This window comes from Myodes glareolus, chromosome 7 (assembly GCF_982192425.1).
Source record: "Myodes glareolus chromosome 7, mMyoGla1.1, whole genome shotgun sequence".
In the NCBI taxonomy this organism is placed as follows: Eukaryota; Metazoa; Chordata; class Mammalia; order Rodentia; family Cricetidae; genus Myodes; species Myodes glareolus.
This window is the reverse complement of record NC_142032.1, coordinates 92,428,433-92,572,611: the sequence shown is the minus strand read 5'-3', so window position 1 is coordinate 92,572,611 and position 144,179 is coordinate 92,428,433. Positions and strand designations below refer to the sequence as shown.

Genomic DNA, 144,179 nt, shown 5'->3' with positions numbered 1-144,179 from the left:
AAACGGTGTTGATGAAAAGCTGGACGCATGCTTTTTGGGTTTTCAGCCATAACAGGAAAAAAGCTGCGCTGTTTTAAAATGCTGGCTTACTGGGCTGTCCTGCCAGGACAAACTCTGACTCTTTCAGGCAGGCAGTCCGACTGAGTGTGGTTGTGAGCAGAATGATGCCGCTTGCTTGCTGGCAGGGACCTTGAAATGCTGTACAGTTGTGATGATAAAAATGGCTCTGGCGGTACCTCTGCCATGAGGCTGGAAAGCTAAGGAATGGGCTGGATCTAGCCGTCAAAGCCACAGCTCTCCATATTGCTTAGTAAATTAAAGGCTCATGTGGTCAGAAAAAGAGAGATATACAGAAAAGAAAGATTCAAAGTCGAAGAAAACCTTTAAATGGTCTACTGTATGTTAAAAATGTATGCAGGCTAAAGGTTAAAGTTTTTAGGGTAAAAAAGGAAGAAAGAGAGTAGTTGGGTGTGGTGGTACACACCTTTAGTCCCAATGCCTGGGAGGCAGAGACGGCCAGATTTCTGTGAGTTCAAGGTGTTGTAGCACACACCTTTAATTCCAGCACTTGGGAGGCAGAGACTAGTGGATCTCTGTGAGTTCAAGGACAGCCTGGTCTGCAGAGTTATTCCAGGACAAAGATATACAGAGAACCTGTCTCAAAAAGTAAAAATAAAAATATAAGAAATAGAGGTTAAAATAAAACCGCACAAAGATGGAAAATACACAGAGAATCTTGATACTGGATGCTATTATGCTCTCTTTGAATTCTTTGAATGCTGAGGAAGGAGCAGCAGCTGCTAAAAGACTTTTGTTTATAAATGCTGGTGAACTAATCCAAGATAGGTATTCTGAAAATACCTTGGCTTCAAAACTGAAGTCAAAAGGTATGTTACTTTGGAGAAGAGATTTTGCTTTTGTTTCCACAGAAAATGAGAGGCTGTGGATTCATTCTGAGTTAAGAAAAATCCAGTTTGACCAAGGGAGACCACCTGAGAAATCTCCGGTAGGAACAGATGGCCCAGATGTCTGAGTTCTACATCCAGAATGGATTCAAGATGCTGCCTGAGATGATCAGGTCTCACAGGATACTCCATTCAAGACTTGATTATAGCTCTGAATTTTCTTTAGGTCCCCATAACATATTCAGCGCCCCCAACCAGCCAGAAGTAGTCTGAAATACTATGCCCACATCCCCAACAAATGGACTATGGGTATTTTCCTTTGTTAAAAAAAAAAAAGAGGGAAATGGTGCGGGAGAATTGTCTGTATTCTGTCAATCATGTATTTTAAAACGCTGATTGGCCAGACAGGAAGTATAGGCGGGTCAACCAGACAGGAAGTAGAGGCGGGGCAATGAGAATAGGAGAAGGTTAGGGAGGAGGAAGCTCCCTCAGCCATTCCTGCCCAGACCACTGGAGAAGCAACATGTGAGCTGACAGCTGGAAAAGGTACTGAGCCATGAGGCTAACGTAGATAAGGATAATGGGGTAACATAAGTTATAAGAGCTAATAAGTAGCCTGACCTAATGGGCCAATCAGCTTTATAACTTATAGAGATCTCTGTGTGATTGATTTTCTCTGGGACTTGCCGGTTGTGGGGTGCCGGACAGGAATAGATACCCCAACAAGCCAGGTCTCATGTTACATGTCACACTCAGGACTGCAAGCTGACTTCTAATGGCATATGTCACTACTAGCTGACTTTTCATGGGCATATGTCACTTGTCTGCCAGACCTTATCATCTCTGTCTCATTTCTTCAGAGGAACAAACCCATCCCCCATCAGTATTTCCTCTTCCAGCCTGCAGATTCCTGCACAGACAAGGTTGCTATGGCCATCTCAGGCACTGGAATATTTCCCTTGCTCCAGTTTCTGGTACAAATTCCCTGAGATGAGACACCAAATACATGCTGCACCCAGATATTATGGGGACTGTGTTACCCACAGTATAAATAAAGCAAGGCTAAGAGGTCACCAGAAGGGGCTGAGGAGATCACTCAGTCAGTCGAGTGTTTACCACTTTGAATTTGACACTCAGCATCCACATAAAATGCCAGGTATGGTGACACACGCTTGTAATTCCAGGGTTAGCAAACACAGAAGGATTCGTAGGAATCACTAGTCAGCTAGCCTGCCTAAACCAGAGGCCCCTCAGTCCCATTGAGAGACCTATCTAAAAATAAAAATAAATTTAAAAAGACACACAAGGTGGAGCCAGAGGCACATGCCTTTAATCCCAGCATATAGAGAGCTGAAGCAACCGGATTTCTATGAATTTGAAACCAGTTTGGCCTATATAGTGAGTTCTAGGCCAGCCAGGGCCACATAGTGAGACCTTATCTTAAAGATAAATAAATAAAAGACCAGGCAGGTAATTTCTGAAGAAGACTGTCATTTCATCACATTGGCTGGGTAAGTCACCATGGGAGTCCTTACAATCCCATTGTGAAATTCAGAGTCTGGCAACCATCATACTGAGATGTTAGTCAAACTGAAGAACATCTTCCCACGCAGGAAAAGCAACACAGTTATTAGCAGGTGCCAATATGGCAGGTGCTGTACTGTGTGGTAAGGCACATACCAGGGTTCATCATTGTGGAAGAAGTACCACTTGAATGGTCAGCTTTCTGAGATGGGAACACCAGCCCCCTCATCAGGCAGGGACAAAGAAAGGAAAGAAAGGATCAAGATACTGCAGCAAGGTGCAATTATGATGGGTTTTTACAAACATCTCTTTGGAAATAATCCTTGCTAAGAGTCCTACTTTAGTATTGTTAGACCATTTCTCAACATGGTAGAAGGATAACAGTAATATTTAGCATGTCTTCCCTCCCCCACCCTCATATTGGATCACAGTAGCTAGAGGGCTGATGGGATGTCAGTTGATTCTGGGAGCAACAAATTATTGTCATGTCCCTATGCTGGATCGAGTACCCCATCCACTTAGACAGTCCTAATGCTGGAACCAGTTTCAATAGCCATGGCCCCTGCCAAAGATTGGTTGTTTTCAGGTTTTACCCTGAAAAGTCCTCATGTTAAGAAGATGTGTGTTCCACTTTCAGAGAGTGGGAGAGTCCATCCTTAAGATCTACCCCATAGTGAGTGAGTTTGCTTCTGGCTTGTCTCAACTCCAACAGAGTAAGTAGTCAACACCTTAATAACAGTTTCTCACCTATAGTGACCCTAGAACCTCCTGAAAAGTCTTTGTGCCCTGATAAACCTCTCCGCCGATGCAATAATCCAAATCAGACCAAATCAAACCAAATTAGAAAAAGCCCAGGTTTAACAGATACCAATGCTCTTGGGTGGCCTTCCAGCCCCCCCAGATAGGAGATGGGGAAGAAAGACCAAAAGAGTCATGTGTTTGGCCTCTGAGATACAATTTAAATATCCTGTGGGAGTGATTTGAAGCATCTCTGGGGAGTGGTCATCATTTGGCGGGCTTTCTCAGAGGTAGGGTCTGGACTGAGGCAACTCCCAGGGGAGGGGGCTTGGTATGGAACTTCTGCACAAATATCCCAGACTCTTTGGGTATATGAATACCAGGGTCTGGTGTGATGCTTCCACCCAAACATTCCAGACTCTTTGGGTATAGGGACACGGACGGAAGCCTGGCTACTTCCTGAGGGAGTGGAGCGATGTGGGGAAAGGGAGAGTTCGTGGACTCACGCTCATCTGGAAGTATGGCTGAAGAGGCAACTGGTTTACTGCCATCCTGAAGACCTTAGGCATCTGATCCTTGATGGAGATGAGAAGGCAAGTTGCTAGGAGAAAAAATAGATTGTTTTTATTGGCCCTACGAATGGGGTTAGCCGTGGGAAGAGTGATTAACTACCAGAAAGAATGGGTCAGAGAAGCATCCTGGCTGTACAGGAGAGGCAGTGAATGAGATGAGGACAGATATGTCCTTTAAAACCAGATTTTAGTTGCTAGGTAGCTGATCATTTGAACCAGGAGAGGTGGTACCAATGGTGAAGTCTCAGGAGCTGGTGAAGGTGCTGGCATTATCTGTAACTTGGTCTTGGTCCAGATAGGAGTAACCTATAAAATATGCTTGAAAATGGGTGGAGTCAAAATAGGCTCTGGAGACTGTTAGTTTGCACCAGATCAAATTTTTTTCTTTCTTTCTTTCTTTCTTTCTCTCTCTTTTTTTTTTTTTTTTTTTTTTTGGTTTTTCGAGACAGGGTTTCTCTGTGGCTTTGGAGCCAGTCCTGGAACTAGCTCTTGTAGACCAGGCTGGCCTCGAACTCACAGAGATCCTACCTCTGCCTCCTGAGTGCTGGAACTAAAAGTGTGTGTCACCACCACCCAGCTCAGATCAGATTTATTTTTTTAATATCTATCTATCTGTCTGTCTATCTATCTATCTATCTATCTATCTATTTATTTATTATGTATACAATATTCTGTCTGCGTGTATGCCTGCAGGCCAGGAGAGGGCACTAGACCTCATTATAGATGGTTGTGAGCCACCATGTGGTTGCTGGGAATTGAACTCAGGACCTTTAGAAGAGCAGACATTACTCTTAACCGCTGAGCCATCTCTCCAGCCCCCAGATCAGATTTCTTGATAAAGCAGCAGAACTTTTCCCAGGAACCTGCAGGTATCTGTAAGACAGCTGGAATAGATTTACATCTTGGTGTCATAGCAATAGGCTATGGTTTTAGATTAAAAGGCATGAAGATTTTAGAAGACAATTAAAGGAAACTGGAAACTCTGAACCTCTAAAGATACATCTGAAACCTGTTAACCCTGGACTATAAAGCCTGTGAAAGAGGCACACCTGGCTGTATTTTTAGCGGGAAACTTAACAAATGAAGTAATGAGATACCAGAACCTTAAGTCATCTAATAACAGCAGACAGATCTAAGACGGATAAGTACATGAGCAGAAGTGAGACAGCTTTTTTCAGTTACGCAGGCAATCCCAAGGCTCTCCATAGTCTTTGGCAAACACCAGTGTTAGAAGCAGTACCTGTCCTTAGCTGGCAAGCCCAAGTGGCCTGATGGATTTTCCTGTGGTGGTGGGGCTCGGTCTACCTGTCTTGGCAGTATAAGACGATCAATCTCCCAGAGTAGTGTCCAGAAAGTTGATGAGGTGGAAGGTAGCTTTTTGTTGTTTGGGTGGCTTTGTCATATCCAAAGGCAAGCCTCCAGGCAGAAGGTCTTCTGTAACCATGCATCTTCTCGGAGGAGCTATAGGATGCTGCAGGAGCTGGCATGTCTTTGGCATAAAAAGCTCTTTTGTTAAATGCCATATTCTCAGTTCTGTAAAGGCACTTGAGAATCAGGGTACCACTACCTGTCAGGTATATATAAATTAGACATAAGTTAAATTTATATGTATAATTTACCCAATAAGTTACAGTTTACCAGTGTCAATAGAGGTAAGAAGATTAGAAGGATTATTTTAGTAAACCAAAGTAATTGGAGGAAGAATGTCTCCTTGGTAGGGCCAGCACATGAGGGTACTCTTACCAAAGATGATGTTGGGGTAAAATATGGTGACTAGTCACATGTTTATATTTTTCCAGAGCTGTTATAATCTGGAGTTACAAGTTTTACAGATCTTAAAACAAGCACACATACTCCACAGACATAAAAACAAGTATACTATGGCTACATTGTTTACACATATATATTAACAGACAGACAAACAAAACTTTAGGAAACCTTGTCAGCTGACCAACTTAAAATCCTGGAGTAGGCTGCAGGAGCCAGATGAGCACACAGGTGGTCCCACTGAGGGCCAGATTAGCAGATGCTGTAAAGGAGAACAGAAACATAAGGACGGAACACCTATGCAGTTTTAGAGGGAAGAACAGGGCTAATGGATCCATTGTAGGGAGAATCCCAGCGTGACCAGATCACATGTCAGGAATGCAGACAAACAGCAAACAGTGAAGAGAAGTGGGAAGGGGGTGGGAGAGGGCTGGGGAGGGGGAGGGAGAGCACAGCATCCAAAGATCGTGGCAATTGGGGGGGGTTGTTTATTTGTTCTCATGCTGGCAAAAAAAAAATTTAAAAAGATTTTTTAAAAGACACCCCAAGGGCTTTGGAGACTGAGCCTCAAATTGTAAGTGTTCCTTTTGCAAGTCCATGCCAAGACTCGAAGCCTAGAGCAATGCATCCACTGTGGTAGACTTTGAGTTAAAAAAACAGAGGGGTGTAGGTATTAACTCTTCTTGTTGGTTTAGTTGGTTGGTTTTGGTTTTGGTTTTTTGAGTTTCTATTTAGCTCTTGTAGATCAGGCAGGCCTCGAACTCCCAGAGATCCACCTGCTTCTGCCTCCCGAGTGCTAGGATTAAAGGCGTGCACCACCACCAATCAACTATCACCCTGCTTTCTTACAGAACCTACTACCAAAATGGATTGGGCCCTCCCACATCAATCACTAAGAAAATGTCCTAAAGGTTTGCCTACAGCTAGATCTTATGGAGGCATTTTCTCAGTTGAGGTTCCCTCCTTTCTGATGACTCTAGTTTGTGTCAAGTTGACATAAAACTAGTCAACAACACCTAGCCAGAGAACCCAAGAATGCTATCCACAAGACAGAGCCTTGGAACTTGTTTGGATTTATGGCCAATCCCTTCTCCTTCAGGTAAACTAGCAATCTTTCTGAGCTAGACTATATCTGGAAGAGAAAGCACAATATCTTCAATGTAATTAAGTATCTGAACAATTGTGGATTTCATTCATTGTAATAGATCAGATAACAATATAGTGGGGCTGTTTAAATTCCCCTGAGTTAAGACAGTGAAAGACTCCCGTGGGCGTCTTCCTTCGGGAGAGACCCCGTACCCAAAGATCAGTCGAAAACACGCAGCCAGATGCAAACAGCAGGAGGTTTATTGGATACGCAGGTACCTGGGACGACAAGTCTCTCGGAGGACTTGTGCGCCTGCAGGTTGGGGGTGAGGGATTCTTATAGGAGAGCAAAAAGCGAGGTTTACAGAAGCAAGATGCAGGGTGGTAAATTCTTAACCTAAATAACAATGAGGGGACTATTCAGCGGTTTACTGTTTCTCTTATCCTGCCCCCCTTTCCTGGCTGGCGACTAGATGTCTGATTGCACAGCCCCTGACTCGTGAGAGCCCCGCTTTATACGTGACTCAGGCCTCGCAATCCTCTCTTTCTTTGTTTCTATGGCCAGTCCATAAATTCCTGTCTTGCAGCCAGATAAGGCTGTCCTTGCCCTAACTTCAAGTATCTTTGCTCAGCATTCCAGAGGCCCTGAATTCTGGAGGTCTTTATTGAAGCTTGTTATCTGCTCAGCATTCCAGAGGCCCTGAACTCCGGAGGTCTTTAATGAAGCTTGTTATCTGCAAAGCTTTGCAAAACGTTATAACTGTGGTTAAAACGAGTTGGGGTCCTTCAACAGTAACAGTCCCCTGGGGCTTTCCCAGGTAGAGGGTTTTTTTGTTGTCTTTTATTTTGTTTTGGGTTTTGTTTTTTAGCTGTTATATCAATGCTGAATAAAGCATGAGCCAAATCCAGCACACAAAGGTTGAGCATGACCTTAAGTGCCTTTTGGCCATTCAAAATTCATCTGTTGTGAATTCTCTGTTCAGATCACTACCCCATTTTTTAATTGGGTTAATTAGGGTTTTAGTGTCTAGTTTCTTGAGTTCTTTGTATATTTTGGAGATCAGACCTTTGTCTGATGAGGGGTTTGTGAAGATCTTCTCCCAGTCGGAAGGTAGCCTTTTTGTCTTACTGACAGTGTCCTTTGCTTTACAGAAGCTTCTCAGTTTCAGTAGGTCCCATTTATTCATTGTTTCTCTTATTGTCTGCACTCCTGGGGTTCTGCTTAGGAAGTGGTCTCCTGTGCCTGTATCTTGTAGACTACTTCCCACTTTCTCTTCTATCAGGTTCAAAGTGGTTGGATTAATGTTGATGTCTTTAATCCATTTGGACCTGAGTTTTGTGCATGGTGATAGATATGGATCTATTTTCATTTTTCTACAGGTTGACATCCAGTTATGTCAGCACCATTTGTTAAAGATGCTATCCTTCTTCCATTGTATACCTTTAGCTCCCTTGTCAAAAATCAGGTGTTCATAAGTTTGTGGGTTAATATCCGGGTCTTCTATTCGATTCCATAGGTCGACTTCTCTGTTGTTATGCCAATACCAAGCTGTTTTCAACACTGTTGCTCTGTAATAGAGTTTGAAGTCAGGGATGGTAATGCCTCAAGAAGTTCCTTTATTGTATAAGATTGTTTTGGCTATCCTGGGGTTTTTGTTTTGCCATATAAACTTGATTATTGTTCTCTCAAGGTCTGTGAAGAAGTTTGGTGGGATTTTGATGGGAATTGCATTGAATCTATAGATTGCTTTTGGTAGAATTGCCATTTTTACTATGTTGATTCTCCCAATCCAAGAGCAGGGGAGGTCTTTCCATTTTCTGGTATCCTCCTCAATTTCTTTCTTCAAGGACTTAAAGTTCTTGTCAAATAGGTCTTTCACTTCCTTGGTTAGAGTTACCCCAAGATATTTTATGCTATTTGTGGCTATCATGAAAGGTGATGTTTCTCTGATTTCCCTCTCTGCTTCTTTGTCCTTTGTGTATAGGAGGGCAACCGATTTTTTGGAATTGATCTTGTATCCTGCCACATTACTAAAGGTGTTTATCAACTGTAGGAGTTCTTTGGTAGAGTTTTTGGGGTCGCTTATGTACACTATCATATCGTCTGCAAATAACGAAAGTTTCACTTCATCCTTTCCAATTCGAATCCCCTTGATTCCCTTATGTTGTCTTATTGCTATTGCTAGAACTTCAAGCACTATATTGAAGAGGTATGGAGAGAGTGGACAGCCTTGTCATGTTCCTGATTTTAGTGGAATGGCTTTGAGTTTCTCTCCGTTCAATTTGATGGTAGCTGTCGGTTTGCTATATATTGCTTTTATTATATTCAGGTATGATCCTCGTAAACCCAATCTCTCCAACACCCTTATCATAAAGGGGTGTTGAATTTTGTCAAATGCTTTCTCAGCATCCAATGAAATGATCATATGGTTTTTTTCTTTCAGTTTATTTATATGATGGATTACATTGATAGATTTGCGTATGTTGAACCAACCCTGCATCTCTGGGATGAAGCCCACTTGATCATAATGGATGATTTTTCTAATGTATTCTTGGATTCGGTTTGCCAGTATTTTATTGAGTATTTTTGTGTCAATGTTCATGAGTGAGATTGGTCTGTAATTCTCTTTCTTGGTTGTGTCTTTGTGTGGTTTTGGTATCAGGGTAACTGTAGCTTCATAAAAAGAGTTTGGCAATGACTCTTCTGTTTCTATATTGTGAAATACATTAAGGAGTATAGGTATTAGCTCTTCCTGGAAGTTCTGGTAGAATTCTGCATTGAAACCATCTGGTCCAGGACTTTTTTTGGTAGGGAGATTTTTGATAACAGCTTCTAATTCTTCACAACTGACAGGTCTATTTAGATTGTTCAGCTGGTCTTGGTTCAACTTTGGTATATGGTACTTATCTAAAAAAATGTCCATTTCTTTTACATTTTCCAACTTTGTGGCATATAAATTTTCATAGTAAGATCTAATGATTCTCTGAATTTCCTCTATGTCTGTGGTTATGTCCCCCTTTTCATTTCTGACCTTATTAATTTGCAAGTTCTCTCTCTGCCGTTTGATTAGTTTGGATAAGGGTTTGTCAATCTTGTTGATTTTCTCCAAGAACCAACTTTTTGATTCATTGGTTCTTTGGATTGTTTTCTGTGTTTCTATTTTGTTGATTTCAGCCCTCAGTTTGATTATTTCCAGTCTTCTAGACCTCCTGGGTGTATCAGCTTCTTTTTTTTCTAGAGCTTTCAAGTGTGCTGTTAAGTCTCCAATGTGTGCTTTCTCTGTTTTCTTTAATTGGGCACTTAGTGCTATGAACTTTCCTCTTAGCACTGCTTTCATAGTGTCCCATAGGTTTGAGTATGTTGTGTCTTTATTTTCATTAAATTCAAGGAAGACTTTAATTTCTTTCTTTATTTCTTCCTTGACCCAGGGGTGATTCAGTAGTTGACTGTTCAACTTCCATGAATTTGTTGGCATCCTGGGGGTAGCACTGTTGTTGAATTCTAACTTTAATCCATGGTGGTCTGATAAGACACAGGTGGTTACTAATATTTTTTTTTGTATCTGTGGAAGTTTGCTTTGTTACCGAGTATGTGGTCAATTTTCGAGAAGTTTTCATGAGCTGCAGAGAAGAAGGTATATTCTTTCCTATTTGGGTGGAATGTTCTATAGATGTCTGTTAAGTCCATTTGATTCAATACCTCTAATAATTCTCTTAATTCTCTGCTGGTTTTCTGTCTGATTGACCTGTCCATTGGTGAGAGAGGAGTGTTGAAGTCTCCTACTATTAGTGTCTGTGGATTGATGACTGCCTTGAGTTCTAGAAGTGTTTCTTTTACATAAGTAGGAGGCTTTATATTAGGGGCATAGATATTCAGGATTGAGACTTCCTCCTGGTGAATTGTTCCTGTTATGAGTATAAAATGTCCGTCTCCATCTCTTCTGATTGATTTTAGTTTGAAGTCAATTTTGTTGGAAATTAGAATGACTACACCTGTTTGTTTCTTAGGTCCGTTTGCTTGAAAAACCTTTTCCTAACCCTTTACTCTGAGTAGATGTCTGTCTTTGTGGTTGAGGTGTGTTTCTTGTAAACAGCAGAATGTTGGATCCTGTTTTCGTATCCAATCTCTTAGTCTGTGCCTTTTTATAGGTGAATTGAGTCCATTAATATTAAGTGATATTAATGACCAGTGGTTGTTGACTCCGGTTATTATGATTTTTTGTTTGTTTGTTTAATAGAGTTTGTATGTGTCCCTTCTTTGAGTTAAGCTCGGGAAGGGTCGCTGGATGTCTGAGTTATTGTAGGCAGTGTTGGCGATGTTGGATTCCTTGGGTTGCGATTTTCCTTCTATTACTTTCTGTAAGGCTGGGTTTGTGGCTACGAATTGTTTAAATTTGTTCTTATCCTGAAATATTTTGTTTTCTCCATTGACAGTGAATGATAGCTTGGCTGGGTATAGTAGTCTGGGTTTGCATCCATGGTCTCTTAGTTTCTGCAGTACCTCTATCCAGGACCTTCTGGCTTTCATGGTTTCCATAGAGAAGTCTGGTGTAAGTCTGATCAGTTTACCTTTATAAGTTACTTGACCTTTTTCCTTTGCAGCTCTTAATATTCTTTCTTTAATCTGTATGTTTTGTGTTTTGATTATTATATGGCGAGGGGATTTTTTTTTTATCAAGTCTATTCGGTGTTCTGTATGCTTCTTGAACCTTCATAGGAATATCATTCTTTAAGTTGGGAAAGTTTTCTTCTATAATTTTGTTGAATATATTTTCTGGGCCTTTGATCTGCAGTTCTTCTCCTTCTTCAATCCCTATTATTCTTAGATTTGGTTTTTTTTATTGTGTCCCAGATTTCTTGAATGTTTTGTGATGAGAATTTGTTGGATTTGCTGATTTCTTTGATCTGAGCATTTATTTTCTCTATGGTATCTTCAGACTCTGAGATTTGTTCTTCCATCTCTTGTATCCTGTTGGTTATGCTTGATTCTGTAGTCTCTGTTCATTTACTTAGATTTTCCATATCCAGCCGGCCCTCGTTTTGTGTTTTCTTCATTGCCTCCATTTCAGTTTTCAATTCTTGAACTGTTTCCATTACCTGTTTGATTGTTTTTTCTTGGTTTCCCAGTGTATCATTCATGGATTTACTCATTTCTTCAAACTTTTTGTTATACTTCTCATTCATTTCTTTACTCATTTCTTCAATCCTTTTGTTGTACTTCTCATCCAGTTCTTTAAGGGAATTATTCATATCCTGTTTAAGGGACTCTATTGCTTTCATCATGGCATTTTTTTCCAATTCTTCTGAATTAAGAGGTTCAAGTCCTTCTATTGTAGGGTCGTTGGGATCTGGTGATTTCATGTTGTTTTTTAGATTGTTGGAGGAGTTCTTGCCTTGGCATCTGCCCATCTTTTCCTTCAACTGCTCTATATTGAATCTTCTGGTACAAGGTCAGGTTCCCTTGTTGAGCAGGGACTTCACTGACAGAATGTCTACCTTTCTTCAGGCAGTCTATTGAAACACAGGCACTCCCTCGTGCCGGGTTGCACTCACAGCCCCGTCCCAGCACGCAAGGGAGCAGCTGTGGGGAGATCTTGTGGCCCCAGGGGGAGGGGAGAAAGAGAAGGAGGTGTACCTGGATGAGGGCTGGGATGGGATTCGGGAGAGCTCAGCAGGGTATAGCCACCACTGCAGGGAAACCAGAAAGTCGAGGGGGGTGGGGAAAGTCTGAATTCCTTCTAGCCGAAGTCCTCGGGCCAGGAGCAACTCACCCCTCCTCCAATGGATGTCTGCTAGAAGATCACTGTCTCTTGCTGGCCAGGAATGTGGCTGAGGTGATTCAGGGCCTGCCTGTCAGGCAGGCTCTCAGAGCACAGGAACTGCCCCTACCCGGCTGAGCCCACAGCCCAGGCTCAGAGTGCCAGGGAGTAGCTCTGGGGAGATCTTCGACAACTCACTTTTGTCTGCAGTAGCCAAGTACAACTGCTACCATAGTGTATGGCAAATTATGATATCTTTGCTTACTCTACCCCATTATAACAGATTGCCATTGGCCCTGCATTCCACAGTCTACATAGCTAGGTGGGTACACTCTCTGCTTCAGCCAGAACTTGACTCCTATATCCACACACTCTGCAGAGATGAAGGCACCCTGAAGTATGGTGCTGCCATATTGTTCTGATCTACCCCGGGGATCTTTAGCTTTCACACCAAAATAAAATGAATCTCAGAATCCCTCCAACTCCCACACAGGGTCCCACACCTGGAGAATCCCACTTCCCTCTAGAAACCATAGTGCAGATCCTCACATTAGGTGCTCTGTGTCCCTGAAGCCTGGTGTAGTAGCCAGCCTTAACCTTCAGGTGCTCCTCTACTATATATAGTCCTACTTAAACATCCTTGTTGTCAGCCTGTAACAACCTGGCGCCCGTTTCTGACTTCAGTTCTTGATATGATCTGTTGGTTCACGAGTGTGAAGCTCCTGCCTTGTCTGCACCCTCTCTGAGCCAGCACTACCCAGTCTTGCAACAATGGCAGCTCAATTTAAAGTCCCACCCGGGATATGCTTGCTATCATCAATACACATAATAGTCTAGCCTAGGCTGCCCTGCAGAACCCATGTCCACACGCACTCCACTCACTCCAGTCCTCTCTGGTATGCTGCCCATTGCAGTAATCACTACACAAACCCAACACCTCAAAAATCTCAGAGTATTCTTTTGAGCTAAGACCTCAATGACTAAGAATTGAAGGAAAACTCCGAGGATGGCCTGCATCATGCAGAACAGGGACACACGGGTCTCCGTGCTCAGGGCTATGCTAACTGCGTGCTGATGGGTACACTCTGCTCATCTACCTATCTCTGTCCCTGATTCACCACCTCCAAAGGAAGATGATGGACAGGAGCCTTCTCCCACATCAGCACTTCTTCTTCCAATCTGCAGACCCCTGCGAGAACAAGGCCACTCTGGAATGTTCCCCACTCCTGTATGAGGGGCTCTACCAACCAAACCGTGAGAATACATCCAGTGGGAGTCGGAAGTGCACTAAGGATAGAGATGAGCATCTCACAATGTCCAGCCTATAGGTGGGATTCGCAGTCAAAGGACCAGATGAGACTCTTTGTGAATGAGCCAGAGCTAAGGACAGAGTTGTGAGACACACATTGGATAGTCAGGAAGAAGAAGAAAAAAAAACAAAAACCAAAAACCAGGAGAAGCTAGAAAAGGAAAAAGGACTTTGACTCAGAGCTGCCATTTGACTGAGGAAGCCTGCGTGGTAAAGAAAATATCAGGGAAGGTTCATAGAGCAATTGTGACAGATATATCTGACAACTAACATCGTCCGAGAACAGATAATTGGCCGCTGGGTTTCACAACACGAAGGGCATTGACACATTTGATCTCGGGGCAACTGAGGGAACAAAGTTCGGTTACAGTAAATTGAAGAGAGAAGTAAGATAAGGAAATGGCCAGCGTTCGACTTCTGTTGCTGACAAAATATAACTCAAGCAGTTGAAAGGGAGAAAAACATTATTTTGCTCGATGTTTCAAAGCTTTCTGTCCAAGGTCACTTGGTCCTGCTGCTTCTGAGCCTGTAGTAAAGCAGAATACCCTGGGAAAAGCACATAGCAGGAGAAAGCTGCTCACATTATGTTCCTATCACCAGGGAAACAGAGCAAGGAAAGTCCCTTTACACTCTTCAAGGACATGCCCTCCAAATGGCCCACCTTCCCTCTAGTAGGCCCTACCTACTTACACCTCCACCAACAGCACCAAGGGATTGTGAGGAAACTTTTAACAGAGAGACTTCCAGGGACATTCTAGATTCAACTATAGTAAGGGTTCAATGTCCATAGGAAGAAAGTTCACGTGCCAAAGATAAGCAGTGGGGGAGTGCACGGGGCCTGAGTAGGTGACAAGCTCTTGAAAGAAGAGCCAAGCAAGGGGAGAAAAGACATGCACTTCCCCAGCCGAGCCACATCACCAGAGCAGTGGCTCGGGTTTTTGTGACTTGGTCCAGCTGCGTTGACACCTCAGAATCGGGGCACAGAGGGATGAAGCCACAGTTAGTGCTAGAGGGTAGTTCTGAGCCTAGAGAAAAGAAATGTGTAATCTAAATTCTGAGAAGGATGTTACTCAGGCAATGAAACCAAACCATGCAGATGCTAAGGAAGAACTCCTGTGACAGTGTGTGAGGACTGGGACCAAAAGACAGTGTGGAAGGACAGGCAGAGGAGCAACAAGGTCATGGGGAGGCAATAAGTAGCTGGTCAGAGCCAGGCAGTGGTGGCGCACGCCTTTAATCCCAGCACTCAGCAGGCAGAGGCAGGCGGTTCATTGTGAGTTCAAGGCCAGCCTGGTCTACAAGGGCTAGTTCCACTACAGGCTCCAAAGCTACAGAGGAACTCTATCTCGGGGGGGCGGGGGGGAGGAAGCTGGTCAGAAAGGAAAACTAAAGATCCTAAGCTGACTGGAAACAGTCTATAACCACACTAGTCATGTCAAAGGCATGTGAGACTAGTCACCAGAATGAAGTTGTCCCAGGTACTACATGTGGAAACTGTCATTAGAAGGCTGGGAAGATGCTTCAGTGTGTGGTGGATACACTGTTTGCTATGCAGCATTGGATTCTCAGCACGCGCATGCACGTGCACGCACACACACACAAACACACAAAATACGGACTGGTAACACCATTGTGTCTATAAATGCAGAACTGGGAGTAATATGACAGACAAGCCCTGAGCTCACTAACCAGTGAATCTAGCTCAAACAATGAGATCCAGGTTCCGTGAAAGACCTTTTCTCAAAAAATAAGGTGAAGCATGATAGAGGAAGACACCTGACAGACCTCTGACCTCTACTCTCTCAGGCATATACGCATACTGGTGTACACATACATAGACACACACACACGTACATGCACACATGCAGCTGCAAGGGAGGGGGCGATGGAGAGGGTAAAGAGAGAAAGACAGAGACAGACATACTAGTTTTGGAGAATGAGCTGAGCTTACTGGATCATATGCTAGCTTTGTAACAGCCTTACTGTGTGTTCAAGGTAAGAATCTGCCTCCTGAGGCAGTCCTCGGAAAACCATCTTGTGACACTCTTCCAAAGCAAAGTCACATTGTGTTTCCAGTGTTGCCCAGACATTCAAACTTGGGTTGAAAAATAATCCAAGAAAAATGTGAGCTCAGAAACCCTCTTTCCTTCTACATATGTAGTTGGGATTTTTACCCAAATCCTCCCAGTTCAGGAAAGCAGAGTTTCCAATTCCTTAATATAAACGGACAAACCATACACAGGTCTGTACCTCCATATATGCCCAGACAAAACTGGTCCCTAAATGGAATAAAGCACCATCTCCTTTTCAACACTAGTGAAGAAATAGAGATGAGGTGTGCTGTGTCCTTGGACTCTCCTTGGTGCAGTGAGTTCGAGGTTTGCATGCGCCCTGAAGGCCCTTATGTGAAATATTCAGTCCTCAGGGTGGACTTGCTGGGAGGTGGTAGGACATAGGAGTCAAGTAGTTAGTAACGTGTGTGCCTTACAAGTATCAGGCCCTGAATTTGACCCTAAATCCTGTATAAAAAGGCTAAGGTTTTGTTACACTCTTGGAATCCTAATACTGGAGAGACAGAGATAGTGTGGTCTACTTTCCTGAGATACAGGCCAGAAAGAGAACCTGTCTCAAAAACATGCATGCATAGCACAGTGAACACTCAAAGTTGACCTCAGGCCTATACACACATGTACATACAAACACATTCACAAACATACATGTATACCCGCATGAGAGTATGCACACACACACACACACACACACAGGAGATGATCTGAGAGAGAGATTTCCTGGTCATTGGGGATTTTTCTAGGAGAACCAAACCCAGGGGTTCACACATGCTAGATAGGCACTCTAGCCCGGAGCTGTTTCTCCCAACCTCTAGGCACATACCCTTTTGCCCTTCCTCTTTTTCACAAACCAGTAGTTACATGCAAGTTCCCCCAGTGGAATACTGGGCTGTCCAGTCTCAAAAGCAACTAGCCAACTGACTATGAACTGAAATTCCCCAAACATAAGCCAAAATTAGCCTTTTCTCTTTTTAAATTAAGCTTCTCAGATATTTTATTATAGTAATGGAAAGACGGCCAGCATAGCAATAAGTACTCAGTATAGAGTTTGCATTAAAATAATTAAGTCAAAGAATACACCTAAGGGAAAAAAAACACAAAAGAGAAGGAAGAAAAGACATCACGGTTTGTGAAAGGGGCTGCAGAGATTGTTCTACGAGCACTTGTTCTTCCACAGGACCGGGGCTCAGGTCCCAACAACCAACTCAGTAGCTCCGATCCCCTATCTGAACTCTGCAGGTACTTGCATACATGGGATGCACATAGACTCAGGTAATACACATAAAGTAAAATAATTAAAAAAAAAATCTTGGGTGGTGGTGGCATGTGCCTTTAATTCTAGCACTTGGAAGGAAGAGGTAGGCAGATTTCTGAGTTCAAGCCACCTTGGTCTACAGAGCGAGTCCAGGACAACCAGGTCTACACAAAGAAACCCCGTCTCAAAAAAAAAAAAAACCTAAGGAAAAAAAAAGAAGAAGGAAAGAAAGGAAGAAGAGAAAAGAAAGAGAAGAAAAGAAAAGAAAAAAAATTTAAGATATGGTCACTCACTGTTCTATCTGCCCCAAATGTCTCTGTGACATCAATGAGCACCCAGCTGTCTCCTCCCAGAAATACACACATACTGAGGTTGTTTCATTCTTTTTTTTAAAAAATTTATTTAATACATGTACAATATTCTGTCTGTGTGTATGTCTGCAGGCCAGAAGAGGGCACCAGACCTCATTAGAGATGGTTGTGAGCCACCATGTGGTTGCCGGGAATTGAACTCAGGACCTTTGGAAGAGCAGGCAATGCTCTTAACCACTGAGCCATCTCTCCAGCCCCGAGGTTGTTTCATTCTTAAAAGACTTTTTTTTCCAGAAAAGGTGGGCAACTAGCATATCTGTTTTATTTTATTCATTTGTTTTTTATTTATTAGAGAGAGTAGGAGAGAAACGTCCTATTTCCCCATAGGTCTTGTTAATTTGAAATTAAAAGTAATTTTGTCACTGTTGTTTCAGTGTTGAAAGTTGAACCTAGAGCATCAAGGTCAAGGTGACTTCTTTACACTGAACCCCATTCCCAGCCTTCTTTTTAGTTTTTATTTTCTGAGGTCAGGTTGGTTTTGACCTCACTGGGTAGCTCAAGATGGTCTTGAACTTGCAGTCCTCCCGCTACCTCGGCCCCCAGAGTGCCTAGACCTTCAGGCTCATGCCATTAGGCCTAGCTTCAAAATAGACTCAAAATAGAGTGCCGATAACTGCATCTTATTCGTGTGTTCTGGTAATCCAACGCTAACATCTCCAGAAATGGCCATAACATACAAAAATCTAAATATTCATTTATATGAATGGAAGGGGAAAATGTGGTGTGTGTACACAATGGGATACTATTCAGTCTTAAAATTGAGAAAAACTTGCCAATTGCAACAATGCAAAATAAGTCAGACAGAAAAATAAATACTGTGTGACTTCACTTACATGTAGAATCTGAAATAATCAAACTTGAACCAGATACAGTGGACAAGGACCTGAAATCCTGAGCTCTTTGGGAGACTGAGGCAGGAGAATTATTTGAGCCTGGTATCTAAGGATAGGCTGGGCGTGGTGAGCCCACAAGTGTTATACAGTAAATGCACAGCTGACAGATCTGTTGGACTAACCCACGGGAAGTGTATGCATACACATCCACTTGGACAAACCCATCTTGGCAGAGCTATGGGCACACCTGTCCTTCAGACAAGCCACTGTCAACTCTGTAGAAATCTTGTGAAATCATGGCATTCCTCCCTTCTTTAGTATCCAGCAGTGTATAAACCTGACCTTTCCTGTAGGGCAACCGGATACCTCCCCCCACACCATGAAGCCACAAAGTTTCGACTCTGAGGATGGATAAGTTCTATTCCATTCAGTATGTGCTTGTTGCTAACAGTAGCACACTGCAACGTAGACCCCGAGTGCTTATGTTAACCATATTTACATCACCATAAGAATAAAATATGACCACAATACATGGAGGAGAACAAGCTTGGAAAGTGATGGACGTGTCTATGACCTTAATGGTGCTGTTGACTCAATGTGGGCACTTAGTTCCAACTCATTAAGTTGCGTATATTAAACATGGATAGTATTTCATGTCAATCATACTTTAATAAAGTGACTTGAAAGAAAGAAACTGGTATTTCCCCACCCAATTTCCTCCAATTTCTACCTCAAAAATATACTCTACAATTCAAAATTATTTGTTGTTTACACACACACACACACACACACATCATGCTAAGGCTTCTTCCTTTCCTAATATATAATGGCATTTTAACAAAAAAAAATTGACAAATTTTGCTTTGAAATTTTGATTTACTGTTATTCCTGAGTCATGTCTATGTTTAAGTACTTCAATTTGTGATTGTTTTTTGTTTTTAAAGACCCTTTAGGGATATTGTCTTTTTTTGAAGTGGAGGATTAACCTTGTATGATTAATACACATTTTTCCCTCTAACTGGTATTACGACAGAATGGGAAGCATCATGTAAAGTCTCCATTATTGTCCTCTGTAAGACTCACAGTCTCCAAAATACTTCCAGAAGTGGCATGAGTTCCATCAGCAGCGTCCAGCATGTTTCCAAATACATGCTCAGTCCCTTTTAGCCATGACCTAGTTTTTCCAGGCAAACTTATACCCAAAGGCTTATACTCCTCCAGGCTTTCACAGGCTCTGTGCATGCTCTCTGTTTCTTGTCTGACAGGTGTGTGTGTGTGTGTGTGTGTGTGTGTGTGGTAGTAGCAGTAGCTGGAGAGCCAGAGAAATCTTGTCTAGCTTCTTGGGTGCCCGAATGCCTGCATGCCTTCAGACTTTGTTGGAGAATCTAAAGTAGCTCTGAAGGGGATAGCTTTATTCTTGAACCATTGAGGATCTCTTTTCAGCTTCTTCAAACTTGCAGAACAGGACTTCTCCTCCACTTTCAACCCTGGTGTGTCTGGAAGTGGCTAGAGGCAGGGAATTGTAGTGACTTCTAAGATGAATGAGGGCAAGTCCTGACTTTTTTTTTTTCCTTAAGTCACCTGAGTTAGAAAATCTCTTGGTTATCCTCAAACCCACTGCCTACTTTTTCAGGCACTCACTGTGCCTGCTTAAGAAGACTTCCCTTCTTTGAGGCTCAACACCCAAAACTCATCTTGTGAGTTACATGCTTTCCATCGGAGCACAGATGGACAGGAAGACAAAGGCGGCTCTATCTATGTGGACAGCTGTTTGTTCCCGGGATGGAAACTCCTCACACAAGGCCGACAATGGTCTCCTTGTGTGTTCTTTCCTGATTCTGCAAGCCTCTGGGATCCCACCACCCGAGCTGTAGGCAGCAGTTACCAGATCTCTGTTGCAATTATCTGGAGACTGGCTACCTGGGGCCTTCATCCATACAGATAAGCATCTAGAAGCACTCACAGAACTCCTTTGGTTTTATTTGTTTTTTACTTTTCTTGAAGGAAATGGGAAATGGGATTCCCGTAAAACTTTGTGTGTGTCAGGGTGGGAGTAGGTAGTCACTGAGGACCAAAGTCGGGGTCTCCTGCGTGCCAGGCAAGTGCTCCAACCAATGAACTACACACATCTCCAGCACCAAATCTTTTATAATTATGTCTGACAACGAATCTTGACGAAGACTCAGTGTGCCCTTTTCTTCTTTCCTTCTGTCTCGTAATGGATAAGAACAAAAGTAAAATAAAAAAAAATGGACCCAGATAAATAAAATCTTTGGTGGTTTTGATTTCTTCTATATCCTTTTTGTGGTGTTTAGTATGTTTGATTTTAGAAATTTCATTGCTTTACTAAGACAAGAGGTAGAAAAAAACCTTGAGATATTTATAAAAATGTGGGGTTTTCTAAATATATCATGTCCTTGTGTTTTCCTATATAACTATGGGCTATGTGGTTCTCTGGCTTTAGCCTTCTCTTTGTTGATGGTTTGCTCATGGTTTTCTTTTGTGATCATCAAGGTTCTCACACCAGTGCTCATCTGATTATTAGTCATAGCACTTACACTAAGACAGACAAAAGCTATCTCCACTCATCCATATGATAAATAAGGGATCGCTGCATTCATTACCATATTAATATTACCTATGGTCGGATCTTAAGGAATTCAACGGAAAAAATCGTTATATAGGTCCTTAAAAAAAATAAAGCTTTTACCATCTTGCTGATCCAAATATTCTTTTTGGTAGGATTACACACACAAGACAATAATTTGGTTGCAGTGCAAGAAGAATGTTCCTCTTGAGTGCATGCTCTTCAAAGCAAAGACTAAGGTTTCGTCTTTAAAAAGAACACAAAATAGCTTTTTTTTCCAACCTGTCAACTTAGCAACATGTCAAAAAAAAAAAGATTATTTCTGCTACATAGAGTTGATTAAGGTGGCACGCCATGTTTCCACTAGGAAAACAGAAAAATCAAAGATAGATCTTCATCTGGGACCATGTACTAAGAAGAACTGTATCAAAACTACAAATGCATCAAACCACCAAAAACTAGAGGTGCCACTTTACATTGACAGCTATAGCCATCTAGTTACGTACCATAACAACCAAGAAACCCAGATCTGTTGGTAACTTACTGGCAAATAGCTACATAAACTTTCCCTAAGAACTGTGTATTACCCATAGTAATGATTTACATTTGGATAGTTTTGTTTCTGCTTTCAAAATGCTTTTACACCCCCAGCCCACTGTAATAAGCAAAATGGGATGTTATATAGTCTGCCAGATGTGGCTATAATGGAAATTGAGGCGAGGGAGGGAATATCTGGCCCATTAGGCAGAGGATGTAGTCAGGATAACTCTATCTTTGGCACATTGCATTATGTGAAGAGAAAGCCCAGACTATGCAGCAGGACTCCAATCAAAACAAAATCAAATGAAGCCAACAAAAGCAATTAAAGGCAAGGCAGGAGAAACACATCAGGCATTTGAATCAAACTTTCTACCACCGGCCTCAACAGGGAAGAAGTAAAAATAGAACTCCAGTCTGGATTCCACTGGCTAATTTCAACTGCTTTTCATTTTCTCTTCAAATCTGCACTCAAACTCATCACAGCCAGCACTAAATACCCTGAGCAAGACACACAGAAAGGACCTAGCAGAAAGAAGAGAGAGAGAAGCCTTACCAGCGTAGCCACTGAGACAGCCAGAGCCTCTCCTTGCAAAGGTAAACAGAACTAGCCCAGAAAAACAAACCAACCGACTGTGGACCCAGAGATCTGGGAAGTGAAAGAAGCCAGCCTTCTTTCTGAGGTTCCCCCTTACTGCCTGCAACTTCCTGCATTAGGTGATTGTGTCTGCTGCTGCTAGAGGAGGCCCAGCGGAAGCAGCCTAAGGGAGGAAGGCTTTCTTTTGTCTCATAGTTACAGAGCTTGTCAATCCATCCATCATGCTGGGAAGGGCATGTTGGAGCAGACAGGAAGCAGAGAAAGAGACAGACCTGTGGGCACGGAGAACAGGACATAAAATTCACAAGCCCTGCTCTAGGTAGATTTAACGTCTTCAAATTCCCACGACCTCTTTAATGCAAACAAATGAACCCGTTATAGAGAGATACAACATTCTAATCACACTCTGTCCCCCGCCCCCATCCACTCAGGCTCCCCAGCCTCATGCCTTGGCTTTAAATGCAGAACTTCAGTGTGAGTCTGTTGAGGTCAGATGTTATTTTTTTTTTTTTTACAGGGTTTCTCTGTGTAACAGCCCTGGCTGTCCTAGAACTTGCTTTGTAGACCAGGCTGGCCTCGAACTCACAGAGATCCACCTGTCTCTGCCTCTCAAGTGCTGGAATTAAAGGTGTGCGCCACCACTGCCCGGCAAGGGCAGATGTTCTTAACCAGAATTTAATTCACAGAATTAAATGTCTGGAAGTGACCTTAGAACCTCCCCCTCCCCCTAATTTTCCACGTTCTGCATCAATTATCCTACAATTCCCCCACCCCCCACCCCTGCTCATATGTATCCGCAGGAGATATGAACCCCGACTCAACTCCTCCGCCGATTATAAATCAAGGCCCCCGGGGCAGCTTCCTCCATGTCTGGATTGTTCTAATCATTAAAATGTTCTGTCGCGCTAGCCAAAATTAGCCCCCTGTAGCTTCTCCTTGTGTGCGAAATATCAAACAAGCCTTTCTCCTGGCAGCCTTTCACTTTGTTTGAAGCCAGCTGTCACCTCCCTACAGAGTCTTCTGTCCCTTCACTAAATATGCCCAACTGCCCAGATGACATGATTTATAGGCTCCTCGGCCAGCCCCTCTTGATCACATTGCAGTCCCTCTTCAGAAGTGTCATCTAGACAAATGGGCTGAAATGCCGCAGGAGAGGCTGAAACACGGAACAGAACCTCTGTCTACTGCAAAAAGAGCCAAGGCACCAAGAGCCCCAACCACAAGACAGAGAGCCTTGTTATCAGAGTGAAGCTTTCCCTGAAGAGGGAGAGAGGAGAGAGGCTGCTCATGCTTTCATTCTGCTATTCTGGAATTAAATTTCAAACACACTTGCGAGCATACACATACACACACACACACCCCACAGACATACGGCATGGGGGGAGAGGTTGGCTAAGGGCAGGGCTCTCTGCTAAGGAAATGTTTCAAAGACAAACTAATAAGACATGTCTCTGAAAAGGTCCACATGCAGGCTAGGGAGATAACTAAGGGCTTGCCTCAGCATGAGGACCTGAATTCTATGCTCAGAAACCATGCAAAAGTTGAGCATAGTGCCTCATACTTAGAATCCAGGGCTGGGAGAGACAGTAACTAAGCTCACATGCTAACTTTAACCCTTTGTTTTACCCCTCTTTCTGTAACTTGAAATTGCACAGTGTTCTTTTGCATACTAGTCTGATAATGGCCATTCATTTTAAAGAATCCCACTGGGCATAGACTACTCTTGGGTGAGGGTATTAGCTACTTTTGTTGCTATGATAAAACACAAAACAAAAATGCCTTATAGAGAAACAGTCTGAACTATGGTTCTGGAGGGAGAGTCCAGAATAGTGGAAGAGGCACGGCAACTGATGTTCAGAACAGGAAGCTGAGAGAGTACATCTCAACCATACATATGACAGGGAGTGAACTAGAGTCGAGCAAGGCTCTAAATCCCCAAAATTCGCTCTCACTGATATATTTACTCTGGGAAGACCATACCTCCTAAAGGTTCCATAGCCTCCCCAAACAGCACTGCCAACAGGGTTCAAATATCTGAACCTAGGGGGCTGGAGAGATGGCTCAGAGGTTAAGAGCATTGCCTGCTCTTCCAAAGGTCCTGAGTTCAATTCCCAGCAACCACATGGTGGCTCACAACCATCTGTAATGGGGTCTCGTGCCCTCTTCTGGCCTGCAGGCATACACACAGACAGAATATTGTATACATAATAAATAAATAAATATTAAAAAAATATCTGAACCTATGTGGGTCATTTCTTATTTAAACTACCACATTCTACTCACTGGATCCACCCATTCACTGCTCTTGGCCATCTAATGATGCAAAATGCATTTAGTCAACCTTCTAGTCTCCATATTAACAGTCTCAACAGTGTTCGCAAGTCCTAAATTCAAGCTGGGTAGTGGTGGAACACACCTTTAAACTCAGCACTTGGGAAGCAGATGCAGATGGATCTCTGAATTTGAGGCCAGTCTGGTCTACAGAGTGAGCTCCAGGACAGTCAAGGGTACATAGAAAAATGTTGTCTCGAAACAGACAGTGGTGGTGCTTGCCTTTAATCCCAGCACTTGGGAGGCAGAGGCAGGTAGATGACCTGTTTGAGGTCAACTTTGTCTACAAGAGCTAGTTCCAGGACAGGCTCCAAAACTACAGAGAAACCCTGTTTCGAAAAACTAAAAAAGAAAAAGAAAAAAGAAAAATGCTATCTCAAAAACCAAAAAGTCCTAAAGTCAAAGTCTCTTCTGAACCTCAAGGTAATCTCTCTCCTCTCTCTCTCTCTCTCTCTCTCTCTCTCTCTCTCTCTCTCTCTCTCTCTCTCGTGGTTTGAATAGGAATGGTCCCCATAGACTCATGGGTTTGAATGCTTGGCCCATAGGGAGTATCACTATTAGGAGGTGCGGCCTGTTAGAGGAAGTACGCCATTGTGAAGGTAGGCTTTGAGGTATTATATACTCAAGCTATGCCAAGTGTGGAACACAGTCTCCTTCTGCTTGCAGATAAGATGCAGAACTCTCACCTCTTTCTCTAGCACCATGTCTTCCTGCATACTGCCATGTTTCTTGCCATGATTATAATGAATTAAACCTCTGAAACTGTAAGTCAGCCCCAATTAAATGTTTTCCATTATAAGAGTTGCCATGGTCATGCTGTCTCTTCACAGCAATTGAAACCCTAATTAAGATACAATTTTGGTTTTTCAAGACAGGGTTTTTCTGTGTAGCCCTGGCTCTCCTGGAACTTACTTTGTAGACCAGAACTCAAAAATCTGCCTGCCTCTGCCTCCTGAGTGCTGGGATTAAAGACTGAGTCACCATCCGCCTAAGGCAATCTGTTAATTCTGTCTCTCTGAAAAGTCAAAAGACAGATTGCATACTTCCAACATACAATGGCAGAGAATATGCATTCCCATTCCAAAATGGAGGAATGGGAACACAGTGAGGAAATACTAGACCAGCCGTTCTCAACCTGTGGGTCACACCCCCTTTGGAGGTCAAATGAGCCTTTCACAGGGGTCACATATGAGATATCTATATTAGAACGCATGACAGTAGCAAAGTTACAGTTATGAAGTAGCAGTGAAAATAATTTTAAGGTTGGGGGATCACAACAATATGAGGAACTGTTTAGGAAGGCTAAGAACCACTTTACTAGACCAAAGCAAGACTAAAACTCAGCAGGGAAATTCTAAATCCTGTAGCTCCATGTCCAGAGGCTGGGGTTTTATTTTTAAGTACCTTAGATGTCTTTGCCCCTCCAGCTTTGTTGTCTGCAGCACATCTCTCTCTCTTCATCTGACACTACTCCCTGAAAGTAGCTCTCTTTGGCAGATGCCTCATGGCTCTGTCACCTTCAGTTTCTCCACTACTCTCAGGCTTCACTTCCACAACTTCATACAATGGCCTCTCAAGGGCTCCTTACAAGGACTCTACTGCCATACACTGCCTGGCTCCAGTGGCTCTCTGAAACCATGGAGGAAGAATCCACAATCCCTTTGCTCTTGCAACTTTCATGTTTCCAGAACGAGTACCACATGGTCAATATTGCCAAGTTTGGCTGCCAGCTTGGGGTGGACCTTTGCCCTCTGACCACACTACTGGCAGCAACTGCTTTCTAGAAGCAGGTACCCCTTGGACTTTCTTCAGTCACAGATTAGCTTAGTAGGGTGAGGTCTTGTGGGCACTCTTCCAATTGTTCTAGTGCAAAGTGGAAGGCCTCTCCTTAACAGTGCTAATCCACTTATTAATTACAGCCTCTCTTTCAGCACATAACTTAGCTGTGACATTAAGCTTCCTGATGCCTGATGCCTGATACTCTCTGCAAATTGTACATTTTTACCCCTTTCCATTCAATTGCTTTTTTTCAATGTAGCCCTGCTCTACTGTTACCAGTAACAACCACGCCACAGACTTGACATTATGCTGCCATGAAATTTCATCCACCAAAAAAAAAAAAAAAATTAGGCTGTTACCTTTCAATTTAGCCTCAGGCAAGTTCTTAGGATCTGGGCAGAAGGCAGTCTGATTCTTTGTCAAAATACCATACAAAAGACCTCAAGCCCAGTTCCTAACATTGTTCCCTTCTGAAACCACTTGAATTGGGTCAACCACAAATGGCCTTACTTTCAACACTTCAACACTGCTGTTTTCTGAGCTTCTACTATAATGGCACGTTTAACTCTGTTTATAGCATTCAAGTGCTTTTCTAGTCCAAACTTCAAAAGTTTTCCACACTCCTAAAAAATCATACGTAATTTAATTTCTATACAGCAACAAAATTTCACCTCACTGATACCAACTTCTGGATTAGCTACTTTTTGTTATAATAAAACACTGTGCACAAAAGTGACTTTAAAATAGTTTATTTTGACTTACAGTTCCAGAGGGAGAATCTATGATGGTGCAGAAGGCATGGCAGCAAGTAGCCAGAGCAGGCAGCTGAGAGATCACATCCCAACCTCACACAGGAAGCAGAGAGCACCTGGAAGTGAGGTGAGCCTCAAGGCCCAGCCTACAAGTGAGTACTTCCTCCAGCAAGACTACATCTCCTAAAAGTTCTACAGGTGTTCCCAGATGATGCTGCCGCCTGGGGACCAAGTGTTCAAATGCCTGAGTCCGTGGCGACATTGCTCATTCAAGCTACTTTAGAAAGTGAGCCTAACCTGGCCCCAAACAGTTCAGCAAGTCTATTCCTTGGGGCCACAGGGACATTTCATACTCCAGCACTTCCATGTCCAGTGACCTCCATACTTCTCACCATGGTTCCCAAATCCTCACCCCATCTGCCTAGTCTTAAAGTTCTTCCAATTTCTCAGAACTACAGATAACTCCTTTTGTGCCCAGGCACCCACTTTTATGCACCCGGAATTCCTTCTTTTGATTTCCTCTTTCTAGCTCCCCGACAGGTCCTAGGCATAGAGACAATCTGGTCTACCAGAGAATCTCCAATGCTGTGCGTTCATTCACATTGTCTCCATTACTCTTTTCTTCTAGATGACCAGCAGGTCTGGAGCCACCAACCTGTGATTGAGGATTCCCACACCAAGGTTGAGGATGTAGCTCAAAGCACCTGCTTAGCATACGCAAGGCCCTGTGTTCAGTCCCTATCACAAACAGGGATAAGGGGATACTCAGACAGAGGCTGTTTATTTCCACAACTAAACCTTTTTTTTTTCAGTCTCAGAATCCAAGTTCCAGAAATCACTGCTTTTTAGGTGACTGAATGAGAGACTTCAGGAAGCAGATTGACCCTGAGGTTGCAGAAAAATGTGGTGCCAGAAGGTGGACCATCTGGAGTGCTGGTTCAGTGTCTTTAATCCCAAACTGTCTGTGCATGGTTGTATTTGTTAATTTTCTCATCACTGTGACAAAAGAGGTGACAGAAGCCACTTAAGGAAGTAAGAGTTCATTTTATCTTAAAGTTTCAGAGGCTTTGGTCTATTGTATCCTAGCCCTGTTTTGATTAAACAGAACATCATGATGATCAGAGAAATTTTATTCCATGTCCTATAGAAGCTGAGAAAATAGACACAGGAAGGGGTTGGAGCAGGATACAGCCCTCAAGGATATATCTCTAATTACCAACTGTTGTGGGATATTTGTTTACACTTTGTGAAGAGGTGACATTGTGATTGGTTTAAAAAGAGCTGAATGCCAACAGCTAGGCAGCAAAGAATATGTGAAACTTCCAGAGGAAGAGAGAACTTGGGAAGAAGCTATACACGCAAGAGACACCAGCAAGATGTGGAGCAATTGGAGGTACAGAATAGGAGAGGAAAAAGCCATATGGCAGAATGTAGAGTAATAGAAACAAGTTAATTCAAATTATAAGAGCTAATTGAAAGTCGGGCAGTGGTGGCACACACCTTTAATCCCAGCACTTGGGAGGCAGAGGTGGGTGGACCTCTGTGAGTTTGAGGCCAGCCTGGTCTATAAGAGCGTTCCAGGACAGGTGCCAAAGCTACAGAGAGACCTTGAACCCCCCCCCAAAAGAGCTAATTGAGAACAAGCCTGAGTTAAAGGCCAAGCCTTCATAATTAATAATAAGTCTCCCTGTCACTATTTATGGGCTGGTGCTCCCAAGAAAGTCTGATGAAAAATTCTACTATATTTGGCACCCAATGTGGGCACATAAATCCACATAGGGTTTGAGAAAACTGAAAAAAAGTTCTGAACACAGAGTCAGACACAGCTTCTTGGAGACCACAGACAGTCTCTTGGGCAGGTATCCTGTTTAAGGCATACAGAGACACAGCTCCTTTAAAAGCTGATTGCACAGTACAGCCCTTGAGCAGCCAGTGCACTAACAGCCAGTACTATGTAGTAAGCTATTTAAGTCTTGACTCACACAGTCAGAAAACACTGCAAACACTTAGTAAAGCTAGGTAAAAACCAAAAAGACCTCTATGCAAATACATTATGCTTAAAAGTGTGCTTAGGTGAGTATAAAGAGTCATAAAAATAAATGAGTGAATATATAAATAAAGTTTTAAAGTAATAAATGTAGTGATATTTCATTTTTACTTTAGTAAATAAAGCTTGCCTGAAGATCAGAGAGTAAAACAACCCACTGGTTAGCCTTATAGCCCAGACAGGAGTGACACACACCTTTAATCTCAGAAGCTACACTAGTTTGCCATAGAAACTGGGCAATAATGGTGCACGCCTTTAATCCCAGCCCTAGAGAGGAAAATAAGATGGGAGGAGACCACTCTCACACAGAGTCTCATTCTGAGATTCCTGGAGAGAGGATCACCATTTCAGACTGAGGTAGAGGTAAAAGCCAGTGGCTGGCTAATTTGCTTTTCTGACATTCAGGCTGAACCCCAATATCTGTCTCTGGGTTTTTATTAGTTGTGCTACACATAAAGTCTTGCCAGGCATTGGTGATACTTGCCTTTAATCCCCAATTTGTTACAGTCTTCATTGCCTGTTACATGCTATCCTTCATATGACATGTATGGAGATTTATATTACAGTTTGGTTATCCAGTTCAAATGATCTTATAAAATTGACAGATGCTTTTACCTACTCAAATATAAAACAGAAAATCATCTTTGGCTGATTAGTGCATATTGCACTAATCATACCTGTGTTAATACAAATATATACGTTACCTTTAAAAGTTTGTATGTTTTCAGAAAAAAAAAGGACCATTCATCGATGAAGACAATTAGCCCAGGTTGCCCAGCCTCACAGAATGCCTCTATATCCAGGACAACTTCAAAGCTGCTAGCTGAGAGGGTCCAGCCTCACAGAATACTCCAGCCAGGACTTCAGATAAGTCTTACACTTTCCCACCACACAGAGATTGGACAACAAATAATACAGCTAGTTCTTCCAGAATTTGAACATTATCTCAAAATTTTCTTAGGGTCCCTTAAAGATGCTATTGCCCCCACACTGCAGGAAGAAGTTTTAAGAACATGACACCCATATTCTCAAGAGGTGGGATAGATTGGTTTTGATTGGTTGGTGGATTAGGAATATTTATAATCACTTGGGGGGTTGCTGCAAGTTGCTATTGGTCATGATCAGAGAGGAAACTAAGGAAAGGAAATTAGATTTAGGGATCTAAAGAAAAAAGGGAGAAATAAAGGGATGATAGAAAAAAGGGTAGATTATTAAATCTATTTTGAAACTAAAAAAAGCAACTACTAGTCTCAAATTTGAAATTGGTATGAATTTTTGTATACTGATACAAATTTAAAGTTATTTTGTTAGAACATAATACATATGTGTGTGTTGTGTTTCTACTCTTGTTTAAGGTACTATACTTAAAAATACAAGGTAAAGTTCTAGTATTTAAAGGCTATTTAGGAAAATAAAGGAATGCAGGTTAGTAATTAGTCATCTGTAATAAAATATTTTAGATAGATAGATGTTATTCAAATACTTCAGACAGAATATGACACGTAAGACTTTTCATGATAGTGAGACACATCTGCTTCTGGCAACGCCAATCTACTTAAGAGAAGATGATGGGTATCAAAGAACCTCTATATGGAGTTTGCTTTCCTTGTGACAAATTTAGTCACTGGACAAGAAACTGCCTTTGCCTCAACTACTGACAGTATGCCGTCCAAATTGGACAAACAGGAATCAAAATAAAGATGATTACCATACTTTGCCAAGACAAGATAAGATAGTCCTTCAAAAACTCCCACTTCACATAAAAGTCTGTCAGATACTCTAGATCTGTAGGCTACAGATGGGTTGTCCACCTCCTAAAGGTTCCATAACCTCAAACAGTGCCATTAGCTGGGAGTCAAGCATTCAAATACAGGAACCTATGGAAGACATGCCTCATTAAGACCACAACAGTAGTTATTAGTAAGATGAAACCAAAAAAAGGAATAGTTTGCTCATTTGTGATTTTATAATTTGTAGCTTTCAAATAATTTCCAAAATTCATTCAATATGGTTGTTTTAAATGAAAACACTTTAAAATACCAGTAATAGTGAGTAATAGCTCACAGAAGAGTTCACGACACTCTGTTCCATACCTGGATCCTTTGAGACAATGGCTTGAGGCTTTAGAAGGGAACAGCCATAGGACAGTCACCTTTGCAGGGTAAAGTTTCCAGAGTTCGTTTACACTCAGATGATGAACTATGTTGTGCTATTTGGGGAAGCTGATGCACCATGCACACATTCCAGATTTCATGCTCTGGCCTGGTAGACCTGAGTCATGGCGATTGGTGGGAAAGAATTCTGACCTCAAGTTAAGGGCTAGTAGGCTAATTCATAGCTGCTGTGTGAGCTTTGAGTATCTAACAGACACATCATTAGCTCCCAGCAAACATCCAACCTTTGGAGGTCATGGTTATGATTATAGACCAATAAATACACAAACATCATAAAACAGAGCAAATGACCTTTTTATGTGCTGGGGATATTTAAAAACTGAGCTGTGTGGTCTATGAATACAGATTCTGTTGGTAGGCTAAGATTTTGCCGAGCTTTCAGAAGCAATTGCAGAACTGTTAACTGTGGTGTCTTAGGGTCTCTACTGCTGTGACAAAAAACCATGACATTAGAGAAAGTTTATTTGGATTACACTTTCATATTGCTGTTCATATTCAAGTCAAGACAGAAATTCACACAGGCAGGATCCTGGAGACAGGAGCTGATGCAGAAGCCATGGAGGGTGCTACTTATTGATTTGCTTCCCCTGGCTTGCTCAGCCAACCTTCTTATAGAACCTAGGACCACCAGCCCAGTGATGGCACCACTCACCAAACTGGGTCCTCATCCACTGATTACTAATTGAGAAAATGCCTTACAGCTGGATCTCCTGGTAGCATTTCCTTAACTGAAGCTCCTTCCTAGCTGGTGACTCTAGGCAGTGTCAAGTTGACACACAAAAACAGCCAGTACATGCAGGACACCTCACCATCAATGTTGCATTAAAATTTAACCACTCAGTTATGTTTAGGAGAAATTTTCATTATAATCTAGTAGTTTCAGGACCTCACAATTGAACTTGATTCAACATTATCTTTTGGCAAATTAATTATTTTCACTTCAATCTCTTATTCAGGGAATATTTTTAAAAAGTCTTTAAAATGATTTAAATGTTAGGAAAGATAAATCCACACTCACAAGGTACTCTTTCTTATTTGGAGAATGTATCCAGTCCCTTATAGGAAGGTAACATTTTAGGATAGTTTCCTGGTTACTAAGTACCATGAGGTCCAGTGGAAATCATTCTGAACTTATAATATGTAAAAATGCCCCCAAAGTGGGGAAATAATATTAGGCAAAAAGAATTGCTTATTTTTTTAATTTCTACTTTAGTTCTTCTTCAGGTTGTGGGGAAAGGAGGAAGAGAAGAGAGAAATGACAGACAGAGAAGAGTTGACTGACAAAATCAGGCAAGCACAGAAATAACAATTGAGGGGAAATGCAGGTTGCAGCTATTCCGAAGCTCATTAGAAACTGGACCTCTGACGGTGTGAACTGTGAGGATGTGAGTCTGTGTTGTTTAAGCCACTCAGTCTGGGTATTTGCCTAGCAGCAAACACAGCAAACCAGTACAGTTGGACAAAACCCATGTTAGTCACGTTTTTATTTGTTGTGTTTTGAGACAGAGTTTCTCTGTGTAACAGTCTTGGCTGTCCTGGAACTCACGTTGTGGTCCAGGTTGGTCTTGAACTCAGAGATCTGCCTGCCTCTGCCTTCCAAGTGCTGGGATTAAAGGCGTACGGCACCACCGCCCAACTCCACGTAGTCACTTTTAACAAGAGGCCTTAGCATACAATTAAGTACCAGGAAAACTGAAATGACAACAGCTTTACATTTCAAGTTTTGTCAACATGGAAGACAGTAGAATCTAATTACTTGTACTAGTGCCTGGTTTTCACATGTCTTTATAAACCACAAAATAATAAAAATAAATAAGACTTTCAATATCATGCAGTAAAGTCAAGTTTTCTTTAATAAACTGTATTAGAATCTAAATGTGCAACAATAGGAGACTGATAAGTATTGATACTTTGCCTATATAACCACTGATTTTTGCTTTGGGGAACTGCAAAAAGTATTTGTGTTTTCTTAAATAACAAAGTGACAAAAATTTAAAGGGTAATGTAAATCGAAAGTAATTGTAATAGATGGCTGGAAAATGAATCACTTTCCTGACGTTTTTATTTTCTGAATGTTGTAAGTTATTCTTCTTATAAATTTTTAAAATAAATTCAAGGCACTTTTGAATATCTTTAGTAGAGAGCTGTCTTTCACTAGCTAACTGTGTCTTTTATTTGTTACTAAAAATTCCAATTTGGGTTCAAGTTTCATTTAACTGCTAGTACTGTCATTTTAAATATCCAGAGTCAAAAATGACTAAATCAAACCAATGAGATGGTTCAATTTTGATGAAATCTGAAAGCTCTAATTTAACACATAACACATATTTTTCAAGAAGAGTATTGCGGCTCCTGGATACACTCACCTGTCTATAAACATCAAGGTTTGGATCAGGGCTAGACATGGCTCAGTAGTTGGGAGAGCTTGCTGCTCTAGCAGAGGACCCTTGTTCAGATCCCAGCATCCAAGTCAGGTGGTTCACAACCCACCTCGAGCTCCATTTCCAGAAAGATCTAATGCCTCTGGTTCCCACTGGTGCCTGCACTCATTATGTGCACATATCCATACATGAGCACACATATACGTAATTAAGAATAGTATAATACATCTTTTTAAAAGTTAAGATTATCTAATGCTTCAGATGAAATGAAATGATATGCTTGGAAAGAGAAAAGTATTTGCCCCTCCCCAAAGCTGGATCCAGATGGTTAAGTGTGAGCAGGTAAAACAGGCCTCTATGGTTAACTAGTGTGGCTACTGGGGTTAACAGTGGTGTGTGACACCACTGCCTGGTCTGTATGGCTGACCAGTGTGGCTGCTTTTCTATCTGATCTCCAGGCAAGATCTATTTATTAAAATACAAATATCACTTCATTTCTCCTTTTTTGTCTAAAATAAAAAAGAAGGCTATAATTAATACAAGAAAAACTATATAAAATAAGTACAATGACTATATACAATATATACAGGCAATAAATACATCAGCAATGTCTAATCCATTTGCATTTGACAAATTCAGAGAAAATATTCCATATCTATCCTATCATTGTGAGTTCAAAGTCTTGTACATAATTTACTTTTTATCATAACTTGCTTACTGCATCAAGTAAACAAGGAAAACTATAACTATCTAGTCTTCAACTCCCTCAGAGTCCCAAGAAGGAAATAATATTAACTAAGTAGGCAGGAAGTTCAAACAAGCGACTTCTGAAAATTGTAAGAATTGATAGAAACAGTTGGATGCCTGGACAGTAACCCTAAGTTCCTCTGTAACATTGGGGCATCCATCTTGGGCCTACAGGCCTAGAATATCTGAAAGACTTTTCTATGAAGCAGGGTTTTTGAAGAACTGTCCCACCTTGTCTGGACAAGGTTTGGCAGTGGCTCTCCTTTGTGTCCTGCTTGTTCCTTTAGGATAGCATATTGTCTGTAGTTGAGGCAAGAGCACTTTCTTGCCCAGTGGCTTACTTAAAAGCCACAAAGAAAGCAAACTCCACATGGAGTTTCTTCAGTGCCCATCATCCTCTCTGAAGTAGATTGGCAGACATGTTTCACTGTTATAAAAAGAGAAAATAGAATCTATATTATTAAATGTCTTACATACCATATTCTGCAGATCATTGAAGTGTTTGAAGATGATCTGTCCAATCTAAAATATATCTTTGTTTGCCTTTGAAAACATATCTAATGTGAATATAAGTTCAATTATAATAGGTAATCAACTACTAACCTACATTTCTTTATTATCATAAAAAGTTATTAACAATAATTTTCAAGGACTAGAAATTTGTAATTACATTTAATTGTAATTATATTTAATTACAATTAATTGTAAAATTACATTTACAAATTTAAAATTACATTGTTAAATGAGTTGTATAGGTAAGAAAACTTCAACAAAAGTAGAAATGTACATACAATACGTTCTAACAAAATTAATCTCAAATTTGTATCAATATACAAAATTTGTATACAAGTCCACATATTAGCATAGAACATGATTATGTATGCAATAATTCATCAGGATATACGATTACTCTAACTTTGAGAAATGGTGCTCATTCTTTCTACTCAGTAATGTAGAGGGGTGGCAGCATGGGAGCATGGGATTCGCTGGGGGAAGGTGTGGCAGTTACTGGCTTGGCTCTTGGATCTACCACTTATTTGCTATGACTAGAGACTTAAGCTCTCCTAAGTCTTAAGTTATCATTTGCTGTAAGACACTGAACTTAAAGACATCCACCTGGGATTAGTTCAGTGAGAAACAGCATAACATACAATGTTCAGTTCAATCAGTTGGAGCTATTATTTTAAATACATTCTTAAACATTCTAGACAGAAACATCATCTTGATGAATGCATAGAGATCATGTAAGCTTTTCCATGATGAGTGAGAAATAGAATTTAGCCAGCTTATTCCTATGGGGTTATTTCGCTTTAAAATGGAAAATAAAGACTAAAAACTTGGCTGGAGAGATGATTCAGTGTTTAAGAGCATTGTCTGCCCTTCCAGAGAATCTGTGTGCCAATGTCAGCACCCATGATGGGTGACTCATAACTGCCTTAACTCCACCTCCAAGGGCTCCAGTGGTTCTACACTCAAAAAGACACACGTATACTTGCAAACAAATAAAAATAAATTATTCAATAGAAAAAAGAAAACAAAACTTACATAGCCCAGAAGGATATATTTCTTCATCCAGTCTTCTCCTTCTTTTTGTATACTAGCTGTCTCACCAAAATCTTTACAATTTTGCAACACACACCCTAGAAGGGCATCTCCTTTTGACTTCTTACTCTATCTACTTCCATCTTCTTCCACCTTCCTGGACTGAGCACCTAGGGAGGCCTTACTAGTTCCCAGCTCCTAGCAGCTTTGCACCTTGCTGCCTCCATGTGCAGAATCTATAAAATGGTCGGGAAAGGAGAATAAAGGATGCTCAGGGTAAATCAACTGAGAGGAACATCTCTGGGTGGTCTTTTAATTCGTACAGTGAGTTTTCAAGCCACCTATGCTAACACTTTGAACTCTTTTCTTTGGTCAAGCATCTTTTCTGTCATCCATCTTTTCTTGTATGGGATTGTTCAGACAGTGCAGCAACAGCGGGATGAGCACTCTGTGTCAGCCAGAGTCAATTCTGAGTAAGACCATCAGGTGGCTCCCAGGTCTGCCGCAGGTTTGAAAGAAATGTCCTTAAGTCCCCAATATGACAGAGAGTTGGTATTTTCTCAAATGTGGATTTGTAACGGTTGTCCATATGCTTTTGTGTAACATGAGGGGGCCTGCTTATTGGGATATCTGTTCCTGCCCAGTACCCCACAGCTGGCAAGTCCCAGAGAAAATCAATCACACAGAGATCTCTATAAGTTATAAAGCTGATTGGCCCATTAGGTCAGGCTACTTATTAGTTCTTATGACTTATCTTAACCCATTATTCTGATCTATGTTAGCCATATGGCTTGGTACCTTTTTCAGCTGTCAGCTCACATGTTGCTTCTTTGGTGATCTGGGCAGGAGTGGTGGAGGGAGCTTCCTGCTTCCCAGAATACTCCTACTCTCTTTGCTCCACCCCTACTTCCTGTCTGGCTTTCCTGCCTATACTGCCTGCCTGGCCAATCAGCGTTTTATTAAAATATGATTGACAGAATACAGACAATTCTCCCACACCACTTTTGTATTGTGTGATCGCTAATATCCTCTAGGCAATCAATCTCAATAGATAATAAATGCTTACAACATAGCACCAAGTTAACAGATTAACCTTCCATAGAATCATTTGTACTTTCCATAGAATCAGAATAAGCTTTACAAGTTCCCCTGTCCCCCCCCCCCCCCCCCGCCCAGTGTAGCACTGTCAATACCAAAAATCTAAGAGTATGAGAAGAGTTTAACCCTAGGCCTTTCCCATCCAACTAACTACTTGGTGAACTACACAGAATTCAAGAAGCATGGCTCATTCTCGGCCTTGATCTATCCCCAGACACCAAACACCACAGCATCCTATGTGTTGTTCTCCTCTGCAGCCCATGGACCCCTCCTCCATGGCACAGTGCTGCCAACCTTGTCTCCAGACAGGCAGTGTAGAGGACCCCACAAGCAAGAAGTCAGTGTTCCCGACTGGGTTGAAGCTGTGTCTTCTTCAGTTGATTGCCAGACCCCTGAAGTGCCTCAGTTATCTTTTCTAAATCATCTCTGCTTCCCTTCTTTCTGTTGTCGCAGCTGCACATGTCTTCGTCTTTCTGTGAGAAGTCCAAACTAAACTGTGTGCATGGGCTTCATTTGGGAGCAACGTCTATTTCCGTTTTACAGTATATATTATGTTCCTTTGTATGTTCAACTATTCCTTTTCATGAATTAATATTTCTTTTTGTAACATAATTTTTATTTTAAAATTATTCTTTTTACATATTTTCCTTAGAAGTTACTGTACAGATGTTTGTATCCGTCTGTGTGGTTATGTAGATGTAAGTGGAGTGCTCTTGGAGGCCAGAAGAAGGCACCAGATCTCCTGGAGTACAGACTGTTGTGAGCCATCTAAAATGGATCTTAGGGCCTGAACCATGAAGCCATCTCTTCAGCCCCTAAAAATTATTCTTTGGAAGCTGATGAGATTGCTCACTGGGTAAGGAAGCTTGGTGCAAGTCAGGTGACCTAAGTTAGATTTCCTGGTGCCTATATAGTAGAAGCAGAAAACCAGTTCTCCTAAACTGTTCCAGTCTGACCTCCACATGTGCATGAGTGCAGACACACACACACACACACACACACACTAAATAAACAAACTTTGTTTTAAATTTTAAAAAAAGTACTCTTTTATTCAATGATTCAACAAGTATTTTTTTTCCTGATAATGCAGGAACAGGGATGAATAAGGCCTTTCTCATAGAAATTTCATTCTGTTGGGGCAAACACTGAGCAACAAATAACACAGGTATTAGATTACAGTTGTGTTGTGTGCTTAGAAGGAGAAGAACAGGTTCACAAGAGAATATGCAACAAGGCACTTGACCTCGTCTAAAGTGGGAGAAAGGCCTCCTTGAGGACATGCAGACAGAGCTGAGAAGAAATTTGCTGGGAAGAAGATGAGGGCCAACAGGTGGGAAGAAGTGGAAACCAGAGATGATAACGGGGGGGGGTGTAGAAGCGGTGGTGAATACAATCAAACTACAACCTAGGCATTTCTGAAAATGTCCTAATGGAACCACCATTTTATAATTATTGTAATATAGTTCATGTATACTATTTTAAAATAAAGAAAACCATGGAAAGGAGCTGGGTGAAGTAGGAACAAGAGCCACAGAAGAAACATCGCAGAAACAGAAACATGTGCAAAAGCCCTGGTGAAGGCAAAGGCTAGCTTGTCTGGAGAACTAAAGAGTGGGGCCGAAATGTAAAGACGAAGGAGGTGGGTACCCTTGAGGAAGCTGAGACGTAGGGAGGGAACAGGTCATGCAGAGACTTGTTGGCCATGTTAGAGGCTTTGGTCTTTACCAGATGAGGCATAGAAAATTTTGAAAGATGGTAATATGATAAGACTGATCGAAATGTAAAAGGCCCCCTCTGGCTCAAGTGTCCCCAAGTGTGGGCACTGTTTGGGGAGGTTGTATAACCTTTATGAGAGAGACTGATAGCAGAAGTCGGTTGTTAGGGGCAAGCCCTGGGGTTATATAGGTCAGCCCTGCTTCCTGTGCTCTAGCTACTTCCTGACTGTAGATGTGACCAGCTGCCTCATTGTCTGCGGCCATGGCTTCCCCACCATGACAGATTATACTCCTTTAAACTATAAGCCCCCCCCAAAAGTCCTTCCCTTTAAGTATTTATCACAGAATTGAGAAAAGTAACTAATATATGATTTTCTTTTTCTTTGATTCACTCTTTTTTATACTTAAAAAATTATGTGCATGTGTCTTTATTAGGATATTGCATATGAATGCACAAGTGCCTGAAGAGACCAGAGATGTTGGGTTCCCATCTTACAACAAGTTATAGTGTTACCAGTGATAGTGAACCACCCAGTGTGGGTGCTGGACTCCAAAATCCGGGTTCTCTGCAAGAATAGTACACACTCTTAGTGCTTGAGTCATCTGTTCAGTCCAAAATATTTTTCTTTAAAAAAAAAAGGCACTCTAAACCGTTATGTGAATAGTTATTAGAGGACAGGAACCTAGGCTTTTGGTGGATGGGTGGGGAGCAGGAATTTTCTGTGTAGCTTTGGAGCCTGTCCTGGAACTCGCTCTGTGAACCAGGTTGACTTCGAAATTACAGAAATCTGCCTCCCTCTACCTCCCGAGTGCTGTGTTTGAAGGTGTGTACCACCACTGCCCAGCCTACTTCCTAGTCTTAAAGAGAGATGGTAGTTGGCTGGCCTAGCTTGTACTGATAAAATTGAAAACGTGGGCTCTTCTAAGGTAAGTTTAGTAGGTCAGATTGCCAAACTAAGGCTTCAAAATTCAGTGTTAAATATGGATTTAAGTCTAAAAAGTGGAAATAACTGGGTAAACTCAAGAAATTCTCTATTTTAAATTGGTGACAAGAGTAATTTTGTCTCAAGACAATGATATTTATGCAGAGACTAAACAGGATTAGGGAAATGCCTGGTTTATACTAAAATGTAACTATAGAATTCTAAGTTCTTGGAGCCTCACACAACTTTACATAAAATTGAGAGAATATAAATTCATTTCATGTATATTTACATTGAATTTGAAAACATGCCCAACATGTATTTATTGTGATTACTCAAAGCTCGACCTTCAGAACTATGGCACCTGGAAGTGATAGCAAGGGCTTCTATCTAATTCCAGCTACTTAGGAGGCTGAGGCAAGAGTTAGAGGCTCATGCAGGCCACAGAGCAAATTTAAGGTCAGTTTGGGCAATCTTAGAGAGATCCTGCCTCAAAGTAAAAATAAGTAACAGAGATGGAGCTGTAACTCGGCAGTAGAGTGTACAAGGCTCCAGGTTTAATCCTTACCCTCAGCAGCACACGAGATGGGGAGAGAGTAAGAGCGAGAGGGAGAGAAAGAAAGACATGACAAACTCTGAGATGTTCAGGTCACATTTCTGTTAAACGTTGAGCCTGAGACTGGGCTACTCTCAGGCTGGCTGGTTTGCTTGTGAAGTGACGTGGTTAGAGCTTGTGTTTATGTAAGTTACGTGGCCCTTGAGGATATAATGCTGCTTTGTTCTTCCTCACTCCAAAGAAAAGGGGGACTCAGAGCAACTGGAACCACTGGTTTCCAGTGAAGCCAAGCACAGCACAGACAGCAACTGGACTGAAGAATCGCTAGCTGTCTTCGCTTCCTGCAGCCTTCTGGAGTCGGATTCATTTCTGGCTCTCGAGAAGGTCTGAGTATCGAGGATGGACTGTGGCCATCTGGTATTTTTGAGCAGGTGCCATTGGATCATGACGCCAGCACTGGGCTCGGAGTCAGGAAACAGGAGTCCCGCTGCACTTCTGGCCTGGATTCCTGACTGCCTCCAGTTGGCTACTTGGTGTCTTCAGGCCTTGTTTGTTCAGCCCTGGAACTGGCACTAGATTAAGCTCAGTATCACCCTAAGGCTCACTCTGACCCAAAAGGAAAATATAAAAACTCCCACCTATGTTACATGTGCAGTCGCTAACCACTCTGCATTAAGAAATGAGAACTCCCTATATAACAACTATCATTGTAGTCATCAGACCCATGCAGTAAACAAGAGCCCACAAAATCCTCACAGAGCTTTCTGCAGTGGTTCCATTTACATTCATAACATCTTAACAAGACTTCAAAGAAGGCTTCTATTTATTTAACCTTCCACTAAGCAAACAATTTTTCTTTTCAATACTTCTCTCAAGTATTGCCTCCTTCGTCCAGGAAACTTTTCCTCTGAAGATTTCTGTATTTGGAGTAATGCTACTTATTTATGGATTGTATGTATATTTATATGTTTACACATATCGAAATAATTCTGATTGAATGAATTTGTCGGTATTAGTCATTTCTATCAGAACATAAACTCCTTGAACAAATGACCATTTAGTGCCAGCATCCTAAGCCCAGTGTGAGTAGAGTGGTGGTCAGGAAATCCATCCTTGCCAAGTGGCTCTCTACTTCTGGAACGTACTGTATCTGAAGCTCAGGCCCTCACTGACTTGTGTAGGAAGAGCCCTCACAGCAAGATTCTGCCTGCAGCTATCTGACTCTTGGGCTCTGGCCAGGTTTCCTTTGCTCTGCCTGTCCTTCTCTGTCCCTATGCTTCTCTCTTGCCCAAGGCTCATGCAGACTGGAAATTTGACCAGATTTCTGAGCACAAAGGGCCTCCAAGTGATCAAGCACATCAGCCAAGTGTTGTGGCACACGTCTTTAACTTCAGCACTAGAAGTCGAAGACAGATGATCTCTGCAACAGGTCAGCCAAGAAAGACTACATGGTGAAACTGTGTCACAAAATGAAACCAAAAGTGATCGAGTACATCATAAGAAATACAGAATATCCAATGAGGGGTAAGAAGATATTAGTGTACTCAGATTCTAATACACACACACACATCTAATTTGTATATATACATACAAACCTTTTTTAAGTTTGTGCATATACAAAATATATAGATATGCAGGCATGTACATGTGTTTAAGTATACATATATGATATGTGTATATATTATGTGTATTTATATGTGCACAGATATATGAAGCATGATCAATAAAAATTCAAATAGAAAAATTGGTGTTCAACCTGAAGATCCAAAAAGCAAAGCAGCCAGCCACTGGCTTTTACCTAGACCTCAGTCCAAAACAGCAATCCTGCCTTCAGGAATTTCAGAATGAGACTGAGCCTGAGAGCTGTCTCCTCCCATCTTATATTCATCTTTAGCACTTGGATTAAAGGTGTGCGCCACTGGGATTCAAGGTATGTGTTTTCTATGGCAACTAGTGTGGCTACTGGGATTAAAGATGTGTGTTACTACTACCTGGTCTGTAAGGCTGACCAGTAGGGCTGTTTTATTCTCTGATCTTCAGGCAAGCTTTATTTATTAAAATATAAATAAAATGCTGCTACAGATATATACATATATGCATATACACATCTAGATTCATTAAAATCTACGCGTGCACATACACTTAGACAAATGGGTGTATATGTAAGAATATATACTTGTGTGCCTATAAATGCATGGACATGTTCATATGTATGTACCTATATATGCATGCAAATTTATATATACAAGCATATTTATGATCCTGCATAAATATGCTCATAACTTATATGTGCATGCATACATGTGCATATATATGCACACACATGTTTACTTTTTATAAAAAAGAAGGAACATTAAGATTTCCTGGCATGGATTAACATCATCACACTCACTTGGCACCCCTGTGGTGGCCTCTTAGCATGTGCTGTACTTGAGGGAAGTAGAGAGGGCATGTGATGTTCCTTGAGGGAAGTAGAGAATGACTCTTCAGCAAAAGAGTCACTGAGAGTTCAATGAGGTAGATTTACAGATTACATTATCTGGTTTTAACTAGTTTGCCCTCACAAATAAGAAAGCAACCTTTAAAGATTCTTACCTGGAGAACCAATTTGGACACAATTCCACCAGTGTCAAGGACCTGTGTAGTGCTTAGTGGATGCTAGGCACTGTCTAAGTGCCTGTCTCTGTCCACCCAGCTTACCATCGTGAACACCACACTTTCACTCCCGCTGAGCCATGAGAAAAATGGATGGCAATTTAAGTCAGTGGCAGAGCAGCGGCCGCACTGGGACAGTCTGTCCCCACTCAGCGCCTGTCACCACAGCACTCTGCCTGTGAACAAAAGGAAACCAAAGATAATAAGCAAATGCTTCTCTTTCTTGGTTCACTGTGTCCCTCAGACATCTTAGGAAGCTAGGAAGCCGAAGCTTAGAACATGCACTGAGTTTACAAACAAACAAACGTATGTGGACACTTTCCCAAATACTCAATAGGTCAAATTGATTTGAAGACTGCTGCCCAAGACACGCAGACTTTCTGTGAGGGTTCGGCAATCTTAAGCTCTAAAGTTTCTTCCTGGGAAATGAGAGTCTGTGTGGTCAACGGTTTTATGATAAAATTGCCACTTTTTACTTTATAGATAATGTTAGAATTAAACTACTACTATGAAACTTTTTATTTGTTTTGTTTTGTTTTGTTTGAAACAGAGTTTCTCTGTGTAACAGTCTTGGCTGTCCTGGAACTCACTTTGTAGATTTTTTTTTTTAATTACTCAAATAACATAATGATCCAAAAGTGCCTAAGACCTCAGGACAGCAGTAAAGACTTTGAGTAGTTTATGATCTTCTTAGGCTCTCCCAGGCAGCTTCCATCTCCAGGAGCTCCTCCTCATTGTGTATCTATTGGAGCTGTCAGCATTCAGTTTAATCTTGGCCACTGCATTGACCCAGGCTGAGTCAATCATGGGTAAAGGGACTCCGTTTTCTCCCTAAAAAGCTCTACCAATCATCTGGGGGCATGACCTGACAGATCCTGTTTCCTATATTCAGGATTCCACAATTATACCTTTTCATGGTGGTGATTTGTTTCAGTCACAGGTAGGGCTATTATGTGACCATGTTAGTTATGCTATGTATGTGAAGGTTTGGCTGTGAGCGAGTAGACCACACTGGGACCAGGCTCTGCTCTTCAGGCTGTCCATCCTGATGCTGTCTTCCAGATTTACACACTGTTTACTAAGCTGGTGTGGGCAGCCTGAGAGCGGTGGACATTCTTAGTCATCTCCCACAGACTCTGGCGGCATGCCTCATCAGAAAACTCTCAACAAAAAGCTCTTGAATTGAATTTCAGAAACACAATTCTGACATCCTTCATTAGTTTCTGTCTTCTTTATTCAATGATGCAGAAAATCAGTCAGTTCTCTCTTTACACTTAAGCCTATATCAGAATGATACTTAAGTAGGGTCTGACCATCATAAATAAATTTTGTTCCTTTCTCTGTCGTTCTCTCTCTCCCCTTCACTCTTTCCCCTTTTCTTCCCCCTCTCCCTCATTCTCTCTCTCTCTCTCTCTCTCTCTCCCTCTCTCTCTCTCTCTCTCTCTCACACACACACACACACACACACACACACACACACACACAATGTCTCCTGTAAGCCACACTGTCCTCAACTTCATTATGTAACAGTGGATGACCCTGAACTTTGATTTTCTTATATCTCCTAAGGGATGAGATTACAGGCATGTGCTGCAGTGCTGGGGCTTCATCCATGCATGCTTGGTAGGCATTCTGCCAAGACAGCACTCAAGACACTCCACATTTTCTAATCTACCTTAAGATCAACCTTCTTTCAGAGACTGCAGAATGCTCAACCCTAGATAGGACATCGACATCTCACCGCCCCCCACCACCAAGGCTCAGGGATCATCACAGGGTAGAAAGTGAAAGAGGGCAAGAGCCAGAGGCCTCTGCACACAGCACTGAAGCTGCACGTGTGAACTACTGCAGTGGGGACGGCATGCATAGCACATGTTTTATGATTGTACAGGGGCTTACAGTTAAAGAGACTGCCTTGAATTCAGAAGAGGCTTTGGACTTTTACATTGCGTTTAGACTGTGAAAGACTATGGAAACTTGAAATTGGACTACGAACATTTTGTATTACAATATAGCTAAGAGCCTATAGGGCTAGGGAGTAGAATGTGATAATTAGGATGAGAATGTTTCCAAAGGCTCATATATATGAATACTTGATTTCCAGTTGATGGAAAAGTTTAGGAAGATTTAGGAGGTGTGGTCTTGTTCGAAGAGGTGTATGACTGGGGCTAAGATCTGAGGTTTCAAAAGGCTCATACAATTCCCTGGGATCTCTTTCTGCTTCATGGCTGTGAATCAGGATATATACAGGACCTCAGGCATTCTCTCACTCTGCCATAATAGACTCTAAACCTCCAAAACCATAAGCCATATTAAACTCTTCCTTTTATAAGCTGACTTGATTGTGTTGTTTTATCACAGCAATAGAAAAGTAGCTAAGAAAGCTACAATAGAGATATTTATACTCTGCATTTATTACTTCTTTACTCACTACAGCAAGGAAATAGAACCAACCTGGTTGTCCATCAACAGATGACTGTTGATAATAAAAATCTGGCACACATATAAAATGCAACACAATTCATCTCTAAATAAAAATGAAGTCACAAAGCTTTCAAGAAAATGGTTAGATTTAGAATGCATAATAATAAGTGAGGTCACACAATATCAGAAAGAAAGATACTAATGTCCTCCCTCACAGAAGGCTCTAAACCTATCATATATAATCTATATAACAAATGTACATGCAAATATAGTATACCATGTAGAAAGAATAACTAGGAAAGGTAAGTACTAGGTGATAAGGAAGGACACACGAGTCATCAAAGAGGGTATAAAGCTAATTATTTTTCTAGTTTTAAGTTTGTTGTGGAGTGTGTGTGTGTGTGTTGGATAAGTGCATAAAAATATAATTTATAGTGAAAGTGCAGAAGCCACTGTGAAGCCCCAGCTTCAGAACAGCTGTTCTAACTTTTCCAGAGTCCTTTGAGATGTTGAGACTTTGGTTCTGTGTAATCCTGTTGTGTGATGTTTTTTATTTGCAAGTTCTTCTTTACAATAAAGCTTTAATCACTAGAAAAAATAAGTAAATTTAAAAAACTGGCAGGAAACCCCTACCCTCCAAGATTTATTTACTGTATTTTTAATCTTCCAAGGATTATGTTTGTAGTGTTCAAATGCACAATAAACTTTAAAGTGTCTGTAATTGAATCGAATGAGACACCATGGAATTTATGACACCTAGTAGACAGCAGTGCAATAGAAACAGGAGGCCCTCCATAGATGGTGATGACCGGTGAGGTGCAGAGGCGCACTGTTGGCAGTTTAGAAACTGAGGCGATAAAGTTTCTGGAATGATCTAATTTCTATGCATATATAAAATTCTATCAATGGCTAGCATCTAAATATTAATTTTATCAAGAAAAATTATATAAATTTATATTTATTTCCTCACTTGTATTATTCTGTGAAGTACATGTTTTGTGAAAGATGTTGACAACCTTAGATGATATTGTGCAAAAAATTCCAAACCCCCCACCCATCTCATAAAACAAAGAAAGGGGGAAAAAGAGAAAGAGAATAGTAACTAACAATTATTTTGTTTTGCTTTGTTTTTAAGAAAAACTTTCACTTTTAGGGAGAGAAAATCTTCTAGGAAGACCACTAGTTATAAAACCTAAGGAGAAATGGATTATTTTAACTGGTGAAACTCAAACATCTGGAAACTGTTTAAACTTTTAAAATGTAAAGCATCAAATCCTATTAGCTGATATCTTAAAAAAAAGGTCCAGAGACTAACAGTCTCCCAACCTGCTAAGCACTAAATGTGACTAAGTGTAGAGGTAGGATGGGAGTGGGAAGAAAGGAGGGAGGCAGAGAAACAGAGGAGCCTGTTTTCCACAAGTGTTTTAAATCTAAAATTAAAAATGCTGCTTTGTTTTCATTTGCATTTCATTGAATTATGAGTAAAGCTGAGCATCTTATCAGATATTTATTGATGATTTTTAGTTAGTTCATCTTTAATAAAACATTTTAAATATTTTCATTGAGGTATTCATAATTTTCTTGTTGATTTATAAAACTTTTATATAAAAAATATTAACAATTTACTACTTGTTATTGTTACAAATTTTAACTGGCACTTTGTTTTAAATTTATATTAACATATTTCTACATGCAAGCTAAAAATTTTAAGTTAATGATTTAATTATATTGTAATAAATATTACAATAATAGCACACATTATGGAATATTATATAACATATGTTATAACAAATAATTTAATTTAAAATTTTAAATAAACCGTTCTTTATAATTCTTGTTTCATTTTTGTTCCAGACTATTATTACAAAATATTCTCCTTATGTTGAGGATTACCTATCCTCAGGATGTTATAAAGTAATTACTATACCTACTCCTTCAACTTCCTCAAGCAATACTGAGATCTCTTCAAATGCCAAACTTATAACCATTATTCTATCATCAAGATCTTGTGAAATCACTTCAGAAAGATTAGCACTGTATCACCAACTTTGTTAGATGCCTCCTCCTTATTCTTCCACCTTGAAATCTGAGCGCTTGCAAAGCCCTAGGCTTGTCCCACATAGAAAACTTTAATCATTTTCATGGAGACAGCATGTAAGTGCAAAACAGTCAACATGACACAAAGTACAGCTGTTAGGTAACTGGAGAGATTTGCTTTCTGGCTAACTGACTATTTCATTAATTAATTCAATAAGCGCTCAAGTCAGTAGTCTCAATCTGTGGGTCTCAACCCCTTTGGGGTAACATAAAATGTATATTCATAACTTACAGTTATGAAGTAGCAATGAAAATAACTTTATAGTTGGGGTCACCACAACATGGGGAACTGTATTAAAGAGTCAGAGCATTAGGGCTGGAGAGATGGCTCAGTGGTTAAGAGCATTGCCTGCTCTTCCAAAGGTCCTGAGTTCAATTCCCAGCAACCACATGGTGGCTCACAACCATCTGTAATGGGGTCTGGTGCCCTCTTCTGGCCTGCAGACATACACACAGACAGAATATTGTATACATAATAATTAAATAAATATTTAAAAAAAGCAGAGCATTAGGAAGGTTGAGAAGCACTGCTCTAACATCACCTACTCATAACACAGTGTCAAAGCTGGGCATTCCCTAATGGAGCTTCAATGCAGTAATAACTGTGGCTAGCACATGCTGATTGCTTTCTATGTACCAGGCAGTATATCAAACTCTGCCTACACTTTATATCAATTTTCTCACTCTTAGGATGGGATAACAGTATATTCATGAATATAGTTATTGAAAGAATAAGTGAAAAATAATATATGTGAAACTCCTAGAATGAAGCCTGCTGGATATTTTTCATATTATCTTAACTATTGTACCTTTGGGATTATTATTCTGCTGTTTATTGCTTGATTAAAAGTGAGACCCTAGGCCCCTGACACCCCTATATCCAAGGACTCTGGGACGACTCGAAGCATCACCTCAGCCCCTGGCCTGGGAGTTGCCTTAGTCTGGTCTCCACCTCCAGAAAAGTCCACCAAATGCTGACCCCTCCCCAGGGAGGGTCAGGACCACTCTCACGGGCTATTTAGGCTACCGCCCAGAAAAGGAACAGGTGGTCTTTGGGTTTTGCATGGTTCCCCGCATCTCTCTTGCCATGCTCCTGGCCAACTGGGAGCATTTCACTTATTAAACGTGGGCATGTTTTATTTGGTCTAATTTGGTCTGATTGGAATTATTTGCATCGGCGGAGAGGCTCGTCTTAAGATTATTCCTAACATTTACTATAGCTTTGTAAATAGGGCTATTACTCTTTCCACATTACAGATAAAATGCTTAGTGGATTTAAATGATCATCCAAGAAGAAAAAAATAAATTTATCCAAGCAATGTCTTTGTGATAGTTTGAATGTAACTAGTTCCCATAAGCTCATATGGAGCGGCATTATTAGGTGTGGCCTTGTTGAAGAAAATTGTATCACTGAAAAGGTGAGCTTTGAGATTACCTATGCTTAAACTACACCTACTTCAGTTCATTTGCTGTTGCATTCAGATCAAGATGTAGCTCCTTCTCTAGCACCATGTCTCCCTGCATGCCACCATGTTCCACCATGATGATAATTGATTAAACCTCTGTAACTACAAGCTACCTAATTAAATGTTTTCTTTTATGAGAGTTGCCAAGGTCATAGCATTTCTTCACAGCAACAGAAACCCTAATAGGGAAAGTAGGACTCAAATTCACTATTTTTTTCCCATGAATGTTCCCTTTCTGTTGCAAGATCCAAGCTATAATACTGTAGTACATCTAGTTGTCAAATGTACTGTTGTCTGGTGTGACCAGCATTTTTTCTTTTCACCCAAGGAACCCTCCTCTACAAAAATTCATCCAAAGGAAGAAAATTATACAGAGGATTTCTTTATCTAGTCCTGGCTGGTCTTCTGGGCCTTCCTATGGAAATCAGGCTGGCCTTAAACTCACAGAGATCCTCCTGCCTTTGCTTTCTGAGTGCTGGGATTAAAGGCACTTGCACCCGAATTTTTTGTTTGTTTGTTTTGCTTTGTGTTTTAGGCAGGGTTTCCTGTAGCTATGACTGACCTTGAACTCACAGCTGACCTCGAAAAGGCTGGGTTGCACACAGGCAAGAACCTCGACTGTCTCCAGTTCCTTGGTTTTTCATTTTTTTTCATGACCTTGTCTTTGACAGACTTCAGGAATAACAAGTAGAAGAAATCCATAGAAAGATGTCTCCCTAATCTGAGTTTATGTGAATTTCAAATTTGTTTTGAGTGACATTACACTATAAATAATTTAAAGTGAAGAAAAATTGAAAAAATACCAAAGAAATTATAAGAACAGCCTCCTCCTTCAAGGTCACCTTCAGCCACATATTAATTCAGAGCCAGCCTGGGCAACATGAGACACTCATCTCAAAAAACTATTCTTACATAAAACCAGAAAAAAATTAAGTCTTATCAATATTTAGTCCATAAATCAACATTAGCATCTCACCATTCTTGAGTTAAAAAGTATGTAATCTGTAATGTAGATAATAGTTCAGGAGGCTCTTCACTTTATTGCTTTTTGGTATATTGGGATTTATTCCAGTATATATGAGCTACATAGATTTACTCATTTTGCTAGCTAGTTTTACATCAACTTGACATAAGCTAGAGTCATCTGAAATGAGTGAACTTCAGTTGAAAAAATGCCTCCATAAGACAGACTATAAGATATTTCCTTAATTAGTGATTGATGGGAGAGGGCCCAGCCCATTGTGGGTGGTGCCATCCCTGGGTTGGTGGTCCTGGTTTTATAAGAAAGCAGGCTGAGGAAGCCATGAAAGCAACTCAGTGAGCAGCACCCTCCAGGGGCTCTGCATCAGCCACTGCTTCAGGTTCCTACCCTGTTTGAGTGTTTGCACAAGCTTCCTTCACTGAAGGACTATGATGTACATGTGGAAGTATAAGCCAAATAAAAACAGCTTTTTCCTTCCCAAGTTGCTTTTGGTGATGGTGTTTTGTATAAGGGTTTTCTCTTCTGCCACCAGTCCCAAATAACGACACAGAGACTTATTAATTATGAAGTAACTACACCTTAGCTTAGGCTTGTTCCATTAGCTCTTATAACTTAAATTAACCCATTTATATTAATCTATGTCTTGTCTCATGGTTTTTTACCTTTCTTTCATCTTGCACCTTCTGTTTCCTCTTGGTCTGCTGGTGGTTCTGTCCTTCTTCCCTGAGTCCTCTCTGTCCCTGAAGAAAGACAGAAAGGATTTCAAGAAAGAAGTCATGAGTTGGAGATAACAATGTAATCATGAATGAAAAAGAGAGTGACCAAGCTGGCACCTCACTTCTAGCATGGTTTCTCCAGAAGTCAGCTCATTAAAGTAAAAGGAGTAGCATGCTTGAAATAGATTTGGAAACACTTCCAGTTTGATCCAAAATGATGTATGCGCTAGCCAGGGAGACTATGGGGAGGCAAGTTGAGTTTTTCACCTTTAGTACAAATTTGTAGAGGAATCAACATTTCAATAGTCAAGAGAATCTTTTTGCCTGTTTCTTTGGTTTTTGTTTTTGAAGACAGAGTTTCTCTGTATAGCCCTAGCTGTCCTGGAACTCCCTCTCTCTCTCTCTGTAGACCAGAGAATCTTAATGCAGTACTTCTTAAAATTCCATGATGAATGAAGTTTCGAAAGTTTAAGTCTTGGGGCAGAAGAGATGGCTCAGTGGTTAAGAGCACTTGATGCTCTTGTAGAGGACCCGGGTGACTCTCAACTGTCCATAACACTCTTTCAAAACTCATCATATGTATACTTAAGCATGAAGACAAATTTTTCAACATTTTTAGAAATCTGAGCAGTGTATTTAAAGAGTTTTTAGCCTATCTGGATTTTTGTTTTTATATTGTTGTATGTTTGGAAGGTGGCACTTGACTGTTTTGGAAGAAGGTACTAGAGATTGAATCCAGAATCCTTCCCATCCCACAATGCTAGGAAATTTCTCTACCACTGAGCTATGACCACAGGCCAACCCTGTTAAGACAAAAATATTCTGCTGGACATTAGGAAAGATGGAAAATTAGTAGCTGAATTTCAACAAAAGAATGGAGCAGATAAAAATGAGTATTGTATTAATAAGAGTAGTTGAAAATGCATTTCTTCCATTAGAATCAAAATCTTTGTGGGTTACCTTTTTCAGCTTATGACAGCTTTTAAAACCAACTACAGAAATAACCTGAACACTGAATCAGATATTTTAATAAGTGTTTCATAAAGAATTAAAGCTTTTAAAACTAATGAAATCTAGTCAATCACAGTGAATTCACTAAATATTTTCAATGGGGTTAATGGATTTTTTTATACCATTACTATTTAAAAACTCATTTATTTTAAATGTTTGTTTTTGCGATTTTTTTTACATTTTATAGATGTCTTACAATTCCATAAATAGCAGAATTCTAATAAAGCTTATATAATTTATGAAGAGCTTTCCGGAGGGGTACAATAGAAACCAGTTTGGAGAGCCACGAACACAGGTAAGAGAGTTGGCACTGTGGGTGTTGGGAACATGGCAGGATGGAATTAGCCCAGCAGGCTGTAAAATCACGAGTTCGCTGAAAATCTCCATGAAGGACGCCTCGCTGGGTCTTCATAATGGAAGGAGTGGGATTAAGAAAAATGACTAATTGCGAGATTTGTTTAGTGTAACAGCCGGTATTTACCGTCAGAAGATATTAAAATTCTCAAAAAAAAAATGTTCAAAAGAACAGTACAGGTTGAAGCCCATTTCACCTCTGCTCCCAGAGGCTCTCTCAGACTTGACCCTGTAGCATGTTGATAGCAAGTTACCCAAAAGTGTGCAGAGGGGAGCATCTCTAGGGATCCTTAAGGGAGCACCCTTAAGGGACTTGGTGGGGGTGCTAGCGGATGGGCACCGAGGTCCCCAAGGAGAGTAGGGCTGGAGGAGCTGAGTGACTGGGGGCCAAGAAAACAGTCCTGAGGACTAAGGCCATAAAGGTGATTTCTCTCCAAGGCGCGTGGTCTATCAGGAAGAGGCCAAAGGCACCTGAAGCATCCGCCAAATGGCCAAAGCATCCGCGCTTGGGAAGAGGAAGAGTCGCACTGTAGGGTCGGAAAGGGGATTCTGAACTGGAGCGTGTCCATGACTCTGGGGCCTGGTCCCTCCATCTGCCAACAGAGGGAGTCGGAGGATGGAAGAACCGGACTCCTGGTTGTGACAAAGCGTTTGCACCGGCCCTCAACCAGCGTTGCGTACCCTAGGATCAAGACGGAGGTGAGAAGATTCCGAGCTTGCGACAGCCACCCTCGTACAGCAGGCGCCAGGCGCCCGGCCGCGCGCCCACCACGCCGAATTCTCGCGAGAACGGCAGCCGCCATTTTTCCATTGATTGCCGCGGGCCGGGGGAGGGGCGGCGGCGGCGGCGGCGGCGGCGCCCTGGGTCGGTGTCTGCGCGCTGGCGTCTAAGGCCTGAGCCGAGGCCTCCGCGGTTGCGGGAGCTCAGGCGGTTGGGAGGATGACTGCCGCTGCCCTTCTCTCCTGAGACACCGAGCCGCCGCCACCTCCACCCGTCCCCCGCAGGCTGGGCGGAGACGAGCGGTCGGAGTCTGAGCGATGGTGCCCGGCGAGGAGAACCAACTGGTCCCGAAGGAGGTGAGGGGCCGGCTGGCCGGGCTAGGCCCGAAGCCTGCGGACCGCTCGGAGGCGCGCAGGCCCGGGGCGGGAGGCTGGCAGGGAAGAGCGCCGTGCGGCCGGCTGGACGGTGGGCGCGGCGGGCAGTTGGAGACCGCGGGCTCCCGGGGGCCATGTAGCTGGGGGAGACCCCAGGCTGCGAGGGACGAACGCAATCGAAGACTGGACTGGTGGAGTCCCGTCCCGCTGCGGGCGGGGGTTGGGGAGAGAGAGAGTGGCCTTCTTTGAAGTCCACACTTCACACGTCGAGCCGAGAGAGTTAGGGATCATTTCAAAGAAAACATTCTGGAACAGTTGCCCGTGGGCAGGACGGGGTGACCGTGCTGTTTCTGGGGTTTGACAGTGTCTTACAGGTCTTGTGAAATCTACACCCAGGTTGAGATCTGTGGGACGGCAGACTTAACTGTTACAGAGTTTTGTTTTGTTGCTTTTTTTTTCCAACTCCTGTTACTTCGTTGTACTAGGCCTGCCTAAATGGGGCCTACCTAGGATTGTTGAAAAAGTAGGGAAGTGAGACTTGAATGGGAAGGTAGTAGATAGCCGAGTTAATTTTACCATATGGAGAGGTGAAATTTTGTTTTATTTGAGTTTTTGGTTGTTTGCTGATATTGCCAGTTTGGGTGACTTAAATTCTTAAAAGCGAGTGATAGGAGACTCCCGGACTTCTTGGCTTCCCCTGACCAGTAAGTAGTAGAAGATTAAAGATGGAATCCTGCACTGGCCAGTGGATTTCGACATATTAATAGTCTGGTTGACTTTATAAATATCCCCAGCACTTTCAAACATGTATTTTTAACTGCTGATCGTCAGGCTTAATGCTTTGGATTTTTATGTCTCATATACCTTAAATAGATACCAAGTGTTAAGTTGAATTAGCACGGTAGGCTCTTTATATTCATGCGTGATCATTTCAGATTCCTAAATGTTTAGGGCTTTTTTATATTGTAGCAACTCATTGATACACGGACAACCCCTGGTACGATGCAGAAGTGACTTTATTAGGGTTTTGTACTTATCCAGTTAAATTTCCATCTTTCATCAGATGGACAATAAGTTGATTCGTAGGGTTTTGCTTTGCTCTTTGCTGTGTAAGCGTTGGGTGAATTGGAACTCACTATACAGGCAAGGCTAGCCTGAAACTCTGATATTCGCCTGCCTCTGCCTCCCTAGTGCAAGGATTACAAGTGTGTAACCCTGCCATCCATATGTTGTTTGTTGTTCAAGGCTGAGAGTTACGTGTCCGTATTTATCTGTGAGGCATCACTAATTCTCTTTATAACAGATAAACATGAATTAGAGATCTTGCCTCTGGAGCAGTTTCAACAACTAAGGGGTGGGAGGTGGGGAAACTGGAGTTCAGTCAGTGGTTTTGTACTTTGTACTATATCAAGGAAGGAAGTAGTAGGTTTTAAGAGAAAGGTAACCTTCATTTCGTTTGATGCTGGTTTCCATTCTAAAAGATAAAATTAATTCTTAGTTTCTAGCTTCTAGAAAATAGAGCATAGGTGGAACCCTGCTTAAGATTACATTAGTAATTGGATTTGTTTGAGTCTTGATAGAGATATGCACATACCCTGATTTGCAGGAACTTATCTGTTGTCTTAAAAACTGCTTTTGCAATGCTTGCTTTCCCTCTTGGAAGTCTGACGTCTCCCTTATCTGATGAGCCTAACTTTTTTTTTTCTTCTGGATTTTATGTTCTATTTCCTGTTCCTTGGTTTTCACTATTTTACCCATGGTTCCTGCTTCCTGAGATCATGCACAGTACTGCTCTTGAGATGCAAACTGTTTTTAGCTAGTCAGATAGTGTTTTCTTATTTGATGGCCCTACTCATTCTCCTTCCAAGAGGTTACTTCTACTTCCATATTTGCTTCTGAATTACCAGGACTGTGTTCCAAAAGAGAGCCAATGATCTCTTAACCAAAGACGTGGACTTTCTCCCTTCCTCTTTCTTGAGTTTTTTGTAGTGCTAGATACTTTAAACAAAGCAAACATCCTGTCTGCCTGCTAATTTACCCAAAGCCTATTTCTCCTATTCATGCTTTTAACAATCAGTTTTATTTTCTTTGTTATTCAAATAGTTGAATCATACAATGGTAAATCTGAGAGAAAATCATGGTAATCAGCTAGTAATTTAAACTTCACTTTTCACAGGGGTGAGAAGTACAGCTATCAGGTTGAAAGTGACTTGTTCAAGCAAGGACTCAGTGGCAGATAGAAGACTAGAGCTTGGTTGTCCTGTCATTTCTTGCTTGTCCTCTTAAGTTTACTCCTTGTTACCTGTGGCAATAAGAGTAGTTTATAATTCTTCAGGTACTTGTATTTAGTGAGATGAATTGCAGAATTGAAAGCGTTCCTGCATCTATTCCAGTGGGCTATCTTAACAATCCTAGAAAATTTTATTTTGCTTCAGAGAGTCTCTGACCCTTATGGATATGGCTTTTGATTTTGTGTATGAATTCATTCAGTTGTTAAGTGAATTAAGATTATTTTGGTCCCTGAAACTCTGGGACAAATGTCCCTTAGAGAACTACTGGAGACAGCATCTTAGTGTACAGAGATTAACAAACTGTAGCCCAGCTCCTATCCTGTTTTTGTTTGTCAGTGATTTTTGAATTGTTGAATTAAAAAAAAATCAAAAGAATAGTTTTCTGTGATCCATGGACATGGTTGACATGGGGATTTCGTTATTAGGACACAGCCTCCAGGGACGGCAGCAGTGCTGCGGGGTTGCTGTGTATATAGATTGTGTGCAGCTTGATACTCAAGGCTCAGTACACTTGCTTCTGGCTGGCCACAACCTGATTTTTCCAAGCTTATCATCTCTCTTCCCATGGAACAAGTTTTTAATATAGACAAACAGGCTTCTCTCCAGTTTGTTTTATACTTCTGTTTGTGCTGTCCCTCTCTCCTACTGACTTCTCCTGTTCAAAACCCCTGTACTCCATAAGCCTTCTCCCATTGTTTGAAAAGTCTTGAGCATTTTTATCATAGGAATTTCTCGTTAGTAGGCTTCTGCGTATGAGTAGAGATCATTTAACAGTTCATAAAGAGTGTTTTGAATGTCTGTTGTGGCCCCTGCATTTTATGTTGTTCAGTGGCATTCCTTGACAGCAGAAGTGGCATGTTTCTCCCTTTTGTTTTTATATAGATTACAAGTCTAGGGGAGGGTCTCTGCTGGAGTATTGACTAGTAAATGTTCATTTGTATTCTTTTTTTAATATTTATTTACTTATTATGTATACAATATTCTATCTGCAAACCAGAAGAGGGCACCAGACCTCATTACAGATGGTTATGAGCCACCATGTGGTTGCCGGGAATTGAACTCAGGACCCTTGGAAGAACAGGCAATGCTCTTAACCGCTGAGCCATCTCTCCAGCCCCCTTGTATTCTTATAAGGATGTAAAGAGACTTCAAATTCTAACTGGCTATCCTCCACTTGGAGGTTTTCCACAGCATAATTGGCAAGCTGATTCCAAATCCATGACTTATCCCCATAATATCTTTTTTCTTTCTTATTAGGAGAGCTCTATTATTTTAAGTTTTTGTATTGAGAGAAATCTAGATCTTTAGTGTCATCTTTTGATAGTGAGCACTGGTCAGCGTTTCCATAGGAGAGTTTTTCTCATGCTGAAGATGAAGGAGGGGGACAGCAGAGCTCACTATTTCTATCTGGAGTCTATGTTCCTCAGTTCTTCCAATGCTTCTTGCCTGTTCATTTGGACAGGATCCAAATGGAGTACTCCTAAATGTACCCCAAAAAGAGCAAACGGAGAGGGTGGTGTTCACTGAGGAGATCATCCCTCTTTTACTCTGCTTATGTTTTTTAATTGTGGACTATTGATTTTGGTATTGAGCTTGCTTGCTTTAGTATGTCCAGTTTTAGTTATTGCTTGGGGGTTGTCTCATGCTGTTTCCTTCAAAAGGTTTGGGACATAGCATGTATGAGTACTCTGCCATGTAGGAGAAAGTAAGAATAGATACCGCCTATTACAGATTATAAACAGTAAGGTAAGGTACATATTTATTAATGTTTTGATGTTTTTTTTTTTTTGAGACAGGGTCTCTCTATGTAGTCCTGGGTTGCCTGGAGCTTACTATGAAGATCAGGCAGGCCTTGAACTCACAGAGCTCCTCCTGCCTCTGAATGCTGGGATTAAAGGTGTGCACAGTACACCTGGCACTACTAAAGTTTTAAAATGGATACTTTTAGTACAGAGCATATAAATATAGGAAAGAAGTGAAAAAATACGTTTTTCATGCATGCTTCGTTTACATGTAAATGTCAAATGTGTTTTTGTTTGTTTGCTTGTTTGTTTTTTCTGTGTTGTCACTACTCCTTACATTTGGAACTGGTTTTGGCATCTAATGGTGATAGTAATAACCAACATTTATTGAGATACCAGATACTGTTACATGTGCTTTTTGTTTATTAACTCATTTGAGGACAGCAGCTTCACAATTGTATAGGAGAGATCTCCAATGACTATTGGTTTCCCTGTCCTTTCTTGTAGACAAAATCTTTTCATCTTTTATCTACTAAAGACCATATCAAATGAGTAATCTTTTAATTTTAATCTCTCTTGTTAAACTACTTGGAATTGTTGTGGTGCCATATTCATTTTTTATTTTATTTTATTTATTTTAAGCAGGGTTTCTGGTAGCCCTGACTGTCCCGGAACTCACTCTATAGACCAGGTTGGCGTCAAACTCACAGAGACCTTCCTGCCTCTGCCTTCTTAATGATTGCTGGGGTTAAAGAGGTGCACCACCACCACCCAGTTATTTTGTTCATTCTTACAAAATAATGATTTTTGCCTGTGAGAGGCTTCTCAGATAATACCCACCAGTGTCTTAAATGGAAGTATTGATCGAGAGAGGTCTGGCACTTCCTGATATTATCATTTAATGAAGTGAAAGGAGACAGAATGCAGACTATGTGAGTCCAAATCTGTTGAGAAAACAGTGGACATCTAGGTTCTATGCAGTGCCATAGTAGGAGGCTATACTTCGGCATTGGTGGCTGGCATTTTTCTATGTCTAAATGCTTGCGCTGTCTGCCTGTAACTTTGCATGCTTGTCATTTTTAGGTAGATATTGATGTCGTACTGATCATTATTACTGATGTATCACTGTGGGTTTTTTCTTCTGCCTTCCTGCTTTATTTGAGTATTGTCTTGAGTGAGCACAGTCACTTGTATGACTTCAGCTTCTGATGGTGAAGGCAGCTCTTCTAGAGTCTCTACTTACAGTTCACCTATTTATTTGCTTTAGCTAGAACATGGTTTTATTTCCCCCTTTTCCTTTTTCTCATGTATAACTCTTCACTTAGACATTCCAAAATGTCTCTTGTGCCTTTACCATTTTTGCAGCTCTGAAGCTGCAATTATTTTATCACTCAAATGTCCTTCTGGGTGGCTGCTCTGCTTCCAGGATGCTAGCCATAGTCATCTTCAGTATACCTTACTAGGGTTACTTTGTTAAACAGATGAAAGTTTGCCTTAGGTGCTTTAAATACTCACTTAGTACCTCTGATGGCAAATACTTACCTCCGTATTTTAAACTAGGATTTTAGTAGTGTTCCGTAGAGACTTCTTAGTTGTAGAGCTCTCTTTTGCCTCCCAAGTGCTGACTTTAAAGGCAACCAGGTTGAGTTTATATTTTTCAAATTTTTCTTATTTTTCTCTATTACTAGTTTAGCCAAACGGTCCTTAATAGGTGGTAAGGGATGTGTTTAACAGTATTGGGATGTACAGAAATGAGCAGGGGATGTGCTACTAGCATCTAGTAGATAGAAATCAGAGTATGCTGCCAGAGGTCTCTCCTTAACAAAGAACTCTAAGTCTAACATAGTAGCACACTCCTTTAATCCCAGCACTCTGGGAGGCAGAGTCAGGTGGATTTTTGTGAATTTGAGGCCAGCTTGGTCTATGTAAAGGGTTCTAGGACAGCCAGGGCTACATGGAGAGATTCTGTCATAAGAAAGAAAGGAAGGGGGACTGGAGAGATGGCTCAGTGATTAAGAGCACCAACTGCTCTTCCAGAGGACCCAGGTTCAACTCCCAACACCCACCTGGCAGCTTGCAACTGTCTGTAACTCTGCTTCCAGGGGATCTGACACCCTCACGTAGACAAATATGTACATAAAATAAAAATAAGTTTAAAAGAGGAAGGAAAGAAAGAGAAAGAGAGACAGACGGACCTGTAGCTGTGTCAATAGGACTGCTGTTGAGAAGCCGTATATTGTAAAATGTTTGCTCTTATGTGCAAACCTACCATATATATATATACCATATATATATACCATATATGGTCTGAGCTGGAGGCCACCCTGATTTGCATGCACAGCAAATTCCAGGTTGGTTTTGACCAAGGTGAGACCCTTTCTCAAAAACTAACAAAAAACTTAAACTTTAGAGAAAGTTTTTCTATGAAAGGAGAAAATAAAAAATAGAAAATAAATGAGAACAGCCTCCCCCTAAAGCAAATTAATAGACCTAAGCCTACATAGTTAGAACTCGAGAGAACAGAAAAAATGAAGAAAATCACAGAAATTAAAGTTACTTAAGCAAAGTTTTTAGAACAGTGAGATAAATTACAAAGTAAACGGGACTGGCCAGAACCTAGCACTGCAGATAAAATGGATGTACACTAAGGAGTGTAATGTAGACTGTTCGAAATTCCAAGGACCCTCCAGGTATTAGGGAGGGGGACAAGAGCGGGGTGGGGTGCTTCCAAGTAGAAGAAGCTCTTGTGTTCAACAGCATCACAAGAGTAGAGGAATGCCTTCAAAATTTCAAAAAAAAAAAAAAAGTTTTTTTCTGGTTATCTCTCTTTGGAAATGCTGGTTCTTTTTTACATACTTATTTTCCTCTGAATATATTTCTGTTTGTTGTGTTGCATTTTGTCTTTCATATAGGTGCTTTTCTTCAAAGATCTTTGTGGGAGTCTATGTTAACTTAAGAGGGGTCCTTAAGGCAGGATAGAAATACTGCCAGCTAGTATTTGTGTTTTCCCTGTATGGTGGGTGACATGTCTGGACAATTTCCTAACAAAGTTCCAATAGCGTAGTCTTTTTGGACTGCTGTAGCAAAGTATAATAAGCTAAGTAGTTTTTAAATAACAGAAATTTGCTTCTCAGAGTTCTGGGGGCAAGGAAGTCCATAATAAAGGTTTTCCTTATTCAAAAACAGCACCTCTTCCTGTGTCTTATAGTGGAAGAGAATGAGGCAGGTCTCTGGGACATCTTTTATAGAAACATTTTCTTTGTGCCCATGTGAGCTAATACACTCCCAAAGGCCTCACCTTCAAACATAATCATATCGAAGATTAGGGCTCAGTGTGTGCATTCGTGGTATGTGAAGGTGTTGGTGGAGAAACCTTTAGACCATAGCATCTAGGAACACATCAGTTTCTTTTTCTTTTCTTTTTGGTTTTTAGAGACAGGGTTTCTCTGTATCACCACCCGGCCACATCAGTTTTTTTTGTGTTAGGTGAGTTGTACAGAAAACACTTTTTTGGCCAGGATGGGGCAAGTTTATGAATGGATAATAGGGAGGTTCCTGGAAGTCTTTTCAGGGAGTATGTAGATGATATTTCATTCAGTTTCTCAGTTTTTCAAAAATGGCACACACTTCCTTCATATGTACCTGGTTATTGTTTTTAAAGGTTGTTCAGGCTTTTGTCGGGAATTGCTGAGGAGAAGAGGGAACTTGGGGTTCAAACTGCTTCTTAGATTTTGGTCAGTTGTCTTAGGATATCTGCAGTGGCCAGTTCACAAGGCTCCTCTTTTTTAAAATGTCATTATGGATGAATTGTAGTTCATGTGTACCTTTCCTCTAGCTTCTTTAACCTTAGCGTCTCCAGGACTGTGAAACAGTTTTCAAGTCAGAATCAGCCTTGTTACAAATGAGTAACCACAGTAGAGAAATTATTCAGATGTAGTTTTTTGTTTGTTTGTTTGAAACAGTGTTTCTCTTTGTAGCTCTGGCTATCCTGTAGCTCACTTTGTAGACCAGGTTGGACTTGAACTCACAAAGGCCTGTCGCCTGCCTCTGTCTCCTGAATGCTGGAATTAAAGACATGTGCCACCATTGTCCAGCTAAGAAAATTTTCAGGTTTTTACTAGCAGTTATCTGTTTTTCTGATTAAACTCTTCCATTTTGGACCAAGGAGAGCACTTTCTGTTCGGCATCCTCACTCTCCAAGTACTTACTAATTCTCTGGTAGCACAGAGTGCTGCTTCTGTTCATCTTACATTCCCCCCACCCCAGCCGTGGACTTCTTGAAGTACCTTCCTTTGCTAAAATATAAGCAAACACGTATCCAAAGTGCCTGGCTCGCTGCTAGCTAAGCAGGTGTGTGGCAGTCTCTCTCAGTTGCCTGCCATAGTCAGTACCACTTGCCTCGCTTTTTAGCTTCTAAACTCCTGTCTGTTTCTTTTGGGTTTATGCTCTTGACTTTTTTTAATTTTCTCTTGTTTTAAATATAGTTGGAGAGCACAAAGTAATTGCATGCATGCGATCTGTACTCTTTAGCCTGAAGTTCTTAACTTAGTATTTGGTCCCCTGGGTATGGCAGTTTTGTTTGAATCCCATTTCACTTCCTCACTTGCTGTTCCCAGATACCCCATGAATTTATGTCACTCTGTGCCCAGTCCTGAGTGGATATTATGAAGTGTTTATTTTTGTTATTCAGTTTTAAGGAACTTTAAGTGGCTGAAATTGGATGTTTCACAAAAGTCAGTATTTTAAGTGTTTCCTGAAAATTCCTGATTCTTTTTGTTTTAATTTTATTTTCTCCCCTTTTGGATTAGTGATGTAACTTTTTTATGTCTTGTGTCTAGATACTATAATTTGGGGGGTGGCAGGATGGGAGGGGAGGAGGTTCAAACCTTTCTAGATTGGTAGAGCTAAATGTTTACCACATTAGAAGGACAGACTGTTGAAAATAATTGCCAAAACAAACAAACATAAAAACAACATTAATATAGTTAAATACTTAGAAGAAATTAAAGTTTTAAAAACCATCTTCCACTTAAAGAAAACTCCTTATTATTAAGGATCTTCAGTCAGTGAGTTTAGGTGTCATGTATAGAGGCATAGTTCTTCTATGAAGTTCAATATACAGTGGAGTGTTTGTGGGTATTGGTGGCTTAAATCTGAGGCAGTTCTGTGTTGTTTAAAAAAAAACTTTCACCAAATGGTTGATTAAAAATAATGTGATTGTCCTCATCAAGATTCTTTTTTTTTTTTTTTTTTTTTTTTTTTTGAGACAGGGTTTCTCTGTGCAGTCTTGGCTGTCCTGGTGGACCTCAAACTCATAGAGATCCACCTGTCTTTGCCTCCCAGGTGCCAGAATTAAAGGCACACACCACCACACCCCTTTACCAAGATTCTTAAAGATACTCGCTGCCCTACCTGACTCCTGATTTTCTATTGTAGAAAGGGTGGAAAGTAATTCTTCTGTCTCAACCCGATTGTGTTTTCCAACTCCGAAGTCCCATCATCTTATCTTTTAGAATTTGAAATTGTGTACCTTTATTGTAAGTTGTTACTGCTGTTCATCCTTTGTCCTCAGACAGGACAGAATTCTAGTTCAAAATATCAAGGGCCAAATACCTTGGGCAAATTACTTAAACTCCTGTAAGGACAAGAGTAATGATCTGCTGATGTGGGAAAGGGTTGCTCAATAGAGTATCATGCCATTATTACCTCCGTTATCACCTCTGTCCTTACTCCCGCACACCAGCATCCTGTGCTGTGCATTGTGCAGTAAACGTTTGGTGATTGGATTTAAAGGTAGAGTTCTGATTACAACTCATCAAGCTTAAATATCTTTATATCCATACTGCTAATTTTACATAATTTTTAGATTTGACAGATTCTCTTCTGTGATCACTTAAGATCTATTTTTGTTGCTTCATTTGAGCTGGAATGTGTAACAAGAAAGAGTACAGACACTAAAAATTAAAGAAAAGGTTTATTAAGCTATGAAATCCTGATATAATATGGTCCGATATATTTAAGTAGTTGTTAAAATAATTTACTTGATTAGCGGGTGCCTTAGTAACTTCTTTATTGCCATGACAAAATACTATGTCAAAACCAATTTATAAAAGAAGACATTTAATTTTGGGCTCAGGGTTCAAGAAGGTAAGAGTTCATATCCATCATGGTGGGACGCGTGTTAGCTGGAGCATAGCTGAGAGCTTATATCTGATCCACAAGCAAGAAGCGGAGAGAACTAACTGGGAATGGTATGGGTTTTTGAAACCTTAAAGTCCACCCCCAGTGACATGCCTCCAACAAAGCCTCCTAATCTTTCTCAAACATTTCTACCAACTGGAGACACATGAGTCTATGGGGGACATTCTCATTTAGACCACACATAGGTTACTTGCTCTTGTAAGGATTTGGTGGATTGTCATTGCTAATCACAGTCCACGTTGAGAATGTGGTTGCTTCATGGAGATGCTCATCTTCTTTAACTCGGGTAGAATTATTGACATGGACAGAAGACACTGTCTCTTATCAGTGTGTTATGTTTTAGATTTAAACTGGAAAGTTTTACCTTACTGCTGTAAGACCTATATAGCCTTTCAGGGAACTGTGCCTTCACTATTACATGTAGTGTTTATTATAGATAAAATTAAATAAGGGCCGTTAGGTGATGTAACTTTTAAAAAAAAAGCTAAGTGATATAATTAAGAAAAGATTTTAAGAGAAATCTTTTAAAGACAATGAATCTGATACCTTTGGTAAGATGATAGGTTTACCTTTAGGGAAACCATGAGTCCCCAGCTTCCATTGCTGAAACAGTATACCGGCATAAACAAAAGGAGGACTTTTTGGCTTACAGTTTCAGTCCATGGTTGTCAATCCCCATTGCTGTAGGCCTGTGGAGAGGAAGTGAGGAGAAGAACCATTAACCTCATGACCACTGATGAGTAGAGATTGAGCAATTAACCAAGGGACTAGATGAAGATATATTCTTCTAGAGCAGCAGTTCTCAACCTGGGGGTGCAACCCTTTCACAGGGGTTGCCTAAGACCATCGGAAAACACAGATGTTTACAATTCATAACAGTAGCAAAATTACAATTATGAAGTAGCAACAAAAATAATTTTATGGTTGGGGTCATCACGTGAGGAAGAACTGTATTAAAGGGTCGTAGCATTGGGAAGGTTGAGAACCACTGTTTGGGAGTGTGCCTCCAAGATGGCGTGCTGGAATACACCTATAATTACAGAAATTGGGAGGTAGTAGTGGGAGGATCACAAGTTCATGGTCATCCGTAGAGTTTGCAGACACCCTGGGTTTTATAAGAGCCTGTAGCATGAATTCTAATTGTTCTTAATAATAAAAACTCGTAGTCAACTATGGGGTGAAAGCTGAAGGAACAGAGAAGCAGTGGCCAGCCACTAGAGTTCTTACCTTTACACCATTGCTCAGATCAAAGAGGCGATCCTGTCCTCTGACTACCTAGACTGTTTGCTCAAACTACAACCTCAGACTGAGTGCCGCCCAGTCTGCCTTTACAGACTGGATGCAGTACCTTATTCCTCTCTGCCCAACCATTATCACTCCTGTCTCCACTTCCTTGGGATTAAAGGCATGTGATCCCAAGTGCTGAGATCACCTTTGTATGAACTCTGTTTCTCTTTGAGACTGGATCAGTCAAGTGTTGCCCAGGGTGGCCTTGAACTCACAGGGATCTGTCTGCCTTCAGAGTCCTGGGATTAAAGGTGTGTGTCTCCACTACCTGGAAGCTAGTGGCTTAGCTCTGTACTCTGGTCTTCAGGCAAGCTTTATTTATTAAACTACAAACAAAATATCACCACAAGAGACAATGTTTCAAAACAGACAAAAATGCCTCCCGTGTTCCAATAAGTTTCACCTCCTGGTTTCTGCCAATTGGCAGTACTAAAAATCTATTCATTGATGAACCAGTTGATGGTGAAGAGTCCCCAGGCTCCAGACTTCTTACCAGTGCTGCCTTTAACCCAAGAACCTTCAAGGGATAGTTCAGATCCAGAATGTAACAGTCATGTTTATGATTTAAGAGAAGCTTTTAGTATTACCAAACAATTGTAGTTTTACTTATAAATTCCTTTGTCTCGGGTGATACTTATTTAATGATATATATATACTCTATATTTTCTTAATGAAGATCTTTGTTACTCTTAATTTTGAGGATTTCATCCAGTTCATACCTGGAACTAACACCTGCCAAGAACCAGAGTTGCAAATATAAGAAATGGCCTCATTCTAGATGCCAGTCTAGCCTAAAAGAGAGACTGACGTGATCAGGCAAATGTGCACTGCAGAGATACTGTGGGGCTGTAAAAGGGAACAGCTGGCTTTGCTTGGAGGATTCTAAGAGAATATAACGTTTGAGCTGGACCTTAGAGGATGAGTATACAGAGACTGAGAAGAGCTGTCAGTTGCAGGGAACAACATTGAAAACAAAAGGGTGTAATGCATTTTAGGAAATGACAGACAGTTGCACTATGGTCAATGCTTGGGCCGAGAATTGGTGCATAGTTCTGGCGGGCTGTGTCTAAAAGTTTCAGAGGCTTTGTTTTATCTAGTAAGGTTTTAGATTTTTATTTTACAGACATCAAGGGGCAAGAAATGTTTATTTTGTTTGTTTTCTAGAAGTTCACAGAATACCTTAATTTTTATACAGTTTAGTTACTGAAACTTGCTTATGAAAACAATTTTACCTAAATATTATGTTATTCACATCAGTATTAGAATTTGCACATAAATAAAAAATGAGAGGAATGTTTACTAATAATGTCTCACCAGTTTCTTTTCGTTTGAAATAAGGTAATTAGATACTTTTTTGTTTATTAATGAAATGTTTTGCATTTTAGTATATTTCTATAAGAGAGTTATTTGCTAGAATGACCTTGGACATTATTATTTGATGACTCTAGATAACACATGCATAGCATTTTGAGTAGGCTACCCAGGTAGGTCTCTCTTACCTCTGGAAAATGAAACCAGCTGCAGTCTGGTGGTGGGGTCATGTCCAGATCTGTTTGCGAAATCCTCAGCAGTTTCTCACCTACTGCTGTAAGGAAGTTTTATAAGTGAGAAGTTAGTGTGCTAAGAATAACTTCTGATTTTCACTGCAAGCCACACACAGACCAGGATGGTGTGCTTCTTTCTTAACTTTCTGTGTTGGAGTGTGCTGGCGAATGTTTCTGCAACTACTATTTCCTGAGTGTTTTCCTTGAATCTCTTTGTGAGCCTTGGACTTGATAAGAGCCCTAATATATAAGATAGGGAATTCAGGGCTGGAGAGCTGGCTCAGAATTGGGAGCAGATACTGTTCTTTCAGAGGACTTGAGTTTTCTTCCCAGCACCCATGTAGGCCCTCAACCTCCTGTACCTCCAGCTCCAAGAGATCAAACATCCTAACACAGAGTACTAGTCCCTATTAACTCTGTTTTCCATTTCTTTCTGGACTAGAAGGTGACCTTGGTATAGCAACATTTAACCGGGGATAATATCCTAAGGATATCTCAGAAAACCTTAGAACTTAGAGTTCTCTCCTGTTTAGCCTTCTGTCTCAGCCAGATCCTAGCTAGCTATCTCCAATCTGATTGCTTTCCTTAGGTTTTGATGTGTACCTCATATATCTTTAAGTGGAATCACATAGTGTGTGACACTTTTTTTATTTTTTATTTTATTTTACTTTTGGTTTTTTAAGACAGGGTTTCACTGTAGTTTTGGGGCTTGCCCTGGAACTAGCTCTTGTAGACCAGGCTGGCTTCGAACTCACAGAGATCTGCCTGCCTCTGCCTCCCAAGTACTGGGATTAAAGGCATGTGCCACCACCACCCGACACAGTGTGACACTTTAGAGATTGATACATTGTTACTTATCTTCTGAGGTTTCATTTTGGTTCCTGAATGCTACAATTTGTTTATATATTTACCAGCTAGTAGACATTGGGGTTATTTCTCTGTTGTTGCAGTTGTTTTGTTTTGTTTTTTGAGACAGGGTCTCACTTTATAGCCTTTGCTGACTTGGAACTTACTATTTAGACCATGGTGGCCTTAAATTTACAGAGATCAGCCTACCTTGCCTCTGAATGCTGGGATTACAGGCATGCACCACCATGCCAGCCAGGCTGTTACTACAATTTTGATGATTCTGAATAAAATTTCCACATTGTGATCTAGGGGATAGGAGAATGAGGTTGACGAGGATATACTTTTTGCATGGAAAGTTTCTATTTAACTTTGTAAGAAACTTCCAAACCCATCTGAAATGCATGTACCATGGTCCTAGTCAAGGAAGTGCAAGAACCCCAGAAACTCGGCATACCTTTGCTCCTTGGCAGCATCAGGGTCTTGTTTGTTTTGCTAAGTCCATATTTTAGCTCTTAGTATGAAGTAGTGTGATTTTGATTTTTATCTCTCTAATGACGAATGACACAGTGTAATTTTGCCTGAGCTTGATTTGGTTTCTTAGTAAACCTAATCCTGCATACTTTGTGCAGGCAATGAGCTTGATAAAATCAAGAGAGAGGGGAAAAGGAGACTATTCTAAAGTCAGTGTGACAGTTTGATGACACTAGTATAATCTCCTGGGCTCTTTGAGAAAGGAGTTTGCATAGTACCTGTTTGAAAAGGATAATGGCTAGAGAATCAGAAAAAAAGGTCAGTAGTTTAACTTCATCTGAGTGCTTTTCTTCTTGTTTTGCTTTGTAGAGATAGAGTCTCCCTACATAGCTTTGGTTGTCTTGGCACTCTGTCTGTAGACCCGGCTGGCCTGGAACTCACAGAAATCCTCCTATCTCTGCCTCCCAAGTGCTGGTATTAAAAGTATGCCCCATCACACCCCACTGGGTCTTTTTCAACTGTCTCATGAGGGAGTATGAACACATAAGCTAGAAAGGTTGTTTCTAATTCAATTACATGTCTATACAAACTTTGCTTATCAGATTGATTTTTTTTTAGCCCTTGTGAGAAGTTTGTGCAAATGAAAACAAAAGACCTTTTCACATTTTTTCAATGTGATAAAATTCCTACTTTCTCTTTATGAATAATCCTTTGCATTTTGAGATAGCATAGATGGTATTATAGTCAAGGATTAGGTGTTTCTTAAACCTCTTCTAAGGAGGTAGTTCCATAATGATATATCTGGCTCTCATGCCATTATGATGCACTATTATGTAGATGAATTTATCTTTGGGCTGCCATCTCAACAAAATGACACAGAGATATTATTATTATTTATGAAAGCTTGGCATTACTTTATAGACTTGTTCCTAACTAATTCTTATAACTTAAATTTTAACCCATATTTTTTTAATCTACGGTGTTTTTGTTGTTGTTTGGGTGCTTTTGTTTTGCTTGTTTGTTTTTTTTAAGCAGGTAATAGTTTATTGTTTTTTATTGATATTTATTGAGCTCTACATTTTTCTCTGCTCCCCTCCCTGCTTCTTCCCTCCCGCACTTCAACCCTCCCCCAGGCTGCTTGTTTGTTTTTAATGTGGCTAGGTTACCTTTACTCTGCTCTCTATTCTGCTTTCTGTCCAGCCGGTGAGTCCGCCTTTCTTCTTCCCAGAGCTCTTTCTGTCCAAAGTCGTACCTATACTTCCTATCTAGCTATTAATCATTTAGCCTTTTATTAAACCAGTCACAGTGACACATCTTCACACAGTATAAAGGAATGTTCTACAACATTATTAGAATCTAGACAGCTATCAAGAAGTTCATTTCTGATACCTTGACCTTGAAGACCCTGAGCCAGAGCTGGGTAGAATTGTGTAGGGATTACTCAAGCAAAAGCAATAATCACCCTGAAGTCTCCAGGCAGGTGCTCTGACTTCAGCAAGGTGCTTTCGTGCCAAAGGCCAGTCATAAGGATAGACAGCTTTTAATTTTAAAAATCTTAACATTTCTGAAATGGAATACCTTCATAATCAGAGCATTCTAAGACTCTTGTAGTAAAGTTATCATCCATGCTTTTTTAGAGTAAAATGCATGGTGGGCTGGGGTATACCTTATAGTACTTGCCTCTGAGTTCAATCCCCACCACCACAAAATAGTAAGTATGGTATAATAGACAGTGGGTAGGTAAGCAGCCTTTAGAACACAGAACATTGAGAACCTGTGGACAAGTCAGTTGTATCACAAGCTGGGGCACTCTTGTCAGCAACAGCCAACTCAGGGAGATACCTAAGCTGAAGTCAGAAGCACAGATGACAGGAAAGGTGTAAAGGATTTAGTATTTTACCTCTTGAAAATAATGTTAGTTGCTAAGTTTGTTGCTTATGTGTTTTTAGTAGATAACAGTGACCAACACTACAGGCAGCAATGGGAAGATCATGAGCAGAGGAGAAATGATGTTTGTTGTAGTTTTCATGCAGCAGACAGGTTGACCTTAGGAGTCATCTGAGGGCCTCTTGCTCCTTTATTATTGTAAAATAGCATACCTGGTCTTATGACCCAAACATCAACCACCTTGGAATATTATTTATGTTGTGTGTGTTGGTAGGTTGGATTTTAGTTGTCAAATATACCATCATAGTTAAATAGTTTGCATACTAGTTGTGCTGGCTAGTTTTATGTCAACTTGACACGGTATAGTCACCAGCTGGAGGGAGTCTCAGTTGACAAAATTTCTCCTTAAGAGTGGGCTGTAAGTAAACCTGTGAAGCATTTTCTTAAATTAGTGATTAATGGTCCATTTTAAGTGGTGCCATCCCTGGGCTGGTGGTTCTGGGTTCTATCAGAAAATAGACTCAGCAAGCTATGAGGAGCAAATCAGTAAGCAGCACTCCTCCATGGCTTCTGGATCAGCTCCTGCCTCCAAATTCCTACTCAACTTGAGTTTGTCTCAGTTTGAGTTTTTATTGCTGTAAAGAAACACCATGACCATAGCAACTCTTATTAAAGAAAACATTTAATTGAGGTGGCTTGCTTACAATTTTAGAGATTCAGTCCATCTTGGCAAGGAGATTGGTGCCATGCAGACAGACAATCCTACATCTTGACTCTGAGGCAACAGAAAGTCAACTGACTCATACCGAGTGAAGCTTGAGAAAAGAGACCTCAAAGCCTGCCCCGATAGTGACACACTTTCTCCAACAAGGCCATACTTAATAGTGCTACTTTCTTTGGGGACCATTTCTTTCAGACCACCATAGCCTGTCCTGACTTTCTTCAACAATGAGCAATGATACGGAATCAAATGCACTCTTTCCTACCTAAGTTGCTTTGGTCATGTTGTTTCATTGCAACAATAGAAACACTAATCACTAGTCTTTAAAGTTCTGAAACTTTCCTACAAGTTGAATAATTTGTTGCAACAACTGAAAATAAGCTACATGATTAACATGAGTTCTGGAAGTTTATGCCAAATATTTTCAAAGACAATGGAATGTAGTTGCTTGAGAGATAAAAACACTAGTACAAAGAACAGCTATAAGAAGTATTTATAAGCACACTTTATCCAAGTCAGCCTGTATTTTATTACTTGAGTGTTTTTTTGGTATGTAATTTGGAAATATATGCCATATATTGACATAATTTATAACATGTTTATTAGTTTAAAATCAGAAAATCTACCATGGTGCATTGAACAAAAAAACTAATGAAAATTTATTTATCACAGACTTTACCCACAATTTCTTTATACTTTATAAACTTTAGAATAGGCACAGAATGGGTTTTATTTGTTTTTAAGAAAATTCTGTATATGAGGATTTGTATTTAGAAAGCTAATTAAAGTAGGGGAATGGGTACCATTAAACTTTACCAAAATAGTAAAAGTCTTTACTACACCATTTTTTTTCAAAATTGGTTTTAAAAACTTCCCCTCTTTTTTTTTGAGACAGAATTTTTGTGAGTAGCCCTGGCTGTCCTGAAACTCTATGTAGATTAGGCTGTCTTCGAATTTAAGAGTTCTGCCTGTCTCTGCCTCCCAAGTACTGGGGTTAAGAACATGTGCTATTATACCTGACGGTTGAAAATAAATTTTTCTAAAGGGTTCTTAAAGAATAGTAGGCCAATAGTAACTACTCTATAATTCTTATTGCTGACCATCAGTATTTTAATATAATTTGGATATGGCACGTTTGCTTAATTTTCAGAATATATTAACAGATATTTTCCTACTTGTTTGTTTGCCATTCTGTATCATATGGGGGGATGGGTAATATTAACTTTTAAATTAAGTGAATCATTTGCTAATGTTTGAATTATCCAGATTTGTCTATAAGAACAACAAAGGGTTCTTATTTTCTTTTGATATATCTTGAATACTTATTGGAGTACTTAGTTTTTTGAACTTTTTCAGACTTTTCTACCAAGATTTCCAGATCCTAGAAACTAAAACCAAAGACACTGATGTACCTGCTGCTAGAAATATGCCATTGCTTCTAAGTTCTCAGTGGGAGCAGCTAAATAAATATATGCATGTGAGAATTTGTAAGAGTGGAATGTGTCTTTTATATCACCAAGATTTTATAATAAACAGATGGTTATATTTTTTAACATCTTTTGAAAGATTTGTTTATTTGTGTGGGCCTATACATGCCATTGTATTCACTGGAAATCAGGATAACTTGTGTTTTCCTTATACCATGTGAATTTCAGGGATCAAGGCTTGGCAACAAGCACCTTTACCCACTAAGCCATCTCACTGATTGACACTTAGGCTTCTTCCACTTTTGGATTGTTATTAATATACAGTTATGAACATAAGTGTACAAATATCTACTGGTTAGCTCTCTTCAGTTTTTGTTGTTGCTGTACCTAGAATTAGAGTTTCCAGATTTATAAGCAGTTTTATTATTTTATTGTACATTTGTTGTTATGTAAGCTGACCCATTTACTGTAGGAGAGGTATTTCTATGGCCTTTCATTTCCTCAATCTTTTGATAGTAGACTTCACTATGACAGCACAAGTGGTTCAGATCCAGGCCCGGCCAGGCATTGTTTTCATGTGGGGACTGTAGTACCAGATACCAGAGGCCCATATCTTCACCTTGGTCTTATCATAGAAGAAGCAGTTGTTCTTGAGTGTTGGTATATTGCAGTTTTCTTACCATTTTCCTAAGGATGGCACCACAGTCGGCCCCGGATTTATTGATGATCCAGATGTTCTTAGTGTATTCAGCCATGTCACCATGACCTAGGCTAAATGTAGACAGAAGTTTCTGTCCTCATTCCCACAGCCATTCAGTTCTAAGTAAACACTCAGAGATATTAATTATAAACTGTTTGACCTATTGCCCAGACTTATTACTAACTAGCTCTTATCCCTTAAATTCACCCATAATTCTTATCTATGGTTAGCCATGTGACTTGGAACCTTTTCTCAGTAAGGCATTTGTGTCTTGCTTCCTTTACCTCTGGCTGGTGACTGAGTCTCTGACTTTCTTTTTTCCAGAATTCTCTGAGTCTGGTTTCCCTGCCTATACTTCCTGCCTGACTACTGCCCAATCAATGTTTTATTAAACCAGTATGAGTGACAAATCTTTACAGTGTACCAGAGCATTATCCCACAGCAGCTAAGCCCACAGAGTCTATAGGCAGTTTCATCAACTATAGGATGTTACATTTTTGGAAAACTTACTGTAAACTTCAGCTGTTGGTCAAGTGCCTTGTTACTGCTGGGTTCAGTTCAGCCCTTACCTGGCTGATACCTGCCTAGAAGGGAAAGATGGGCCTACTTGGTTCCTTCCCACATGGCTTCTGCAATATAGAAATGAAGAGAGTGCTCCAGTCTGCCCACACTGTCTTTTTGAACACCTCCCTGATTAGGGGCTGGGGATTCTTTATTATAGTCAAGTGAGTGTCCCTCTTGGCAGTTGGTGGGGGTGGGGCAGGGTCAGTTTTGTTTTTGGATGATTGGCTGTGATAGTGTGGTCATTAAAAGTTTCCTATTTAGTGAAACTGCTTCTTTCCAGATCTTTTCTGAGTTTTTAGTCTGTACTCACACTAGATGATTGAGCCACAATCCTAAGGATTGTACTACTATTGTACCACCCCTCCGCTTCTTCTCTGCCTTTCTCCCCCCCTTTCCTTTCCTCTTTCCTTCCTTCTTTTCTTCTCTCTTTCCTTTTTTTTTTGTTTGTAAAATTTTTACTTGTTTGATTTGAAAGTATTAAATATTTTGAAGATTGAAGTATTGTATGTAGCTTGAATGCTGTTAAAATCTTTAGTCACTAAATAAATGCTGGTGTTTTGTTTGTTTTAACTTTGAGAGGCTTCTCTTCCTTCTGAGCATTTTCTTTTAATAGATTGAAGTATATCTAGGGGTCTTAGAAGCTGGGGTTTATCATAAACCTTCTCCATTAGGGTATCCTTGTTTCCTTCCTGCATTTTCTTATAAACCACTTTCAAATTGCTTGTGATATGTGTGCTAATGTATGTAAGTATTACATGATCTTGCTTGTGTTGACTTTTTGGTTTTCTTTTTTGCTTCTTGCATGTATTTCCTATAGACAAATTGTTCTTTTTGTTTGTTTTACTAAAATTACATAAATATACTAAATATAAAATAAATACATAAATATACTAAAAATAAAAATACATCTACACATTTTCCTAGATGATTTTCATGGGTTCTGATGCTTAGCAAATTGCTTTTATTCCCTTGATTATTTTTTTATCTCATGACTGAGAGGAAGACTAAGAGGATAGTACTTTAATTTTTTTACTTTATATATGTTGGTTAAATTTGCCAAATTTTTCTCTTTTAAGATTTAAATTATATAAATAAGTACACATACAATGCCAAAAATATATAGTTTGGTTTGTATTTTGATGGTACCTACTCTTGGTTCACATCAAATCACATTTGGGATATTTGCAGTTTTGTACTATTTTAAGCAGTGGTAATTGCACATCTCTACGTATATCTCCTGTAACTCAAACAGGAACTTCTAGGAGATAATCAGTAGATAGGTGGATGGATGGATGGATGGTTCCGTAGGCAAGCAAGCAAGCAGGAAGGCAGATGAATATTTTGTAATGGTGAGAGTGGTAGGTTGTATGATAAGCATTTTTTTTGTTTTATAGGTAATGTAATGTCAGAGTTTCCTGAAGGTGGTATCAGAATGTTGACTATATCTTTCACAAAATAATACTAACCTGCAATCAGTTGTTAACTCTGCTTTAGTTGCCTAGAATGTAACAGTGAACAAAGCTCTTATTCCCTGGAAGATTCATTATATAGTGAGAAGCAAGCCATTAACAACCCTGAGCAGTCAGATACCTGTCACTCTCAGAGTCTTAGCATTTCTGACCATGATACCCAGGAACTGGAGATGTTTGAAGGGGAAAAGGATGAGGGACAGCAAGATTTTAATGGTAAAATGGCGAGAGGTATGCTGTTCTGATTATCTTCAGCTGTGTTACTATGGTATGGGATATCCTTCTGTATATGTGTTGCTTTTATTGGTTAATAGGTAAAGCTGCTTTGGCCTATGGCAGGGCAGAATATAGCCAGGCCAGAAAAGATATATAGAGCGAGTAGGCAGAGTCAGAGAGACGCCATATAGCGGCTCAAGAAGCAAGAAGTAACAAACCATGAGCATTGTGGTAAAATATAAATTAATAGAAATGGATTAATTTAAAATGTAAGAGTTGGTTAATAAGAAGCCTGAGCTATTGGCCAAACAATGTTGTATTTTGGGTCTGGGTGGCTGGGAAACAAAGAAGCAGTATCCCTTACATAAGTACTGTTCCCAAACTACTACTTCCTCATAGAGTAGCAAGACAGGTGGCACTAACTTAGTTTTCTGCTGTATGGCATCAACCAGGCAAGGGTGGGGCTGGAAGCATCTGAAGGAGTTCTCGGACTGTATGCTGTTGATGCTAGTTGTCAGCTGGGTTCTCACTGGAACTGGGAGTAGTATGGCCTTTCCTTTTGACTGCTTAGCTTCCTTCCAGCTAAAAGATGTGTTATAAGAGCGTGGATCTGAGAGCAAGCTAGGAGTCTAAAGTCCTTTCTAACCCAACCTTGGAAGTCATGTTGTAGAGCATGGGAGTCACTGAGACCCATCTCAAAGGATGTGATATTAGATTCCTGGTTTTACTAAGAGTCGTGTCAAATAATTGGGTGCACATGTTTTGAAACTGCCACAGTGAAAAAAAGAGGTACGACTATCAAGGGAAAAACAGTCTGGGTATCATGGTCAGAAATGCTAAGACTCTGAGAGTGACAGGTATCTGACTGCTCAGGGTTGTTAATGGCTTGCTTCTCACTATATAATGAATTCTCCAGGGAATAAGCTTTGTTCACTGTTACATTCTAGGCAACTAAAGCAGAGTTAACAACTGATTGCAGGTCAGTATTATTTTGTGAAAGATATAGTCAACATTCTGTACCAACCTGCACTTTTAAAAGTAATTGTTCTGTCACAGAAAAGTGAGTATTAAAGGACAAGAAGCAGGGATCAAAGCATATGAAACAGAATGATCCTTTTGGATAGTACCGAGTCACTGTAAAATGGAAAAGGTTTTGGTGTGGATTATATTGAATTGCTAATGATTGCTATCTTAGAATTGTTTTTTTATCTTTGTTTCCTGTAGCCCAGGCTGCCCTTGCAAACATTATGTAGCTGAGGAGACCATGACCTCCTGATCCTCCCGCTACATCCCCAACCTTAGAGTCACTGTTTGAAAATTGATTACTGCTATTAGAATTATATTTCTGTTTTAAAGACAAAATGGCCTTTAATTCAGTATGTTCTCCTTATTAAGCCCAGGAGCTGGCAAGAGGTGTATAGAAGAAGCATGGATATTGTAGAGTCAGGGTTTAAAGAAAATGCTTCTTGATTATTGGTAACTTTCATTTCCTTTTGCATACAAGTGTGTGTTTATTTTCTTAGTTGTTAAAAAAGTAGGATCTATAATAAGAAGCTTATCTTAAAGGTGAATCTTGTTAAAATGTGCCAGTTTCCATGTGAACCTTACTATCACTGTACCATAGGTTTCCATTATGCATAGAAAACTGATACACAACATTACAATTGCAATATAAATTAGGAATGAATCCCAGATGGTGTATAATATTGTAATTATATATATTTTATCACAGAATGTCTTTTACTTTCATTTCACTTGTGCCTTATTTTTTTTAAATAATTCATTTTGTTCTTATATGCCATAGGATGTATTTTGGAGATGCAGACAAAATATCTTTGATGAAATGAAGAAGAAATTTTTACAGGTAGCCTGCTGATGCCACTGCTTTAGTATGGTAGTCATCAGAGCAATAACAGCATGCATGTGTTTTTGTTTAATAACAAAGCATGTTTTCTGCTTGCTTGACCATTTTATTCCTATTCAATTTTAGTAGCACAGAAGTCATCTTAAATGAATTTTACTTCTGATTTGTCCTTTGTATCAAGTGAATAAGGAGGAAGGACTAAAAGAAGTCGTCAGCAGAGACCTTTGTTACACATTTGGATGTAGTTTTGCTTGTTGTTACAGATATATTTATCTTCTGCGCTATTAATAAATAATAGAAAATAAATATGTACACTATTAGTAGTATACTGCAAAAACCCAAGACTGCATTTCTTACCTCCTAGCTGTTATGATAAAAATAAAATGCTGTGGATCCCCGAGGGGCGCAGCGGCAGAAATACTGCAGGTCCCTTAGTGGTGGCAGTGGACCATAAGACCATGGAGGTTACATAGGCAGTTAGTCCCAGGCAGGGAGCCACCCCCCCCCAAGTAGCTCGTGAGTCCCAGGCTGGGAGCCGCATGGCAGGTGAGAGACCAAGAGCAGTGAGTCCCACAAGAAGTTGCAGCTGCTGCGGGTGAGAAACAGAAAATAGGCATACTATGCAGAGTCAGGTTGGATATTTATTTAGTGGGTTATGGAGGGGAAAGGGAGAAGGAGAGAAGGGGGAAGAGCAGAGAAAAAGAGAACCAGAACCGGGTGCGGGGGAAGTGGGGAGAGGAATGGAAAGGGAGAAGATCTGCTGAACGGGGGTGGGGGGGTGGATGGGGGTGGGGCTTGTCTCTTAAAGGGACAGAGCAGACCATTACATTCCCATCTCTTTTTTATAGTAAAAAGGTGGGAGGTTAGGAACAACAGGTTAAAGGAATTGGGGCGGCGGATTCTCAAGATCGCTTCCTGCTTATTTGTGGGCATCGTCTTGGTGATGGGAACCTGAGAAGGCTGGATGCTGGTCACCTTCTGGGGTAGCTGGTGTCTTTGATCCTGTCCGGTGTTTGTGGTATGGAAATGTCTGGTGTCTCTTACACGTGTTTAAAGTATTGGCAGAACAGAGGACAGAGACCTGTTTAAGGTGGATCCTTCAATTCAGCTCCCTGGAGCTCATATTCTTTGGGTTTGTGAAAATGTAAGTTTTAAACAGTGGCATACTTATATCAGAATGACTGTGACAAATATTTTGCATAGTGAAAAGTATCTTTAAGACTATGAAAGGCAGCATGAGAGAGATTTGAAAACTTGTACTTGTTGAAATTTGTTTGGCTAGGCTGTCCTTTTAAGCAACAAAACCTCAACTGTCAAACTGCATCAGAGATCTTTGAGAAGGATAAAATTTTACTTGAGTTGTTGATTAAAAAATGACAGAGAACTTACTTGGTTAGTACCTAGAGCTACTTCTCAGGGTCCTCCCTGGTCACTGAAGTTTATATTTTTGCTGTTTAGCACAGGGGCTGCCAGGCTCCAGAAGGTCCTGTGGGCCAAGAAATCTGTAGGAAAACAAGCCTACTTTGACCTGAGTAGCTAGGCTGTCGATTCCTGCTATTCTGTCCATGTCTGGAGATCTTCAGTTTAGTTGAAAGGCAGTTTTGCCCAGTTGTCAGCACTTGTTAGTTGAAACAAATTGCCAATGGATGTTGTTCTGTGCCCATTTGTCTTTTGTCTTTTTTTTTGGAGGAAATAGAGTGCTGCTGCTAGGAGCCAACCTGTCTCTTTTTGTTATGAAAAGTTTATTAATAAATATTTAAATGCTATATTCCCCAGATCTCCGAGCAGCTGAGGGCTGTTTATCAGGTATAACCACAGTAAAGAATCTACTTGGAGAGCTAGGTCCAAGCTTGACTGTACTGGCTTTTAACTTAACAAGTAAGATTTACACTCGCAAAAAGACAGAAAGAAGAATAAACTGCTTGCAATAGAAGGTTAATGGCAGAACTGACAATAGTAGAGAACAGCTTAATATATTTTAAATCAGGGTTGGATTAAATATATCATGTTTTTATAAGAAACATAAAAGTACATACCAACTTAAAACGTGAGTCTGCTTTGTAGTTTGGAATGAGATACAATGAACAGACAATTATAGCATTTAACATTTAACAATAAACATAGATGCATTTAAGTTATGTGTGCACAAACACACAGAATGAGCAGGAGTTGGACGAAGTAGATGCTCCTTGCCACTGTGCAAAACACACAGATAACAGATTCAACACCAGGGAACCAGGCAGGGAATACCTCAGTAAAGATAGCGGAACTTGGTCACCTGACTTGGTTCTCAGATGGTGGTAAGGTAACCTGAGCTCAATCAAAATGACAGTGGTCACATGTTTTATGGAGACCAAGAGGTGTGATCCGCCCTGTTCCCAAGCTGCCATGCCACAAGCCGCAAAGGGGAACAAAGGCTGGAATTGAAAACAGCTGCCTTGTGGATTCAACCAATCTTGTAGGTAGCAGTGGCAGGGACAGTTTGAGGAAAGGCTGAGCTGGCGGATCACCAGCAGAGCATAGTTTGAGGGTTTATACCATAGCTGAAAACTTAAACACGGGGAAAACATCACAGGTCCTATAGAAGAGCATCTTCCTCTCTATATAGGCAGGCTGTGAAACAGCAGTGACTACTGCACAGCTTGTAGAAGAGCATCCTCTCTCTACAGATTGGGTGTTAAAGCCTGACTGGCTCCAGTCTAGGTGACTCAGAAGCCAGAGAGAGTTAGAGGCCGCTCTGAGCCGTCTCTCATGGTGGGGACCACTTATGAGTGGTCCAAAAGACAAGAAAAGAAAAAGAAAGGAGAAGGAAAAATCTGAGGGAGCCTTGGCCCCCAAATTATATGCATTGCACTACATGTGCAGTACTAGCATGGGAGGACAACCCCAGGTTGTCCAGTCACATTCTTAGCCATGGAAAGCAGTGACGAAGGGCTCAACTGTAGCCATGAAGGCTGTGGTTGGGGGCTGGAAGGGGAAAACTCACCGAAGCTGCTGGTGTGCCTAGAGGTCTGCGTTCAGACAGATGGAACACGTGGTTGTTGTGGAAAAAAAATACCTGGTTCCAGATCCCAACCCTGGGATAGTGGCGGGAGAGCCTTCCGAGGCTCAGGCACCAATGTTATGGTTTAAGGAAAAACAGTGCTAATCCCCGAGTGGCAGCAGTCGTTTCCGAGACCACAGCAGACTTTGAAGGTAGCCAGTTCCAGGCAGGGAGCTCCTGAGTAGCCCATGGGCCATGAGGGGCAAGGAGCTGCATGGCAGGTCAGAGACCTTGGCGGGGCATCCAGTCTCACAGAAGAGATATGGATAGGCATGCCATGCAGAGTAAGTAGGTATTTATTTAGTCGGTTTTAGAGAGGAAAGGGAGAAGAGCAGAGACTGCATTAACATGATACAAGGAAATGAATATACCACTTGAAAGTCGTGGGCTACATATATAGTTAATATTCTGTTGCTAGAAAAAAATAAGTCACGCTAACACCCTAGACCAAAACATTCTGTAGGCAAACCACTCCCTGGGTGGAATCCCAAGTTATCTCTGTAAAGGGAACTGGAACTTAGTTTAATCCTTACAGTTTTGTTTGAGGTAGGAACAGATCGACTTCTCCTAGAGTACAAAGTCTTACCATTAGCCACGCCTGTTGACAATGACCTAGAACTCTCTGACCAACTTCTAGGTGGAACCAAGATGGGATCTTTGTTTTGAGTTTAGAAGCATAATAACCTTGAAGGAACTAGAGAGTTCCAACTCTCTGACTTTTGGTCAACGCAGAAACAGGCACACATTTTCGGGCCTCCACACTCCCACCCCACTCCACCCACCATCGACAGATCTTTCTATAATAGTTTGCCTGTGCCTGACTGTATTTTGCCATGTTTTTGTTATCTACTGCTGGTTGCAGCCTACCCTACCATCTAATGACTTAAAAAAAATTCATTTATTTACTCAGGTTTCTGTGGGATGAAGTTTAAGCAAGGATTCAGCTTGAGGAACTTGGCTCCATTCATCTGGTAGTTGGCTTTGGATGGAATGTCCAAGAATGCTATTTTCATTTATCACACACCTACCTCAGTGCTTCCACTCAGTGGTCATTTTTGCCTAGTGGAGGCTGCTGATTTCTTATGACCCAGCATTCAGTGTCACAGTGGCACACTTTCTGATGGTTCCAAACATGGTTACATAGCTAACTCAAATTCATGAGAAGGTGGAAACAGAGAAAGAATAGCAAAAAATTAGCATTTTGTAATTCTCCTGAAGATAATACTGATTTTTCCCCTTTGACTATAAGTACTATCATTCTAAGGTATATAGCCTTAAAGAATAGGCAGCTGCTCCAGTTGTCTCAAATCTATGAAATAAATTTTTGCATTTAAATGTTTTAGAAAACACTTAAATATATATTGCAGAGGGAGTTTGCCCTTGAAAAGCTGTTTAGTATAAAATTACAATATCTTATTTATGATACCTTTCGGTGGAGGAAAAATTTTAACAATTCCCAAATTTAAGGTGAGCAAAGGAAAAAATTTTTACAGGGATTTCAAAGTTAGGTGAAATGTATGGTAGGTGTTTTAGATTTAATTATAGGTGAAATAAAGAACAAATCAGATAATTGGGTATAAATAAAGTAATGGTTTACAAAGGGCTAATCTAGACCTTTAAAGACTAATTGACTTCAGGAATATGATGGGCCTGGAAATTTTAGAAAACAGAATGGGTACAAACTTTATCACATAGTTGTTTTTAAATTTTTGTGGCTTGGGGTTGTAGCTCAGTAGTCTGTCACTTGCTTACCATGCCCAATACTCTGACTCAATCCACAGTACTGACTGTTAAGATCTGTCCTGTCAACTGGGTACCCTGTCCCCTTAAGAGACAAGCCCCACCCACTCCCCCTTCTGTGACCAAGAGGCAAATGGCTCTTTCTCCTCCTCCAGCCTGCACTCTTTCCATCCCTCTTCTGCTCCCTCTACTTTCTTCTCTCTCTCTCTTCTCCCCATCTCTCCCTCTCCCCTTTCCCCTTCCCTTCTATTAGCTACTAAATAAACTCTATACCCAGACACTATCTGCATGGCATATCAGTAGGTCTCTCACCCCGCAAGGTGACCCGCCAAAGCCTCAGGAGACTTGCTGAGGCCTGGGGGATCTGCTGGAGCTTCAGGTGGTCCTCCTCCTGCTTCTCATGGGACCACCGCCCCTTGTGGGATCAATCCCCCCACCATATCTTTTAAAAAAAGAATATCATTGGTTCCGTGACTCAGATCCTCTTCCCCACCCCCAAAAAAGGCATAGTCAGATCTGGCCTAAGAATCAGTAAAATAGATAGATTTTACTTTTAAAGTAAAGTTAATCCATGCATTAAATACTTTTCAATAGAAAAAGATAAATTATAGCCTAACAGAAAAAAGAATTGTGTGATATAAATCAAGAAGTGTAAAATAGCATGTCTAACTCTGATTAAGTGACTGTGTCTGAGAAGCCTGAATGTGTATGTTGCCTCCGCACTTTTCTGTGAACACCCGAACCTCGAACCCACGAGAACGGATTAATATCCTAAAGGGTTAAAACAGACACACACACACACACACACACACACACACACACACACACACACACAAGAGACCAGGCTCATTTACCAAGGAGCAAGTGGCAAATGGCCGCTTTATTAAGCAAAAGTCGGGTATATATACTGTGGAGCAAAAGACACCAGCCCCCCATCAGGAACAAGGAAAGAGAAAAATGAGGGGGCCGCACCCAAGGTCTGAGAGCAGCTGAACAGAGAAAAGAGGAAGCCAGGTGGCTGTGCTCAGAGTCAGAGAGAAGCTGACCCAGGAACCTTGCCTGTGGAGAGAACCTTGCTTGCAGGTGGAATTACCATAACAGTAGAGGGAGAGTTCCCTCTAAGCTATACCCTTGGGCCATAGGTGAAATTATCATAACAGGAGAGGGCGAGTTCTCTCTATGCACACCCTCAAGCTGGTGTGGTGGAACCAGGAAGCAGAACAGCCCTGGGAAAAATGGGGAACGACCTGTGTACTTACATGTGTACATAGAAATAATATTGGAAAGATGCTCAGTAAAATGTTACTGGGTGTCTCTTGAGATACAAAATTATAGATCATTTCTGTGTCTTTCTTTAAACCCGCACATTTATTTATTTATTTTATTTATTTATTTGCTTGCTTGCTTATTTATTTATTTATTTTTAGAAATAGAGTTCAGTTCTGTCTGATATGAAACTCACTATGTAGACCAGGCTGGCCCTAAACTCAAAAAGTGATCTGCCTGCCTCTTCCTGTTGATTTCTGGGATTCAAGGTAGACACCACTATGTCCAGCTTCTTACTGTTTTTTAGTGGGCAGCATACTTATGTATAAAAAATAATTATTGCCACTAAAGGAAGTAAAAGAAAATGTAAGATTAAATTTTGTGTTTACTGTAGAACAGTGCTCTTTATGTAGGTTCTAGTATGGTGACTTTCCTGTGTGTTCAGGTGGGAGAAGAATCCAGTTGTTTACTCTCACACATTTTGAGGAAGTTGTCAGCCGGGGTTGTATAGAGATGTGATATTGCCATAGCACCATTGCTAGTATATTACTCTGCAGCATTTTCCATATCTAGATTCCTCTAAGGTATATTGGAATTACAAAGCAGATATTTGCTAGTTGTGGTGGGGGGCATGCCTTTAATACCAGCACACGGCAGACTGAGAAAAGTTCAAGGCCAGCCTGGTCTAAGATTGAAAGACTCCCGAGGGCGTCTTCCTTCGGGAGAGACCCCGTACCCAAAGATCAGTCGAAAACACGCAGCCGGATGCCAACAGCAAGAGGTTTATTGGATACGCAGGTACCTGGGGCGACAAAGTCTCTCGGAGGACTTGCGCGCCCGCAGGTTGGGGGTGAGGGGTTTTTATAGGAGAGCAAAAAGCGAGGTTTACAGAAGCAAGATGCGGGGTGGTAAATTCTTAACCTAAATAACAATGAGAGGACTACTCAGCGGTTTACTGTTCCTCTTATCCTGTCCCCCTTTCCTGGCTGGCGACCAGATGTCTGATTGCACAGCCCCTGACTCGTGACGAACCCCGCTTTATACGTGACTCAGGCCTCGCAATCCTCTCTTTCTTTGTTTCTATGGCCAGTCTATAAATCCCCTGTCTTGCAGCCAGATAAGGCTGTCCTTGCTCTAACCTCAGGTATCTTTGCTCAGCATTCCGGAGGCCCTGAATTAAGCTTGTTATTTGCTCAGCATTCCGGAGGTCCTGAACTGAGCTTGTTATCTGCTCAGCATTCCGGGGGTCCTGAGCTGAGTTTGTTATCTGTGAACCTTTGCAAAACGGTATAACTGTGGTTAAAACGAGTTGGGGTCCTTCAAGATATGTTTCCAGACTCTGTCTTGTCTCAAAACAAACAAATAAAAAAACAAAATCCAAACAAAAATGTTTAGTAGTTAAAATTATTTTGAGTTCACCCATTTACTATAGACCAGATTTTTTAAATCTTCATTTTTATTTTATGTGCATTAATGTTCTGTCTGCATATATGTCTGTGTGAGGGTGTCGGATCTCCTAGCTGTTAAAAACAGTTGTGAGTTGCCACGTGGGTGCTGGAAATTGAATCTGAGTCCTTTGGAAGAACTGTCAGTGCAGGCCCCAATTTTTTTTTAAGATCTGGTTTATGTTTCTTAATTTGGATTTTAAGTGTTTAATATAATCCATTCTATATGTTAATATCTCCCTTAAATATACAGTTAAAGGCTTTTCCTCCTTTTCATAGGTATATTAATAATGCCCTCTTTACAGTTAGTTTTATAGAGAAGGTATTTCTCATTTTCATTTTTAAGTATGTTATTGTGAGTAATTAGATGTTTTATTTTTCTGAAATGTAGTGCTAACCCATCAGTTTTAAATGTTACACTTTCATAGCAATGTATTTCTATTTCAAACAGGATTAACCTTCATTTACACGATCCCTTACAAGTCCAAAATTGACATTGCAGAAACAGATTTTAGTGATTTTACTTTACCTCACCTGACTTGAACCTTGTGGCTGTCCCTGTTGTCAGTATTAGTTGATGATATTGATTCTTATTTAAAGTGAATAATATGGGCATAACAAAAGATTGCAATTGATTCTGTTAAAGACAAAGAAGGAGTTTTTGGAAATGGGACTAAAACTAAATGGTAGAGTATTGACTAGCATGCAAGAGACTCTAAATTCAGTTCCCAGTACCTTAAACTGGGGAGAGGAGACAAGAACGGGAGAGGAGGAGACAAGATGTTTGGGTAGAGCGCTAAGTGTGAAGATTGTGTTTCTGAATATCTTTTCTTGGGGATGACCAGAGGTCTACCAGGGAAAGCAAGTGAGTCATAACCAGAGCTAGTATTAGAAATACTGTTTGGATTTAAGGAAAATTGAAAGACACAAACTTCTGAGGAAACTGTTGCCATAATTTGAAGCAAGATACTCTTTTCATAAGAGAGGAACAGAGCAACAAGGGGTACCTAAAAGTAGACTAGATACAGTTTGGTGCAAGTAGCAGATAAAGAGAGAGCTGAAACTGGAAGACTCTTAGCTTGGCTCTTGTTTCAGAAGGTTGGTAAGTGTAGGTGGCTCTTGTTGGGGTGGCCATTAGATGAAGAAGAGAAAGGAATTTATTCCACTCAAGCATCCAGTGTGTTCAGATGCAGCTGATGAAACGGAAGAAAAAAATCAGTATTTTCAAGAGTTTGGGAGAGGAGTGTAGGACATAGTTTTGGTTTGGTTTGGTTTTGAAAGATATTAAAAAAAAATTTTTGTCTTTGCAATTACTGATTGAAGGGGAATTTATAATAGAAGGAAGAATAAGTTACAGTCTGATTTCCAGATTGATAATTGAAAAGATTTGGTAATAACTCATTTTTTAAAGATCAAACTTGCTAATAAAAAAAATATGTATGTTTTGCCTGTGTGTATGTCTATGCACCACTTGTGTGCCTGTGCCCAGGAAGGCCAGAAGAGAGCACTGGTTCTTCGGGAGCTGAGTTACAAGTGTTTTTGAACTTCTTAACATGAATCCTAGGAACCAAACTCCTGTCCTGTAGAAGAGCAGCAAGCTCTACTTTGTAACCGCTGAACCATTGCTCCAGCCCTAAATTTTATAACTTTTACCTTAAAGGGTAAAACCAAATATCCACAAGAATAACTACTTTTACAAAGTAAACATGGTGATTATATTTGACATGATCTATTAGGGTATGTTTTTTACAGAGTAAAACAATTCAGAGGATATACTGTTGTATGTGTTCTTTACAGTGATCATAAAATATTATTGTTAATTATAGCTGTGTTTTCCTTTAAGAATAATAATTAAAAATAACATTGTTTTTTAAATTTCAGATAGAAAATGCTGCTGAAGAACCAAGAGTCTTATGTATAATACAAGATACTACTAACTCAAAGACAGTGAATGAACGGATCACTTTAAATTTACCAGCATCTACCCCAGTCAGAAAGCTCTTTGAAGATGTGGCCAACAAAGTAGGCTACATAAATGGAACCTTTGATTTGGCGTGGGGAAATGGAGTCAATACTACTGATACGGTAAACCCACAGACCTAATGCATCTGCTTAAGCTGCATAAAATAATGTCATAGCTATAATTACTGTGATTGTTAGTGTTAATAAATGAAAGCCTGGACATTATAATGCCATTTATATAGTTATCAAAAATGTAGTCACTGAGTACATCGCAGTGACTGGTCCCGTCTCTCTTGTGGAGTCAACAGTTGTCCTGAAATTTGCATAATATCATCAGGTCTTCAGTTTTGTATTCATAAAAAGTTGACTATCATGCATATCAGCAAAAGAAATTTTTCTGTATTTACTGAGATATTCATTTTAATAGTAAATTTATTAATGAGAGTACTTTTTATTTTGTGTACCTATGTATATTTCTGGGCATCTTTTTCTATGTACGTATGTAGTGTGTTACCATGTAAAACTCTTGATTTTAACTCTCAAGCTCAAAAGTGTTTCTAATGTGTGCAGTCTCAGATGTGAACTTTTTTTTTTTATGTCTCAGACTCTGTCCTGTTAACTGCTCACTTTCTTTGTGATGTTTCTACTTCTTTATTTGTTGCATTGCCTCATTTCTTTTATATTGTGGCATCTCTTCAAAGGCTGAGTGATTCTTCTTTTGCTCATCTTTATATTCAAGAAGCTCTACAGAGGCTGATTAAATTTGCAGTATTCAGTTTCCATTTTCTTATGGAAGGGATAGAGCCTCCTGATGTCAGCCCCATCTGACTGTGGGGTTGAGAGGTGACAGCATATCCCTACATGGCTCTGATCTTCTCTGGTGACCATAGTGCCCATACTTTGCTTTGGCAGGAGAGTTCCATTGCCTACTGCTTAGTCTGAAGAGGGGAAGGAGCGGCCAGACTGAAGGAATGCCCTTTGCCATTTGTTCACCTTGATTCCCTGGCCTCAGCTCTTGATCTTTGCCTAGTGTTTCTACCACCCTTACGTGTTTCCTTCTACAGTAGTCTCCTGTAGGCACTTTGAGTTCTACACTTTAAGCTCCGGCTTTCTTCTAAGTTTGTTTTTCCATAAATCATAACTATTTTCTATCTATTTTTTAATTTCTCTGAATTTCTGGTATGTTCATGATACTCTTTTTCCTGTGTTGTTGCCAGGTTTTTCTTTAAAAATTTTTGTTGGCATTTCATGGAGTTTGGAGGATTATTTGGTAGACACATGATTAGGTCGCCATCTGATCCAATCCTGTATTTATTTTTATTGCAGTAATAAATGAGCTACGTGCAGATTATTGAAGTGTTAATTTCCATCTTTCAACCCTATAACTTCTTGAGTTCTGACAGTAAAGTAGAAATAGATAGCATTTCGTAGTTCAGTATTCTTCTTAAAGGGTTATATTAGTACACACACACACACACACACACACACACACACACACACATGTTGTACAATTATTTTGTGATTCGGGACAAGAGTGTGAGACAGAGTCTCACTCTGTAGCCCCTGTAGGATTTGAACTTGACTGTGAGCCTCCTGTTTCAGCCTCCCAGGTGCTGGGATTGCAGGTGTGAGCTCCCATACCTGCTTTGGTTTGGATATTCAGAACATTGCTTATCTTGGAATTCTTATATTCATATATCAAACATTTTGTAGTTTTAGTTATATAAGCTTTTTAAAAAGTTTTTTATGAAAATATTATATTACATACATTTTAGAAAAAGAGTCAGTGTATATTGACAAGCTGTATTGAATTTGATGAACGTTATACATAACATCAATCCCTTAGCCTTTTCTTTGTTCAGGGTTGTAGGTATGGGGGAATGTGAGCCTCTGGGATGTCCACAACATATGTACTATTGGGTTTAGCAATTCAGTTCATGATAAATGAGTTTATTAAAAATCTGACTGAAGAAATTTAGCCAAGTTATTACTGAAAAAAATACTATTTTCATGAAAATGTGTGTGTATTTGGTGTTTTATTATCAATTAATTTTTCTTATAGTCTAACATTTTTGTGCCCCTAGGCACCACTGGATCACACCAGTGACAAGTCTCTTCTTGATGCTAATTTTGAACCAGGAAAGAAGAACTTTCTGCATTTGACAGATAAAGACGGTGAACAGCCTCAGATGTTGTTGGTAAGCTATTTAGAAAGACTTAAATGTCCATAATTTTGTGCACTGGGAATGTAGTTTTCCAGAGGAAGAAGAGATATACAATTGTGTGATACATGATTCCTTTTCCTTTTGTGTTGATTTGCTTTAGTTATATGTGAGGGTGCATCAGGGATCCAAAGCACTATTATATTTAGTCTGTTGCCACACTGGGGCTACTACTGTACAAGGCTAGGAGAGGCCCAGGTTAGAATACCATAAAGGCCTGTATTACTTTGCTTCAGTATAAAACTTATCAGCTCTTTTATTATTTAATGGAAGACCATTTCCATTCCCACTCCCTGACATACTTCCAGCCCCATCTTTTTTGGGTTGATTAATATGTCAGTTAGATGCTTCCTTTGATTTAGTATTCACCTCAGTTCAGACTTGTTTGAACAGATATTCCTGTCCAATCTAGTAGCCTTATATATTAGCTCACTGACTCCCAGTTGGAAGAACTTTTTCCCAGAGTTTTGACTTTTGAAGAGGTATACATATATAAGTTACAGACACTGTACATTCAAGATACTGTTTCTTTAACAAAAATCCATGGTGGGGGCTGAATAGATGGCTCAGAGGTTAAGATCACTGCCTGCTCTTCTAAAGGTCCCAGGTTCGATTCCTACCTACCATCCACATGGCAGCTCACAACCATGACTCCAGTCCCAGGGGATCTATACCCTTTTCTGGTCTTTTCAGGCACTGTATTCATGTGGTGCCTAGATATATATGCAGGTCTACTCATACACATAAAAGTAAAAAATAAAATCATAAAAAAAACCCACTATGGTTAGTAAATCTTGTTTGATGGTTACAAATTTCAGAGGTTGTAGGTTTAAAAAATTAAAGAACCTGGTCTGATTTACCTAGCTGTTTTACAGACTGAATAAACTAATGCTCAGAGAAGATGAACTTTTTCAGAACCTTTTTCTTCACTAAAACTTTCTCAGAACCTCAAATATGATGGCCAGCCTTTAGAAATCTGTTGTGAATAAAGACATCCCTTTGAGTGGGAGATGATAATAAACAGTGTGTCTGTCCCGAAACAGCACATGAATGTGCCACTTAAGCACCCTGAAGTTCATTGTTAATTTTGTGGCATCACAGGGTTTTGATTGGCCTTGGGTGACTTGAAGTCATAATTAGCTGTTATTGTAGAGCTCTGGATTCACAGTTTTAGAGCTGTGGTTTCAGTTGCTTAAGTCACTGTTCTTGCTCAGTCCTAATTGCTTATAGCTGGTTTTGTGCCCTTTAATCCTTTTCAACATTTTACACATTGACAGGAAGTTTCTCAGTAGAGACTGTAAGGAGCTCTCCATCTAAGTGAGCAATTCTTGAATGTCCCTCACCTGCTGGACTTTACTAACGACATAAAAATGAATGAATATTTAAGTGCTCACTCAGGACTTTGTAGTGGTCTCATTTCCTCATGTAAATAAAACATTTGAAAGAGAATTTCAAAAGAAACTTTTGAAAAATTTACAAAATTATTTGAAAAAGGGTCAGGACCATTGCTTGGTACTCTGAGTGAGACATCTTCAGAGCCATCTGCAGGAAACCCCGGGCACACACTCCTTGGGTGTCTGGTAGGATCAGTCACAGCATAATTTAACTTTTTCTCACTGTTGCTAGTCAGTAAATACTGGTTATGCTGCGTTTTAGGAGGACTCCAGTAACGTGGATGACAGCATGCATGACAGGTTTATAGGTCCGCTTCCAAGAGAAGGTTCTGTGGCCTCTACCAGTGATTATGTCAGCCAGAGCTACTCCTATTCATCAATTTTGAACAAGTCAGAAACTGGTAAGATTTATTTATTGTTGTGTTCCATAAAATCATAATCTCAGCAAGTTCAGGCCTAATAGAATTTCTTCATTTCATCAATGAAACTAGAGCAAGATGACAGGCCAGCAGCTACAGAGTCAGTACTGCCAGACTGTGTGCTGTTCCTTCCCTTATCCCCTTACTGTCTTTACTGTATTGTTACTACTTTTATTTATCCACAAACTAAAAGATACTGTTGATAATCACAAATAATATGATAGTATAATTGAGTGATCCCAAAAAATTCTACTGGGGAACTCCTAACAGTTGATAAAACCTTCAGTGAAATGACTGGATACAAGATTAACTCAAAAAAAAAAAAAACAAAATCAGTAGCCCTCCTATATGTAAATGACAAGTGGTCTCAGGAAGAAACCAAGTGCCTTTTTTTTTTTTTTTAGTTTGCTTATATGGTGGATTATTTTGACAGATTTTGTATGTTGAATCCCTGCATCTCTGGAATGATATCTACTTGTTCGTGGTGGGTGATTTTTCTGATGTGTTCTTGGATTTGATTTGCCTGTATTTTATTGAATATTTTTGCATCACTATTCATGAGTGAGATTGGTCTGTAATTCTCCTTCTTAGTAATATTTTTGTGTGGTTTGAGTATCAGGGTAATTGTAGCCTAGTAAAAAGAGTTTGGCAATGTTTTTTCTGTTTCTATTGTGAGGAACAATTTGATGAGTATTGGTATTCTTTGAAAATCTTGTTGAATTCTGCCCTGAAACCATCTGGTCCTGGCTTTTTTGGTTGGGAGACTTTTGATGACTGTTTCTATTTCTTTATCAGTTATATATAGGTCTATTTAATTTGCTTATCTTGTCTTGATTTAATTTTGGTAACTGATATTTATCCAGAAAATTGTCCATTTCCTTTATGCTTTCCAATTTTGTGGAGTGCAAGTTTTCGAAGTATGACCTGATGATTCTCTGAATTTCTTCCGTGTCTGTTATATCCCCCTTTTCATTTCTGATTTGTTAATTGGATATTCTGTGTGTGTGTGTGTTTTGGTTAGTTTGGATAAAGGTTTGTCTATTTTGTTGATTTTTCTCAAAGAACCAACTCTTTGTCTCATTGACTCATTGATTCTTTGTACTGTTTGTATTGTTTCTATTCTTTGTTTCTATTTTGTTGATTTCAGTTCTAAATTTGATTATTTCCTGCCTTCTAGTTCTCTTAGGTGAGTTTGCTTCTTTTTGTTCTAGTTTTCAAATGTTCTGTTAATTCACTAGTGTGGGATTTTTCTGCTTCTTTATGTAGACATTTAGTGCTATGAACTTTCCTCTTAACACTGCTTTCATTGTGTCCCATAAATTTGGGTATGTTGTTTGGTTGTTTTCATTGAATTTTAGGAAGTCTTTAATTTCTCCCTTTATTTCTTCCTTGACCCATTGATGATTCAGGTGAGCATTGTTTAATTTCCATGTGTTTGTGATCTTTCTGGAATTAGTGTTGCTGTTGAATTCTAATTTTAAGCCATAATGATCCAATAAGATACATGGGGTTATTCTAATTTTTCTGTATCTGTTGAGGTTTGCTTTGGTACTAGTATGTGCTCAATTTCTGATTTGGTTTTATTAGGTGCTGAGAAGAAGGTATATTCTTTTATGTTTGGATGGAATGTTCTGTAGATGTCTGTTAAGTTCATTTGAGTCATAATGTCTGTTTGTTCCCTATTTCTCTGTTAATTTTTTGTCTGACAGACTTGTTCAGTGTTGAGAGTAGGGTGTTGAAGTTTACCACGGTTAGTGTGTAGGGTTTAATGTGTGATTTAAGCTTTAGAAGTGTTTCTTTTAAAGAGGGTGCCCTTGTATTTGGGGCATGGAACTGTTTTCTTATCCAGTCTGTTAGCCTGTATCTTTTTATAGGTGAGTTGAGTCCATTTATATAAGGGATATAAATGACTAGTGATTGCTAGTTCCTGTTATTTTAGTTTTTGTTGTTGGTGGTGCTATTGTGTATGCTTTTCCCTTCTTTGGAATTTGCTGCTGTGAGATCCTCTATTGTCTGTGTTTTTTGTAGATGTAGTCAACTTCCTTGGTTTGGAGTTTTCCTTCTAGTACTTTGTATAGGACTGGGTTTGTGGCTAGGTATTGGTTAAATCTAGTTCTGTCATAGAATATCTCGTTTTTTTCCGTCTGTGATGATTGAAAGTTTTGCTGGGTGTAATAATGTGGGCTGGCATCCATGGTCTGTTAATGTCCACATAACACTTGACTAGGACCTTCTTGCTTTCATTATTTCCATTGAGAAGTCAGGTGTAACTCTGATAGGTCTGCTTTTATATGTTACTTGGCCTTTTTCCTTTGCAGCTCTTAATATTCTTTCTTTATTCTGCATGTTTAGTGTTTTTTAATTATTATATGATGAAGGGATTTTTTTTTTGGTCCAGTCTATTTGGTGTTCTGTAAGATTCTTGTATCTTCATCTGCATAAATTTCTTTTGGTTGGGAAAGTTTTCTTCTATGATTTTGTTGAATATATTTTCTGTGCTTTTGAGTTGAACAACTTCTTCTATCCCTATTATTCTTAGGTTTGGTCTCTTCATGGTGTCCCATATTTCTAGATATTTTGTGTTAAGCTTTTGTTAGATTTAATGGGGTTTTTTGACCAATTAATTTATTTCCTGTATTATATCTTCAGCGCTTGAATTTCTCTCTTCCATCTCTTGTATTTTGCTATTTATGCTTGCATTTGTGGTTTGTGATCGTTTTCTCATATTTTCTGTTTCCAGAAGTCTTTGGTTTATGTTTTCTTTATTATGTCTATGTTGGTTTTCAAGTCCTGAATCATTTCTTTCATCTGTTTGATAACATTTTCTCAGTTTTCTTTAAAGGATTTGTTGATTTTTTTTTCCAGTTTTTTGTTTGTCTTTTCCTCCATTTCTTTGAGGGCATTTTTCATTTCCTCTTTAGAGGCCTCAAACGTTCTCCTAAAGTTACTTTTTATGTCGTTTTTTTCTGCTTCATCTGTCTTGGGGCATTCAGGTCTTGCTGTGGTACAGCCACTAGTTTTTGTTGGCATCTTTTGCTCTTTGTGGTGTTGAGTGTGTTCTTACCTTTTCTACCCAATTTTTCCTTTGATTGGTGTAGTTGGGGCTGTGTCTCTGGTGATTAATCTTACAGGTGCCAGTGGAGCCAAGGCTCAGATGGTTGCTCCTTGTGATGTAGTCAGGGCCATGGTTCTAGTCACCGGGGAGTGACAGGTCACTTGACGGGCGCTCCCGGAGGTCTCTTGACCCTCTTGTAGGTTGCTTTGGAATCTCTGTTGTCCTTTGGGCCTGCTCACAAGGAGGTCGCTGACTCAGGCCTAGTCCCAAGGAGGTTGCTGGCTAGGGCCTACTCCACTGGAGGTTGCTGGCTCATTCCTGTTTTTGCAGATATCCCTGGCTTTGGTCTGCGGATGTCCTTGGCTTGGGCCTGCTCCTCAGGAGATTCCTCGCTTGGGTCTAATCCACAGAGGTCTCTGCTCTGACTCAAGCCTGCTCCACACCCCCACCTCCCACCCCCCACCCCCACCCCCGGCAGTTGCTCCTTCGTACTTCACACCCGATTTTTGATAAAGAAGCCAGAAATATACAGTGGAAAAAAGAAAACAACTTCAACAAATGGTGCTGGTCTAAGATCTATATATGTCACCCTGCATTAAAAACTCAAGTTCAAGTAGATCAAAGACTTCAACATAAAAGCAGATACACTGAACCCTCTAGAAAAGAAAACAGGGACTAACCTTTGAACTCATTGAAACAGGAGACAAATTCCTGAATTAAACAGAACACCGATAGCACAGGCACTAAAATCAGCTAGAATTACTAGAACATCATGAAACTGAAAAGATTCTGTAAGGCAAAGGACACCATCAGTAGAACAAAATAACAGCCTACAGAATGGGAAAATGATTTTCACCAACTCTACATCTGACAGAGAGCTAATAACCAAAATATATAAAGAACTCAAGAAAGTAGACATAACATACCAAGTAATCTAATTTTTAAAAATTGGGATATAGATCTAAATAGAGGACTATCAAATGGCCAGGAAACACTTCAAGAAATGTTCAACATCTTTAGCTATCAGGGAAATGCAAATCAAAACGACTCTTGAGATTCCATCTTATACCTGTCAGAATTGCTTAGATCAAGCACACAAGTGATAGCTCATACTAGAGAGGATGTGGAGCATGGGGAACACTTCTCCATTGCCGGTGGGAGTGCAACTTGTACAACCACTTTGGAAATCAATATGACAGTTTCTCAGAAAATTGGGAATTGATTGATATACCTCAAGACCCAGCTATACCACTTGGCGTATACCCAAGGACACTCCATCCTACCGTGAGAATACTTGCCCAGTTGTGTTCATGGCAGCTTTAGCCAGAAACTGGAAACAACCTAGATGTCATTCAACTGAAGAATGAAAGCTGTTTCAAAGGTGTAGTCCTTTATCATCATGGCAAAAACTAAGGTGGCATGCAGGCAGACATAGTGCTGGAGAAGGAGCTAAGAGTCTACATAATGATCCACAGGCAGCAGGAGATGCTATCCCACACTGGGAGTAGTTTAAGCATAGGAGACCTCAAAACCCACCCCTCACAGTGACACACTTCCTCCACCAAGGCCACACTTCCTAATAGTGCCATTCCCTATGGACCAAGCATTCAAACACATGAGTTTGTGGGGTCCCTACCTATTCAGAGTACCGCATTCCACTCGCTGGTCCATAGGATTGTAGCCATAACATAATAGAAAATACATTTAGTCCAGCTTCTATCACAATCTTAACAAAGTTTAAAATCCAAAGTTCTAAGTCTCTTCTGAGGTTCACATACTCTCTTAACTGTAATCCCCTATAAAATCAAAATTCGAAAAATCATACATTTCCAACATATTAATGATATAGTATGTACATTACTGTTCCAAAATGGAGGAAAGGGAGGATAGTGAAGAAATACTGGACCAAAGAAAGGCTGAAAAGCAGATGGGCAAACTCCAAATTCTGTCAACCAACTCTGTTCAACTGATACCCACATCTGACACTGCCTGGGGGGCCAGGACCCAGAGCTTGATAGGCCAGAGACCTAGGATAGAACCAAACACGACTGGGAGAAAAGTCAATGAACTGACTCCTGATGATATTCTGCTATACCCCTTTACCCGAGCCTAGTACAGTTGTTAGCAGAATTAGTTCATTCAGCAACTAATAGTAATAGTTGCTGAGACCCACAGCCAAACATTAGGCACAGTTTAGGGAATTCTGCAGAAGAGGGGGAAGAAGGATTGTAGGAGCCAGAGTGGTCAAGGGCACCACAGAATTAACTAAGACTCACAGGGGCTTAGAGAAACTGAACCTGTATAGGTCTGACCTGTGTTCTCTACATATATGTAATGGTTATGTAGCTTGTTATTCTTGTGGGAGTCCTAACAGTGAGACCAGGGATACCTCTTGCTCTTTTGCTTGCTTTTGGGACCCTTTTCCTGCTGCTGGGTTGCTTGCCCAGCACTGGTATGAGGGTGTGTAACTTTGTGTGACTTGTTATGCCATGTTTGCTTGATCCCTGGGAGGCCTTCTCTTTTCTGAAGAGGGAAACTGGGGAAGAGAGGAAGGGAGAGACTAGGAGCAGAGGAGGGAGGGGAAACTGGTTGTGATGTAATATGTGAAAGAATAATAGATTTTTAAAAATGTTTTAATTCACTCAAAAAACAGTAATTTCGAACTAAGCACTGTTGCCCTCTGCTATGCATTGTTTTCTTTTTCTCTTCTTTTTTCTTTTGGTAGTGTTTTTGCTTAAGTGCTGATTTGTCTGTATTTGTGTTTTCTCTTTAAAGGTTATGTGGGATTAGTAAACCAGGCGATGACATGCTATCTAAATAGCCTTTTGCAAACACTTTTTATGACTCCTGAATTTAGGAATGCATTATATAAGTGAGTATTTGAAAAAAATGTTCTAATAATAAAAGTATAGTTTTTAAATAATGAAATTGAATTTTCCTTCTTAGACTTACTTGTAACATTTGGGGTATTTCTTACTTTATAAGCTGACTTCTTGAATAGTACATATGAACAAGAAGCTTTTGAAAGACTGACATGGGAGCCATGGAGAGGGAGAATCAGAAATGACCGGATAGAAAAGAATCAAACTGATGAATATCCCCATTCATAGTTTTACTGCGTTTATAGGGAAAGCCATGTCTGATTTTGAGAGAATCCAAACATGTAATATGTACATTCATTTTTCTTCCCCCCCTTTCAATTTAAGAAGTCAGTGTTGTTTTTTAAACTGCTCTCTAGCTAAAATACAGCATAGCTTGTTTGGTTAATTATGTATGCGTGTTTCTGAGACTACATCAGATACTTTAAAATGCTTTAAGAAAGTATATACCATGTCTAGTAAACTCTAAACTCAACCATTATTTTTATGTATATTTTATATTAATTTTTATAATACAGTTCATGTGCTTTTGCTTAGTCTACTTAAAGTATGTGTTAGTTTTTTAGTATTTTTTTGTTGTTTTTGTTTTTTGGGTTTTTTTTGGTTTTGTTTTGTTTGAGACAGGATCTTACTATGTTGCTGTGGCTGTGCTGGAACTCACTATGTAGACCAGGATGGCTTCGAACTCACAGAATCTACCTGAGTCTGCCTCCCAAGTGCTGAAATTAAAGGCTTGTGCCAACCTGCCCAACAATTTAGATTCTTAAAGTATGAGTAAACTGGTTGATTTTCTTTCTCTTGTTGCTTTTGAGTGGCACCTTTGAAATGATATAAATATGTATTTAAATTCTTTTTAAAGCTGTACTATTATTGATTGTATTGCTAACTAATGGTCTCTCCCCATATTCATTTGTAATCTTGTTCTCCGAATTTGCTTGTGGAATCAGAAATGTTTTCATTTTTATTATTTGTTGCCTGGTAATAATTATATTTTAGGCTCTTGGGCAGACAGAGAAGGAGTAAAACTAAGATTTTTTTTAAGTAATTTGCAGATCTGTCTATAATAACCATCTGTATGTTGTAAAATAATTTAAGTAATATTTAGAGTCAGCTAAATGCCACAAGAGCTGAGAGCGGAGAGATATTAATGAACCGTGGAGAAATGAATGGTTTAGTGAAATGGATAGGACTTGAAATAGGTCATGAAGTAGGTATATTTTGGCTGGGTTGACAAGAAAGAGGACATTGTATACAAGGAATCTTTTTAGAAGTCATAGTGAATAGTTAGTGCTCCCTAAATGTGTCATGACTCTTGGGAGCACTTTTATATACCCACCCAGTTCTCACAATGGCTGTGAATTATCTGCTTTTGTTACCCCCCCCCCATTTTGTAAAAGCAGTTCCTAAAGACACAAATACTGCTGAGGCCACACTTAAATGCCAGAACCCAGTCTCTGTTGCTCCTGTACTGTAGCTGATGGCAGTGAATAGAGTGGGTTGCAGAGACCCCTAGATGAACACAACTGTCAGCACACTGGAAGGCAAGGTTAACGATGGGCTAGAGCCTGCTGAGGTTTAAGTAGTCCAAGATGATTGCCTGTTACAACATAGTTTGTGTGTGGGTATGTATCCCAGGTCCTGTTTAACTAAGGATTCTGATACTCCGAAGGTGGCCTGCAAATTTACAGCTCTGTAGAAAAAAAGAGTACCTCAGGACTGTTGAAGTAGCAAGCATTTCTTGGACAGTGACTGCATACCATGAGTTCTATTAGACACAGAGTTCACAGTGTTAATAGGACAAGTCCCTCCTTCAGAGCTTCCATTGAGAGCCTGTATAAATAAATTCATTTTACAAGCCCAGTATGTCAGGAAAGAAATAAAGCAAAGTAGAGGGAGAAACTTCAGAAGAAAGGGTTGAGCTGGGTTACAGTGTTAGACAATGAGGAAAGGGAAACAGCCACAAGAGCAGCTTTCATGGTAGCCCAAGAGCTGTAAATGCAGAAACCTTTGGGAGCCAATGAAATCCACTATGAATAGGGATGCAGGCTAAGGCACAGGTTCAAAGAGGAGGACTGGATGCTTTGAGATTTAAACTATAGGTGGAAGTTCAGAGCAGGTGGCTGAATGAAGCCTGGCCGCACTGATGTCTGAGTACAGATAGACCTAGGAGGCCTGCACTACTGCCAGGAGCAGCACAGTGAAGGATGAAGTTGCATATTCATCTCTTGTGTAGTAGCTGACATAGACTCAAGTGTTAACTTGGAGGCTTGTGATACATTATGACTTCTTAGGAAAGCTTATGTAGTGCATTTGAAAGTGACGTGAAAAAGATCCTTTTGAGGTCCTGTCATTAAACCAAGCCTGGATGCATGAGATCAGAATGGTGATCGTGGGTAGCAGTAGTACTTCTGAATGAAAACATGATGACAAACTGGCAACTTTTTTATAGTAATAAAAGAGAGAGAAGAATTGAATGTGTCAACAAAACGTCTAACTAAATTGCAAAATTGCAAATCCCAAGAGATTTACAACCTCTTAAGTTTGTAATAGAATTTGAGATCCTGTAATGACAATTCTAAGAGCCTTTCATGAAGATAACTAACAAGAAAGCTGGTGACTGAGTATAGAGGAGAGAGAGGGTTAAAACATATGTGATCTCAGAGATTGGGTAGAAAAGAAAGTAGATTAGAGGCTGGAGGACTCTCCCGTGGGTAAAAGGGGCAGGGCCACAGAAGTATAACACCTCAATCCTAAAATACAAAAGAGTATTGAACACTTAAAAGAAGGATATACTCAAAACCATTTGTAAACTGCAGCATAGGAAAAGTAATAGTCAAGCCTCCTTTTGAAACTCAAAAGGAAGTTGAGAGCAGTGAAGTAATCTTCACATTGCTAGTTTCAGACTGGATACCATCAATAGTGTTCTGAATGTTTGGCATTTTGTTATATTAAATACAGCATCCCTTAAGAGCTTGTGAGTTTGTTAGCTAACTGTGGTTACCCAGTCTTTTCTCTGCCATGTGATCCTAAGTTTTTCATATGGGGACTTCACTTGCTGAGGCAGTCCCTATAGCTAAGGCTAGATGATCACTTATAAATATGTGAGAATAAAAATCTACTGGGATTATTTTATTTACTTAATAGCTTTTAAAAATGTTTTATGGTTGAATATTTGAAACATTTAGAAATGAGGAAATAGTATCATGAGTCATCTGCTCTCATTACCCATCTGTGGTAATCTAGTCTTTCTATATCAATAGTTTCAACCAGTGGGTTATGACCCCTTTGGGTGCCAAGTGACCCTTTTCACAGGGGTTGAATATCCGAAATCCTGCATATCAGATATTTATGATTCAAAACAATAGCAAAATTACATTTATGTAATAGGAAGAAAAGTTATTTTATGGTTGGGGGTTACTACACATGAAGAACTAACTGTATTAAAGGGTTGCTGCCTTAGGAAGGTTGAGAACTGATGGTCTGTTTGTAAACTTCCATCCCAGTGACTTGGTAGGCATAGCTGGTAGGCATAGCTCCATTTCATTTGTGATATAATGGCTAGAGTTCCTGTGATGGCCACATAACCTTTGTTTGTTTGTTTTTGTTTTTGTTTTTCGAGACAGGGTTTCTCTGTAGCTTTGGAGCCTGGAACTAGCTCTTGTAGACCAGCTGGCCTCAAACTCAGAGATCCACCTGCCTCTGCCTCCCAAGTGCTGGGATTAAAGACATGTGCCACCACTGCCCAGCAACCATATAACTTTTTAAACCATTTGTTTAATCAGATCCAATCAAGACTCATAGTTGATCTTAATGATCAATATGTTTCTTAATTGATTTAATCTGTTTTAGATCCATCTGTTCTCCTTTGTAATTCCCTGAAAATATATATATTGAAAGCTGGTGTTATTTGTCTTACATTTTTTCCAGTTTGGGTTTTAATGTTTTGTTCTTGAATACTCTGCATTTTTTGTGAATTACTTATTAGGACAAAGTTTGATCCGATTCAGATTTGACCCTTACATGTAAGTAAGCTTTGTTTTTCCTTCTCCAGACTAGAGCCACCTTGTGCTTTTTGTTTTGTTTTAAGTTTGTAAATTAGAGAAAACTGATTTATTTAATAGTTTTAGTTAATATCCAAACTTTATGTATTACCTAGAATTAAGATCTTATGTGATGATTTTGGTATTAATTTTATTTTAAAGCATGGAATCATTTTATATAGTTAACATGATCTCATCCTTCCTAGGTGGGAATTTGAAGAATCTGAAGAAGATCCCGTGACAAGCATCCCGTACCAACTGCAAAGGCTTTTTGTTTTGTTACAAACCAGCAAAAAGAGAGCGATTGAGACCACAGATGTTACAAGGAGTTTTGGATGGGATAGCAGTGAGGGTAATAACTCTCTTAATGATAACAACTTCTAGTGTTCAGAGACTTCTGGACAACACATCAACAATATAATGATCTTTACTTGAAACATACTGATTTTTGCTTGAATATTAAAGTAATTTATTCTTAGTTATTAAGCTCTGAGAGGTAAATTTTAACCAATTAAGGTTCTTGTATAGTTAAGTTTAGTATTTTCTAATTTTTGTGTGTGTTTGGTTGGTTGGTTTTGAGACAAGGTTACTCTGTGCAACAGCCCTGGCTGTCCTTGAATTCTCTTTGTAGACCAGGTTAGCCTTGAAGTCACTGAGATCTATCTGCCTCTGCCTCCCAGGAGCTGAGGTTAATGGTGTGTGCCATCTCCTGGTTTGGTATTTTCTTTTTCTTTTTTTCTTTTTTCTTTTCTTCCGAGATAGGATTTTGCTGTAGCTTTGGAGCCTGTCCTGGAACTCACTCTGTAGACCAGGCTGGCCTTGAGCTTACAGAGATCTACCTGCCTCTGCCTCCTGAGTGCTGGCATTAAAGGCGTGAGCCACCACACTCGGCTGTATTTTCTATTTTTAATGAGCTTAAAATAAAAAAAATGGTACAGGGTTTTTTTTCCTTAGTTTTTTTTTCTGACATTTTTTTTTAACATGATAAAGATACTGCAAAAAATACTAAAAAGGGGGCAGGTTTGTTTACTTTGTTACTTTAAAAATATTTCTTTTATTTTTTGATATTATAATATAATTTCATCATTTTCTCTCTTCTCTCTTCTCCCTCTAAGCCCTCTCTTATACCTCTCCTTGCTCTCTTTACAAATCTTTGACCTCTTTTCTCATTAATTGATGTTGCAAACGTGTTGTAGATATATCCATTAGGACTGAACTCCATAGTTCTGCATTTTGTTTGGTTGTGGTTTTCTGTCTGATGCAGAGAGAAGTGTCCTTAATGTGGGGTGTCTAACATATTTCTTTACAATAAAAACTAACAAGTATTCTAGTACCAGGAAGCTACTTACACAACAAGACTTACTGTCTTGTCATGGCTGTAATATGTCTTCCTATGTTCTTAAGAAACTTTCAGTTGTTTAAAGTAGACCTGTCTATGTTCATATTTATGTTGAAACAGTAGTGCAATATTTCATTATGTTGTTTGATACTATTTTTAATTAAATTTTGTATTAAAATAGCTTGGCAACAGCATGATGTACAAGAACTATGCCGTGTTATGTTTGATGCTTTGGAACAGAAATGGAAGCAAACAGAACAGGTAACTTCTCTCTCAAGCCGAGAGGACTATGTTAAGTCAGTTGATACCTTAAAATGACTTTTATTCTGTTGGAATTTTTTAAGACCTGGGCATCAGTCTACTACATCTGGAATTGAAATTACTAGACTCCCATCTGCTGTTGATCGAGTCCTAAGCATCTTTTTTAAACTACCCCAAACCTCAGCTTCCTCTTTGTCCTAGTAGGGTTTCTATTGTTAAGGTGAAACACCATGACCGAAAGCAACGAGGGGAGGAAAACATTGTTTTGCCTTAAATTTCCACATCATAGTCAATCACTGAAGGAAGTCAGAACAAGAACTGAAACAGAACAGGAACCTGGAGGCAAGAGCTGATACAGAGGCCATGGAGGGGTGCTACTTACTGACTTGCTCCCCATGGCTTGCTCAGCCTGCTTTATTATAGAACTCAGGACCGTCAGACCAAGGGTGGCACCACCCACAATGATCAGGCCCCCCCACGTCAATCACTAATTAAGAAAATGCCCTGCTTCTTATGGAGGCATTTTCTCAATTGCATCACTCTCCTCTCTGATTACTCACTTGTGTCAAGTTGACAGAAAACTAGCCAGCACATTCATCATCAAAACAAGGGAATTGGTCTGTATATGCAAGAAGGTCTTTTTCCACTCAACACATCTGCTGTTTAGGGGGATAATTTCAAGTATTGTTTTCATTTTTTTAAAATAAATACCACATATAAAATGTTTTCATCTAGTTTTATCTTCATTTGCCCAGTCAAATGTAATCATGTACTTTGACATTTAGGGTCCTTATTTGTATGACTTAACTCACCGAGTGATCTGGCTCTATGGGATTCAGTGTGGATGAGAGTATATAGACTGGGTATAATAGAGTATCCCAGGGATGAAAGAGTAAGAGCTCCTAAGGACCTGACCTCTGATTGGAATGATGTGGTTGCTTGGAAGAGAATCTTTTAAACAGGGGGTGGGAATCCTTTTGTACATTATGAAATCAGTTTTAAGGGGTCTATACCTCAACTTTCAAAAGGTAAATAGAAGAATATAACAGAATTTATAAATAGGAATAACAACTGTTTTATAACTATGTTTAGTTACATAAATTATTTCTTTGTGTGGGGAAATACCATTTTTTTTTAGGGCACTGGTTTTGAACGATTTTGAAAAGTCTTATAGAAGTCTTATAGATGCAGATATAAGAATATCTGCCTGAATGGGGCAGGAAAGTGAAGAGTCCATCAAGTCAGTTGTATTAGAGTAGGCGTTAGTGGATCCAGTCTGAAGGTGTGTAGGTCCACCTTGCACATTTTAGCAGATGTGAATTTATGAGGAAGAAAACTGTTAGTATGTTTTCTCTTAGACTTGGTTTTTATTTGAGATGATGAAAATCATTTAAACAGTTGGTGACTTCTGCATAATTCTATGGGAATTGAGTGATTTTATATAGATGGTATTAGGGGCAGTTCTTCATAGGTCAGAAGTTACCCTTCCTCCTTGTTCAGATCTCTCTCTGTGAATCAAGACTTCATTAAGATCAGCTGGGACATTCTTACTGACTTCCTAAAAGTTAGTACAAGAATCTTGAGGCAAGACATTCATATAAAGGGTCATGACTTAGGCTGTTATCTGCCTACTCTGAGTCAGCAGAGTCCCAGTTGGTTATTTGGGAAATAGGTGAGAAAGATGCATTCTTTTTAGATGATGATATTTTGAGGAAATTAATTTTAAGATATTGTTCAAATTCTTATCTTAAATTTTTTGCATGGTTTTGATTATTATTTAATTTTTTATTTGTCCAAATTAGTGGAATTTTATAAATAAGAATATACTGTGAGACTGGTGATGTTTGTGTAAAATAGTCAAAGCATAACAGCTCTTTAGCTTTTTAACCACACACCTGAAATGTGGCTTAGGACACATTCTGTCTAAGGAAAGGAGAACAGAGTGTGTTGATAGTTGACGTCGTCACCATCTATTTTACTACTTGAGAGTTCTATTGGTTTGGGTTATTGAAATAGTTAATTGTATACATTCTGTTTTAAATTAATGATAATCTAATTTTATTTCTTATCAGGCGATTTTTTTTCAAGTGTCACTTTCGTCTCTTAAAATTTTAGGTATATCTTAATTGGCTTTCTAAAACTTGAATACTAAAAATCAATATCATCTTGTGTCTTTTCTAAAAAGCATTGATTACATTAGGTATTAACTTAAAGTGGCTTATATTTTTTAAAATATGAATGTTATTTTTAGGCTGATCTTATAAATGAGCTGTATCAAGGCAAGCTGAAAGACTACGTGAGGTGTCTGGAATGCGGTTATGAGGGCTGGAGAATTGACACGTATCTTGATATTCCGCTGGTCATCCGACCTTATGGGTCCAGCCAAGCATTTGCTAGTGTGGTATGTACCTTTCGCTGACTGTGTGGTATTTTTACAGAGTACACAGTTGCAAAGCAGTGTGACCTCTTATCTGGTGATAGCATCCTAATCATGTTTGGTAAGAGACCCTGTTTCTAAAAATAAGGTGAAAAACAATTGAGGAAGACATGTAACATTGACCTCTGACTTCAGTATGCAGACACATACCTATACACATGCACACGGTGTCACATACACACAAAATAATTAGGCATTTAAAGCTGCTGACAATGCAGAGAAACTGGGTTATGTTGCTGCTATAAATTTAACATTACAGGTTATCTTTATGAAACTGAATGTGTAATTGACATATTCAATCAATAACACTGTATTCTGGACCATTTATCCAAAAGAAATGAATTCTTGTTCATATAAAAATGTGTACATTAATATTGATTGCATTTTTAATATTCAGAAACTGAAGTAAGCTGAGGTTTGCTTTAACAAGTAAATGAACAAATTGCAGTGTGTGTAAGCTATGGATACTGGTTAAGCAGTGAAACGATCGGATGGTTAATACAGTCACTAATTTGAATGAATGTGCAGGAGATAATGCTATATGGAAGAAAGCCAGTTGCAAAAGTTGACATAGTGTCTGATTTCATTTACATAAACTTGGTCATGTAAATGTTTTTATGACTACATTTTAGACTGCACCACAGATGATAAATATGCATAGAACTTAATACACACACTGGGACAAACAGTGAAACTGGGACTATCTGAGTGGGGAATGCAGATCATATTAGTGTCCTTTTCTCTGTTACGGTGTTCTGTAGTTTACAAAACACCACTTTTAGGAAACAGGGCAACTTATACATAATGTCTTTGTGTAATATTCATTCTTGCAACTCTGCAAATTTATAATTTTAGAAGGAAAATTTTAAAAGATGAATGAATGAATGAATGAATGGCTTAGGTTAAGGTATCTAAAGTTCTTTCCCTAACTCAGAGGAAAGTCTCTCAGGGAGATGGTTGAATATAACCATCTATAAAGAAACATGTTGCTTTGCTGCTGTGTGTCACCAGCAAAAATTGCTTCCTGCATCAATCATGCAAGAGATAGTGCTCAGTGCTTTGTTCCAGTTTTTATTATTTGTCCAGTCTAGAAAATAGTCATTTCAGTACTAGTTCCCCTAATCCAAACAAAGCAAATGTTAAATAGAAAAGGAAAAAATGGATCTGTGGAGAATACAGTTAGGCTGTCAGAGGATTAGGGTACTACTGTGTTTCTTCTGGTTGTAGTTGTGCCAAATTATGTGCATTGCTCTAACCTTGTTAGCCTGTCATTGACATGACTTATCAAATGGGTAGATGAGTTGACATTAATCTTTCTAACTAGCTGATTTAATTTTTTGATTACCTTGTTGACACACCATTACAAAGCTCATGATACATTAATTCATCTTTATCTGGTTTCTAGAATATCTCCACATATCGTTCCCTAAAGCCCAAACACTGGATGTAATGGAAGTAAAATCCATGTAACACAGCATTGCTAGGAGATGGAGGGTAATGCACTGTTGATAAGTAGCAAAGTGGACTGAAGTTCAAACAGACTTTCTGTTGCTGCTGCTAGCCTGTGTGTCTGAAGCATATATGTGGGATGTGTGAGAAACAAAAATATAAAGAGGAGAAGCACACTCAGAAGTACCCATGCCCAGTGAGTGAGCATAGACTGGAGCCTGATAATCTATGTAGGGAAGGAGTTTTATAGTGATCAAGATTAGGAATAGCAGCCTTGGAAGTGAATAAAAAAGACTAGTGCTTCAGGATCAGCAGGGAGAAGTAAACCAAAAAAAAAAAAACAAAAACAAAAACAAAAAAGAAAGAAAGAAAAGGAAGAAGCTGCCTACAAAAATGAAAGGAGACCATTCTCTCCCTTGTATGTATCCAAGAAACTGATCTTTACTAAACTGATAAGGAATGTATGCTCAAAGTAGACAGTGCTGTACGCAAAGAATCAGGAAGATCAGATTTTGGATTCTCTTGTCATAAAGACATCAGTATTTTATAGTGTCTGTTCTCTTCCCTCCCCTCTTGTCTAATACTGATGAGCTCAGGATGCCTGATGCTCTCTATCGAGAATTATTCCACACGCAACCCAGTACAAGCTGAGGGAAGAAATGCCAGTAGGGCAAACCATAACAGTTCTTAAACCAGCAACAGAGAGCCTGGGACCTCCACTGTCAGGAAAACTGAATTCATTAAATTAAAAAAGTAAAGTATCAGAAATGAACACTAGATTGAAATGGTCAAGAAAAGATGAAGTTCTTTGGGCAATCAAAAATGAGAGATAAAGATGTGAAAAAGATTGTTGGCGAAGCAATTAGAACTGTGGGAAGGTGTTCCAGTATCAGAATGCGAAGAAAAACATGCCCCAAACTGACAACTAAATTACAAGCCAGGAAAACGTTCAGGGAATAAGAACAAGGGCGAGTCTCCGAGTCTCCCTTTGAAGTATTTCGTGTAAATCAGAAAAGTATTTTAATAAATCCTGAAACTTCAGAAGGATAAGTTGTGCTGTTCTCATTCCTCCAAAAAATAGATGGTGGTGGCAGAGTAACAATCTCAAGAAACTTAAGCAGTGGTACAAGCCAATGTTTTATATCCAAGCCAGTCACAGCAGTGAAAAGACAAGGTTGAACAGTCAGGTCCATTGGATACCTTGTTCATGAACAGAGTCTAGTCAAACCACAAGACAGCATAAAACAAAGTGGGAGTGTGGGGTGAACAGGGGCATGATGTGTTACTTGTGTTAAAGTACAGAGAATACCCACTTATGACTAAGGAAAGAGAGGGCCAGAGTAAGATCACAGGCTGTTGTGATAGGGAGTAACAGCTGAAGGAAGTAATAAACACACATGGCATCTGTATAGTAGTGATCAAGATACTACTTGATCATGTAGTAGTGATCATGATGAGCACGTCAGTCATGCCAAACGTGGATTCAGATAGGCATGTGTTACCTGTTGAAGATTTGTAAGATAGTCAAAAGACTGCTAATGAATGCTCAAACCAGAGTTAGTAGGTTGATAAGGCCTGAGATTTTAGCATGTTCTGCATGAATCTTCCTACAGATTGCTTGTGAGCCTCAAGGGAAAGGTACAAACTCTGTAGTGGACAAATGGACAACATCTTGACTAAGCAGTTAAGAACTGCACAAACCCTATTGTGACCAGGATGCCCTTAGAAGGTCTCACCATTACTTAGTAATCTAGCAAGTGATGTGGAAAGTGATTCTGAGTCCAGAGAACACCAAACAGGCCAGGCTGCAGATGGCTAGTGTCTGATCTTAACACACAGCCTAGTATATCCTGTGAATCGGAACTGCCAAAAGTACTTTATCAGTATTAAATTTCCCTAAGTTTGATAGCTATACTTTTTATGTACAAGATCCCCACTCAAGTACTAAGATGTAAAATATACTGTATGAACTTAAACTTATGGTTTTGTAAAAGTGCATAATACTAGAGATAAGGAAAACAGTTTTTTAAAAAAATGAGTTTAAATTTATTTTATAAAAACATCTGGTGAAACAGATGTGTTAGAGCATGCCTTTAATCCCAACACTTAGGCATCAGAGGCCAGCTCAGGCTGTATAAGTTCCCAAACAGCCAGAGCTACATAATAAAAATTCTGTCTTAAAAAAAGAAAAAAAAAACAACTCTGTATGAACTGTCAGACAGAGACCAAGACACAGTTTAATATTTTCTAAGTGTATTCTTGCCTGTGATTGCCAGTGAAACATTTGGTTGCGCATTAAAAACAATCTTGCTACGGTTTCTCCCTTCTTGGTGCTTCCTTGTGAGATGAGAAAGAGTAGGAGATAGGATGAGTTGACAAACACTTGATTATCTTGTCAGTCTCTTATTTTGTCCCAGAGTAAGCTTTGTCAAACGGTAAACGGAGCTGTGAGCCTCACCATTTTACAGTTAAGTTCATTTAGCAAGTTTGAGCATCTTTATCTTTTGGGGAACAATGTGTTCTGTTTCAACAGATAAACAACTGAAGATGCTTTGCCTTAGTGATTCTGTATCCTTTCCTTGGCATGTGATGTGTTGTCAGTACATAGTAGCTTAGAGCAGAACTACTTTTCTTGTGTAAAAAAGATAACCATCAGGAGCTGGAGAGATGGCTCCGAGGTTAAGAGCACTGACTGCTCTTCCAAAGGTCTTGAGTTCAATTCCCAGCAACCACATGGTGGCTCACAACCATCTGTATTGAGATCTGGTGCCCTCTTCTGGCCTGCAGGCATACATGGAGGCTGAATACTGTGTACGTAATAAATAAATAAATCTTTAAAAAAAAAAAAAAGATACCATCAGATGAAACTTGAGACCATACATCCATCTTAGTTTGTTGTATTGAGTATTGTTTTAATTTGAAGTGCTAGTGATTAAAGTTTTAATATCCACTGGCTTTTGTCTCTGTTAAGTTACTTGCTGTTGTCTTAAGACTGCATTAAGAAGAAGAGCATATGGCTCTCTTGTGTGAAAGTCCAGGAGCCTGCATGCCTTTGACGGCAAGAGCAATACCACATGGCAGTCAGAGGGTTTTCGTTGATGTGACTGTCGTGATTAAGGGTGACTATTTGAGTTTTAAAGATGGATCATGTGAGGACAGTTGTAAGTGCCTGTAAAGATGGATCATGTGAGGACAGTTGTAGGTGCTTGTAAAGATGGGTCATGTGAGGACAGTTGTAAGTGCCTGTAAAGAAAGTTGAGCTGATGAAACAGAAGTCTCTAAGATGCATGCAAGTACTTCCTAAAGATCAGGACTTTACTTTCTATATCATTTAGTTACACATGACAATGTAAAAGTAAGAAATTAGGTATGCGATACTGACCAAAGCAATTTTTATGAAGACTGAAGTAAAATAATTTTAAAATAACTTTTAATTATAATATTTTGCTGTTAATTTTAGGATTAGTTTTTAACCATTCCATTCATAAGAGTTTTGGTGATTTCAGTGTTTCTTATTTAAGACTTTGCTATTAAATAGTATTTTAGGTAATTATAAGACAATTCCTTTTTTTCTAACCAGGAAGAAGCTCTGCATGCATTTATTCAGCCAGAGATCTTGGATGGCCCAAATCAATATTTTTGTGAACGTTGTAAGAAGAAGTGTGATGCTCGCAAGGTAAGAGGCATATAAATATTATGTAATTGTCTGAGATAACAGTATTCAATCCATTTGTACCCCTAACCACACATACTTCTTTTTAGGGCCTTCGGTTTTTGCATTTCCCCTATCTGTTGACCTTACAATTGAAAAGATTTGATTTTGATTATACAACCATGCATAGAATTAAACTGAATGATCGAATGTCATTTCCGGAGGAGCTGGATATGAGCACATTTATTGATATTGAAGATGAGGTAAGTACTTACTACATTTTCTTGTTGTACTTTTCATTAAACTCTTTTCGTTTTAATTGTTTTAAATTGCTTTATGAATATGAGTGTTTTGCCTGGAGGTATGTTTGTGTGTCACGTGTGTGTCTAGTGCCCTCATGAGCCAGAAGATTGTATTGTAACCTTGATACTAGATTAGAGACAGTTGGGAGTCACTGTGTGGAGGCTGGATATCAAACTGGTGTCATCTGGGAAGGCAGCCAGTAATCTTACCCTAACTGAGCTATCTATCCAGCCCCACTTTATAAGTTAAAACTGATGAATTTGAAGTGTTCTCTTAACAGCTTTCTCTTTCCTCATGTTCTTCATGGTGCATTAGATGAGAAGACTATTGCTGAGGATAAAAATCTTTTCCTGACAGTGTGCATTACATTTCAGATGTTCTTATTTGGTTGGAATAGTGTAAGCTCTTCAAGAGACAAAGGGCTTTCACCTTTGGAATTCAAGATTGTCTCTTGAATTTAGGTAGTAATGTTGTTTCATAATTTCTTCATTACTGAAACTGCTGTAGCTGGATTTCTAATGTTCACTACACATGGAGCACATGTATGTGAGTGAATGAACAAAGTAGTCCATGACCTCAGTGTCTTGTATTTGTGCTAATCCCCTTTACAGGAATTAAGGGACTTGGTTACTCCAATGGAAGGTTTGCTAGCTCTTACATTTACTAAGTTAGAAAGACAGACATACAGGAGGTTTTTGTCTAGATCCCTTTTTAAATTTGTATTTTGTTTAACTTGAAACTTTAAATAGTTTGAACATTGAATTTTGATGGAAACAGGACAGACTCGTTAATTTCTTTCTACTCATTGACCTCCCAGGGTTTTCTAACTTTATTTAATTAAAAAAAAATGTGTGCTATCCTGTTTGATTCTTTATGATATTCTCCTGATCACATTGTATGACGCATTATAGACAGGAAGGGTAGTTGTTATAGGATGATAAACCCTTACTACTCCTAAGAGTTTTGTGTGCTTGTTTGTTTTTCTGATTACCAGTTGTAAAATCTGTCTTCTTCTAGGAGCTCAAAATTAATTATAAATAGTTGTCGAGTTACTGTTACTGTGATGAAACACCAAAAGCAAGTTTGGATGGAAAGGGCTTATTTGACTTATGCTTCATCATCACGGTTCATCACTGAAGTCAGGACAGGAACCTGGAGGCAGGAGCTGATGCAGAGACCATGGAGGAGTGCTGCTTACTGGCTTACTTCCCATGGCTTGTTCAGCCTTCTTTGTTAAGAACCCAGGACCACCAGTCTACAAGTGATCCCATTCATAATGGTTCTGCCCTTCTACATCAATCACTAATTAAGAAAATGCCCAACTGGGGGCTGGAGAGATGACTCAGTGGTAAGAGCATTCACTGCTCTAACAGAGGACCCGGATTCAATTCCCAGCACCCACATGGCAGCTAACAACTTTCTGTAACTCCAAGTCTGACACACCCGCACACAGACATATATGCCTGCAAATAAAAAAAAATTGCAAATAAAATAAAAATAAATTACTAGAAAAGAAAGACAATGCCCTACAAGTTTATATGTAGCTTTTCTTACAGAGGCATTTTTTCAATTGAGGTTCCTACCTCTCAAATAACTGTAGTATGTGTCAAGTTGACATAAAACTACCCAGTATAATATTTGTGTGAGTGTGTTGAAAGCAGTGAGTTCATTTAGCAAGAACACAGACTTTTTTCTGCATTCATCTGTGTTGGGTTTAGAGGTATACACCGTCATACTCAGCTTGTAGTTGTATAGGGTGATGTTCACCTTTATTTTATCTTGAATTAAATTTCCTTGAAGTAGGAAAACTACTGCACACTAGATGCTTACTTAAAAAAAGCTACTAACAACAACAAAAATTATTCTTGCTGCATATTACTTGGTTTCAAGAACTTAAATGCAGTGTCTTATGCACATCAAGGGCATTTATCCTAAAGAAATCTTAACCTATGTCAATAAAAACATGGTAGGTATGTGTATGAAATGTTAAAAGGAAGGAGAGGAGAATGTTGCTTTGGTTTCTAACAAGTAGATTTCTTCAGTTTAAGTCTGGATGACTGAATTGAAAGTAGCCAAGCATGGAAGCATGATGTCCCTACCCTGAGTACACCAGACTATAAAGTTCTCATGGACAGATAGATGGCTTACTTCTCTTTCTATTTTGACACCTTACACAGTAATTAAAGATAGCATTTTGTTGGGATTGGGAGCAGAAGATGTAATTTGGAGCTTAGGATAGTTGCTGTCACAAGTGCTATTGCAGAAAATGGTAAATTTTGTACCTAAGATCTGAGTTTAAGAGGAAACAGTCTTAAAATAAATACTTCTCTTAATCAAAACAATGTCAAACTATTTGAACATGGTAGAAGATTTAGGTGAAAGTTTGAATGTCTTTTCCTTTATTTGGCATAGATTTTAAGATAATTGTGTCTTATTAGAAATCTCCTCAAACTGAAAGTTGTACTGATAGTGGAGCAGAAAATGAAGGCAGCTGCCACAGCGACCAGATGAGCAATGATTTCTCCACTGATGATGCTGTTGATGAAGGGATATGCCTGGAGAGCAGTAGTGGGACAGAGAAGATTTCAAAACCTGGCCTGGAAAAGGTATCTTTTATGAAGTTTATTGGTATTAGATGCTGAGCATGCTAGGCAAGTAGTCCACCAGAGAACTATGCCCCAGTTCCCTGCATGTTTTAATTAGAGAATTTAGTGATTTCTGAACTTCTGTATTAATTTGTTCTTCATTTTTTAAAATGAACACTTTTTAAAAATGTTTTTGTGGTGGGTGTGATTATAATTGTATTTACACTTGGGATGCTCATTCCTAGGAAACTGTACTGTGTTGAAAGTTATGTTGTGTTAGAATGGGTGCTGCCTCTGCTTTTGGCATTTATCAGATCTCCAAATCCTTTCTCGTCACTGAGTTTGCTCATAGAAAAAAATGAGGATGTTGGACTTTATTTATTACATTTTAAGAATTCTGACAGTAGTGCATTTCCGAAATAGTTAATAACCATAGTTACCTAGAACTTGCAATCTCAGAATTTTCTAGAAACATAATGGGGAGGGGTTGCTAATTACAATCAAACTTTAAAATGTTACTACTAACCAGTAGATAGGTACCTGGAATCGCAGCAGCACTTAAGTAGCAGAGGCAGCAGGATCTCTTTGAGTAACACATTCCAACCAGCAGGGGCTACAGAGTGAACCCTGTATTAAAGAAATAATTTTCTCAGCACAGATTCTAGATTGCAGGTAAATTTTGAAACCTACCTGTTAATTATCTTGATTTATTTTAGTTTGGGCAATAAAATTTGAACTACACAAGTTTTTAGAATTTGTTCTAGAAGTTTCACTATGTAATAATTCTAGTCAGTTTACTATTGTTTAAGACACACTTCAATGTGCTGAAACTTGATTTTGGAAGGTCTGGGTACTTTTTAAGCAAAGAATAAAGAGGAGAGGACAATGGAAGTATGCTTACTTAGCTTTCCCGAGGCCCTGATTTCTTCCCTAGTGCTGCGAAATGGAACAAAGAGGAGAGCTCTCCAGAAAAGTGAATGAGCTCCTCTAATCCCCAAATATAGGATAAAAGGCAGAGAATTGGCTGCAGGTTTGAATCTAACATTGTCTAAGACAGCTTGTTCCAGTCCAGAAAGAGGTGCAAATTAAGACCCTCTCTCAAAACAAACTTTAATAAAAACCTTGTTTTACCCATTTGAAGAATCTACTTAGGATAAACAGTCTTTTTTTTATCATAACCTTTCCTGGAGACTCTATTTTTCTTTTCTAAATTATTTTATTTTATGTGTATGGGTGTTTTGCCTGAATGTCTGTACACCATTTGTGTACCTGGTACCCTCGGAGGCTAGAAGAGGTAGAGTTGCAGATGATTGTGAATGCTGGGAATTGAACCTGGGTCCTCTGGAAAAGCAGCCAGTGCTCTTAACCCCTGAGCCATCTCTCCAGCCTTGGGAACTCTATTTTTATTCACTCCAGGTAGAGATGGCGATGACAGACCAGAGAAAGGGTTCCTTCCAAGTCCAGCTTGGTGAACCAGTGAGTTTATTGGACTTCTTTAATGGAGCATGATGACTCTTAGGCAGCTCTATCACCAAAAAGCCCACTCCAAGCATGGGTAACTACTTAAGAGTCTCCCTTTGAAGCACCTTGTTACTACTGCCTATATAACCTGAGCCTCTGAGTTGATAAAAATCCTTGTGTTTTTAGGTGGTTGTGGAGTTCTTAAGACTATATATATATCTTTAAATATATGTATGTATGTGTACCATATGCATACTTGGTACCTGTGGAGCCCAGAAAAAAGTGGTTGTGAGCTACAATGCAGGTGCAGAAAACCAAACCTAGATCCTCTGCAAGAGCAGCAATTGCTCTTTAACCTCTGAACTGTCTCTCCGACTCCCTTGTGAATTTCATATAAGTCTTCTGTGCTGTTATATCTTCCTCTCTATCATGTTTGGGTTTTTTTGGTTCTTTTGTTTGTTTGGTTGGTTGATTTAGTTTTTCGAGACAGGGTTTCTTTGTTTACAAAAAGTCCTGGCTGTCTTGTAACTCACTTAGTAAACCAGGTTGACCTTGAACACACAGAGATCCTCCTGCCCAACTTATTTGGGGTTTTTGAAGTAAATAGTCTTACTTTGTAGTTCAGACTGGCCCTAAACTCACTATGTAGCCCAGAGTGGCCTTGAATTCACAGCTGTTGTCCTTTAGCCTCTCAAGGGCTAAGATTATAAGCTTGAACTACTGTGTCTGGCTGCTTCTTGTTGTTTTTGGAGAAGAAAATACTGGTAGCCAGGATCTCTAGTAGTGCTCATTGTTTTAGGGGTGTGACGTGCTAAGGCTTCTAAAAGAAAGTGTAATTCATGCTAGTGTCCTGGCACATGGTATATATGTCCTGGCACTTGGAATGCTGGTCTAAGAGAGTCATAAGTTTGAGGCCTACCCCAGGCAACGTAATAGGTTCAAAACCACCTGGGCAATCTCAAAATGAAAAATAACAAAGAAAAGCAGACATATAGCCAGGTACTGGAGCACTTGCCTACCATCTGTGAGTTCACTCTCCACTCCTAACAAAAGACCAAAGAAAAAGCTAGACAAAGGTTCTTAGTTTATTATAGACAACATCAGGCATGTTTAAGAGTTGAAAGGCCATAAGCTGAGTTATTACAGAAATAGCACGATTCTGTGTGTGTGTGTGTGTGTGTGTGTGTGTGTGTGTGTGTGTGTGTGTGTGTGTGTTTTGAGACAATGTCTCTTCTATGGATCCATGAATGTCCTAAAACTTACTATGTGACCAGACTGGCCTTAAACTCAGAGTTCTTTCTGCCTCTGCCTCCCAGGTGCAGTAATTTAAAATATAAGCTAACCATTCCTGGCTTGGATTCATTATTATTATAAATAATAAATACCACATTAATATGTTATTTATTAAAAATACTGCATGAGTACATTAGAAGATACTTCAAGTTACTGTCAGAAATGAAATTTTATTTAAAGACAAAAAAGCAATGTTGGTAATTTCTTGATCTTGACTATGCAAATTAGAAACCCTTTTATTTAGTAGGTACTTCACAAAATTTCAGACTCTTATTTTTTCATAAATAATAAAGCATGTGCTACAGATATATATAGTTCCAAAGATTACAAGACAGCATAATAACAATGTAAAGAAATATGCTGAATGAAACCTGTTGCATACTAAGTTTTTTGGTGACTTGCTGTTTTAATGTTATCTAAGGGACAAGTCAGCTTACCGTAGGATAGTTGCCATGTTATTTAATTCTGCTCCCCTAGGAAATAAGGGGTTTCAAATAAGGGTTTTGTAGTCTTCTCTTCCAAATTCTTTTTCTTCTCTCCTTAGAACTCCCTGATGTATGAGCTTTTCTCAGTGATGGTGCATTCGGGGAGTGCTGCTGGAGGTCACTACTATGCTTGCATAAAGTCCTTCAGTGATGAGCAGTGGTACAGTTTCAATGACCAGCATGTGAGCAGGGTAAGGCTCCTGGAGTGGAGAAGTTACTCAGCGGCAGGGTGTTTATTCAGAGCAGAGACGCCTATGGTGTTTCTCAGGTCCCCGTCAAACCAGGGTTTCATTGTTAACAGTGTCCTTGTTCTGCTTTTTTAGAATTTGTTAGATGTTTCCAATTTATATTACACCTTTACTCTAACCCTCACCCTTGTTATGTACACCTTGTGAGTGATGTAGGAGTAGGATTCCTTGAGGCTGGCTCACCAGAGCAGCCACTGGTAAACTGAATTATCTGTATTGTGCTTCTTGAAAATATCATGACACATCTAATTCAGAAATTAAAAGGTTGGGTTAGAATTGGGCTTGATGTTTCACCAGTAGTTTCTAGCATTGAGGAGGCTGAGATAGGATTGCCCAGAGTTCAAGCCCAGGCCAGGCTACAGATTAAGGACCTGTCTAAAGAAGGGGGGAAAAAAAAAGACCTAGAATATTGGGTTACATATTTACATGTTGACATTAATGTAATGGTGTCATTGGTTTTTACAAAAGAGTAATGTTACAACTTTTTAGATAACACAAGAGGATATTAAGAAGACACATGGTGGGTCTTCCGGAAGCAGAGGCTACTACTCTAGCGCTTTTGCAAGGTAAGCAGTAGCATCTTGATGCACTGGAGTGAGTTGTAACTTCTCTGTGGATGTTCAGCCTTACCCAAGGGTCAGCAGACTACAAACCATGGGCATCTGTTCATAAGTGCTGGCTGCTGCGTTCCCACTATAACAGCTGAGTTGTAACACAGACCATTTAGTCTATAAAGACTTAAGTTTTTTTTCCCTTGGCTCTTTCTAGCAAAGCAGTTTGCTAGACTTAGCTATAGTAGGCACTGTGGTGCACAGCCTTCTTGATAACTTCACTGTGTTACTAAAAGGTGATGCTTTAACCTTTTCATAAGTGCACCATTAACAGCAATGAGGAATTTTTCTTTCTTTCTAGAATATTTTAATTTTAATGTGTCAATTACTATTTGAAAGAATAAAACACTAATATTTCAAATAAAGATTTGATACTTATAAATGGAATCTACCATCTATCTGAAGAACCTGTTAATCTTTTTTATATTTCTCCTAGCTCAACAAATGCATATATGCTGATATACAGACTGAAGGATCCAACAAGAAATGCAAGTATGTTAGCCCCTCATAAAGTTATTTCCTTAGCATATCTTGCAAACCAATATAACTACTTTTAGGTGATAGAGCAATTAACAGCTAGGACTTTTTATACGTGGGAGAGGGGAATTATTAACACTGTTACAAAATAATTTTAAGTGATAAAAACATTTGTCAAGAATGTTATGTAGAGCTGAGCACAGTGATGTGTGCTTGGACTCCAGTCACTTGGTAGGCTGAGTGAGACAGGGGGATTACAAGTCTGGGTCTACTGACAATTTAACAGGAACTTGTTGGCTGAGATTTCTGTTTCCACCTGGTCCTGCAGTCATTCAGTCCCAAAGAAACACACAGAGGTCTACATTAATTATAAACTGATTGGCCTATTAGCTCAGGCTTTTTATTAACTCATAACTTGTATTAGCCCATAATTCTTATCTGTGTTAACCACATGACTGATAACCTTTTTTGGCGAGGCAATCATATCTTGCTTCCTCTGTGTCTGGGTGATAGCTGCAGACTGACTTTTTCCTCTTCCCAGAATTCTGTTCTCGTCATCCCGCCTCTACTTCCTGCCTGGCTACTGGCCAGTCAGCATTTTATTAAAATAATACAAGTGACAGGATAAAAAACCATTGTCCCACAGCTCATAGTAGTAGTTTTAAAGGAGCTGAGTGGTAGATTCCTGATGAGCATTTACAAGTCTGATAAGGAGCACTATACACATGGACGCACACAAGCAGGCTTGCACTCACACAAGCACACCCACACACAAGTTGGAATACTTTGTTTTCCATAAAGTATACTTTATGTTTGTTAAGTGAATTAGATGTGTACTTTAAGTAAGATTGTGTTCTGTGTGATGCTCACAGGTCACCGACTGCATGTCTTAGAGCAAATCACTTTTCTGAGTCTTTGCAGATGTGTAGACTGGAAATGATGACACCTTATAGAGTTGTTACACATGAATGAAACAGCACTTTAGAGTCTTGCAGCATACCTAGTGAAAGTTCAGATTAGCTACCGTTTGTTTCAATTTCAAGCTTTTTGGGTTTGTTACTATTTGCATTGTATGACAGAGGACTCTGAATAGCCTGAAATACTTCAGAAATCTTTTAATATAGAGAATTAAGTACCTCTTTATTTGATTAAAGATCAAATAAATTTTTGTGAGTCTAGTACAAATCCTTTAATTTTATTAAGAATCCCAGGAGACCAACAGGATATCTCACCTGGTAAAAGACACTTGCTGTCAAGCCTGATGGCCTGATTTCAGTGCCAAAACCTTCAGAGTTGCCCTCTGACCTTCCGAGAATAATCTTGAGTATAAAGTGTGTTTATCCTTTTTACTTATATTTTTGATTTTTGTTACTTTAAAAGCGTTCGATCTTAGGGTTTCTTTTTTTCTTGCTAATTCACAGGGTTGGAAGCATGTTAGGGTTGTGTATGTTTGACTAGAGATACACACACAAATGATGAGTCTACTCATATTTTCATAATTTAAAAAGTAATCACTAGCTTTTATGTCAGTATTGAGTTTTACGAGCTAGTATGCTCTTAATATATCTTTTCAATTATATTTTTTGTTCACATTTTTGTGAACAAAAGTTAGTTTGTGGACTCATTCAGTACAAGGTTTAGAGTGTAGTCATCATTTCAACAAATGTTAATTTCAAGACCTGTAGATTCACTGGAGGCAAAACCAGGATTGTAATCCATGTATACTGTATGCCTTGCTGTAGATAGTGCAGTGTTCCAGCCTTTGGCTAACTCCCCACACTAGCTCTATGGTAAATGCTGGTGGCAGGGGCGGGGGCACTGTATCATCTAGTTGGGAATGCTTTTTAGCTAGTTTATTGCAGGAAGGTGTCCTGTACAGCCATCGAGGGAAGATTTGTTTTGTTTTTGTTTAGGCTAGAGCTAATTTCTGGAAACATTGTATTTTTACAGGTCCTATTGATATTCATTGTTCTCCTTAAAGTCACACATTCATTGACTTTAGGGCTGTTTGAGAGGGAAGTGAAGGTAGTAATGCTATCAGTATGTAGTAACAATCACACGTAGCAGCAGTTCCTTTCACTCATTTGCATTATATTCTAGGCAATAACTTTTGGGCCAGGCGCTTTAGTAAGCTGGAGTCACAGTCTGGAGAAGTAAAGTTGCCCACTGCCAGAGGGTTCCATTGTGATTGCACAATTTGAAATTTAAAAAAAAAAAAAAATGATTTTAAGTTTCCAAGGCTTTTTTAAATTTTGAAATCTCATTGAATTCTCCTAGTGTTTGAACCATTTACTAGGTCTGAATATGATTTCACAATCAATATCTCTTCACTGTTGCCTGGAAGAAGCTTCTGTTTCACACTGAAATAAGGATACATGTTTCCATGGCAGCGTAGTACAACAAAAAGAGTACAAGAAGCTGCTCTGAGTGACACTATTTTGTGTTCCTAGAATTTCTAGAAGTGGATGAATACCCAGAACACATTAAGAACCTGGTGCAGAAGGAGAGAGAATTGGAAGAACAGGAAAAGAGACAACGAGAAATTGAACGCAACACATGCAAGGTTTGATTCCATGATTGTGATTTGTAAAAGGAACAGCGGACTGTGTTCCCACTTGGATCCCGGCTAACTTACCCCGAAATAATTACAGAGAAACTATTCATTTAAACACTGCCTGGCCCATTGTCTTCAGCCCCTTATTAGCCAACTCTCACATATTAATTAACCCATTTCTAATAATTTATGTATAACCATGAGGTCGTGGCTTACCAGGAAGATTCTAACCCACCTCCATCTCTGAGAGGAGAGCCATGGCGTCTGCCTCATTGCCTTCTTCCCAGCATTCTGTTCTGTCTACTTCACCCACCTATGTTCTGACCTATCAGGCCAAGCAGTTTCTTTATTAATTAACCAATGAAAGCAGCAAATAGAAATAAGACCCACTTACATCAGTGATTGACAAGTGCTGTTGTGGTTTGCTCTTCTGACTGCTGTCATTGTTATGGTAACCCGGAGTTGGTTCTGCAGACAGTTCTGCCCTTGTGGTCAGATGGGCACAAGGATGAGCATAATCCGGTACTGAAGCATGGTGATGTGTGGCATGGTGCTCAGTGCTCATGTGACTTTGTGAGGCGAGCATTCCCATGTTCTGAAGAAGGAAGGACTGGGAAATGCACAGAATGAAGGTCATCCTTCAGTTACTCTCCCACTGCCCTCTCTGTTCTCCCTTTAAAATCCTTAAACAGACAGGAGGTGGTGGCCCACTCCTTTAATCCCCACACTTGGGAGGCAGAAGCCAGCCTATTCTACAGAGTGAATTCCACTACAGCCAGGGCTACACAGAGAAACCTTGTCTTTAAAAAGAAAGAAAGAAAGGAAGGAAGAAAGGAAGGAAGGAAGGAAGAAAGAAAGAAAAAATAGTCCCAACTCTGTTTTTGTTCTTTAATTACATTGTTTTGACAATGAAGAAAAGTGCTTTCTTCTGTCTGATGTGATGGGACAGACCTTTGATGAGCGCTCAGGAGGCAGAAGCAAAGGCAGGTGGATCTCTGAGTTTGAGGCCAGCCTGATCTACAGCACAAGTTCCAGGACAGCCAGGGCTTTGGAACCCTATCTCAAAAAACAAAACAAACAAACAAAAAGGTGCTGACTGCCAAAGAGTTGAGTTGTGATGATTGACCTAGTGAGCTGATGATGGCATTTTCTGTTTTGTAGATAAAATTGTTCTGTTTACATCCTGTGAAACAAGTAATGATGGAAAATAAGTTGGAGGTTCATAAAGATAAAACATTAAAGGAAGCAGTAGAAATGGCTTATAAGGTATGTCTAATGCACAGTTGGATTTTAATTTTGATAACACCCAAATTTTATAGTTGAGATAGATGATCAATTACTTTGAATGCATTTGACAGCTTCTCAGTCGTCATTCTACTCCACCCTCACCCCCACGCCATCTACCAGCATCTCCATCTGAATACCAGTTAACCTTTCTGAATCCCAGAATTAGAATTAGAGACACTTTTTTTCTTTTTTGCTTTCTGTTTATTTAGCAGATATCTATTGAGTGCCTTCTGTATGAACCACTAAGATATCAGGGGGAAGACATGGTCTTGGCCTCATGGAATTTATAGTTCAGTGGGAAAAAAAATTTTTCTTGATGATTGGCAATTATTTTGTTTAGATGTCACAAAGTCAGTCAGTAGTATATTGAGATAATTTATCCTGCCATAGTAACCATAAGGACACAGCTGTGTCATTATATAGTTTGTGTTATTTCAGGAATAATGAAAGGTGACCATTAAACATATTAAAGTTAGGCATGGATGCTCACACCATTTAATCTCAGTATTTGTGAGGTGGAGGCAACAAGATCAAGTGTTCAGAGGCATCCACTTTCACGTAGTGGATTCAGGGTCAGCCTGGGTTACATGTGGCTCTTTCTCAAATAAACATATCTGTTACTCTGATAAAAATCCTAAGTATACAGATATTATTGTCTGTAAGGATCTCTTGGTAGGATTGCGGCACATGAGAATAAAGCACTCTGTTTTTACTTATGGGGATTGTGTTTTGTTAGATGATGGATTTAGAAGAGGTGATTCCACTGGACTGCTGCCGCCTGGTAAAATACGATGAGTTTCATGATTACCTAGAGCGATCATATGAGGGAGAAGAAGATACACCGATGGGTCTGCTCCTAGGAGGAGTCAAGTCCACATACATGTTTGATCTGCTGTTGGAAACTAGAAAGCCTGATCAAGTTTTCCAGTCTTACAAACCTGGAGGTAGGCAATTTTATACTCTTGAGCTAAAATGGGCTTTAAATGACTGTGATCAAATGTTTTGTTTATAGAAGTAAATGATTTAAAAATTTTTATGTGTTCCTAAAGTATACATAATTTTGACAAGTTGAGAAGTAATCAGTGTTTGGTTGGAAGCAGCACCCCAGCCGCCTGGGACCCCTATATCCAAAGAGTCTGGAATGTTTGGTTGGAAGCATCACCCCAGCCGCCCCCCCCCCCCATATCCAAAGAGTCTGGGATGTTTGGCCCACCCCTGGCATCCATTCTAAAATGTTTGAGTGGAGCTTTCCACTCCAGGCCTCCCCACGCTAGGAGTTGCCACAGCCCAGACTCCACCTCCCGAAAAAGCCCACCAAAGGGTGACCCCTCCCCAGGAAGGGTTAAGACCACTCCCACAGGCTATTTAAATTGCCCCCCCCCCAGAGAACAATCACATGGTCTTTCCAGCCTGCCCCACACACCCCCATGTTTTCCCAGAGCACTAGCATCCATTAAACCTGGGCTTTTTCTAATTTGGCTTGCTTTTGTCTGATCTGATCTGGATTATTGCGTTGGCGAAGAGGTTTGTTGGGCTATAAAAACTTTACAGTCAGCCATGAGTTTGAAGTTAAGTTTTAGCTTATGCTGGGCTTGCTGGGACATGCTGTGACTCCAACAGTGGGGAGGCTGAGATGGGCACATCTCAAGTTCAAGTGGGCACATTTGCTAGACCTTGTCTATGCATAGAATTTAAATATGAACAACAGCAACAAGAAAACACTCACTTCTTAGTCTTCAGTAGGGTTTCCTTCTTTAATGTGGAGTGCTAAATGGGTAGTGTCTGGATGATACGGAATGCCTGTAGTTATCAGCTCAACTCCTAAGGGTATCTCTGTCGACATCTTTCCCTCTTCTGCTCTTTCCCCACTTCCTCTCCTATTCGTTATGGAAGCCATACGCTGTAGCACGAATAAAAACCCAGAGACAGAAACTGGGGTTCAACCTGAAGGTCAGAGCAGCAAAAGCTGCCAGTCACTGGCTCTTCTCTCTACCTCAGTCCGAAATGGAGATCCTGCCTCCAGGAATCTCAGAATGAGACTCTGTGTGAGAGCTGTCTCTCCTGTCTTGTACTTCTTTCTAGGACTGGATTAAAGGCACCACTACTGTCTTGTTTCAATGACAAACTAGTGTGGCTACTAGGATTAAAGGTGTGTCACCATTGCTTGGTCTGTAAGGCTGATCAGTGGGGCTGTTTTACTCTGATCCTCAGGCAAGCTTTATTTATTAAAATATAAACGAAATGAAATATCACTACAATATGCTTCCTTGCTTTTTTTGTTTGGTTTGTTTGTTTACTTGTGGTATTTCAAGACAGAGTTTCTCTGTTTCCATCCCTAACTGTCCTGGAACTCATTCTGTAAACCAGGCTGGCCTCAGACTCATAGAGATCCATCTGCCTTTACCTCCCAAGTACTAGGATTAAAGGCGTGCGCCACTACTGCCCAGACGCTTCCTTGCTTTTATGGCTCTGCTGTCCAGTGTATATTTGTCATTTAAGTGAACAAAATAAGGGAAAAATTGAGAATTGACAGTAAAGAATTGACAGCTAAGTGTAGTTCTTGATGGCTATTTCTTTTTCACATGACTAAAATTTAGTTGTCAATATGATCTAAAAACAAAAGAGAAGCAGATATGCCAGACCAGTTTGTGCATAGAATTTTCCATGGGATTTGATGAAGCTTGTTTATAAGTAGTCAGGGTTTTATCTGCCCCATTAGTATTTATTCTGCAGTCTCTGCATCCATATATGCTTTCAGTGCTGTGGTTTTCTTTCCATTTGGATCTTTTTGCATTTGTATTTTACATTTGATCATAGGTAGAAGATCACGAATCAACCAGATTGTATTTTTAGTATGCTTAATAAATTTGAAAGTGGTATTATATTTTAAAAGGAAATAAAACATTTTTAAAATTATATTTGGATTTTTTGTGTTTAACACAATGCATCAGTCAAAAATAATGCTTTTTAATGAACATTAGATGAATGTAATATAAATCTATTATATTGGATATATGAGAGCATAGTCTCTTTGCCATCTGTTAGAAACATATTTAGAATGCGCTGCTCATGTAAAGTACAGTTTAACAAAATAACCTTCAGCTATGTTTTTATGTTTTCCAATGTAATAGAAGTGATGGTGAAAGTGCATGTTGTTGATCTGAAGGCGGAGTCTGTTGCTGCTCCTATAACAGTCCGCGCTTATTTAAATCAGACAGTTACAGAGTTTAAACAGCTGATCTCAAAGGTAAGTTATAAAATTAGACTTTGAATATTTTTGAATTCTTGCTGTGTATGGCTCACTGGTTGTTTCAAGTTGTAGGTTCTACTGTAAAGGGGCAATATTTATAGGCAGAACACAATTGAAAGTAGAAACACACTTCAGGTAGAAGAAACAAACTGAGCAACATTTGGCATGGCACAGTAGCACTGATCCAGACTATAGTTTGTGCTGGGTGAAACATATGGTAGGGGTATGAATTCAGTTTATGTCTTGGTTATGGTTTTTATTGCTGTAAAGAGACACCATGACCATGGAAACTTTTCTAAGGAAAGCATTTAACTGGGTGGCTAACAAGTTCAGAGTTTTAATTCATTATCATTAAGGTGGGACATGGTGGCATGCAAGTAGTCATGGGGCTGGAGAAGGAGCTGGGAGTTCTACATCTTATACAAGCAATAGGAAGTGGTCTGTCTCATTGGGCATGACTTGAGCATATATAAAACCTCAAAGCCCACCTCCACAGTGACACACTTTCTCCAACAAGACCACACCTACTACAACAAGGCCACCCGTCCTAATAATGCCATTCCCTTTGGGGGCCATTTTCTTTCAAACCACCAGTTTCACAGAAGTCTTTGAACACTAACTGGGCTCTCATTGGTACAGCAGTAAGTAGATCCTGTTTGCTATTTAAATGTTGTAGTGATGCATCAGATCTGTGCCACAGAGTGGAAGTCCAGTGACACTAAACTGAGGTTCAAGGCACATGAAGGCTGAGTTTGGGGTGGCACTGAGGAAGCTGTTCAGATCCTTCCGGTAAAGACATATGGTCAGGGCTAAGGGGCAGTAGAGTTTAAGAGTGGCTATGTAAGTGGACACTGCCAGAGGTGTAGCTGCTATGTTTCAAAGGAAGACAGAAACGCAGTGAGTTGTTTTTATTATTTTGTAGGCAGGGTGTCACTGTGTACTGGACAGGAACTCACTGTAAACCAGGCTGGTCTGGAACTCATAAATTATATCTTCCTGCCTCCATCTTCTGGGTGCTGAAATCAAAGGTGTGCAACAACACACCCAATTCTTAATGTTTTTTATTGCAGTTATTTATTTTGTGGTGTGTGTGTGTGTGTGTATTCAGGCTATGTGACAAGCAACTTTACCCACTGAGCCATCTCACTGCTGAATGAAAGGTAATGACATTAATAGCAGCAGTAAAGTGAGGAAGCATACTTGACAGCGATGGATTAAATAGTGGCTCAGAGCATGGCCTGTTCTGAGCTTGAGCAGGAATGAGATGATAAAAAAACATCTAGATCTCTTTGGGCAAGTGGACTGGACCATGTGTGACAAATGACGGTTCTCTTTCAAGGGTCCCATACTGTGTACCTTGAGCACACAAACAGATTTTTGCAGCCTTTCTAACTAAGTGAATGCAAGTTAAAAAATAAGTTTGAAGTACAGTTTTTAGCCATCTATCTTGCCTTATAGCTCAGTGTCTGGGGATTTACTAACCAGCAGTGTTGTGGTTATGAGGGATTTTGTCAGGTTTGGTGACTATCACTGTGTTTAAGCAGTAACAGCTAAGAGACTTTAGTCACTGATGGCAATTACATCAGAAGATAGATCATACTGTATTGTTCTGCCTGGTGGCTAGCTTGCTCACACATGCATGCCAGGTGATCATATGGCTCTATACATTTAAAGTGAGTGCCACCTGCAACGATTTTCAGTCCAATGCAAAATATAAGCCCTGAGGTTGGGTTTGAAAAAAAAAAAGACAATACTGTTTGTTAGCTAATAAGGTCATTGGGGGAAATGTTAAGTCTCCACTCAATAGTATCTATCCTAGACACTTCTTTTGGTGTCTGAGGGTTGGTGCTAGGTCCCTGCTCTCATCAGCTTTGTGGAACTTCTCAGTTTTCTCTTTGTGTCTAAAGCCAGCGAGAATTCCTTTGGGTAGCACACTCTGTAGTGACACTCTCGTTGCAGGCCTCACACTTACCTGCAGAACCCATGCGGATAGTGCTAGAACGCTGCTACAATGACCTACGCCTTCTCAGCGTGCCCAGCAAGACTCTGAAGGCCGAGGGCTTCTTTAGAAGTAACAAGGTATGCCATTACCTTTTCATTGTGTCGTCTGCTGGTAGCAAATGGAGTAAAGTTGAATATTTATTAAAAGGCTGTGCGCAACCAGCACTGTCACCATCTGTCTGTGCAAGAGTACCTTTCGGTGCACACAGCCTCCCCAAATTCTCTTCCTTTGTTACGCAATCAGGCTTCATTCTCTGCCTGACTCAGCCTTACTGCTGGTCCTTTTACTTGTACCCTGTGCCCTTCGCCTGGGAGCACTTTTTCCTGTTTCCCTGCCCTCCTTTAGTTTTCAAGCTCTGGATTTGTCCTGTCCTCTGAGCTTTTGTAATGGAATCTCCCTCCTCTATGACGTCTTCCTGATTTCCATCCTGAATTCCCTGGTAAGGCAGTCCAGTCCTTCATACCAGGTTAGGGGTGTGCCTCGTGAGACTCTCCCACCCTTGTCACATCTCTGTTGGGGAGAAGACAAGCTGTTAAGCTTATTTTAGGACTTGCCACCTTCAGTGTGCCATTGTTACAGTGGCTTGCCCTGTGTCATGGTGCATCCAGACCTTTTCTTGTTCTGTTCATCATATTTGCTAGTCTTTCATCTTAGTACTTCTATACTTACCAAACTTAACCTTTTAAATATCATTTTATTACATATTTTCTTCGAATATGTATGTGTGGATATTAAAATGTAATTTGTGGGCCAGCAAGAGCACTCATCAGGTACAAGATGCCAAGGCTGACAACTTAAATTTGATCCCATGGATACATGGTAGAGAGAAAGAGAACTGACTACCTCACGTTTTTCTCCGAACTCTGCACATGTGCTGCACACTCATATACCATATGCACATACATGTGTGCACAACAAATTTTAAATATATTTTAATTTTTTTTAATATTTAAACTATAAAAATGCTAATTTAGGGGAAAGAGTGCCAGAGCAAACCTTTCTTCCCCATTTTTTCCCTTACACGGTTAAAAGTCTTAATATATAATAATTTATTAAATATCTTTTTATGCAAAACCCAACATACTGTTAATTATTGCCAATCCATGATTAATTTTTATTTTGTTTGGAGACAGGGTCTTATATTTGCCTTAACTGGCATTGAACTCACTACATAGACCAGACTAGCCTATGACAGTCATCCTGCCTCTGTCCTACAATTACTAAAATTGGGTCTATGCTATCATGCCTGGTCAAACTTGTGTATAATGTCACAAATTCTACAACATACTGTGTCCTGACTTGTAGTGATATGATGTTCTTATGAAGAGTAAGAATGCCACTAACATTGTATGGAGTGTAACTCTCTCACTCACTGTTTAGGTGTTTGTTGAAAGCTCTGACACTCTGGATCACCAGGCAGCCTTCACGGACTCCCATTTGTGGAAACTTCTGGATCGGCATGCAAATACAATCCGATTATTTGTTTTGCTGCCTGAACAATCACCAGGTTCATATTCTAAAAGGACAGCATACCAGAAAGCCGGAGGCGATTCTAGTAATGTGGATGATGATTGTGAAAGAGTCAAAGGACCTGCAGGGAACTTAAAGTCTGTGGATGCTATTCTAGAAGAAAGCACTGAAAAACTCAAAAGCTTCTCACTGCAGCAGCAGCAGCAGGATGGAGACAATGGAGACAGCAGCAAAAGCACTGAGACAAGTGACTTTGAGAATATTGAATCCCCTCTCAATGAGAGGGGCTCTTCCACCTCTGTGGATAATCGAGAGCTCGAGCAGCACATTCAGACTTCAGACCCGGAAAACTTTCAGTCTGAAGAACGCTCAGACTCAGATGTTAATAATGACCGGAGTACAAGTTCAGTAGACAGTGACATTCTTAGCTCCAGTCACAGCAGTGACACTTTGTGTAACGCAGACAGCACTCAGATTCCTCTGGCCAATGGGCTGGATTCTCACAGTATCACAAGTAGTAGAAGAACTAAGGCAAACGAAGGAAAAAAGGAGACGTGGGACACAGCCGAAGAAGACTCTGGGACTGACAGTGAATATGATGAGAGCGGCAAGAGCAGGGGGGACATGCAGTACATGTACTTCAAAGCTGACCCCTACGCCGCAGACGAAGGCTCTGGAGAAGGACACAAATGTATGTACTTGAGAGGAAGGCTCTTTGAGATGGTACCAGTATGTTTCTCACTTAAATTTTAGTTAGGATTCCGTTGCTTAGTATTAAGACCACCTTACAGTAATTTCATGGGCTGTGAGATTATTTTCTTTCATTGCAGTACAATATTTAGACAGTAATTGTGTCAAGTTAAGCAGAAGAGTAATCAATATTAGGAAAGTCTGTGGTAAGCATGCCAAAGTTACTTTAAATGTAACATACACCCTCACCACTCAAAAAGCCAAATGCTGTAAAGATTTTATTTTTGTTTGAGAAGTGTATATATATATATACATATTAATGTCCTTTGATCAAATCCACCCCCTACTCCCTTTTCTCCAATTCATTCCCTATTCCCCTATTTCCACCACTTTTCCCTCCCATCTTCATGTGCTGTGTGTAAGCCCATTGAATCCACTTAATGCTGTCTGTATTTGCGTGGGTATAGGGCCATCCACTGGAGTGTAAGTAGCCATCCCTGAGGAAAACTCGATTCTTCTTTCTCTAGCAGACATCAGTTGCCAGAGGCTTCTCGACTAAGTTGGTACTGTGAGCCCTGCCCATCCGTGTTGAGAGTTTGGCTGTTTTGATTTCATGCAGCTCTTGCGCATGCAGTCCTAACCACTTTGAGTTCTTGTGTGCAGCAGCCTTGTCACATCTGGCAAATACTATTTTGCTACCTATGTCTACTACCTCTGGCTCTTAAATTTTTCCTCAATGGTCCTGAGCCATGGAGGGAGTGTCTGTAATATAGCTGTCCCATTGAAGGCTGAGTACTCCATAGTCCTTTATTCTCATACGGTGAACGGTTGGGTCTCTGTATTAATTTAATTGCCATCTACTGCAAAAAAACAAACCAAAACTCTAATGAGGGGATGAAGGAGGGTTGAGAGATGTACTACTCCATAAGTATAATGTTATACGTACTTAAGGGGCAGTTTATGTCCATTTAGCAGAATGATAATACTAAGCTTTCCCTTAGGGCCTATGACCTAGCCACCCACTGGGTTTTGACCCAAATACTGGTACCAAACATAAATCCTGTCTTGTGGAACAGGCCTTTACGTCCAATCAGAAACTGGTTAGTTATTCCGTTAACATTTATGCTACTATTGCAGCAGTGGTCAAATCTTGCCAGGACTGTCCTAACTGTAGTTTTCCAGATTCACATCTGGGTAAGACAACTGATTGTTTTTCAAACCCAGTAGCATGCATAGAACCTTCTAGCATTTTGAAAGTTAGCCAACGGAGATGAAACTTCTAGGTCAGTACCAGTTTGATTTCTCCGTGTCCTATGACTCAGATGTGTGGTGTCTCCAGCAGTAGGATCTTACTATCAAGTTGTAGAGGGTAATCAAGAGCAATGGCAATAGGCTGTATTGTTTGGATGGCCTCAAAAAAATTGTTAATTCAGTTTGCAGGGAAATTTTCTACACCTCTTTTTTGTGTCCCAAAACAAACAGCTTTCTGTCCTACATCCTTTGAACATCTGTATTCGGTGACAAAAGAAGCGGGGTGTGGGAGTGAGGGCTCATTCATTATCTGGGTCTTTTTAGTTTATCGTATGTGTTTCTGAGGATAGAACTTGGTGCTTTACCACTGAGCCACATCCCAACCCTTTTAATTTGTTAATTTAATTGTGTTAATTTGATATTAGGCAAGAGATAAACTAGAGTTCTGAATGTTACAAATCTCAAAGGAATAAAAAAAGAGAGATTTGTCAGCGTAAACATTTGAGACAGGCAGTAACAGCATCATACCCACAATGTAGAACTGTGTGAGTTGTAAAAAGAACTTTTGGAAAGAACATAACATAACCACAGGTTAGAGCTAGCCAGAAGTTAACCAAAGAGCCAGACTCAAGATACATTTCTTTGACCAGGTGGTGGTGGCACACACCTTTAATCCCAGCCCTTGGGAGGCAGAGGTAGGTGACTCTCTAAGTTTAAGGACAGCCAGGGCTACACAGACAAAATGTCTCAAAAAAAAAAAAAAAAAAAAAAACAAAGCCCATGCTTTTATTTTCCCAAGTATGAAAAGGAAGCAGCTTTCTGAAAAATTAAATACTTATTAGCATTACTCTTAACAACACACATATTATCCTGGCTTGGTGAGATGTGCCTTTAATCCCAGCACTTTAGGGTAAAGGCAGGAAGATATCTGTGGGTTCTAGACCATCCTTGGCTACATAGTGGGACTCTGTCTCCAAAAGCATAAACAAAGCATATATTAATACTCCCCCTGTGTTTTTAGTTTTCAGAATGTTTATTTCTCAGAGTATCTCTGAATTACTAAAGCAAATCCTGGTGTCTTCCATTGACATATTAGAAAACTAAAGTTCACAGAGTATGGAGGCCTGGCTAAAAGAATATACATATATAATGACATCTATGCAGTGAGCAGCAAGACTGCTACAATGTATAAGGCTTCCTATTTTAATATGTTTACTTATGTTGGAGGGAGTGTTATGTGTGTGGGGATGTCTGAGGAGATCAGAGAGGAAGTCATCACCTGGCACTAGAATTGCAAGTGCCTATGAGCTACCCTGCATGGGTGCTGGAAACTGAACTCTGGTCCTCTGCAAGAACACCAGGGGCTCTTAATTGCTGAACCAGCTTCCCAGTGCCTGTAAAACTTGCAAATGAATATGCGTTCATCCTTTATCTTTGGAAGAGAACCCCAGGTATCAGCCCGATATATCTATTAGAAGTAGACAGCCCTGTTTGTAAACATGAAGACCTAAGTTCAGTACCCAGAACCCATGTAAAAACAAACACTTGACCAGCTCCGGGAAGGCAGAAATAAGCAGATACCTAGGGCTCTCGGGCCATACAGACCAATTACTTGGTAAGCTTTAGGCCAGTGGGAAGCTCTGTCTCGAAAAATAGGTAGACAGCTCCAAAGGAACAATACCTCTCTGGCCTCCACAAGCGGGCAGCACACATGTGCATGCAGACTTTCACACATGTGTACACAAAGAGGAGACTTGGCTCAGTGAGATAGCACTGCTTCTGCCAAGCCTTGATGACCTGAGTTTGATCCCCAAGCCCACATGGCTTAAGCAAAGAACCAACTCCTGCAAGTTGTCCTCTGATCTCCACATGCACTCTGTTCCCTACACATACAGAGACAAGTTAATAAATGTGGAAGTGCTTTCCAAAAAGAAGGAAATGAAATGACTTATAGACTGAAAGGTCTATCTTTCAAATGAAAGAAATCAGTACTGAACGTGCATAGTAACTGATGAGATCTAACTAACACCAGAATCCTTTGACATCTGTATAGTTCTGTAGAAACTCAAGTGTAAAAATGTAGATTGCTGGCTACCATGGTGACAAAGAAGCAGAGTCATACTGTGCTTCTTAAGTTTCCATCCCGGGGCTACCTCAAAAGACTCATTAATATGCATGATTTTATATAGGTAATCCTCTCAGCAGCTTTGTGAAGCCTGTTTTCCCTGGTGAAATACCGGGTTCAAGCAGGTTCAATTGTCTGGGGTCGTGTTCCTGTAAGTTATGCTGCTAGGATTCCACTCTGGTATTCTGATTGTGAGCCACCACCGGGTTTCCACTGTCACTTTTCCTGACAAGGAAACTACCAAATAGCAACTGCTTCCTGGCTACAGTCAGCCAGTAAAGGTGCTGAGAAGGAGGAGAGCTCTCTGGAGGAAGAACTTGCAAGTTTCTGGTTGACAGAGAACAGTAATTAAAGTCAGTTGGCTTGTAGTCTCTACCTCAGTCCAGATCCAGCAAGAACACTTGAAGTTAAAGTCCAAAGTCTGTCTGTTCAGAGATTTAATAAACTCTTACTGGCCAGTTTAATCTTTCTGGAAATGTGTAGTAGACTAGTCATACGACTCACTGAAATAATAGACAGACTATAGAAGGCCTGTTTGCAAAGAAAAGTTCTACAATGCTTCATGTTTAAAAAAGCTTGGAGATGGAGGGAGGGATGCTGGCCAGCAGCCAGGTTTCCCTGTCTCTGCTAGACTGAGTAACTGCAGTCCTCAGTGACTTGAAAGTGAGTGCTAAGAACATAGTGGGCTATCAGTGATGGCCCTACTCACAGGGTGTAGTGGTCAGGTCTAGCAGATAAAGAATTTCAAGTCCCAAGAGTGACCTATCGTGCATAGCATCATAGCACTGGCGACTGACTTAGGCAGTAACTGAACTGTGTCTAAGATGCTGATCCTTAAGCTGCCTGGTGTGCACAGGACTTCCTTAAGGGAGTAATTTACCTCTCTGTGAAAACGTGTCCTAGTGTGACCGAGTTGCAGTCTATAGCACTAAGGGATGAACAAGGAAGCCAAGTAATGGATATAGTACATGTGCTTTGAAATGGCTTCATATAATTTTGGTATCCTAAAAACACTTGAAGTTGCATTATGAAGACACTGAATCCTGTGGGTTTTAGAGGCAAAAAGGAAAAGAGGTATGATGGTCATCTCTAACACAGTTCCAGGTGCTGCAGGAAGTGTGTATTTGCTGAGCCTTTAAGTATGGAAAAGTCTACTCACAGGCTACATAAAGGACCCAGGATTTTAGTGAAAGCAAGTCTGTTTGATGCTTAGCTCCAAATTAGACTGGATCAGTCATCCAACATTTATGTCTCCCCGTTACACAGCATTACCAGAAGCTAGGAAAGGAATCAAATGGCCTTGTATTTTGTTACTGCATTGGGCACGTAGATCCTATGGGAGAACCAAGGCTCAGATTGGATCCCTGCCTATAACACCTTCAGCTTTTGATTTTCGGTCACTCCATTACATACTGTAGCCTTCAGAATTTCCAGTGTCTTGTTGAATAATGCAAATGTAAACTTGTTTGCCATATGATTAACATTTGGAGACATTCCTTAAAGCTTAGAGGTTAGGATTCTAGCCGGGTGGTGGCGGCACACGCCTTTAATCCTAGCACTTGGGAGGCAGAAGCAGGCGGATCTCTGTGAATTCGAGACCAACCTGGTCTACAAGAACTAGTTCCAGGACAGACACCAAAGCTACAGAGAAACCTTGTCTCATGGAGTGGTACCCTGTGTCTCATGGCTAAATAAGCAGAGGAGACAATGACCTACCCAGATGACCAGAACTAGTGCTATATGAAGCTAGAAATGTTTGTGTTTTAAGAGACTCCCTAGAGCAGCAGTTCTCAACCTATGGGTTGTGACCCTTTGAGTGGTGGAGGGGTATTGGAAAACCACAATATTTAACATTATGATTCATAATAATAGCAAACTTACAGTTATGAAGTAGCAGTGATTTTTATGGTTAGGGGGTCACCACAACACGAAGAACTTATTAAAAGGGTTGCAACATTAGGAAGGTTGAGAATCACTGGCCTAGAGGTTTTGTAGATTACATCTATCGGGTCCTCAGTGCCTGCCTGGGTTTATATTTTGTCTGGCTTTTTTTTTTCCCCCACTAAGTGATAGTACCTAAAAAAATCTAGTCAAAAGAAGAGATACTTTTTCCAATTGACATTATAATAAGAGATATACAAGAACAAAAGAAAGCAATTAACAAAAGAAATACACTCAAAGGCTGCTTTCACATTTTGTTTCTGTTTTGTTCGGTTTTTATCCGTAGGGTTGATGGTGCATGTTGATAAGAGAATAACCCTGGCTGCTTTCAAACAGCATTTAGAGCCGTATGTTGGAGTCCTGTCCTCTCACTTCAAGGTTTTTCGAGTGTACACCAGCAACCAAGAGTTTGAGAGCGTCCGACTGAATGAAACCCTTTCGTCATTTTCAGATGACACTAAGGTTGATTATAATAACCCTTATAGAATTAATCCATTTTAAGTAATAGGTTTGTGTAAACAGAGACTGTTCTTTCATATTCCAGCCCCCACACCCAAATAATCCCCACAAAAACTATATTAATTACAACACTGTTTGGCTAGTGGCTCAGACATATTCTTAGGTAGCTCTTATATCTTAACCCATTTCTTTTAATCTGTGTATCACCACAAGGCTGTGGCTCACCAGTAAGGTTCTGGCGTCTTTCTCTTTTGGCAGCTACATAGTGTCTCCCTGACTCTGCCTTCTTTCCTCTTCTATCTGCTTGGAATTCCCACCTTGAAATATTCTATCCTGCCATAGGCCAAAGCAGCTTCTTTATTAACCATTAGCAATAAAATATATTCACAGCATAAAGAGGGGAATCCCATATCAGGTTTGAGAGCTGCTTGTAGCCCTTCCAATGAAGGTGGAGTAGGTAGCCCCAAGGATAGGTCGCTGGCTGCTACTGAGTGTTTAGATTGTTCTTTGCTTGTCCACCCAACAGGCATGGTTAAGTTAACTATGTCAGTTACAGTTCTAGTGATGGAGAGTCAGAGGTCAAGGTGTACCTGTTCTCCCAGGAGCCCATGAAGTAGGGGTTGGGGAAACCACAAGATAACAACAGTGTGTGCCTGGGTTGCCCTGCTGAGGCAGTTCATCTAAAAGAATGTTCTTGATTCTTAGATCACAATTCGACTCGGGAGAGCACTGAAGAAGGGAGAGTACAGAGTTAAAGTGTGCCAGCTCTTAGTCAATGAGCAAGAGGTGAGTGACACTGGAGACTACAGGAGAGTACTAACACCTTCAGGACGAGATGGCTTCTAGTCATCTCTTCTGCAGTACTCAGTTCTGCTGTCATAGTACACAGGAAGCCTGTACCCGGTGAGGTCAGATTTACAACACAGGCATGGTGTGTTGTCACACTGCGGGCATAAGCAGGCTTTTCCTGCATTGAAAAGGAGCTAGATGTGTTTATGGTTGCCTTCTGGGAAGGATGGTACTGTGCTACGAGAGGATGGCCTGTGTCAGTACCTTCTGTGTCCAAGGTCGTCATGGTTTTAGGGGCATCCCTGTAGTATGTTGTATGACATCAGTTCCTTCAAAGACTCATTTAAGCCCCATCAGTTAGCTCTGTGGTATAAGTCCTGTTTAATATTCCCAATTTGTAAACGAAGAAGTTAAGTAATGTACTCAAGGTCACATTTGAAATCTGTGTAAAGGCTCCCAGCAGGCTGGTCTAGGAAGTAATCAGAATATTTCTAAAATGTTCATGCATAACATATAGAGATCTAGACAAACATGAACGCTGTAAACTTATACAATGCTTCATTAATTAAAACAATGTTTTATCTATCATCCAGTTTTCATTCATATGCTTCTTCTGAGTTTTTTGTTTTCTGTTAGAGATTGAGTGTAGATTCCTTCATTGAAATCCATGGAACTGTGCCTTATACTTTCAAAATTGTCATAGTTTTATAACAGATAGGGAAATATGAATGCATTATCCTAGTTAATCATCATGATAACTCTGAAAGGAAGCTATTGTCCCAATTTACAAATGAGAAGGCTGAGGCATAGGCTGTTAAGCAAGGCTGCTCACAACTGCTGAGCCTATAAGTTATGGAGCTAACACTGAGAACAAGAAGAAAGATTCTTAAACTCCATTTGGCTCTTCCGTGTGCTGCCCAGCACAAATAAATATCTTCTTAACCCTTGCTTCACTGCAACACACAAGCTCTAATTGTGTGTTTATATTCCTAGCCATGCAAGTTTCTGCTAGACGCTGTATTTGCTAAAGGCATGACCGTGCGGCAATCAAAAGAGGAGCTGATTCCTCAACTCAGGGAGCAGTGTGGCTTAGACCTCAGCATTGACAGGTAAGGAAGACCTGGCACTGGCTGCTTTCATGCTACTGTACCTTTCCTCCAGGATGTAGTGCTGAGTCCTGGAGAAGACAGAATTTGATGGACTAGAGGCATTGCTTCTGCATCACCCCTGAATTTTCATGAGGAACCATTTATTTTGTACTTTGAACACAGTTCATATTTGGTGTCTGATGAATGTAAATTTTTGAATTAAATATTTCAAATCATAGCATTTTTTGTTTTTAGGTTTCGTCTAAGGAAGAAAACATGGAAGAACCCTGGCACTGTCTTTTTGGATTATCATATTTATGAAGAAGATATTAATATTTCCAGCAACTGGGAAGTTTTCCTGGAAGTTCTTGATGGTATTGTTGGTTTTTTTTTTTTTTTTGAGTAATAAATATCAATTAGAAAGACAGTAGAGCTAGTGGAACCCTAACCCCTTAGCTCCTGACCCCAGATTGATCTGTGAGAAGTGTGCTGCATGATGCAGTATTGTCGGCCTTGTCAGCATCAGGCTGTAGTTTTGTGCACTGATATGTGTAGCATGAATTCTAGTTGGTCTTCAGCCCAGAGTCAGATACAGGAGTTAATGCTGAAGATGACAAGAGAGACCACAGTTCTTTGATCTCTACCAGTGCTCAGACCAAAAGGAGCGACCTCCCCTCAGACTATCCCCTCAGACCTCGTCCACTGACTGCAGCTGTTTCCATCAAACCTCAGACTACACTGTGCTTTTGTCTCCTCCGGCCTTATATTCCTCTTTCTGCCCAACCACAGCCATATCACTCCTGTCTACACTTCCCTAGTGCTGGGATTAAAGGCATGGGATCCCAAGTGCTGGGGTCACCTTTATATGAACTCTGTTTCTCTTTGAGCCTGGATCAATCTAATATAGCCCAGTGTGGCCTTGAATTTACAGGGATCCATCTGCCTCTGTCTCCTGAGTCCTGGGATTAAAGGTGTGTGCCACCACTGCCTGACCTCTAGTGACTTAGCTCTGCACTCTGATCTTCAGGAAAGCTTTATTTATTAAAACACAAACAAAATATCACTACAGATATGATTCTTGCTCCATCGCTGAGATTCTTTTTTATTTCCTTATCTCTAACATAACTGCTTGTATTATTTTTAGAGCTATCCCCTGTCTATGCCTTCCAATATATAAAAAATAATTTAAAAGTTCAAATTTTGGGGTTCATTATGCAGAAAATTCTGTTGGTATTTTCTTAGGCATGCTTATTATTTTCTTTATCATTGTCCCATATTTTATGTTGAGAATATAAATATACTACTGAAAATGTGTCAAAGATGTTGCAAACAGCTGTGTTAGTGACCTAGGCTACTTCCACTTCAGAATGCTACCAACAGGACAGCTAAATGGCAGATGCTCAGTCTTTACTGAGGTCGGAGGTCAAGGTATTAGTGAATATTGTTTCTATCTTTCTTGATCTTACTGGGGAGCTGTATCTTCCATGTCACTCCCCTAGCTTCCAGAGCTTGGTGGCCTGCTTTTGGCTTGTAGCCAGGTACTGTGCCCCATCTTTCCTCTCATCTTCACATAGCATTCTCCGTGTAGACTTCCCCATTTTCAGAATACACTAGCCATCTTGAATTGAGGTCCACCCACTTATTTTAAGTTTTTCTCTAACTATAATAAGGTTACATTCTGAGTTATTTTGGACTTGGATTCCATGTCTGTTAGAGCAGGCAGCTAGGCCATGACAGGGACCTGGAGCAGCACTTGTGCCCACCAGGATGTCCACTCTCTCTTTTGTTCTGGGACTGACTCAATACTCTGCCCAGAGGAGTGGTGGGGGGAGTTGGCTTCAGGAAGGTCACATTGAGTTTTGTCTTACGTGTTTTGATGCCACTTATGTCCACAATCTAGACAATAAGATCATAGTTCTTAGAGAATTCAGTAGCCCTTCTTACTAGCTGTTTCTAACCTAAATCAGCTTAATTTAGCTAGGAAAACTTTCAATTAATTGACAACTTAACTGGGAGGCAAAGAACTACCAGAGCACCAGGTTCTTGCTGCATGCAGGTGTCCTTCTCCAGTGTGTGCAGCCTAAGAGATAATAGCTTTTTCTGAGCAAACTGACACAGGGTCATGAAGGTCACATAAATAGGCTAGTGCCACAGAGAGTGGTAGTGGTACTGGGTGGTAGGTGTCTTCATTGTATCATGTCAGTGTGCATTTTAACATCGAAGTAGATGGATAAGAAATGAGTCATGTGATTAAATCTCAGCAATGTTTATTCAGCCATAATTGGCCAGATGGGGCTAGTCTCTGGAGCTATAAACAGGAATAAGCTAGGGATTGCCCATCACATGCACAGTCTGGGCGGAGTGGAGCAGCAGGTGTATCTTAAGTTGTTAGTTGCTGAGACTAGCTAGCCACAATAGAAATTGTATGTATGTCTACCAGCAAGGTGACAGGTGAGCTGAATTTTGATGAGCCACTGAGTTTTGGCTTCAAAGAAAGAGGGATTGGTGATCGTTTGGGTGAATAAAGAAACAAATGAAGGTGGCTTGATGGTAGTTTAGATTGGAGTCAGAGCTACAGGCACTGGAAGAGACTGGAGGGAAAGTGATAGGAAGAGCAATGTCAGACAGTTGGGAGGAAGCGGTGTAGCTTAGGATACTGATGGTCATATAGTAGCTGAGGGCTGTCTTGTGAGAGTAGAGAGTTGTTAGAACCCGCCTTCCAGTGGATATCCACACCCAACCCAGGCGGGCGCGCCTTCCTGAACTCGGGCCCACGAGAATGGACGATTGTCTTGAGGGTTAAAAACAGACACACACAAAAAAGAGACCTTTGCTCATTTACCAAGAGTAAATGGCAACTTTATTAAACTCAAGTCGAGTATTTATACCAGTGGGCAACCGGGATCAAAAAGGGCAAGGCCTCCTCCCAACAAGCAGGAAGCTTGAAACAGGAAGGAGAATAAAGGCCCCAGTAAAGGAAAACTCCTCCCACCCAGAGGGGGTTGGGGAAACTGGCCTCTGTGGGAGTTTTTCCCCAGGCAGGTGGTCGAGGGTTCAAGGCAATGTCAGACAGGTTAGATGGGCCTTGGCGCCTGAGCTTCTTTGAGGCAGGTTGAGAAATTACCATTTTAAAGTAAAATAGATCCCTCAGGCTAATGTACCAGGCTGTAGCAGAACCAAGGACGGAACTAGCAGGAAGCTTAGCTGGTTAGCGTAAACATTATTTGCATCCAGTATTTTGGTCTCAAGGATCAGGGAGGACAGGGTCCCACAGAGAGTTATGTGTGCAACTCTTTTTAAAGAAAGAACAGGAACTGGAGGCATGGCTCAGGAGCTAAGTGCAGTGACTGCTCTTGCAGAGGGCGCAAGTTCTATTTCCAGCATCCACATGGTACCTCTCAACCATCCATGACTGCAGTTCCAGGGCTCTGATGTTTCGTTCTGACATCCAAGGGCAGCAGACATGCCTATAGGCAGATATACATGTAGACAAAGATATACATATAGGCAAAACACCTGTACACCTAAAATAAGTACATGATCTTTTAAAGGGGCTTTAGACTTGGCTCAGTGGTTAAAAGATCTTGCAGCTATTTCAGAGGATTTGTGTTTGATTCCCAACACCCACATCAGGCAGCTCACTACCTTCTGCAATTTCAGCGTCAAGGAATCTGACACCTTCTGGCCTTCATGAGCCCCTGAATTCACACAGATACACACATAAATAACATGCTTTAAAAAACAAACAAACAAAAAGAATAGATCTTTATGTTTAGTTAGGAAAAGTTTAGTTACAGGAAAAGTAAGATAAGTAAGCCCTTAGAGAAAATGAATGCTGGGTGTAATCCTGCATGTCCTTAGGTGTAGAGAAGATGAAGTCCATGTCACAGCTTGCCATTTTATCAAAACGGTGGAGGCCTTCAGAGATGAAGTTGGATCCCTTCCAGGAGCTTGTGTTGGAGAGCAATAGTGTTGATGAACTGCGGGAGAAGGTAGGTTCATTTGAACAAAATTAGCTAATACATGTTTTCCTGCGTTGTGTGGGAAGTGAGTACCAGTAACTGTTGTCAGGAGTCTTTCTTGGTCTCTGTCCATTAGGGTCCCTTAGATCTCCTCATGTTTTAAAATTACTTTGTTTAAAGGAGGACTTTCACTTTTCATTACTTAGCCAACTGTGTACTAAGTTTTTGAAATTAACTAGAAGTTATTAAACTGTTGTATGGCTAAATGAACAAAGGATAGAGAGCTGAATGGAGGTCCTAGGCCATACTATTCTGAACATGCCTGGTGGCATCTGGTCACACTTGGGTGTGGTTGGTACTTGAAAAAGAAAATAGAGTGAAGATATGCTTTGCATTTTACAGTAATGCAGGTGTCTCAGGGAAGGGGGCATTGCCCTCTCCATCAGTGCTTCTGCTTCAGTGGGCAGTTTGTAAAACCTTTAAAGGCCACAGTGCATGCCAGCAGTCTCCACACTTGAGACCTAACTCAGTTGCAGTTGCCAGGCATGTGCAAGGTCCTGGGTTTAATTTCCAAATAATTGTAAGTATATTATATTTACATAAGTAAAGGAAAAGGACAGATTTACTTCTTAAATATTGGAATAAAAATGCTTCTGATCTAGTGCTAAAAGCCAGAAAAAGAAAGGGATACTGCACAAAAGCTTAACTGTTCTGTATGACTCCAAATGGTAATTTAGAAAAACAGCTTACAAACAAAGCTAGAAGACAAAGACAGGAGGAAATTATTGAAACCAGCATGGGACACGATGCCCCTGAGGTGGGGGGTTGGTTGGTTTGTTTTATTTAAGTCAGTAGTCTCATTCTGTAGACCTGACTGGCCTTGAACTCCTAGCACTGAGATCACAGGCACACACCACACTCACTAATGCCCCTAGTGTAAATGTGACCACTGTCTTAACAAGGAGAATATAAGCAGCTTAATCGGGCAAAGTTCTCAGTGAAGATTTAGAAAATCAAAATAATACCTAGACCTGTCCAGCTTTGGGACTGATGGGCAAGATCCTATCTCTCTGATAGGTTTCCAGGGTGGCAGGCGTTGTCAAGGTGCCGTCAGCACTTCAACTGAGCAGAGCTCCACATCCAGCAGTGTGGTCAGGGGTCTATGTTTCTACAGTGGTGTGTGATATGCGTGTACAGATAGCTCCTAATGGAACTTTATGCTTTTAGAAATGTGTCAAGTGTGCTAGCATGTTCCAGGGATATGGGATTTGCATCATGAGCAGATTTCACTGTCTGCTTCTAATTTTTTAAAAATCAAATATGTTAGTTTTTAAATCCAGCTAATTTTGGTAGAAAAGGAAAATAACTTCTCAAGAATAATTTTTAAATGAATTTGCATATGACTTTTCTTTTCTAGTTGAGTGAAATCAGTGGCATTCCTTTGGAAGACATTGAATTTGCCAAGGTAAAGCCTGAGAACATTTGCATCCTGGTGCTGAGTGCCGCAAATGTGATTCGTGCTTTAACTCATCCAGCCATGTTTTTTTCTCCTCAGGGTAGGGGAACCTTCCCCTGTGATATTTCTGTCCTTGATATTCATCAAGATTTGGACTGGAATCCTAAAGTCTCCACCCTAAACGTTTGGCCTCTTTATATCTGTGATGATGGTGCCGTCATATTTTATAGGTAAAGTGCAATGGTTTTGTTGCTAGTGCTGATGTATTTGTGGTGTTGAACCTTTACACTGAGCAGTGGAAATACAGTGAGGGCTACACACCGCAGCTTGATGTTTAGAGTACCTTAGTTAAAATCAGAGAAAGAACACTGTACTTCCCCACACCTGTGACCCCAGCAACAGAGAAGTAGATGCAGGAGGATCAGGAATCAGAGCCAGTTTCTGCTATATAATGGGTTTGAGACCAGCCCCAGCCTCAGCTATGTGAGATTTTTTTTTTAAGCTTTTTAAAATAGGATTTCTCTGTGTAGTCCTGGCCTGGAACTCGATTTATAGACCAGGTTGGTCTTAAACTCACTGAGATTTACCTGCCTCTGCCTCCCGAGTGCTGGGATTAAAGTCTTGTACCACCACTGCCCAGCTGTGAGACCCCATCTTAAAACTCTCCCCTAAAAATAACAACAATAAGTAAAGGAGGAGCCAGGCAGTGGTGGCACATTCCTTTAATCCCAGCACTCAGAAGCAGAGGCAGATGGATCTCTGAGTTTGAGGCCAGCCTGGTCTAAAAAGCGAGTTCCCTATGTGCTGTGACACATATGCCCATTCCTAATAGCACACAGAAAACAGTGAGATTAATTATAATTGCAAAAAATTCTGTTAATCCAGTACGTACAAAATGTTAATACAGCATGTCATTGACATTTGGGGTAGCTTACATTCTTTGATTTATAGATTTCTTAAGAGATGCTGTGTATCACACTCCCAGCACGGCAAGACACACTTGAGGTGCTCTCTGACTGCTGTGTTGGACAGCACACATACAAAGGAAAATCATCTTTGCAAAGAACCTGGACAAATCTAACTTATTTCCCTAGCTCTTACCTGTAAAATGGTGACAGTGCTGTTTTTCCTGAGAATTCAGGCTATTTCATAGAGTTATCATCTGTTATAAGTAGATGTTCAGTAATGCAGATTGTATTACTTCTAATACTCATGTGAGATGATTCTCTACCATTTTAAGAAATGACATGATTCACATGAGTAACCTAGTACATCCTAGTGTGCAAGAGCAAGAAGAGAAACACAGTAACGTCAGATGTAGGTGAACAGGGTCAGTGACCAGCTGGTCTAATGATTTGTATTTCACATAAAGGGATAAAACGGAAGAAGTAATGGAGTTGACAGAAGAACAAAGAAATGAACTGATGAAAAAGGAAAGTAGCCGACTACAGAAGACTGGACATCGTGTGACGTACTCCCCTCGCAAAGAGAAAGCGCTCAAGATCTACCTGGATGGGGCGCCAAATAAAGACGTGACTCAAGACTGACTGCCAGTGTAGCCTTCTCCCTGACGGTTGGTTTAAGTAATGGTTCACTACTGCTGGGTAGTGCCATTTTGGCCGGACGTGGTTGGGGTAATCCCATGACACCAGCACTGATTGGACCTCCCTTCACCAATCAGAAGCTCAGTGCCCAGTGGGCCACTGTCTTGACTTGGAATCATGTTGTGCACTATGGTCAGATGTACTGTAAAGCCAAGGATGTGCAAAGAGAAACAAGCAAAGCCTGCTACTATGAAAGGGGAGGGGGACGAGTAGATTCATTGATTGCGGACAAATGTGCACATAGCCGCTAGTAAAACTAGCCTCAAACAGGATGCTCATAGCTTAATAATAAAGCTGTGCAAAGGCCATGAATGAATGAATCTTCTGTTTATTTCATTGATACACACATTACCTCATTGACAGTTTGAAGCAAATGCAACTGTGTTGACTCTTAGAAAGCAGCAAAGAGGAGCTGAAGGAGTTCTTAGAACCAGCATCACCCATAGAAGAATTAGGACGGTGTCTCTTTATTTTATTTCACTTTTTACAAAGTATTAAGAACCTTAGTGAAACAGCCCAGTATCTTTTTCCCTTTGGCCACTGCCAGTAGGTGCACTACGACTGCTGCAGGTTTGTGATTAGAACCAACTGTACTTGAGCTGTGGATGTAGAGAATGTCTCACTCCTTCACTCAGCATGTAAATAAAGGGGTCCTGCTGAGTTCTCCCGACTGCAGCTCTGCTGTTTGCCATGGTTCTTTCCTCATTCGTCATGTACATTTGTGTACACCGAAGCTCAGCAGCCGCATAGTTGTTCATTGAGGGATCTCTGTTCAGTAGCTTCAGTCTTTTCTCTGTACATTTATTTTCAACGAATTGCTTCAAGTTTGAGTCTTCTAGAGTGCTTGTAAAGTCCCATTTTGATTTTTTTAAGAGTCGATTTGTAGTTCTGTAGTGTAACTTTGGGGAACCATCTGCTCATCACGTGGAATAAAGTTTCTCGGGGGCCTTGGTGTAGACTTGGTGCCACATGATTCATTGCAGAGTGTGCTAGCGTCAGCAGGCTTCTGCTCTGCTAAATACAACTTCTAAGAACACAGTTCTACACAAACTTTGAAATATTATCTAATTTATAAAAGTCAATAAAAAGGTTTTGGTAAAACTTTTTCATGCAAGATGCTGTTTACAACAATGAATACGCCAATAAAAATTTGTTCATGTTGCTGTGTTATTTTTTTGTCATTAAACCTCTGGGGACATGAATCTGGGTACAGAATGAGTTTGTTGTCTTTAAGTATGGCGCTTTGTTACCTGTATGGAATAAGTATCACACACTCCGATGAAGTGTATTTATAGTAAAGTTCTTCAAAGAGTCCTGACAGTACTTCAGAATCAGGTTTTTACCCTTTTCCTTTTAAGAAATGCTTAATGAGGCCTGGAGAGGTGGCTCAGTGGTTAAGAGCACTGGCTGCTCTTCCAGAGGATCTGAGTTCAATTCCCAGCAACCACATGGTGGCTCACAACCATCTACACTGGGATATGATGCCTATTCTGGCCTACAGGCATACATGCAGATACAGCACCATATACATAAAATAAAAAACAAATATTAAAAAAGAAGAAATACTTAATGAGAACCTAGCAGATGTTGACTGTCATTTGAATATAATTAAGGTATTCTATAATATTTTAAAAGTCTCTTGGGTCTGGTCCAGGCTTGGGACATAGACATTAATCTGCTCCCCAGGATTGACTTTCTGGCAAGCAGCGGAAGTTGGTAGAGTGGGCTTACTTGCCTTTCTTCTGGTTTGGCATAGTGTCCTCAATGGCTGGCACAATTCTTCCCATTTGTCTGCCCCTTGGTATTTGCCTTCTGCTCTAGGTTTGCTGCTGCTGTGTAGGAGTCTTTGCAGGCATGTTATACATAGGGGAAATGCTTCGTAGAAAAGAAAACTTACAAGGCCAGCTTCTCAGTGCATGGGAGGTGAGCCAGGAACAGGAGCCTTCTCAGTGAAGTCACAGGAGTGAGAGGCAGCTTCTCCGGGCTTCAGGGAGTTGGTAGATCCTGAAGCAGGGCAAATGCACTGGATTGTGACCATTCTCTAGGGGCCACAGAAGTTTTGAAGAACTTTTATTAGGGCAGATGAATTGTGTCAGCCAGGTACAGACTGTTAGAACCAGGTGGCTGTACTTCTGAGGCCCTGGCTAAGGTAAGGAGCATTCTAGTCAAGAAACTCAGCTTTGGTTTCATGGCTATG

General features: G+C 40.1%; 2 protein-coding genes across 3 annotated transcripts; one reads left to right on the top strand and one right to left on the bottom strand.

Moving 5' to 3' along the window:
* Positions 1 to 37,621: 37,621 nt before the first annotated feature.
* On the bottom strand, positions 37,622 to 52,463 carry LOC146893419 (uncharacterized). Its single transcript, XM_085692908.2, has 3 exons — positions 52,342 to 52,463; positions 50,242 to 50,319; positions 37,622 to 42,786 (listed from the first exon to the last, which is right to left on the bottom strand). The coding sequence occupies exons 1-3, from the start codon at positions 52,461 to 52,463 to the stop codon at positions 42,717 to 42,719; spliced, it is 270 nt and encodes an 89-aa protein (XP_085549034.2). The 3' UTR covers positions 37,622 to 42,716.
* A 46-nt stretch (positions 52,464 to 52,509) lies between these two features.
* On the top strand, positions 52,510 to 142,294 carry Usp47 (ubiquitin specific peptidase 47). 2 transcript variants are annotated; one of them, XM_085692906.2, is made up of 29 exons: positions 52,510 to 52,737; positions 75,929 to 75,988; positions 85,364 to 85,567; positions 87,529 to 87,642; positions 89,323 to 89,461; positions 95,310 to 95,406; positions 99,660 to 99,805; positions 100,974 to 101,053; positions 103,305 to 103,454; positions 108,520 to 108,615; positions 108,702 to 108,854; positions 111,333 to 111,500; positions 114,778 to 114,909; positions 115,456 to 115,532; positions 116,014 to 116,069; positions 118,505 to 118,617; positions 119,770 to 119,874; positions 120,632 to 120,839; positions 123,027 to 123,142; positions 125,105 to 125,224; positions 126,528 to 127,308; positions 132,911 to 133,086; positions 133,789 to 133,869; positions 134,866 to 134,981; positions 135,216 to 135,334; positions 138,822 to 138,952; positions 140,340 to 140,387; positions 140,478 to 140,608; positions 141,751 to 142,294. In XM_085692906.2, the coding sequence occupies exons 1-29, from the start codon at positions 52,699 to 52,701 to the stop codon at positions 141,923 to 141,925; spliced, it is 4,131 nt and encodes a 1,376-aa protein (XP_085549032.1). In that variant the 5' UTR covers positions 52,510 to 52,698; the 3' UTR covers positions 141,926 to 142,294. The 2 variants fall into 2 exon arrangements, with proteins under 2 accessions (XP_085549032.1, XP_085549033.1); XM_085692907.2 differs by lacking the exon at positions 75,929 to 75,988 and having other exon boundaries at positions 52,511 to 52,737.
* The last annotated feature ends 1,885 nt before the right edge of the window (positions 142,295 to 144,179 follow it).

Excerpts from the sequence above, each read along its gene's own strand:
- LOC146893419 (XM_085692908.2), bottom strand. The coding sequence starts at position 52,463 with ATGGCGGCTGCCGTTCTCGCGAGAATTCGGCGTGGTGGGCGCGCGGCC. Across the intron at positions 50,320-52,341 it reads ACCTCCGTCTTGATCCTAGG|GGACAGAGAGGACTCAGGGA; the intron begins GTACGCAACGCT and ends GTCTTTCTTCAG. Across the intron at positions 42,787-50,241 it reads AGGTGCAAGATGAAAGAAAG|GCAGAGTGCTGTGGTGACAG; the intron begins GTAAAAAACCAT and ends TTTTGTTCACAG.
- Usp47 (XM_085692906.2), top strand. The coding sequence starts at position 52,699 with ATGGTGCCCGGCGAGGAGAACCAACTGGTCCCGAAGGAG. Across the intron at positions 103,455-108,519 it reads GCCAAGCATTTGCTAGTGTG|GAAGAAGCTCTGCATGCATT; the intron begins GTATGTACCTTT and ends TTTTCTAACCAG. Across the intron at positions 140,609-141,750 it reads GGTGCCGTCATATTTTATAG|GGATAAAACGGAAGAAGTAA; the intron begins GTAAAGTGCAAT and ends TTTCACATAAAG.